Source organism: Anser cygnoides, chromosome 1, assembly GCF_040182565.1.
Source record: "Anser cygnoides isolate HZ-2024a breed goose chromosome 1, Taihu_goose_T2T_genome, whole genome shotgun sequence".
NCBI lineage: Eukaryota > Metazoa > Chordata > Aves > Anseriformes > Anatidae > Anser > Anser cygnoides.
The window spans coordinates 81,273,359-81,395,207 of record NC_089873.1 but is presented as its reverse complement, the minus strand read 5'-3'; the positions used below and the strand labels follow the sequence as shown (position 1 = coordinate 81,395,207).

The 121,849-nt window shown below is 38.7% G+C and overlaps 1 protein-coding gene across 2 annotated transcripts; it reads right to left on the bottom strand.

Moving 5' to 3' along the window:
* Positions 1–5,219: 5,219 nt before the first annotated feature.
* Positions 5,220–102,001, bottom strand: SAMSN1 (SAM domain, SH3 domain and nuclear localization signals 1). Of its 2 annotated transcripts, XM_048052941.2 has the most exons (16): positions 99,221–102,001; positions 81,517–81,654; positions 74,334–74,374; positions 71,873–71,910; positions 70,656–70,742; positions 66,706–66,770; positions 63,985–64,053; positions 60,342–60,465; positions 58,795–59,171; positions 22,988–23,059; positions 22,244–22,399; positions 20,042–20,162; positions 18,456–18,607; positions 15,934–16,140; positions 14,771–14,921; positions 5,220–6,459 (listed from the first exon to the last, which is right to left on the bottom strand). In XM_048052941.2, exons 1-16 carry the CDS (start codon positions 99,242–99,244, stop codon positions 6,254–6,256), a joined length of 2,028 nt encoding a protein of 675 aa, XP_047908898.1. In that variant the 5' UTR covers positions 99,245–102,001; the 3' UTR covers positions 5,220–6,253. The 2 variants fall into 2 exon arrangements, with proteins under 2 accessions (XP_047908898.1, XP_013043768.1); XM_013188314.3 differs by lacking the exons at positions 58,795–59,171; positions 60,342–60,465; positions 63,985–64,053; ... (4 more) ...; positions 81,517–81,654; positions 99,221–102,001 and adding an exon at positions 40,881–41,180.
* Between the last annotated feature and the right edge of the window lie 19,848 nt (positions 102,002–121,849).

The window sequence follows — 121,849 nt, the reverse complement described above, 5'->3', positions numbered from 1 at the left end:
CTTTAGCCCCTCATTTATGCATGACTTCTGTCACAGGCAGATTTTCTGTGCTCTTGCTCTCACCAGACAGATCTCATGCCTACCATGAAATCAAACCAACATCAGACCAAACTCTGCCCAACCAAAGAAAATGAAATGACCTTCTAGCCTATCATGGACCTCCTCCCACCTACTGCCTTCTTCTAGAGAATACGTATTTCCCAAGAGATTCAGGTTCATTATAATGACTGCTGTTTCTTATGTGTAAATGATGTAACTGCATATTTACCAGTTGTATTTCCTTCAATATATTACTATCTCCCATTCCCCTTAGCTATGTGCTTGGAGAGGCACTTCTTGGCCTTTCCCAGACAGGAGGAAATAAAAGATTTTACACTGCTTTTTTTGGTGTTCCAATGAATAGACAAGCCCTTTCTCTAGGGCCAGGTAAAATACAGAGGTTGACAGAATCACTGGCTGATTGTCAATCTGCAGCAAGGATGCTAGCTAGGGAATGATCTGCTCATTACCAACAAGGCACCAAAGATCAGGGATGCAAGTGAACATGTCATGCAGTAGAAACTCTTAGAACAAAAGAAGACGCTTATACCCATCATAAGTAACATTCCCGGAACTGACCAAAAACCATCATCGCACAAACCAGTTATACAACAACTATGTAGCCAGCAGGCATCAGAGAGTGATGCAAATAACCTCTTCAGTGGCTAATGTAACTCAAAACCTCAACTTTGAGCTGTGAAAAGGAGGCAGAGGTTTTGTCGTGCTGTCACTAGACATGATGGAACCACTTCCCTCTAATAGTAGAGAAGGTGCAGCCATTCATCATGATGTATGAATCAGTTGGGAAACTGCCATCGAGACTATTAGGTTTGCTTACAAGGCACCAAAAAGGTCTGTTTCTTCCATTATATGTTTATATCACAGATCTGGGAGGAGGAAGGGGCAGGGAGGAAAGGAGTGTGTGTGTGTCTGTGGACTGAAAGAGCTATACTGACCTTGACCTGATGGAACAACCAGTTCCCAGGGAAAGGGTCAGGTTGTACTCATCCCGTGAACCTAGTGACATCCAGAAACTAGCCTGCCTGGTCCACAGCAGCTGAGGTATCCTTTTTTTTTTTTTTCTTTTTTTCTTTCTTTCTTTCAGTATTGTCTTGGGCTCTCAGCAAAAACGAACAAACAAACAAAAAATCTGGCATGTGTTGCCTAGAAAGGCTGTGTGATTTCCAGTCCTTTAATAATTTGCGACTGCTGGACATGATTCTGAGCAAACAGATCCAGCTAGACTTGCTTTGAGCAGGGGGTTGGACTAGAAATTTCTAGAGGTAACTTCCTGCCCTCATTGTGCAATGATTCTGTGACCTGAGAAAAAGTATAGGCAACCTTTGTATAGAGAATCATTTGTGGCAATCTTTGATACCAGAGGTACATTGGAGATCAAAAGGTGACTTCAACCTCCCCTGCAAATAATTTTTTGTTGTTGTGGACCTTGTATAGCTCCATAATAGCAGGAACAAGCAATGTGCACTTGGATAGTGAGAAACTGTATGAAGGGCCACTTGCACAGGTAGCTCTGAAGGACCACAGGACAAGTGAAGTGTGGAGTTGAGTGCAAGTAAGTACACAATCCAGTTTGTTTGTAGCTTATTTTGTTTTGTGTGTTGCTAGTAGTACTTGAAAAAGTGTAAAGGAAAATAGTCTCCTTCAGAATTTCCACTAGTATACCCACATCCATGTATTCATTTACAACTTTGCAAAATTAATGCAAAACCCTCCTTGTTTCTAATGTCACACAGGTGCATTTATGGCTGCTCACCTTCAGAAGTTTGGTGGCAAAACCTGTAGAATCATAGAATGGCTTGGGTTGGAAGGGACCTTAAAGATCATCTAACTCCAACATCCCTGCCATAGGCAGGGATGCCACCCACTACATCAGGTTGGCCAAGGCCCTATCCAGCCTAGCTTTGACCACATCCAGGGAGGGGGCATCCACAATTTCTCTCGGCAACCTGTTCCAGTGCCTCACTACCCTTACAGTGAAGAATTTCCCCCTAACGTCTAATTCTAAATCTATCCTCTTTCAGTTTAAGACCATTCCCCCTTGTCCTATCATTATTTACCTGAGTAAAAAGTCCTTCTCCATCTTTTTTATCTCCCCTTTAAGTACTGAATGGCTGCAATGAGGTCTCCCCAGAGCTTTCTCTTATTCAGGGTGAACAGCCCCAGTTCTCAGCCTTTCTTCACAGGAGAGGTGCTCCAGCCCTCTGATCATCTTTGTGGCCCTCCTCTGGACCCGCTCTAACAGCCCCACATCTTTCTTGTGCTGGGAGCCCCAGACCTGGATGCAGGATTCCAGGTGGGGCCTCACGAGGGCAGAGTAGAGGGGGACAGTCACCTCCCTCAACCTGCTGGTCACACCTCTTGATGCAGCCCAGGATGCAGTTGGCCTTCTGGGCTGCAAGCACACACTGCTGGCTCGTGTTGAGCCTTTCATCCACTAAAACCCCAAAGTCTCTCTGCAGAGCTGCTCTCAATGAGTTCTTCTCCCAGCCTGTCCTGTCTGGGATTGTCCCAACCCAGGTGCAGCACCTTGCACTTGGACTTGTAAAACCTCATGCAGTTCACATGGGCCCACTTCTCCAGCCTGTCCATGTCCCTTTGGATAGCATCTCTTCCTTCTGTTGTACCAACTGCAACACTCAGCTTGGTGTCATCTGCAAACTTGCTGAGGGTACACTCAATCCCATTGTCTGTGTCACTGATGAAGATATTGAAAAGCACCAGTCCCAAGACAGACCCCTGAGGGACACTGCTCATCACTGGTCTCCACCGGGACATAGAACAATTGACCACTACTCTCTGGGTCTGGCCATCGAGCCAATTCCTTATCCACCGGATGACCCACCCTTCAAAACCATATCTTTCTAATTTAGAGATTAGGATGTCATGTGGGACCGTGTCAAAAGTTTTAGGTAGAATAGGATGTTGATTCCCTATCTTCAGGCTAGTCTGCCTGGGTTGCAGGACCATGGTCCAGTGTGCTGCTACCAATTCTGGCAACAGAGCAGGCCTCCTTTAAAGTTCTGCCAGCTGGGAACAGCAGTCAAATGGAGCTGAACATGAAGCAATGATGCAAAAAGCCACGCTAACCTTGACCAGAGGTGGTTTTTCCCTGGGGGCAAGGGGGCTTGTCACCACCTCAACTTTTCTGCAGCTCCCTTTGGCCTTTCTGAGTCACTGGCTAACTGAGGGTGAGTGGCAGCACACGTGCCAGCAGCAAGCCTGGCACAGCAACCCTATGGGGAAGTCCTCTGCACCTGCACCATGGCCCTCTGCAGCAGGGGAAATCCCCACCAGCTGAAGACTAGCAGGGCCACTTCTGGCTTCAGTGAGATTCACCTTGTTGGCTTGGTTTCTTCTGTTACTGGATGTTTTTGCATCTTTTTGTATGCTTTATAATCACTGGGAAGAGTGGACTCTCAGTTATTTCCAAATAAGAGGCTTAAAGACCTTATAGTCCTCCTTCATCACAGAGGAAAGTTAAAAAATGAACAGAGACTTGACAGCTGTGAGCAAGTGACAGAGAGGAACAAAACCCCTGCTTGCTTCTCGTCCCTGTCTCTGGTACATTTTAAAGACTCCTCAAAAGCATCTCAGTTCTCCATCAGACTAAAAGATCCTAGAATAGGTACAGCTTTAAAAAGAAACATATATTATGTATATATTATTATTAAGGTTAGCCAGCATAAAAGACAGCTAGAGGACTGTTTATGCTTAGATAGTTTAATCCACGATCACTGTGATTAACAAGACCACTGAGAGATGAAAGAAGGTTGGGTATGCTTCTTATAGGAAATACGCATTTTTTTCCTTTGTGGTATGATATTTCCTCATTCTTTTTCTCGGAATAGCTTGAGAGAACGGAAGTTTCTCAGCTTGCGATCTAATCTTCTCTGCCTTCACAGGAAGTTACAAATATGTTGAACAAGCTTTCAGTTGACACATTTTTTCTCAACGAGAAGCCCTTTGGACAGTCTTGCTGATTAGAGGCAGAAGTGGTTCAACCACAGCTCATGCTCATAGTTACCGACTAGTTAACCTTAGATGTTAGTTAACCTCTTGCCATCAGCCTAAATTTATGCAGGGTTTGATTATCGTAAAATAATAAGAATAGTTGGGTATTTTGCTCTGTTGATGAGTTGCTTGTCTCGCTGTAACTAATTAAGGAGACCTATTTTCATTTGCAAACTAATGCAAATAAACATTCCTCAGAGTATATCATGGCACATCTCTGGTCTCTCAGGTTGTTAGTCCTTGACCCAGCTAGCTTAGCTGTTTCTTGACAGTCATAATACCTGTCATAATCCATAAAGCTCCTGTTAGAAGAAGTCAAGCAGACTTCAGTCCTTCCCTAGAATGAGGAGATGGTAGAAGCTAATTCAACAATATTTTTTCAGAAAAAGTTATCAAAATCATATTAAGTACCACCCGTGATGACACACTAATGGTTAGAAATGCGTTAAGAAAAAAATATAGCTATTTGATACAAGCTGACATGTACTTCATCCCTTCATAGGCTTGTGCATCCCCAAGCACACCTGGAAATATGAGGTCATTGCTGCTAAATGATAACTATCATTGCCAGCCAAAGCATAAAAGGTAATTTAAAACCAGAAACAAGTCAAGCATCTCCCATGCTTCTTTACTTTACTAAACTAATTTTATTTACTTCAAGTCTTTTGAAATGTAATATATGTAGTTTTCTAAAATTGCTGTTTTGATACTATAACCTTCAAAGCAGATCTGTGTATTAGGAATCTGACAGCAGGAGCCATATGAGGGAACTACAACTACAGGAAGCATTTCCATTAGGGAAGAAAAAGAAAGGGGGGGGGGGTAGGGGGGGAAGAGTTTTCCGTTTGTTTACAAATTCTTCAGAAATACTATTTTGAGGGTGGAACTTTCCGTGTTTCATCTCTTCTGAAAATGATTTAAGTTGTCATCAATCTGTGGAGACTATTTAACATGAATGCAAAATGCCTTAAATTATGAAAATTGTGTGACTAATTGGTGAGCATGAAGTTTCTGTATTGATTTGATACCCAGGTGATTACGCATGATAAAAATATTAAGTGGATTTGCCATTTACTGTGTTAGTGTTAGAATGGAGCCATCTTTGCAATGTAATGACTGCATTAAAAATCAAGTAGTTTATAAAGGGCTCAAACATATGATTTTTTTTTATTTTTTAAGGAAGTACTCTAAAAGAAGACAGGCAGATATAATGTGTATTCCAGTGCAAAATATACTGGGAAATGACAATTAAATCTCATATAAAAGACAATAATGCACAATAAGCATATTAGCTTCTGAGCTCTGTATGAACAAATAATTAACAAAATTTACACCACACACAAAAGGCAAGAGTTTCACAGAAGACATTCATAAAAGCATAGTATTGATACAATTTTTTGTTTGTTTGTTTCAAGCTTTCATTGTCTTTATAATGCTTGGAAGGAATGAGAACAGTTGTGAAATAACAATATACAAATTGCCAGTGCATAAAGAATTCAGATGGCTATGCTCTCTAAAAGATGATGAACACAAAAAGCTTGATTCAGATTCATACTACAGTTCTTCTGTACCTCCAGGATAAAGTGTAAGAAATAGTCTACTTTAGAGACCATTTTAGAGAAGAATGGCCTGAAATAGTTTTAATATTAATGAGAATTAGGTTGGTACTTTTTGAAGTAGAATGTGAATGTATCAATTTTTTATTGTGATATTATGTCAATGCAAACATTTTCTGTACAAATCTCAGCAAAACAATCTGAAAAAAAGAGACACTGTGATTAATCCATATCTTTTAAAAATAAATATATACAATATTTACATTTGGGACAGTTCCAGAAATTAACATCCAGGTTATGTACCACTACATGAAACAATTATCTATTATCATAAAAAAATGCATTTGCTGTACAAATATATATATAAATATGTATGTATAAACTTTTTCAGTGAAATGTCTGTGGATTCATTGAAAAGAAAAGCATGAGATATTCATATTATCAGCTAAGATTTAGCTCTCAGGTGTCCACACATGTAGCAGTCTAGAGCATTATACATCAGACAGAAGTAGATTTTCAGTGTTGAGAGTATTTTGTGTTCTGCTTCTGTGCCACCGTACCAGCAAATCAACTTCACTTATCTGTTTGCCTTTTCTGAGCATCTGCAGAAATACAGCTTAACAGAATCAGTTTGACTCAGTGATTGTTATTGACTGCACCATGTCAGACAGGGTTTCTGGGTCTACTTCTTCTTTACCATTATCTGAATTTTCTGATGAGATGTAACAGCCGGAATCTCTTGGGCAGTCATTTAACTGTGATTTGTCAAAACTGGGCTGAGGGCTTAAGCTTCGCATCTCCTGACCACCCTCACTTGTCTGCTGTTGTTCAACTAGAGAGAACAAAATAAGAAAAAAATGTCAAAATAAGTACCCTGTGAAAGAGTTTGAGACAGCAGTGTAGCTGATCTTGAGAAACTGTAGAAAAAGAGTAGGTAATATAAACATGGCTTGATCAATATCTTCTGTCTATCAGAATCACAAACCTCAGCATCAAAGAACTAAAAATATGATGACATGAGCATCTAAGTTGCTGTTGAGGTTGGCATTGATCCCGTACTATGTTGCTCAGAGATGAATGCCTGAGACTTTGGCCTCATCCTTCAGACTGTACACAGGTGCACCAGTGACCATGCATGGTCACCATGCCCACAATAGAGTAAGCAGCCTTTCCCCTCCCACACACATGCATTCCCGATCCTGCTCATGCAACATCCTAGTTAACCATGCAGCATACTGTGCCTTGTTTATAATACATGAATGACAGGTGCTGTGTCTTTTGAATGTAATTCCCACCATTTCACCTACTCTGTGTATTGCATGGCAAGATATAATTGGCTGGTCTTTAGAAGTGCTCAGCCTAAAGATATGGCAATCAGATTTCCTAAAGCATTTGATTTTTCAGTGGGAGTTGCTGGCTGATGGAAACTTCCTAAACTCAGCTTGGTAGCCAGAAGGATATTTTCCAAAACACAAAGGCCTCAGAGAAAGCTTAGATGCTTAATTCTTGCTATGTTTTTTGAACACCGTTTCAAAACTAAGTAGAAACAGAAAATCTTGCAAATAATGTGTCCTTGTTTAGCTTGCTGCATGACTAATCTGTTCAAACTCAAAAATCTGCAGCCCAGGAAGAGTATCGGCAGACCTCTCAACAGAGCTCAACAAGCTGGTGTGTTGCAGACAAGATATACCTGTATATCATGAATCTAATGTATCCTGTGGTTAAAGTTCATGTTTGTATCTTCTGGCTGTATAATACATGATGTTTACTCACGGTAAATTTCTTCAGAAAACAAGGTTTAAATTTAAAATCTCTTTCTGTCATTCTCTTTCTTTTCCTATTGCTCTCCAGTAACTGTGTTTTTACTTTAAACTGTGGCTTACTTTCCAAAGTATGAGGAACAGATCTTACAGGAATAAAAGGTTTTACCTCAGATTTTAATCCACTGAAAAATGGTACCTTTTTGCTTTTGCAAAGAAAGTTCCCTTATTTCACCTGACTTGTTGCTCCATGGCTAAATAGTTCGCTTTGACTCTTTGGTCAGATTTAAGTTGTCTCAGTCCAAATACAGGCAGTATGGAAGTCCTAGTTCATGAAGGATTTCATCCTTCTTGGAAATCTAAATCTAATTTAGTTCCAGGGTAGCAGCATGGAATTATAAATTTTCCAGAAGGAAAATTTCTACAGACATTTGTTTCAGCTATTAGACATTATAAACTTTTCCAACATGAGAAAGATTTTCACTTTTTTTTGTTTTGTTTTGCATGACAGAGGGCACCTTTCAGAGGATTTAATTGATACCTGTAACCATTTGATCTCCTCTCACCTTACAGAATGTAGTTTGCTATGTCAAATGTTATCTCTGTAGGGAAAATATTTGATCGGGTAGGGTCCAATTGATTTCTGATTTAAGTCAGTAAGGAATTACAAAAGGAATTACAGCAAAGAAGGTATTACTGCTGCTATTAGTAGCAACAGAAGTAGTTTAGCCCAAACAACGGCAGATGCCCCAGTAAAACCCTGTCTGAACTGTGTCATTAGCTCCTCGCACCCATCCCACCAGTGCCAAGAGGACCCAGGTGACCCTTGGTCGCTGTGGGCTGACAGAGCCCAGCTGGCGGCTGCATGCAGACCTCCTAGGCGGCTGCAGGCAGGGCTCCCCTTCCCTCTGCTGTAATCCCCGACCAGCCCTAATGCCACTCGCTGGGACTTTTATCAGCTTCTGGGGCATCAACTGCTGCCAGGGCAAGCAGTGACCTGAAAAGTGTTAATCCTGTTTACATTTTCAAGGTCAAAGAGGAATCTCTATCCACTTTGTTTGTTCTACAGTGGGAAAGAAGACCAAGTAACTAGTGGATTAAAAAAAAAGAAAAAAACTGCTTCAGTTAGTATTACAGTAGTGCTCTGTTAATGGTTGTGGTAGCTTAAGCAAGTTGTGAAAAACATCTCATACTATTTTGTAGCAGTGTCTTTCCTTTGTGTGTTCCAGGGACAGAGACACAAGCAAGCATGGAACTCTGAGATTTTTATTTTTTTTTTTTAATCTGAATTTAGATCAGTTTTAGAAAAATAACAAATTTCTATTCAGGAAACAGAAATGTAAAACTTCTGTCTCCTCACTAGGAGATTTTGTTGTTGTTGTTGTTGTTGTTACATTGAAAACTGAAAAACAATAATGCTTAGGTGTTTGGGAAAGTGAACATATATTTTCTATTTTTTGTTCAAAACAGAAAAAGTTGAAGAAAAAAATCATATTTAAGAAGAAAATACTGAAATCAATCAAGTTATTTTTCTCTTTTTTATGAGCAACTTAAATATTATGCCGTATCTACTAAATCACTTAAACAGGATATTGAGTATTATAAATAAGCATAGCATACAGCTTTAGATGTTCTAAAAAAAACAACTACTTTTTTGTTTGTTTGTTTTTTAAAATTTCTTTTAGCTTTTGGTTTTCGCATTCAGTTCTACTTAGTTCCTTCTTCTAACAAATACATGTTCAATTTCCCCATTAGTAAAGGTAAGTTTACTGTGTTAATCTTTTGGACATCAGATGAAAGATACAATGCACAGGAAACATGAAATGATAAAAATTAAACTGCCATTAAATGTTGCAGAATCATCGGAAACTACTATCTTATCAACAAATGGAAGTTCTATTATTTTTCTACAGCAAAGCAGTTTCATATAAGATATATAGCTTTCAGTCACTGTTGTCTATGATATGGCCAGAGGGTCCAAAATATGGATCATTTTGACAGATATTCTAATACTACTTTAGACTGTAGTATTATATGCAGATGACTGAATAAAATGTTAGGCTTTTAGACTTGATAATGGATGTGTGATGCATATGTATCTTCCTCACAATTTAGATCTTGGAAGTGAACATTTTTTATTCAATGACATAAATGTTCATAACACAGGCAGAGATAGATCTTTGTTTCCTTTCACTAGCTTTCCCCCTCTTTTTAATCAAAGTCCTGATTAGGAAAGCACTTTAAGCTTAGGTTTAAGGCAATTCCACTCAAGAATGTATTGAGGTCACACTGACTCCAGTGTCATTATGTTCAGATGACTGGTTGAAGCTTAGATTTGTCTTATGAAAGAAAAAAAAAAAAAAAAAAAAAAAAGGTCAACCCAGCAGCAACCCGTACTTCATGAGCATGCCCTCAAGTCTGCCTTCATGAGATTTGCCCAGGAGGTGAAATGGGCTAGGAGCGTGATGCTTTAGGCTGAGTCACTTGTGTGCTTTCCTGGAAGGTGATGCAGTGCAGCACAACTGAACAAGTAACTAGAATGATGTGTATCTTCAAAACTGATGTTAGACCTCCTAGCCAGGTGTGAAGGAGGTCAACCTATCAACCTGGAGTGCCTGTACCCATTAGACCACTTAACTGTTAAGATGAAACAAAAACTCATAGTGCAACAAACCAGAAAGGATCATTGTAAAGCAGTAAATAGTAATACTTCTTGAAAAAGAAAGACCCGAAGTGGGTCTGTATACCTGCAATACTTCAGAGCATCAAAGGAGTAAATCTTTAGTGGATATTTACAGACACATAAGGTGAAAAATAGCACTTGCTGAGTCAATGACATAGCTTCTGCTTTCAATAGCAGAGGTTGCATTGACATCAATTGGGCCTTCTCTTCCCACTGGCAATGATTCTCCAGCACTCAGAGTAAAATACAAGTGGGAGAGATACTGAACAGGTATGAGAGAAGAGTTTATGCTGAAAACAGAAGTAAGCTTATTTTTCGCTAAAATCAGGAAGCAAACAGATGTGTCTGAAAAAAGTGAAAAATACGAATATTCATGCAAGGGAGAGCTTCCTGGAATATGGGAATATTACATACAGGTCAAAGGGTTGCAGCTACCACAGTGAAGGAGGGGAGAGCATCTTTCTGCACCATTTGACCTTTACATGATATTGTGTAATTCCACGGATGTAAAGGGACAGCCCTGTGTAAGTAGAACTCTTGATGCTAGGTCTTCATGTAAGGAATACAACTAAGAACTGAAAATTGTATCATCAGCTATTTTGCTGTCCAAATAAATAAGAAACAAACCTTATGTGATACTGGCAGTGGGATTTAGAGTATGATCTGGCACTTAGATACAAAGAACATGCTAAGGAAGTGGATTTGGGGAGATAAGGGTAAGATAATTATCCCCAAGATTGCACATATGTACCTTTTTTTTTTTTTTTTCCTATACATGAACTTTATGCACATATTCAAAGAAGTCTAATTCTTCTTTCACTCTAAATAGTTTCAGACTAATATAACCTACTGGACTTCAGGAATGAACCTCTTGACTTCCATCATCTAAATGAGAAGACAATCAAGCCTATTTCACACACCCACAAATGTGTGTCCTGGGAAGCAGTCATGAAAGAAGTTGCAAACTTCATTACTTTATTCATTAACCATTCAGCAACTGCTTCACTTTAAAAATAGCATCCTACAAAAGCACAGACATCCATCTCCTGTCTAGAAGCCATGTGGGAGAAGAATGGAAAGCTATTAAGAAATGCTTTATGAAAATGGGCTTTTTTTTTTTTTTTTTTTTTTTTCCCTCCGTAGACATGAATTCATGGAAACCAATCATTTTTTTCCCCAAATATATAGGTCTGATCAACTTACAGTAAATCTAAAAAGATATTTGTGGAGGGTGGAGAAGGTCATGAAGTGCTTCAAAGACCTTGCAGTTTTAGAATAATATTGCTACGTGCAGCACTTGAAGATGGTGAATTTGGGCCTTGACTCACAGGAAAGGTAGAAAGAATATAGCACAGTACAGTGAAGGAAAAAATTTTAAAAAACAAAATAAAACAAAACAAAACACTATTCAGTAGCATTTCCTAAATAAAACTCAGTTTTTAATTCCTGATGTGAGATGCGTAAAATCTTTGCTCTTAAATTCATTGAGGTCTAAATCAAATGTAAGATGAAAATATTCTTACTGCCAAAAATCATACATTTTGGGTGGCTTTAAGAAGTATATAATGTGGAAACTATTGCTGTGAGTCCTTTTGTTACAAAATTCAATAGCTGTTTGCTTATTCTGCAACATGAATTATATAGTCTCAGGTATGTGGCATGAAGAAACCACCTAGTGTAACGTAAAATAGATGTCAGGAAAAAAAAAAAAAAGGAAGAAGAAATGAGAAGCCCTCGAAAAACATCTGGACATTTAGCAATATCAGGTATTGCATTAAAGAAATATAAAATCATGTTTTATCATTACATTTATAGTAGAATCAAGTAAAATGAGGCTACATTCCAGGATACTTGGCTTTTATGAATAGTATTAGAGTCACAAACACTCAGAAACCCTTGCATTTCAGCTCTGGAGCATATCTTCATGGATGAGATTCCATTCATTAATCAAACACATGCTTTGTGGAAACATGGATCTAATGCAAAGACACAGAACTATTCCAATCTGTGTGAGAAAGATGGGATTAGAATAGTAAATGTGATCTATGGGTCTATTATTATTATTTTCTCTCATGAAGCCTATAAAGAGAATGAACTTTTACCTGGTAGAATGCTGAACTTCTATCTAGAACACTTTTGGCCAGTAAACAGATTACCTTGTAACTGTGGGTAATTATGCTGCTCACTTCTAAACAATGCAGAAAATCAATTTTAATTAAGAAATCATTTATGTTGGACTCAGTCATGCTCATTTAGGAAAAAAAAATATTGACCTAGGAAAGTTCAGTTCAGATGCAGAATTCACTTTCACAATAGCACTCAGCTCTTTCAACCCAATTTTCCAATTGGGTTGACAGAATCACAAAGAGGTCAAATGATTTGGACAAGGTCAGACACATGCTGAGCTTATGCCCAAACTTGACCCTCCATCTTTCATTATAGTTACTTAACAGATGACGTCTATCAATTTTAGTCTTTAATATCTTCATTTTTAGAGCAGGTTGTTAAATTTTGTTCTGTGACTACTGGTCATGTGATAAGCACCATCAAACTTTGACAACCAGATGAGGGAAGGATTTGATTCAGTCCTTATTCAAGAGAGCATGCTTATTTATATAACCAAGACCTTATTTATTTGTGTTTTACCTTAAAATATACAGGAGTCTTATGACACCCAGACTGAAATGAATGCTTATAACTGGGATGGCATCTAAAGATGTCTTAGTTTTGGTCCCTGTGAGTATTCATAATTTCTGGTAAAATTATTTTATTGAATTTGAATACTCTAAAGATTGTTTATACCTATCTCAAGTGAATGTGAAACAAACATTCATTTCATCTCTTGATCAAAAATCATCACTGATTTTGAAGCATGGGCCACTCTATAAGATTTAATGTAATTTTCTCCAGAACCATTATAAGAATTTAAAGTGTTAAACTACCATACACACATAATCAGGGTTACCGTTTTACCTGGAGAAAAGTGACTTAATCCCATGCTGCTAAGCGGGAAGAACCCTATTTAGGTACTTAAAGTGAATTTTCTAATATTCAGTGTATGGGACATGTCCTTGTCAGATTTGCTTCTTGCAAAGGTTTATGTAGAAGATAAAGTTATTAACACATCTTCAGAAAAAGAAAACCTTGTTGTTATCTTCTAAAAATATTACGTGTCTTCTTGCTATGCTTTTTGCTATACAAGAAGTATAAATAGTAAACCATATCCTCACTGTCCCAGAATAGTTTGACACTTGCATAGCCTGATGAAAACCATTATGTTTTGGTTTTGTTTTTCACCCTGTTGCAGAACTCTGTAAAACTACAATCTATCATTTTTCATTAATGTTTTTTTCTTGTTAAATATTGGTATAGAAAAACATATGCAATAAAAGGTGCAGAACGTGTGGCAAGGCTAATTACCTGGAAATATACACAAAGATACATGTACTCAATTCATGGGAAAACTAAGGAAATTAATGCATTTTCATATGATTTCTAGCTGGATACCTGCAACACAATTCTTGGAAAATGTAACCTTTTCTTTCCCAGATTCATTCTTTCAAACACTACCTCTATATAGACAGCACTTCAAGAGTCCTTTTCTAGCCCCTCATCTCAAAAAGTACTGATAAGAAAGAAGTACTGGTCCTGCTGGGCAAAGAAGACCTTTTAAATGTTTCTCCAATGTGTTTGCAAGAAACTTGCATTTCTGTGATGCTGACTAAGAGAACAGGAAACACTGTACATTGAAATGGGTTTCAGGAAAAAACAAATGTAGAGTGAAATACAAGGAAACAAAAGGGTGGATTAGAGAACATCTGCAGGGAAAGTTGAATGGATGAGACATTCTCAGAAACTCATGTACAGAATTCATGTACAGAAAGATTAGGATATATGTGTGCCTGCAGGTATGTGCATATGTATGTACATATGCTGGAGTGACAAATGGAGAGCCACCTATGCTGAGGAGAGAAAAATTGGACAGCTGACAAGACCTGATATTAAAATAAAACAGGAAGGCAGGGATACCTGTTCTTCCAGGTATCCTTTTTTTTTTCTCTTTCAGATGCTTCTCAATTGAGAATACACATCTGATGAAGTAACTGGTCAGGATAGGGGTGAATTTGCACAAATATTAGTGGAGAAGAAAACATCTTTTTTTTTTTCTTTTTTTTTTCTTTTTTTTTTTTTTCTGAGTATCTAATTAAGTAGATGCTTAGCTGAAGTTTCTCAGAACTTGACCTAAATTCTTGTTGTAGCTCTCATTGTAGCTCTATTTTTTTTAGTACTTGACTACTTTTTTTAGCTTTATTTTTTTAAGTACTAGCCCAGAGTTTGGGAGGTTTAATTTTCTGCTCTTGCACAGACCTTGTGACTTTTTGCAAGTCATTTAACCTCTCTTGGAGTTGGTTTTACAATCATAAAAAGGGTTGCTCTCAAGCAATAGTTGCTATCAATGTCTAGTTTATGACCTATCAACAGGAAATCTTAAATCATTCATGTGTTACAAATATAGTAATCATGTACGTGTCTAGAAGAGATGTACAGTTAGCCGTCTGGACAAATTAAGAAACCACCAAACTCAATTTTTCATGTTTAAAAGAAAAATCATTAAACAGATCAATGTGGGGATCACTATTTCTTTAAATGTTTTTCTTCAGTTAAAATGTTCACATGACTGTCAGAGCTTAAACACTTACTGTCATAGTCCTGTAGATTTTCAATTGCTGATAACAATCTTGTCCTGTCTTCTGGGTTTGAAATATTCAATTCAATCAGGTGGCTCTCCTGTAGATCCTTTAAGTCCTCTAGAGTTTCATAGCCATTTAGCAAGAGCGTTGAGGCATATTCCTATGAAAAGAAATTTGCAAATCTCTCATGTAAACAAGCACTATTTTTTAGTAGAGGAATACGAACCATTTCTCCTTTACTTTTTCATCAGGTTGAATGGACTCCACTTTTCAGTCTGATGAACCTGCCTTTTGTACAAAACTAGAGACTGAGAGTGAGAGAGGTAGAGATATCTTGAGGTCATCTTGGCCAGCCCAGCACCTGTGGCTGAGTTGCCTGCCAGAGCTTGGCAACAAATTGGGTCAGGATAGAGGTCTGTCAAAAATGATTTAATCTACTGACCTTCTGGACTTTCACGGGTCACCCAATAGAGTGCCTTCCAGTCCAGGAAAGCCTCTGATGTAGGGCGTGCTCTGCCTTGGCACAGAAAGAGCCCTCAGATAAAAATGTGAGTGTGAGAAGCTGAGGGAACCCTCAGCCATGCTGTGTAACACATGGTCCCCCTTCAGCTCTGTGTCAACACAATATGAAACTCTACATCTACTCCAGGATAAGGAGTGCTTGCATCAGTACAAAAAGCAAAAACAGCTAATAAAAATATTACATGTAAATCACGACCTAAGTATGCTTTTAAACTCAGTCGGGAACTAGGGATCCAGAGAGGGAGAAGCACAAGATGAGCATAGGGCAAAAAGAATACTGCTCCCAAAAATCATGCAAAATTAGAAACCTAAATTCTGAATGTTGGCACTTGGGTCACATTGCAGTCCTGTCCCTGAGATTTCCACATACTCACACACCTCCTGCCCAAAGGCACACAATTACAGGCAAGTTACTTGACAAGTCATCACTGTGCCTCTGTGCATGGAGCCTTTTGGCCTAACCAAATCTTGTGGTAAAATGCAGTTATATAAACCACTGACATCAGATAAGAAACAGACATTAAACTTATTTGTGTTGCTGACTTCAAAACTGCTGAAACCTGCCGTTCTACAACTGCCTGTAAATTACATCAAAACCCAAGTGCACTGAAATTAGAGATTTCAAACACAACAGGAAAACGTTTTCTGACCTGCAGATGGACACATTCCAAGAGTTCTTGCAGCGTTTTAGGCTTGGTCCTTTTGCTTCCTCTGTGAGTCTTTATCTTTTTGGGTGCAGCTTCTTCTTCCAAAATAATATCCACATAAATGAACTTGAAGTTTCCTACTTTGTTGTTCAGCATGCCTGTCCATATGCCCATGGGGGTTTTACAGATGATATCTATAATATCTCCTTTCTAGAAAATAAATAATAAAAAAAAAGCATAATACTGCTTACACATCTGGTTTGTGATATGTGAATTTTCCTCTATGCACCAAAACCAGCACAGAATCTTAACCGGTCAGTGTGAAGTAACTTTAAAATGACCTAGATTTAGTTCCTTTGCTTTTATAAAATCCCAGAAAAATGCAGTCACAGAAAATGGAGCTAGACCTTATCTCCAAAGCTCTGTGAAGGAGAGGTGAGCATAAGCAGCACCTTTCAACTTCTAGTGCTCCACTTGGACCCTGAAAGGGCATAGGGTTTCACCCTGCTAGCAACTTTTGCAATGGATACTGGGCATAGCTTTGGCAAAAAGCAAGAGAGCACTGTGAAGTTATTTTCCAAATACATGCTTTACACAGCTTCTCACCTGGTTCCTTCACTTTAAGCCACTTACACAATAATCTTATTACCCATCATCCCAAAGGTCTTCAAAAACTAATAGCTGAGCTAGATGAAAGGTGAACTCTTACCCATTTTACAGTAAGAAACACTGGCTACACTTCTCAAAGGCAATAAAGAACATTTAACTCCCTTAATATCTTCCTGTCAGTCCTTCCCAAAGGACTGTCAAATTCTCCCATTATTATTAACCCAATTGACTGGGAAAATAGTAGAAACACCTTAGCAGACCGAACTAAAAGCTTCAGTTCTCCACACTTGTGTGTGTACTCACAAAGGCAAGTGCAAAAAAAAAAACCAACAAGAGTGACAACACAGCAACTTCAAGGAGGCTTGTTGATAACGGTGCTCTCACCAAGCTGTGGGAACTGACATCTCAGCTCAGCACAACAGTCATTCTGAGTAATTCTGGTAGCAAAAAAGTCATACCTTCTATGCAACTTGCTCCCATGACAGTAAAATTGAGTCCTCTGTTCTGGTGAGATACTATAGAACTTACAAAACCACTGGAAGTCTTTAAAGAGTTCTACTACAAATCGCTACATACACACTTAATTTGTCATTCTGCTACAAAACAGAAAAATTAAACTCAGTTTGTTAAAATATCTTATAACAACTCTGAGATCTTTAAATGTTTTCTGATCTGGTCAAGAAAATGCAAGTAAAGCTGTCACCCTAGTTTGGTTAAAACCCAAGTATGAAATTCACTGTGTTTAAATGACCTGATTTCATTAGAATATGAAGCTTAGAGCTATGAGCATGTTTGAAATGGGAACTAAACAAACATTTGTTTAAAGCTCTATAAGCATATATATTATTCTACACACTTATGGAGGGCTCAGGAACTTTAGATATGGATGCACATCAGGATTAGGTAGCTCTAAGGCAAGCTGCAGTTTTAATTCAGATTCAGGACACTGAAATTTATTGTGGTATTCTTAGGGGTTTTCAAACCTAAGTATTAGTTTTTAATTGTAAAATACACCACCTTAGCAACTTTAAAAGTAACCTAGGTGCACCAGCAGAAATTTGCCATTTCATTACCTGATAAACTGTTTTGAAAGAAATACCCTAGGTGTGTGTAGAAGTGGAGGGCAAGTGTTGAAAACAGCAAATACTTGCAAGCGATTGCTGTAATACAGGCCTGAGAGGAAAGGAAGGAGACTGCAGTGAGATACATATGAGGATTTTGACAAGAAGAGGCTGTGAAAAAGATAAAAAGATGAGGCATGGATACAGTCTGGATAGGAAAGTGTTTACAGAGAGGGAAAAGGAAGATTTTCTTTTAGAGAAGAAATAACAGATAACAGATGCAAGTAGTCTGAAGAATGATGATATTGATTGTATCTGTGCATGAATGGAGAAGAAAAGGGCTGGACCTTTTTAGTAATGTTGAACTGGTGCCATGTCTGGAGCTTCTTTTTCTCACTCCCACAGCATGGACACCCCTGCCATGATGCCAGAGCCAGAGAAAATTCATAGTTCAAAAGTGTGAGTAAATAAAGGCTTAATGGAAAAGTGAGCTGTTTCCATTAAAGACAATGAGTGCCACCAAGATTTTGACACAACCTAGCTGGGGAGGGAACTTCATGCCCCATGAGACTCTAGATTTTCTTACTTCAGATCTCCTAGGGAAGCAACATGCATTTTACTGTGAGGAAATATTGTACTGTACTCCACACTGATGAGGTACCTCCCTGGAGGCCTATGCCTTAAAAAGCCTTTAGCAGCAGCTGACTTAGCAGCATTGTCTGAACTAAGTCATTACCGAAACACTGCAAAAACAGATCTGTATTGCTTTTAGAGCGATGCATGTGCTTAACAGTTAAAAATATTGTAGCAAGTACATTCTTCACATCTAAAACATGCCTCCAGTGGTTTTCTTACCTTAATTTTCAGAGAGTCAGTGTCATAAGGACTTGGTGTGAAGTCGGTGTGCACTTTGGCTCGACCACAGAATGGCCCACTGTAAGGGACTTCATCATCAAACCGGAGGCTATCCCTGTTGCTCGTTCCATCAGAGCAGCTGGTCACCCCACCTTAAAGAGATTCAAGTGGAAGCTGAGATCTCCTGCACCTAGGGCCCAGACATTCAATTCTGCACAGCAGCAGAGAGGAAGGCGTTCAAAAGCACAGAATTAAGAAAGAGCATACCCCACATGGTTTTGACACATTCCAGGAAAAATACATTCAATAAAAAGCATACTACAAGAGACTGAAGAAAATAGGTTGGAAATCTTTCATTAACATCTTCCCTACAATAATCTTTTTCTGGTGATGATACTAATAGACTACACATTTTACTTACAGACTTTTTTGAAATATTACCTCTGCAGATTAATAACATGTACTCTGAAAGTGCAATTTAGAGAATTAATTTTGCTGAACTTCTCCTGTTTATTCAGAGAAATGAAAACAAGTACTGTAGAAGTTATTTTATTTCATTACAGAGCTAGCTAAAACATCAAAAGAACCTGCATTGCAGAGTAAAATTTTAATCTTATCAACATTTCTGCCTGTCATTTTATCCAAGTTGAGCAATAAAATATCGGCAGAGTAATTCAAGCAAATTTGAGCAAGCTCTGCAATATCGCATCCAAATATGTTTTTAGATAAGAGCAGCAGTGTGTTGGAAGTAAACTCCCGTATATAATTTTCACAAATCACATCACAGAAAATGATTTTTTTTTTTTTTGAGGTGATTGCTTAAGTGCTCAGCTCCATCTCAGTGCCAGATAAACAACTAAGTGAAAACAGCCAGGACTGCAGTTCAAACCCCCACTTATGGCTCACGTAACGTCAGCAGTGATGGCACAGCAATATCATCATGGACAGCTGTGACCTGCTGCCCAGGGACTGTCCACAGGAGAGCAATTGAAGATATGTTGAGGCAAACTCCACCTCTCATCAGAGATTCGTTCATCCTCCAATTGAGAATACTCCGTTGGGTGTGGGGGTTCAGTGGGATTTCAGAGAAGTAGACTGTGTCTCTGCATCATGATCTGAAGCTGCCAGGTCAGGCTCCCGTCACCTGTCATCTCAGACAGACATCTCACATTGTCTGTCTCACATCCACAGAGTGAAAAATGAACTCACAGCCACTATCCGCAGAGAGGATGCTTGTGTGGTTGCACCCAGGAACTGCAACTCTGTGGGTGCCAGCACCCCAGCAGTGCTACCCTCCCAGAAACATTCATGGTGTATGTACCAACATCATTCACTGTAATCCATGTTGTTGTTGTTGTTAGTGTTATTATATTTTTACTTCTTTTAATATCTCCACTCTTAAAAACACTCAGCTTATTTCAGGCATACCTTAGCTGCCACCCATTTGATCAGATTATATTTTTGTCTGCCAGACTGAAGAGCTGTCTACTACCACATTTTTGATCACCAGCTCTGATACCTCAGTCTTAAGCAATAACAACATTGAACCAGGGACTGAATAAGAAGTATGGATATCTTGTACTTACTAGATGAGCTCTGACCACTGTTCAGACTGTAGAGACTTTCCATAGAGTCACTGGCTTTTATGGAGCCCTTCTCAGTGTGTATTCCACTACCAGGGTCACTATCATCTTTTTCTTCTTCATTCTTTAAAAGAAAAATCAGATGTTAACTACCCTAAGATTTATTTTAGTCAAACTTTTTTTTTTATTTTTCATTTTCAGTCATCATTGCACTTGGAGATTTATTCATAACTACATTTTATTAAGAACCACTCCAAGAGAGAAAGCATTTTAGGAGTTGATGACTAGTACTAAGGATACCCAATCCCAACACCATGATCTTGGGGAAATCACTTATCTCCTCTCTGCCCCACTCACTTAATTTCACTTCTTCTCAAGTGATTCTCCATCTCAGAAGACTGCAATATATTACAACAGAACAAAGGCTTATAATGAGAAATTTGTAGGTAGCCAAATAAGATGTTTTTTTTCTGATTTTCTGAGGAAGAAATATAAACTTTAATTCTGAAAGCTCATGGTGAAGGCCTTGCTGACACACCTATGTTCTGTACTGAGCCTCTGAAAATCATGGGCACTTAGAGGTATGCTGGCACACAAGCAAGGGCATTCCAGAGACGGCTTGCACACATGTACAGCATCAATATGTTTTAGCACCATACTCACTACCTTGCTTAACCTACACATTGGCCTCAGAATCCCATGCATTGCAGAATTAACAGATGCATTTTTCTCTCACAAAATCCAATGGTGTACAAAATCTGTTCCTGGATTTAATTTATGACATTAAATCACACCTCAGAAATCACAGCTTACACACTTAACAAATTCAAAACAAGAAGGCCTGTATTTCAGTCACCGATAAGTTAGGGATGATGTAACAACTAAGTAAAATAATGTTGAGCTCTCAAAAGAAGGAATTTCTTCAGCAGATTGCATCACATTTTCAATGTGCCTACTACCCTCTTGTACTTAGGATGTTACATCACATTTGCGGAAATGTTAATCATCCATCAGGTGACTGATGAAGTCAAGTGAATATGACACTGTATGTACGGAGACCCATACAGGTACATACAAGGCATAACACTGAAATGAAAGACTATATTGGTTTTCAGCAAGGACAGAGCTTGTTACACCAATCATCGGTATAAGCCATAGATTAATCAGTGGACCAATATCATTGGTCATCATCTACTGCAGGTATGAAGATCACACTATATGTGAGTCCAGCCAGGTAATTCATTGAATTTCTGTCATGTGAATAGTTTCTGTAAATGTGCAGAAGGTAAATGTTGAAATGAGTTTTCTTTCTCATAGTATAAAATTCATGGATTGCAACTTGCTGAATTTTAGCGAAAAATAGAAATTAAGGTAACAAATTAGGAATTCTTGTCTTTGACCTCCAAAACTGTTAAACTTTTTATTTTATTTTATTTTATTTTATTTTATTTTATTTTATTTTATTTTATTTTATTTATTTTATTTTATTTTTTCTAGTTGGGAAGTTTCATGTTTATTTTTCCTAGTTATTTGGTGTTGATACATGTATGAGATAAGATGCAGACCAGCTAGATTTTTTAGGGATCCTTTCTCCTTATGTGTTTTAAAATTTGGAACTCAGTGACACAAAATAATGAGGAAACAGGGTTTACAGTGGGTAAAACAGATTATATGTTTTTTATATTTAATAAAGATAGCTTCACATAGTAGATAAGAGAAAAGCAGATAAAGCATATGAGTTGTCATGCTGTAGGATGCTGGCTGACCTCTACAAAATGGACTTTGGAAAAAAATCTTGTATTCAAAGACAAATTCTCCAAATGAAGCGTTTTGTACAGGCTGAGTATCAGACTGATGACTGGGTTCATCCAATACTCCCCTGTGTTCACATCAGGAGATGTTTTGTGATACTTATACAAATTCTCCTTGATGACAAAGTAAAATTTGATGACGTAAAACTCCTAGGTCTAACTTGAGCCCTTACTGTGTGATGCTGTACTTGTTTATGTGCATGTGTGTGTACATTAGCATGCACAGGAAAGAAAGCATACATAGTATAAGTTGTTTTAATTCAGTACTTTTAACCATGTTTTCATAGAATCTAATAACTGATAGATGCTTGAAACAAGAACAGGAAAAAATGTACATAACATTGTTACTTCATATGCATTATCACAAAATACAAGATTCTTAAGCCGTGTTTACCATCTCCTCAGAGAGTGCCTTGATGTACTTTTTGCCCATCTTTTTCTTCATGGTAAGGGAAATGGCTCTCATCTTCTTACCCAGGCTTCTTCCATTACTTGCTGCTTTGGTTTGTACTGCATCTCCAACACCACTTACAGTCTCCAGTTCAGAAACCTGATTTGAAATAAAAATGTAAGAAACAACTCACCAAGAAAATATAATTTGGTACAGAGGAATGAGAATTACAGAATAATATTAAGGACACCAATGCAGTTAGGATGACAAAAGTTAGTCACAGCCATTTTCCTGGGGAATAATATACCTAAAGAGGTTTGCAGCACACCCCTGCACTGCAAATGACAGAAAAAAAAATATAAAATATATATCTTTCTGGAATTGTTGTTTCCCTCTGTTAATTGTCTTTAATCCAAACAAGAATTGAGGGGATTTATACAGGTTGCTTGAAAACAAAAATGACACATCTGTAGTCTGCATACATGTGTTGGTTACTTCGGGAACACACCAAAACAAAGTGCACTTTTGTCTTTTTTGAAAACTTGCTTCTAATCTTCACACCAAAGTAAGAAAGTTTAAGTGTGATTCTGTTGTTCATTTTGGCAAGAACTCAATCATCCAGACAGATCCAGATACATAAGACAAGTTCGCACCGGTGTAGAATTTATACAATAGTTACCCAATGTTTTTTGCACAACTGTTTTGGGAAAGAGATCTGAAGAAAGTAAAAATTTGTGTGATACAAACCTCAGCTGAATCATCTGTCTTTGATACTGAGTGATGTCTGAAACGGTCAAAGCTTCCAAAACTACTTGTGCGCTGTAAAGAAAGAGAAGACAAACCTGGAATCACTGATGGTGGTTTTATTTATTTATTTATTTATTTATTTATTTATTTTCTGTTTTGAAGACTTAAATACAGCTGTCAAGTCACTGATTTACGTTAAAAATTCCTTTCAAGTCATTGGACTGAGAACTGCTACACCCAGTGGAAACAAACGAGGAGGTGACTATATGGAAAATAAGTATTACTGTACTGCTGGAAACAGAAAAATCAATAAGAGAAACAATACTGCTTCAAATACAAATTAGATAAAGGGTATGATTCGAGTTCTTTTCATGAGTTTCACATAAATATACACAGATATCTGTGAGTTACTTCTGGGTTAGATTGCTGTCTGTGAGCTTAGAAATAAAAAGCTATTTCCATAAGTATTATGTGAGCCATAGAGCTGGTTATGGTCATGGAAACTTTTCAATTTTTATAGTTTACTTTCATGGCTGTGGATACTGTCCATGATTCTTTACCAACAGGAATAGTCAAGGGCCACTGTGTAGTGTGAATGCATTTTGTCCAAAATGTGTATGTTGTGGAGGAGTAACAGAATAATCAGGCAGGCCCCACAGTTTTGTTGATGACAAGTCAGAGACGCCTTTAAGTTTGCTCCTAGTATCAGCCAGAGTTTGGACATTTATCAACTATACAGAGTCCTTAAGGTCTTGTTTTTACATCTGCACCAGTACTCAATGCTAAGTCTGGAATGAATTTTTTTTTTTTTTAAACTCTTTACCCTTACATACAAAACGAATGTATTTTAATGCAGTGTCAGATTTCTTGAGTAGGGCTTACTATTATACACAATGCAATATCATCTCAGTTTATTTCTAAGTGTTCAAAATTCCTCCTGGAGGAAAAGAAAAATCAACATTGAACTAAATAGCAAACCACAAACTGTTTGCACATCTTGAATGATTTAACAAGTGATTTCAGACTACCTGGTTACAGACTGTTCTGGATTTATTCATCCATTTACTTTGCCTACATGATTTCAACCAAACTGATTCCTTGCTCCATTGCTTACATTCCCCCCAGCCACACGAGCCCTCTTTTTCTCTTCCCCTGGTTTCTAACACGCCTGTCGTGCCCTCTTCCCCTGGCATCGCCAGCTACCTCTTTTCACTGTTATCCAGGAAACCTGCAAGCTTGAAAAGGACCTGCTAGCTCCTTGCATTGCTCTACCATTTCAACTTTCACATCTTCTCTACCAGGTAAGGTAGCTTGAAAGGATACTGAGGTGGATCATCCATTGGGCAAGAAAAGAGGAGGAGAAAAGGATTTGTTTAATAGCTGATCCAATTGCCTGCTTTTGTGTTGCAGACATGCTTAATGCTGGTATAAACCTGCTTCCAGTGAAGCTAAGGGGAAATCTCTCCACAAATGTAAAAGGAGCAGAAAGACACAAACACTGAGTGCTTTAGGAAATGCTGCCCTTACTTTGCCTGCTCTCCAGGTCCCTATCCAGATGACTGGGTTAGTAATGCTGTTGAAGTGACGTGCTCTGAAATGCTGGAAGACCACAGACCATTTTGAGCTGACACCTAAGTAAAAATTTCAGCTTCTGGGGACTTGTTGAGTGCTGATACAGTACTGTGCCTGCTCTGCCCCTCTGCCCACAGTCACCAAGATGCTGTTCACTGCTCTGTCTCCTTACGCTCTCCTTTCCTGGCAGTAGTTAGTCCTGTGAGAGACTCAGCAGTAATGCTGCCATACTCCTGAGGCAGTACAGGGTGACAAGTTGACATTCAGTCTTCACAGCTGTGGTCTGGTCTTAAGGAAGGAGTTTATCAAAACGATACCAGCTATGATGAGCACACACACCCCTCCCCTGAGTATTTCCATCCGGGAAGGACCCCATCTTATTCTGTCCCTGCTCATAAATCACAAGGTTACTACACATATTAGCTTCTTTCTCTCTTACACACAGTCACTTTTAAACTACAAATAGTTTGCAGAGGGGAAAAAAATAAGACAAAGAAAAGCAACTAGAAGCCACGTGAAAATACTTTGTCTTAAGTCTCTATTTCTGAAGAAGAAAATTTGCCTCTCCTGGAACAGAACTGAAAACAAAAACTCCCCACCGTTTCATTTCCCTGTTTTTCCAACCACACTTATTTATTAACAACCCCCCGCATCCCCGGATAAATAAAAAAATAATTTGGACATAGCAGTGGGAGAGGCCTGAATACAACCAGATAGGAGAAGAAAGTGTGCCCACATTTTGGGTCAGTGTTTTAACCATTGCAGCTTGAGAGGAGAAGAAATAACACCTTTTTTTTTTTTTTTTTTCCCACTAACATTTCTAGGCCTATGTAACCTGAAAAATATTTCCAGCCAAAGGTTATTTGAAGAAGCTGACCCAGATTTGTGAATGTTTTTGGACAAGTAAAATGACATTTACTATTCACTGAGGTGAAAAAAAAAAAAAGGAAAAAAAAAAAGAAAAACCGCACATCTCTGCTCTTAATTGATTGTAATCTCACAGAAAATCTCTGTTGGGTAAACATTGTGGTTTATTTGTTTGTTTTTACCCTGTGAAGTTGAAAAGGACCATTTAGACTGTCCACTTTAATTTTATCTAAAATTCCCGTATATAAATTTGCTATTAACTAGATGGACAATATCCTGTGACAAGAGGTTAGCTCAATAGTATGATATAAAAACACAGCCCTAAGGATTATGGTTCTATTAGACAGGATTAACACCTTTCACTGGCTTGTCAACCCAGCCAAATGTGCCCTGAAGCGTGGAGCGAGAGGCTGGGAATCACAGCAATATTGGGAAGGTATAAAATAGTCTCACACAGTGATCTCTAAACATACACTGACCTTTCTGTTGCATTCAATCACTTGAAGATGTCTAGTAGGAATAACTGTATATTAAAGTGCAGATGTGCTGCAAATACTTTAAAAGGAACAAGAGGAAAAACATTGTTTATTGTTGGTCTTACCTATAAACAGCTTGAGCACAGGGAAATCAGTTATTCTTTTTTGACCCCTGAAACAACCTTATATCCTACGTGGGCAGAAGCCTTGGGCTATTTTGTAGTATATTTCAGTGTTGTTTCATCCCTATTAAATATTAATAAGGGTTAGAGAATGATTTCCACTCTTCTAGATAATGGTCTTGTTGCACTGGAGAGTACTAAATAGGGCTGCTTCAGCACTTCTCTATACTAACTTTTTCCATTAAGTAATCAATAGCTACCACCTTTTAAAAATGTATTCAACCCCATTATACTGATAACAAAAGGCAGATTTAGGAGCTACGGGCTGCAGGGGAGCAGGACGATGACTTTCAGTAGTTTCAGTCACTGTATTAGTGTCAGGGAACACCTACCCTGTGAAGATAAGGCCAGGCCTTTTTTTTTTTTCCAGCTGAGGGGAAGCTTTTAAAGTAAATGCAAAGCTGCTAGGAGAATATACGCTATTGACTTTTGATACCAGTGTTCAGCATCCTATAAGATTAAGTGATTTTGCTGGCTGGATTCATGGAAGAGATACCAATGGATACGTTAAGCAAATATTAATTTGCTCAATAAAATCTAATGGAGGCATGGGCAGGGACCTGGGGAGAACACTTATTTTTCCACATAATGACCGATCAAATAATTTCTACAAGTCAATGCACTAATTTTTATCCTTTCCCCTCTGGTATACCTAATTAGCATAATGGAAAATGTCACAGACATTTCAATATTTTAAATCCTTCTTCAATCTTTTTCTTATCTTCAGTTCCCTGAAATTTGGGAACTTTATTTAATCATTTTTGAGGGGTAAACAGCATCTAATCACTGTTTATTTTAATTTGGACAGTCTGCAGTTTGTGATCTGGTTTGTCTGCAAATAGACTATCATTTTCCCCTGAAAAGGGTATGGTATACAAATAGAAAAACAACAGCAAAAAGAGATGTTGCAAAACATGTCTTTCTGTTATAAAACACCCTTCCATTGTAGAGGATATCATCAGGAAAGTCAGGCAGCTCTTATGATAAACTAGTCAGAGCTTCTCCGTGTCTAAGGATAAACTTTGAGCCAAAACTAACAGCAGTCATCCTGCTAAATAATCTTTCTGGGTGCTATTCATCTCATGTCTTCCTTCGGACAATTTAGACTGCTCACAGATCTCTATCCCTGCTGTGAGAAATTCTGGCTCATTACATTTTACTTCAAGTCCTATTCAAAATAGAATTTCAGTCCAGCATGATGCAATGGCTTTGTGCTGACCCTTTTGCTCAAGTAAATCTCTTCAAATTCCCCCATGCATTTTCATTTTTAGCTTCCATTCAACCTTAGACTACCCAGACCATGTAAGCTGTGCAAGGGCAAATGCAGTCACTGAGTAACAAAAAGGGAGCTCAGTGTGTTGCCCAATTTCCTCTCCTGCCTTATACACCTGTATTCTTCCCTCTCTGCTCAGAAGAAGCCACAGCAGCTCCCAAGAGGACAGTGCTCTGATCAATGGTGATAAGTGGAGCCCAGGATCTGATTCATTTCACCTGTTCTCAGCTGGTCCCAGTCCCTTCAGAATCAGGATACTCTACTGGGAATGAAATAACAAACTACCAAAGTGGGGATGAATATAACCACTCTGCTAGCTTATCTTACTTCTTGCACAGATAGTCAAAGAAAATTCTCTCCTACATTCCCAGAAGGCAAGATAGTAAATTTTAGCTTTTGGGATTTTCTGTGTAGAACAACAACAAAAAAAACCCCTCTCACTTCTGTATAAAGAATGAGTATTTGCATACATGATTCAGTAACTCTTAAAAGTGTAACAAAGAAGTAAAAAAAAAAAGAAAGGACATCACAACCTCCCTACCTCAGGGATTTTTCCTATTTACACATTATTTACACATATAGAACATCTGACCACTAACCAAGCTATTAATATAACTTTATAGCCCACCGAAACATGGCCTAAACCTTGTACTTCGCCAGTCAAAAGCAATAAAAAAGATACAGCTTGTTCTTGCTAACTCAAATAGGGCAATCTACTGAAATGGCATTTTTAACTGGCTTAAAAATGACTCTATAAAAGACTCCGGTTGTTAGCATGGCCTGCTATTCGTGGTCTGCATGGAGGTAGGGAGCGAGGAGAGCAGGGTGGGCTTTGAGCAAGGCTCCTCCCTTGAAGGTTCAGAGCAAGCACCCTAATTTTAACAGCAAAAAATAACTAGAAACTTAAAGCTGTGTAAAATAATGAGTCAGTCGTACTTAACACTTCCCCAGGTCAACAAACTTCACTCGTGGAAGTAAATTCCGAGCAGCCCTGTTATAAATGCCCCTGGCTGGCACCAACCTCAGCCTCTACAGCCCAAGCCGACGGTGACACACAGCAGGCAGTGCGGCCAGGGACCTGACCCAAGGACACCCAGTGCAGGGCAGAGAGCCAGGGGCCACTGCCATTACAGCAGGGTGCAGGGCTCCACAGGGTGGGGGCCCATTTCTGCAAGCCATCCTTGGGAAGAGGCAGGCCACATAGGAAGTCTGAGCAAAAAAAAAAGGTGATTTCACCTGGCAAAAATAAAAGTGCATCGTGCTGGTGAAGCAAGTTTGTGAGGAAAGAAGTAAGAAGGCAATTTAAGAAAGGTTGTTAGTAGCACTAACAATATCTTTTCTGCAGCCGAGTTTTGCAAAATGTACAAGGGGGGACAGGAGGGGTTACAACTCCTCTTTCTTTGAATTCTCGTTTACCACTGCAGAACTTGGATCCTTGCAATCAGTGTTTGGAGCCGGTGACTGGGGATATAGATTTTTTTATAGCCCTTTTTCTTAACTTGGAAAAGGAGATAAAACAACCAACTGCTCAAGTGTTCCTGCTCAGGTCAGTGAGTGACAGCATCCAGCACCCTGTGTGGTGGGAACTTTTACTGGAGATAAAGAAAATGTACATTTTAAACAGCACCATTGCTGCCCAGTTGCTGCAGAGCACTCTCACCCCCAGTGAGAAAAAGCTCCAAGTGCTCTTCTGGCAACCTGGCCAAGTCTGGGAGCATGCATACAGGTATTGGCAATAATTATGTAATTAAGACTTTATTATTTATATGACATTTAATTAAAAGTGACTTTCAGTGGCACACAAAACCATGAAAAGAAAATGACTTTAAAAGAAGGTTAAGGATGTGTGACAAACTCAGAGGAGCTATGAAAATGACAGCTAAGGACTTGGCGTGATGTGCACCTCTACTGCACTGTTATCCTTTTTTATCCTTCACTTACACATGGGCAGAAACGCTGAGGGACAAGCTTGGAAATCCACCCTCCACAAAACAGTGACCACAATGAAGGGGAGTGTTATGTGAGCAAAGACTGGCTAAACACTGCATAAGCACTGCAGGCTTTGGTCTTTAATCCCTTAAATAATAACATCTTTTCTCTCCTGAACCTTCCTCCTCCTGAACCACAGCAATTTGCATACAAATTCTGGTGTTTTAAAAATGAATTGCCTTGTTTCAATTAAAGTCCTTTCTGTACTTCCTTATACAGCATGCTATTATTAATGCTGGGTGTTATCCTGGCCCTGACCTTGCAGGGCTCAGTTGGATTTCTCTTGCGAGAGAAATCACTCACGTGTTGGTCTGCAGGATGGGCTTTAAGAGAAGATGAAAATACGTGTGCCAAAAGGTGAGCCAAGAAGAATGAAGTGCCCGAGGAGTCAGTTTTGCAGGGAGACCTGAGCATCCTGCACACATGGAGTGGAACAGGCTGCTTGGCTAGCGTCCCCTCCCAGAAGAGGCAGGGGTCTCCTCTGTGTGGCTATCAGGGGTATTCCCCCATTAGCAGAGAAGCAGCAGCAAGGACCCCCACCGCCTCATCATACTGTACAAAGACCACAGGTGGAACAGCGCAGGGAGCCACAGCATGTCCGACGGCCTTGCTGTCCTCTTCTGCACGGCTGAGAAGCGGCTGCAGCTGCCGATGGCCAGCCCTGCAGTGCAATGGGAAGGACGACACTTTGGTCAGAGCCTCTGTGACTTGGCTGTCGTACCACAGCCATACGAGATCCCTTGCAAGGGTCATTACGGTGGCATCAAGAGACTCCTTGCCTATCTTGCACTTCATTCAGGCACAATGTGGGAGCTGGTCCTGCTCCCATGGGAGTCACCGTGAATGAAATGCAGCTGCTGCTTTCCTTGCTAAGGAGAGGCACATTTTGAGCGGAAGATATTCCCTCAGATGACCTTCCAAAGGGAAACAGGATTAAAAAGTAACCTCTAAGTCACGGTTAAATCTGACCGTCTCAAAAGCTCGTTTGGTTTTTTGAAGAGTAAGCAAACTTTAGAAAACCCTTGTACAAGTTTTACTGCAGTCCTGCAGCCTTATCCTTGACAACAGGTAATGACCAACAATAAGCTAATTCTAAGAAACTTGGGGGGGAGGGAGGGAGGAGAGGAAGTTAGTTTTTATTACTTTTAAATGAGTGTTTGATACATCATGTTGGTTCCTCTGATTAATGTTCACAGCAAACTCAGCCATTGGAGTTGTAATGTTTCTGCAAGCTTCCCTACAGCAAAGCTTAGCCATTAATTCAGTGGCATATGTCAGCTCAGCAGAGCAAGGTCACTCTTCTCTTTCAAGGGGAACCTTTTTAGAAATAATAAAACTGACAGAAAGTTCTTTTTTGCATGCTTTATGTCACCTGAGGTTGAGTGCTGCAGTTAATATCACAGAGCTTATAAACATTCCCATCTTCAGCAGTCTCCAACCCCACTGGGCTCTTGGAACCTAAACTTTTTTTTTTTTTTTAAAGTAATATAGTGACAGCTTTATGTGGGGCAGATATACTGTATGTAATCCTAAATGAGTAAAAAATGAGTAAAAAATGAACAAATCTTTTCTTAGGCTCTTTAGAGGAGAAATTTTGGAAGTCACTAAGAGACTGCTGATACTGCAGTATGGATTTAGGATGTTAGTGCTTAGAGGAAAAAAATTAAAGACTTTGATAATTTGTCTCCATGGATTCTTGTACCTTTGGCTAAGGGGGGGGGGGGGTGGATTTTAAATGTTACTGGTCCACCTTATTCCCATTTCACTGTTAACTAATACTGCAGGCTGGAAATCTGTGTAGACATGTAATGTAAAGGAGAACACAAAGTTAACTGATGTATTTATGGAATCATTTTGAACTTGCAAGTAAATAGAAATGTGTTAGTCATCTGTTATTACAACTAATTGCAACTGGAACATATTTATCGGGATACAAATATTACAAAGCATGATAAACAAACTAACTACTGGAGAATAAGATCCAAACAATAGGTCAATTTCCCCCCCTCATTATCTTCCTTCAGACATCCTGACTGCACTTGATTAATGAATCCATAGTGAGATTAGCTGAAATTGCCTTAATGGAGATGCACTGCAGTGGAGAAGCAAAATTCAGTGTGGTATCTATCATCAGTCATTGTGAATTTTAGTGTTTCATCAAATCTATATGTCCATTTATTTACATTATTTTTATCTTGGAGAACAATAAAAATCAAACAAAAGACTATACTCATTACAGTGCGTTAACTTTTGACTCCTTTAAAATGATGACCAGTGTCACCATGCTTTTTTTCCTTCATATATCCTCCCTTGTCAGAAAGCTGAGCTCCAATGTTGGCTTATTGCCATCAACTGGCCAAAGTTATCTTCATCGTCCAGTTGAAGAAAACATACTTTGCATTTCATTGCAGCCTTGTAAACTTCAAAACCCAGACATGCTTGCTTGCAAAAAATATGCATGGGAATCCTAAATGTTTGTTAGAAATTTGAGTATAAATAAATAAATAAAATGAGCTTCTTGTTTTGGACCAGTACATCAGCTGAAATAAGGTTTCTAATTCAGAGTTTTCTATTGATTTAGAACTGTCTAAGAATACCTCTTAGCGTACACGATATGGTATGTGAGATTCTGGGCTTTCTTTGTAGCATAAGTCCTATCACTGCAATCCTGGGGTGACGGGGTGGGGAGAGAATAAATATAGTTCCCAGAAGGCAAGATAGCATCCTGATTCTGTTCAGGTCATTTTTATATCAGAAAGGAACAAATAACAATCAACAGCTCAGTGGGGGTACTGGATATGGCAAATGGTACCCATCTAGTATCATCAATTCCCCTTTCTCTGATTATCTCTGTGGCAGTGGGGTTACTGTGACCACAACTCAGTAGAAGACTGAGATTTCATTACATGAAAAACAAATTCACTAGACATTTGGGTTGTGTTTTCTTTCAGATGCCTGACAAAATTGAGGCTAAGCTCTTGCAACCTCCATGAAAATCGTGCATAACTGAGAGACACAAATGAGATGATGCTTTCAAGGAACAGGTAGCCATGAAAGCTTTGAGGAGTTATATGAAGCCTCAAAACAAGGCCATACTCCAAATCCTTCTCAAATCTGGCCTATGGCTGCAAAGGAGATTGCATTATCTACAAGGTTTTAAACTTTTATGAATAGCAGGAACATGTCTACTTCTCCCATTCCTTCAGATACTATCCAAAATCCCAAACACATAGTTTTCAAGCATTTTTTTCCAGGTTGACACAATGACCCAGAGACTCTCACTAATCAAACAAATATAAGCTCTATTAGAGAGACAGGAAGAAAATCATGGAAGTACCCCAACAGGCTATATCAGAAGAGCTTTGCTATGTACTTGTGGTTAGAGCTGGATGACTGCTGTACCATCATCATCATCTATTACATGCGCTCACTACACAAGCTTTGAGCTTTTCATCCATCAGTGAACCATGTCCCCTTTTCAGTTCTGTGAAGCACTTTGTAGACTTAACATAGGATCTTTAAAAGGAGGCAGACAGAAAGAGGAATGAGAGAAATACAGTTCAGCTGTGGAGAATGAAAGCAATTAATGAGTGTTAATGCTCAACATCAACTTTGCTCAGGTGAAGGCAGCAGAGAGTCAAGCTTTGTAAACTCATTCAGCTGCCTCGGTTACTTTGTCATCTGTTCTTTACACATCTGCATTTGGCTGTGCTGTTGCTAAGTGAAGCTGATTTCTTTATCTTGTTACTGCAGGCTGACTGACAAAGCTCCATCTTGATCTTAAACGTAATGGCAGAGGGAAAACATGAAATTACAGCATAGCTTTTCCATGCTTTCTAGTTGAATGGCAGTCCTACAGAGCTTCTGTTTTTCCTGAAGAAGCCACCAGAAACCCTGCAGAAAATCTTAAACCCAAGTACTCAAGTATTTCACTAGCCCCAAGTATCGCTTACCTTTCAACATGCCTGAAAGAACAGCAAACTTACCACACATTCTGAATGAGGTCAACATGACCAAGAAGAGGAACTCACTACTTCCTACAATTCTCAGTAAAAAACAAGGACAGATATGTCAGGTTACTTGGTTGTTCTTGTGAAGATGATAAAAGAGATGAAGGCATAAAAGGTATAAGAAAAGAACTAAAACTCCATCCATGAGACATAATGGCACAAAACATTAGATGGATCACAAAATCTTTGTCCCAGAGAAGGGTTTTCTTTTTGGCCTAAATGCTGGATGATGGCTAGGAATGACAGACCCTTTGCAGCTGATGTTCAGCATACCAGAAAGATGCCAGTAGATGTTAGGACTGGCAACTAAGAAGCCTAAAGTCTGTGTACAAGTGAAATCACCATCCAGCTTTCTGTGTATCCTTGGAATAAACATACAAAGATATACTGGAAAAAAAGTGGCAGTACGATGCATAATACATCCAGTCAAAGAAGCAGCTTTATGGAAGTAGTTCAACTTCTCCAGATTTCTCTTAGGGCTGGAATTTCAGCCTCAAGTTTGGAAAGAAGAAAAAAAGTAAGATGATGCTCTTCCGCTATGTAAATGAAATAAGATATAAACACCTAGAAAGGTAAGAGCATGCAAATACAGGAAAGATTTCCCTTGGGAAAAAGATAGGTGGTCATTCGTCATCCTCTGGAATATTAACACACATGCACACAGACTCCTTCATCTGATGTATGAAACAAAGTTTTCCATTACAATGGATTAAAGGACTTGCTAAATATTCAGAGCATATATAATCTGTAGCCTGTTGCCAAGCAGAAAAATGTCTAGAGCAAAACCACAGACATTGCTAATTTGTAGAAATGAGTGAAACTGCTTCTAACAACTGAAGTAATTCTGCTGTCTCTGTTACAAGCTTTCAGAAGATAAAGCTTACAGGATATTGCGACTACAGAGGCCCAGAAGACTTCTCTTCGTTTCCTGGTGTGGGTTTTGCCAGGGATTTCAGCCCAACAAAGCAAGAGGTTCATTCTTCTGGCTAAAGTGTTTGTAGCCACCCATAAATTGCTTATACCTGTCAGCGACAGCTTTATAAATTCAGTCTGGATTTATATAATAATACAGGTTACTAGAAGGATATTGAAACCTCCAAAGAACTTTAGGCCACATCCTCTGTCCTGCCCCTACACAGTTACTGTTTTTTACAAACAACGACCTGGCCAGTGTTTGATTTAAGAGTATTTTGGGTTTTCTGGAAACACAGTATTGAAGTAAGTTGAATGCTTTATAAAGCTAGTTAAAGAATTAGAAGGCAACTAATGCTGATTTATATCACCTTGGTATTTGTGCTACAGTACTTATCAGAGAGTACAGTTATAACTGTTGTGGTTGCTAATCAGATTTCCAGAAATGGCTGGAGAATGTAGTTCAGACATGTTTCTTGAAATGTCATTCCTTGCTTAGAAAAACAAAGAAAGAATTGCACTGGTTTTGTTTGTTTGTTTGTTTTTAAGAAAAATTCACATTAGTGTAAAAATATTCCCTTCAGGAAATTTGCTCTCACTTGTTTTAGAATATCTTGTTATCTAAGGGCTTAAGCCTGGGTAGAGAAGGTAAATCAAGTGAGGGAATAAATAAGAAATGGCCTGAATTTTGAACATTTTATCTTATTTTATCTTATTTTATTTTATTTTATTTTTTATTTTTTTTGCATGCAAGCTAGTCAAGAGTTGTGTGAGTCCTTAATGATCCTTTGTATTGATCTGAGAATCAGAATGTGGAGTCTGGATATCCTACTCAGCCTCGTGGCAAAGGGGAGGAGAAAGATAGTTGTTCCTTCAAAACAAAGACCCTGGACCTTTACTTACTCTCTGGTGAGAAAACAAAATTCCAGAAATTTCAAAATCTTATTTTGAAAGAGGTATGCTACCATGTAAGTTAGGAAACAGTCTGAAACAAACAAACAAACAAACAAAAATCTCTATGGGCCTGCTGTAAACCAAAGGAAAAAGAAAATTTTGGATGATAATCAATATTTAGAAACAAGATGTTGATATGAAAAAGGAAGAAAAATAACAGAGGTAAGAGGAGCAGTAATATCACTGCAGAACTTTCCACTCACACAAGAAAAATACCCCAGGGTTAACTCTAACCTTGTTCCAATTTTTTACAAAGTCTGAGGGAGACAGGAAACACCTTCTGATGTGTAACCTGCAACCCCTTTTTTCCCCATCTGCACATACATGGTTATTACTAGTATAATTTTTTCTTTCTCTGAACCCTTCCTTGATAAAGGCCCACAGGTATTTCCACTACGATCCAGATTCTCAAAACTACTTCCCAGATGTCATCTGTTTCTGCTTATTTAACAGAGTTCAAATGGATTTTGACAAACAGTGTTTCTTCAAGAGGCAATGGAGTAAAGACCTTTAATGACAGAACTATGTGTCATCTTTGCCTACAAGCATAAATTTGCACAGCGGGCAGTATGGTGAAAATAGCTTATCATCAACTCATCACCTCTCATCATTGTTAGAATTAAATGCAAATGGAAATGAACATCACTTCAGTCATGGCTGTGAAAATTAGCATTTGTGACATTAGCAGTGGCTCATTTATTATACACTCAAAATTTCAGGGAGAAAGAAAGAATTTAAAACTCGCTATTTTCAGAACTCTACCAGTCTTTACCTTTGAAATAAAATTAAACCCCTCAGCTTTCCCCACTCAAGGATAAATCCTAGTTAATATTCATTAGCATTGCACAATCTCTTCACTGCAGATCTTGTCCCACAGATGATCTAATTGTCTTGAATTATTTTTGGTATTTAGGTTTGCTGTACTTATTTTCTATTTTATTTTCTTTAGTAAATATTCCGCATTAGCGAATACTGCACAAGCCACTGTCTAAGAAAACTGCAGCACCGAAAAACTTGCTTGTAGTATCTGTCTGCACTACAGGCTTCAAACACAGGCAAGTGATAAACTTTACACAGATGACAAATCCCACAGAAATCAATAGGATCACAGCTAATTTGTTCAATTATATGTTTTTCAGGATAAGTATCAGGCCTTCTGTGAAGAATATATACAGAAGAGAAATCCCGGACTCATTACATCTACGGTAAAAACGTGCATTGATTTCTGTGCAGGCAGGGTTTCAAATAATGCTTATAAAAAGGAAAATTAATGATATAAAATACTACTAGGGGACAAAGTTGTGCATTAAAATATTTCCCTCCACTGGATTTGCCACTATTTTATTATAGCCCTGAAAATAAATAATAGTTTATCACCTTAGTAAGTGAATATTGATTTAATTAGAAGCTTGGACATATTTTTGCCTAAACAAAATACACAGGCATTGACCCTGAATTGTCTTACACCAGAAGTAAGCCAGGTTCCACACATAGAGTATGTTTCGAATGAGAAAAAGGAAACAAAAATGTCTCAAACCTTTAGCATAAACATAGATCATCTGTCATGTAAAATAATGACACAAGACTTTCCAGAAAGTAAAGCCAGGAAAAAATGGCACAAAGTCGTGTTTGCTTCAGCTTGAAGTAAAGCCAAGAATCATCAGGCTGTTCTCAAGTTTGCTATGTCTGTAGGAATTTGAGAGAAAAATAAGAATAGCTTCCGCACAGCACATTACATTGTATGAAGTGAGCAGCACAGTGCAGGGACATTTTACTGATTAGTTTGCAACTTCCATTGTCATTTACACCTGGTCAAAACTGTAAAACACCAAAAAGTGGAAAGAGGAGTAGCTGAAAAAATGCTGTAATAGTGTTTTGTTTTTATTTTATTTTATTTTATTTTTTGTATGGTACTGCATGAAGCACATAAAAGAGGAGACTAGAGCCTGTATAATTTCTCCAAATGATTTTCTTACCATTTTTAAAATCTACTTTGTGCCACTCCCCAGATACACAGAGATCTGTAACGCCTCCATAAGGGCCAAAGAGGATAAAATCCAGGCGATTTCAGGGGTCTTTGGTTTATCCTCTAAGTCAACTGCTCTCCTCCTCCCAGCTCTCCAAGCGGTGGTGGGACAGAGTACACCACCTCATGGCTGAAGCACATCTGGTAAAAGCATTCACTCCTGCTCCTTGCTACAACACTCTGCTGCTCTGCACCTGCCCCTCCAGCAATGCAGGGGACCCGCTCTGGCTGCAGCGAGCTGCCGGGGCCAAGGCGGACTCCGGTGATCAGTGCCACAAACATGATCATGCTATGTGCAAGTCCTAGTTTGTTTGACCTCACCTGCCCACAAATAATACTGAGCTGTGGATCAGAACAGCTGCACCACATAAACCGAATCACGTCCAGGCTGACAGAAAAGTGAAGGGGACAGGTGAGTTCTGAAAGGATGCGCTGAGAGTGCTCTTCATGGGAAGTGCTCATGCTGTACTGTGATAGAAAGTCATTTAAGGACCTGGACAGACAGACAGGTTGGATTAGAAAGAGGACAGGCTTGAAATAGAGAGCTTAACCCCTCAATAAGTTTGAATTTCTTCAATATTAGGCAGTGTATTTTTATGCCTTAGGACTGTTCCTTTACAATTCAACTGCCTAGGTTCTCAGCTGCTGTACAAGGAGTAAACATATAAATCCACAGCAGTATGTGCAGCTACAATGATAAACATTAGCAAATGATCAGAATCCTTTCATTATCTCTTTTGAAAATATTTATCTCCCCATGTTCTCTGGGATAACACCAGGTTTAGATTTTTTTTTTTTTTTTGCTCAAAAATGAATGTTTATTACATTCATTATTTACTTTACATACAAATCATATAGTAGTTACATACATATCCACACATATACAAAAGCTGCCAGATATGCAATAAAGTTATTAAGCATGTCTGCAGTGCTATAGTAATCCTTGCTGCATAAGGAAAAACTGCAACACTAGTATTTCATGGCAATGGACAAATATCAACCTTTGGATAGAAGACACTGAGAGCTGCAAGATGATATTTCTTATCTATGTAGCACCTAGCACATTTGCAGAATTCTCTAAAATGCCACAACAATAAAGTAAATGTATTACAAACAGAGAATTGGCAGTTAGATAAGTGAAAATCTGTATTAGTCCTCCACTGGCCACTGACCTGCCCACCACTACTAGTGGCTCTATAGAGGGACAGTGAATTGCCAGGGGAAAGGTTTTAACACCAACTGTGCTTGGCATTCTTTATCAAAATGCATAACCACATACTCTTCATGGACATTGGGTAATTTCACATTAGAATGTAATAAAAACAAAAGGATTAAAAAGAAAATCAAGGTGAAACACTTGAATTGATGCACAAAAGTTCATACAAATATGATAAAGACAACTGGTCACAATGGGTAAGACTGAGTTGCCTAAACAGATGTTTTGGTTGTCCTGTTTGTGGGTCTAAGGTGGCAAACCACATTTTCACTTAACACTCCTATGGCTTTCCCATAAGTCTTGTGTCATATGTGTCAGCCCCATGTGTCTGCTCTGGAGACACTAGGACATCTGAGACAGCCACCTAAAGTTGAGGAAAGGTAGCCCAAGACCTCCACAGTGACAATTACATCCTTCCCTGTGAGTATAAGGTGACGTCAAATATTGCCCATGCAGAGCGGGGGTAGCCAGGAAGACATCTAGAGTAGTCACTTATGAAACTCTGTAACTTCTGTCGGGAGGTGAAGACCTGCATCCCATGTTACCCAATTCTGTATTGAGCAAGTTAGGTATTTGCATTGCTTACACAGTGCATGTTTCGAAACATGCTACATCAAACGAAAATTTCTATTCTGTGTGAAGGAGGTGGCGGAAGCTGTCTTCTCCCACAACCTTTTTGTGAATAGCATATTCAGCAAAAGATTCTCATAGTGGAAGGTTTACACAGTTCTTTGCAAAAGTGGGACTATAGTAGATGAACTGTTTCAAAGTATGCTATTAAGGCAGAAAGAGATCCTGAGCTACTTCACAAAGACTTTCCAATTTTTGTTAAACATTTAAAATAAGACTAAGTCAGCCCAGCAATGTCAGGAGGTTTGACAATCAGTCAAGTGTTTAGACTCTCTTTATCTCTGCTTTACACACACAGTGAATCCATATATATATATAATGTTCACAGACTTTCATGTGTATATATAAATATATATATATATTTGCAGATTCACATAGATTCAGAGATTTGAGAAGCCACAGTGACAGCATTTTAATAGCATGGAGTACATTCATGAATGAATAACCAACTTTGTGGAAAAAAAAATCAGACCATTTGTTAAGTAAAATATTATTCTGGAAGTAGAGAGTGACCAAAAGTGAATTTTGCAAATAATGATTGGACAGGGTCTCATGACCCTTTCTCACTTATAGTGTAATTCAATATTAACTATACTCCTTCCCTGCCTTTAAAAAACAGTATGATGATGGAACAGAAGCAAATAGATACCATATAAACAAATGAAATGCTTAAAAGATATACAAATCCATGGAAAAATGACTTCAAAATTGTTTAAAATCCATGGAATATAACATTAATTGTTAATGAATCAGAGACTAGACTAAAGCTGCAAATGTGATATATAAAAGCCAATGCCATGTAAAACCAGAAGACGTTCCTTCTGAAAAAATGTCTTCAATAAGCTTTTGGGATACAGAAGTCACAATATGAGGTGTGTTCCCAAACAATGAGAAGATGGGTATGTAAACTAAGAGACACTGAGTTACTGAAATCAGACGTATACTAAAAGGGTTTTCTAGTCTCTTATTTAAATTTTAAGCACTGAAAAAATGATATGGAAGTGCTCACATCTAGCAGCATCCATTTCTCTTAAGGCTCACAACACAATTTGAAAGGTTATTCTACACAAAGTCCAGGGACTTAAAGCAAATTTGTAGGGCAGGACGTACCCTTATGCATCTTCCAAAACTCACACTTTCTTTCTTGCAATTCCAGATTGCAGAAAGTGTCCAGTGTAGCAACTTATCAATTTATTCAGAGTATTTTTTTCAAGCTGAAAGTATAATCATTCCCAGAAAAGTGAAGATGACAAACACTGATTGCCAAGTACCATCTCCTCCTCTAGTTATGGTAATGCAAAAGCAAATTTATTAAAACAAGGACCAAATATAGTTTTTCTAATCCCTCACTACTTCCCACACTCTTTCCTGGGACATCATCCGTTTATTACAAGTGCAAGGGAGAAAGGGAGCTTTTGTGAGAGTCTCTGATAAAAGCCTATTGCAGAACATACACAGATAGACAACATCCAGTACCATGACCCTTCAACACAGCTCTAGCAGCTTCAGAATTATGATTTCTTGGATCAGATCATTACATTTATAAAGAGAGTACATAAAAATAAATTCTTGAAATTATACTACAGAGGGACTTGCTGAGGAAATCCTGAATTACTTCAGGTTTTGGTTTTCAGCTCCACATTTTCTGTAGAGGCTGCAAAATCTTAAGAGCTACTCCACAGAATTACAACCAGTCCTAGGCCTTTCAAGTACCTAAATATTCCTTTTAAAACTTGTTAAGAATTCCTGTCATAATTCATTGACAATAACAGTTAAACATTCTTACCTTTGGTTTTTGGCTTTTCTCCTTATCAGACACATTGGATGGTTTTCTCTTCAACATTTTAAATTCAGGTTTATCCAACTGATGTGCAACTGCTACTGGCTTGCAACTAAACTAAGCACAAAAAAGTGTATACCACACAAGGGCACATCAGTTAATGCAGTTCCTTATTCTGTCAGGATGTGACCACGCAGCTGCTTTGCAGAACGGGTGAGCAAGCTGAGATGGTAGTTTGGGGAGGGAGTGAGGAAGGAGGGAAGGAAGTGACAGGGGAGAGAGAAGTGCACTAGCGAGATGAGTTGAAAATGAGGACAGGGTGCAGAGTAAGAAATTCTTTAAAACTTCTGTGTTAACGTCAGGCCTCAGTAAGACATTGTACAACCTCAAGAAATCATTCTCTTTTCCTCTCTCATTTTTCCCACTCAACCTTGTGGCACTAACTGCACCTTTCATTTCAGCTTGTGCTGAGACTTGAATGTGAAGAAGGTGTGCTGCTCTTCTGAGCACCAAGAGATATTATTTCCCAGCAGATCTGCACTGCACTGTGGCACACGGTCAAGCTGCTCCCTAATGTCTCTCTTTCTCTCTTAGCTATACAGTCATGCAATAAATGGAAGAAGATTAACGGCTAGTGTTTGGGAGAGAAGGAAGGATTTCTAAAGCCATTTTCTTGTTTTGCACGGTAGAATATTTTTTTTGCCTTTCATCACAGAATTTGGACACCCTGAAATAGCACTCTTCAGTCTTCCACTGTTGTTGATTCGGTGGCAAAATAGAAGCGAGAACAACCAAGTCTAACAGAAGACTTACAACAAAGAGTCAGGGGAGAATGACAAATTAAAGTTCTTTTTACCCCCTTTAAAAACAACTCAGAGGCTAAATGAAAGTGGTGGTACCAAGATAGCTTAGAATTTCTGCTTATTTTTGTTTGATATAATTTGCCAAAGTGAAACACACACACAAATCTGGACTATCCTAAAAAAAAAAAAAAAAAAAAAAAAAAAACGTATTTGTTGTGAATCATAAAACACGAAACCTGAAACCATGAAAAAAAAAATCAGCTTTTTGCTGAAAGATGGATGAAAATTCTCAATTACAAACCTAAAATCTTCGGGCTACCCACAGAACTTCAATGAAATCTTACCATTAATACAAATGAATAAAGAAATCTATTTTTAAGTGAATTGCAGAACTGACAAAATGAAGAAAAAAACTTTGGTTAAAAATTTTTTTTTTCAATATTTTGTTGACATTTTTCCAAAATGAAAAAAGAAAGTTTTCAAAAATACCCAATTTAAACAACTTTTTCTCATAAGATTTGCACCAGTAAAACCTCTTTACAAAAAAAACAAGTTTGTGAAAATCTCTTGCACCAAATAACAATTCACAAGTCATTGTGAATCCAAATGCTGAGTGCACACACCCTAGTAAAGCCCAGTCTTTTCTTTCTGAATGTCATCATTTTAATAGTAGATCTGGGTGAACACAGACTTCAAGAGAAGCTAAAACAAGAACCACCTGAACTGAACAACAGAAGAACTGATAGTCGGAAGCTGATAAGAGACACACAGGTCTGATTTTTTAGAATTTTCTTTCCCAGCCCCAAGCACACTTCTAATTTTTTGAAGCATAAATGAGGAGACGATGCTGGATAGGCAGGCAGTCTCTTTGTTTAATTGCTCTGTTTATCCTCTATCACATGAATACTGCAAGGAGGGAAAATACACTATTCATCAGATGAATGCCCATTTCAGTTTGCTATTTGGACTTCTAGTTAAATATATAAGAAAAGTTTTGAAGGCCTTCTTAGATTCTGATGGATTTACAACTGAATGGACTGAGACTGATGGGTAAGTTATTATATGCTAATGGTAAAATGAGGTTTTCCTTTTCAGAGCTTCTAAGAACTGGGTGGTTAAGAAAGAGAGGAGGAACTGGGCTTAAGATACAGAGATTATGCCAAATATAAAGCAAGATTGTTCTTCAGGTTACTGGGTTGCAGTGAAATACGTGTTGAACCTCAGCCCATTAACCAAGATGTTTCACTTCACATTTTAATCAGAACTACTCTCATTTAGAATAGAGCTGAATTTTGTTATCAATAATAAGATATCTCTCAGAGTTCATCATCATTATTATTAATTAAATATGGATTAATATTAATAATAACAATGACAAACTCGGAGGGATATGTTATTCATAATTATTAATAATTAAAATCATTAATTGCTATTAATAATATTGATGAACTATAAGGTATATGTTTCTTCCATATATCTGTTACCAACACCCAAAAAGTCCATTTTAATTTTTAACCTTGAGGAGGTTTTACCATGGATATTTAATCAACCTTAGTAATTCAGTAGAGCCATATGTTGTTACAGTAGTTGTATGTATGTTTTACAGTGATTAAACCCGATTATTTATCTACATAGATAAACATTGCAGTATATTGCTTTTCTTTTTAATCTGATCCAAACCGGAGGATTAAATAAGACTGTGCAGATAATTAGACTGTGATTTCCTGTTTCAGGCCACTGTTAAAATCTTCATGATTAATAAAATGAGAACTCATCCGAAGAGTAATATATGAGCTTCCTTTCTGTAGAATATTTATTGTTAAACAGGAAGAAAGAGGCCATTTCAAGAGATATAGTACCCACCCATATCTATTTCCTTTCCTCATCCACATATCAGAAAAATTATAGCAGCTTGAAAGCTGACCTGATTAGGTTCTTGCCCTTGGAAGGCTGACCCACACTAGTTTTAAAAGTAACAAAGTGAAGAAAATCAAACATATATAACAGTAAATTCATTTAATCCAGTTAACCAATACATTTAAAAGAGGGCTCTTCTGTATTAAAAATTAATAATAAGCCTGGTGCTTATATCCTCTGTATTTCAAGCTAATTTTTCAAAGGGGAATGAATACCTATGTAAAATTAAAATAAAAATTCTCATATTTAATTTTCTGTTGGACATGATTACAGGTAACCTATTCCATTTCCTTGTTGGTTTTTGGAACTGATCCAAGCCACAGTGAAATCAATAGAATTTTTTCAGATTAATTTTATGAGGCTTAGATTGGACTCCATCCTGAAATACCTAGGCAATGCCACTCTTCTCTCTCTAAAGTCCAATGGGGAAAAAGGTTTTCCACTTAAAAATAATTAAGATGACCCCATGAGAATGATTCCCAATGTCATTATATTTATAAAAGGCAGTATACATTATAGCTTATTATCATTATTCAGTTTTAATGAGTGGACTATGATGAAAGATCCTGGATACTCAAGTGCTTTATGTGTCACCCTCCCACAGAGTATCAAGTGTCACAACAGTATCAAGCACCACACTCTTCAGTGACTCCGTCCAGTTACCTTGCCTGAAAAGAAGACACTGCTTCCAGTCTAAACTGCAAGTATAAACTCATACTTTCTGTATCTGACTATTTTTATAGATCTACAAAGTAGAGTTAAAATTAGAATTAAGGGTTTGGCATAGTGGTCACATGTCAAAAAGCAAACAAAATGAGATATTTTTCATATTAGCAACTCATTTTTTACTGCCGTCAGACAAATCTGGCCCAAGTTTAACTGAAGACTCAGAGATACCTGGGGTCTGTACATTGCTTTCCCTTATGCTAAGTGATCCCAAAGTGTGTTAATCTATTTTAATTAAATTAAGATTTGTATATTTCACAAGAAAAGAAAGGTGCCTTCAGCCTCTGCTTTTATGTCCATGCCTCTCCCTGTATGATCTAGCTTGCTTAGGTATTGCAGAAATCTCAGAACAGGAAGTGGAGCTGAGTAAATAATTTGCCATGAATAATTTACTTAACAATTTTAGTCTTTATTTCCTCAAGTCTTTATTTATTTATTTATTTATTATTTATTATTTTATTTTATTTTATTTATTTAGTCTTTATTTCCTCTGCTCATGAGCAGAACACAATTTCCTCAAATGTACTAATTACTGGTCAGAATATAGCTAGATACTTCCCTCTCCTGGTCTAATCTGTGCAAGGGCCAGCTACAGTGCAGTCACTGCTACTTGTCAGCATAAGTAATATGCTTATGCTATAAGCATAAACTATATATAAACTATGATGGCAAAGAGGCTACAGAAATTAAAGGAAGAAGAGTGAAAAAGTGAGATCTCTCTCTGACTGGAGTGAGGGTCCCTCTCCCTTTAACAAAAGAAGCCAGATGTTGTTGGCTGGGCTGTCTTTATAAGTATTTAAACTAAACACTGACTTCTTATTTTAACTCTGAAGACTGAAGCTCTGCTTTTTCTTTGGAATTCTGGGGAATGGAGCTGGAGCTTAAGGTCCCATTTTCAGAACTCAAGCATTCACTGCAGATTCATCACTCTGAACACCCAAAACTTAGCACTCAAAATTGGTCCACAACACTTATGGGCTTTTCTTCACGCAATGTGTTGTGTAATTTCTTATTGAATTGGCTCCCATGTGCTTTTTATCAGGAGAAAAAAAAATAAAAAAAATAAAATGAGGCAACATAAACTCAGGTTCTGTGAAAGACAAACAGGATTAAGAATATTTAAGTTTACGCCCTTGATTTGCCATAGGGTTGACACTATATCAAGAAAATTCCTATCCTGTATGAGGCAGAATTCTTATGAAGACTGCAGAAACTGGCTATTCCACAAAGCTAAGAATCAAACATCTAAAGGTTGCTTCAAAAACTTGATCTTTTCGAATTAATTTAAATTGGGAACTGGGGGATTTTTAATGCTACACATCCACTGAGACAGCATCAGGGAACAAAAGAGTGGAGTCCAAGCTTGTTAAAGCAACAGTTAGGGCACAGATAAGCAAGATTATCACCATTATGTTGAGTCCCAGAAATTGTGAGTTCAGCCTCCCTGAGACTCTTGGGCTTCCTTTTCTTCCTGAAAAAATATTTTTGCAATTCTTTCTTTCTGCATGCTAATCCTTTGCCACTAAGGTCAATGGAGTCACAAAGAAATATGGCAGGGACAAGCTATAGAGCATCACTACCAAAGCTCCTACTGAATTTAGAGACATGTCTGGTACAAAGAACAGCTCCTAGTGGGTAAGAAAAAATGTCTTATTGCCAGGCCCCCAGACTATGTCCTTGGCATGCTCCCAACATCACATGGCCTAAAGGGAAAATGAAGTACCAAGAACTTATCTCAAACTTTGCTCCCAGCACATTCTCTTGTATTAGCGGTAGATGAACAGATCAGTCATACCTACACTATGTCAAGTTAGCACTAACACTAATAAAAATCTATTCTATTGTGACAGAAGGATTCTCAAGGAGATTGGCTTTCACCTATTGAACAAACCCCTTTCTTATTACCTTGAAGAGTAAGAGCCAAAGTTGCATCTATATCTTCTAGGTATGCCTGTTGGGAAAACTCAAAGTCAGCAAGGTTGGTATCTTGTAAAACACAGCCACAGGCTTATCCAGTATCCGTGTAATAATTTCCAACAGAAATATGTGCGTCACTGGTGGTTTTCCTGTATAGTTTATTGTAAGCAGAGCTCATTTTACAGTCTGTGATGAATAACAGAAAGCAACTGACAAGATGCTGCTGCTGTGGGTTCAGGCATGTATGTGAATAGGATGCTGTTTCTCAGAGTGAATGTTAAGTGGTAGCTCAAAGCTGCATGGCAATGTTCGTGCCTCAGATATCTCAGTGGATTCTGTTAGTGAACACTGAGATTGCTAATCAGATACAAGGGCATTTTATCCCACATAATTTGCAGGTTTGTATAACTGTTGTTTTGTAATTATCCAGATGAAGCTCAGCCTCCCAGAAATGCATTTAAAGATAAAGAACGACAGCTGCCTTGCATATCTATTCAAAAAGCCCAAACATGAAATTTGTGATGAAGGGAACTGATGCAAAAATAAATTTAGGCTCTCTGTCTTAATCTTACAAAACGTGACATGCTTCATTCGGCATTTAGAAGACCAGCTTAATGCAGCGGCATTGGCAGTGCAGCAGGGGATTTTCTCAAGGTATGTACATGATGTCTGCCTGCCTATCTCTGATTAGAATCAAGATCAACGAAAGTAAATTCTGATTAACTCTAATGCGCAACCTGCTGTCAGGAAACTCTTTGTAGTTTGAGCTATCTTTTACAAGTAAACATCTCCTGCTGAATTTCTTTGCTGATGTCAGTGTCAAGTTTCTATGCCATCACAGCATTAGGACTGCTCTTCAGATGATAACATGAAAAGGAATAAAGACTGGCATTCACTTGCAGGGTTTCAGTTTCATTTTGCTTCCAAAGGAAAAAGCTACTCTTTCTTTTTTCCTGGTTTGAAGTGGATGAAAATCAAAATTTGGAAGTGACAGAGAGGGATAAATTTGCTTTATTTGCAATTGTTTTATAAATTTTCCTTCAACTCATCTAACTGATGTGATAGTCAGCAGAAACACAAAATCACTTCATTGCCAAGAATAGGTGATTAGTTTCAAACTTGTATTTGATTTTCTTCTCCTTGAAACACTCTGCACTGGAGTTGTGGGCTTATCTGTTGCAACACTTGATTGAGGCGCTGACATCTATGGCAATACCTTCAAAATCAAGCAGTGTGTGGTCAGGTTAGCTCTGTCAGCAGACCTGCCAAATCACATATACTGGGAATGAGACTTGAGCAGACGATTTGTTCTTGCCTTTGCTTCCATCCAGACCTGAATCTCCCTGCAGGGAGGTCTGCCTCCTGCTCTGGCAGGCACAGGTGGTTAGCCCAACCCGTCAGCCTCATGCTCCAGTAAAGGGGTGATCCAGGGCGGGCAAACTGCAGCCACACTGAGCTCCACCATACAGAAGAGAAGGTGCTTTTTCTGATGGAGTTCAGCACTGAGTACCTATCCAGGGAGGACTGGCCAGGTGATTGCTTGCCTTGCTCGGGCCTTCAGGGGACACTTCAGACTGAATGATCATGATTGAGCAAGTTGCCCTAGGCCAGCTGAGCCTCACTAACAAGGTGGGAAGATGCTCTTAGCCCATCACCAAGATGAAGTGAAGCACATTCTCATAAATTTATTTCATTAAGGATTTAAGATAATGTGTATTATCTCAGGCTGTCTGTGGACTAAAAGCACTCAAAGGGACAGTCACGGTACTCAGCAGTTGTAAGGTAATTACCTACATATCAGTAACTTGTCTTTGGGGATTGAAGGGAATGGACAGAGGAGGCTGTCTGCAAAACTCTGCTCTGTGGAAAGAGAGATGGATGCTTTGCCTCTTTACAAACAACCCACTTTCCTTTAGGATTCCCTCTGCCAACCTTGATTTTTTTTTTCAATGTGTTATCAAACTCTTTCCCCTCTCACTTCCCCATGAAGTGTATGAGCTTTTTGACTCCATCTTTGTATATCACATTTCTAGAGAGTCTTTTACTACCTCTTACTTTCTCTTATGTGATCCCTGTTACTTCTTTCACACACACTGTCTTGGGTGCTTTCTATTTCCTTTTTCTTGCTGCTGCAAAGGTAAGCAGATGTTGATGAAAAAGTGACAAAACCTTTCCCTACAACAGCTCGATGATCTGCTACAAGCTCTACTGAGCTACAGACTAGGACAGAAAACTGGAGAGGTGTCTCACTCCAGGAGTAGAAAAACTCTGAAAGGTAGATACAGGCCTGTTATTTTACAGGAAGTAATTTTTTCATATATATGTACAAATATAAATGGTCACCCGAATTAATTGATTTCATTATTTTCCACTTGTACAAATCTCTCTGTAGGATGTGAGCTGTCATCTGTATGCATCTGAGAACTGTTTCATGAACTATCACAGTGGCTAACACACTAGTCATAGAATCATAGAATGGTTTGGGTTGGAAGGGACCTTAAAGATCATCTAATTACAACCTCTCATGCCATGGGTAGGGACACCTTCTGCTAGTACCCTGTCAGTGTTTTTGATTTTTGAGTTTTTTGATTTTTTGATTTTGATTTTTGATACAAAAAGGCTACACGTACTACTGTATTGCTGAGTTTTGGGCAAGGATGATCTGCGAGAAAGGAAATCTGTGTTTTAAAACACTACACAATCCAGAAGTAAACACAGAAACCCCCAAAAGATCTGCAATATCACCTGTTTTGTGATCCTAAAGTATCTGAACTCTTGATTTTCCCATTTCCCATGCACCATTTTTTGTCATTTCTTGTGGTATGCTGTCAAACGTAAGTCATCAGTAGAAGTGAACAAGAATTTTCATGTCGTTTACCTAATTAATTTGGTCCTTTAACAAAAAATAGCCAGATTTCTTCAAATGGATTAGAGCATAAACATTTCCAGCAAGAATTATGTTTTGTTCAAGTTTCCAATTTGTTTTGCTCATGTATTAATGAAGGTGAACTTCTTCAATCAATTAAATATTGTCAGAAAATCAGTCCAGAAATTTCATACCATAGATGAATTCCTTTCAAAATAAAAAGGAATATTCTGATACAAGTCATTGACCACTTCTTTCTCAAACAAATAAACAAAAAACCTAGTCTCTGTCTTCTAAGGATCTGTTCATATACCTAAAAGTATTTAAATGGCAGAATTAGAGGTGTGTCCATTGTGTATCCAACGTTTCATTTCCAATTTTATTTTTCAGGCCTTATTCTTTATTTTACCCACAATTATTTTTTAAAAGCTGGGTGAAAACTCAATATTTAAAGTGAGTATTCAGTTTCTAAAAAGAAGTTTGAAATTTTGCAAAATATGCTCTGCTTTTATACAGTGTCACAACAGACACTTTACTGGACTTTAAAATACATTCATTCTAATAATACAGCAGTCCTGGAAATCTTAATGTCATTCTGGCACTGAAATCCTCACTCCTCCATTTATGCCAATGCAAAGCACTCATATCACGTGACTTTACCTGTACTTTTATGAGATGAAAACAGAAGTAATTTCTCCTAATTTATGAACGGCTTATTTCACAAATAGGCTTTACAGGAACACTTTAAAGCATGCAAAATGTCTTACTGAAGATAATAACTAGCCCAATCAACACTCACATAACAAGCAAGCAAACATAATCATCTCCCGATACAACTTGGAAATTCCAGAAAATTAATTTTTCTTAAATGAAAAGTCATTTACATTAGCAGAGAAGAACACAAGGAATATAAGGCATTTTTGTATGCACTGCTACCTACCACCTACATAGTCTTATAAATTCAGGCAAACAAAGATCCTTGAGTCATCCCAGGTTGTGGTTTCCCTAGCCCTGCGTTCAATCAAATTCTTACCAAATTAGCCATATAAATGGTATACTGAGATAAAGCAAGCAACATGAAGATTAAATATTCTGACTACAAAAGGGAAGTTTTTCCCCAATTCAGCAAGCACAAGATCAGACCAAAGTTCATGTTTCAAAAGTGAATCTATGCAGAAGTAAAACTGCATTACTCTATGCAGGGAGATAAATTGCACTTAAAAAGTTGCAGTCTCAGGCAGATCCCAAGGCACCTAATGGCTTCATTGGTCAAAACCTTCATGCCAGCACCAGGAGCTAATGCATTAACACAACACAGGACCAGAACACTGCCTGCAGCAGCTGACTCATTCAACAGGAACACTGCTCAAACAGAGTAATGCATACATTGTTTTGCTTTGTTAGATGTATGGAAAGAAATGATGACTTTTTATATTTTTAGTAAAAAAAAGAAGAAGAAAGATACCAATTATAAAATACTGGAATGACATAAGATAATGATCCACAAGAAGGATAATATTATCACAGCATAAGTATATAAGGCAACAGACAGACAATACATTTTCCCTTGGTATGCAAAAGTGTATCATTTTGGCAATTCTAAAGGACGCTAACAGGAAGTCATCCTTTCATCAGACAGTTGGTTATCAACAACTGCACTTAGTTTAATTATATTTTGACTCTTAATCATGTTTCGTGAAGCACGTAGCATTTCCTTTTCCTTTTGTGAATTCATATGCCATTTACAAAGAAGTATATGGTATGCACTATTTTTCCTGCACTTTTAATGATTACATTTCCCTTCATACTATATTCACAACAGCGATCCAAAATAATCTTTCATTTCTCTCTCCAGCTGTAGCTCTAACTGCTATGTCAGAAGCAGAACCATGAAATCAGCTGAGGTGAATTGCAATGTTCTTCTGCAGTTATCTGAAACTGTATTAAAGGTACTATGGTATTTTAAAAATCTTTTACTGTAAATAAATTCACTCAGTTATCATTTGGTCTTATCCATACTATCAGGTACTAACTGCCCAAACTTACAGAACAGACCAGCAATGTTTGTAGGAAAGTTTGAAATTGCTAAGCTTTTTAGTAGTTAGGTACATTCTCTTCTACAATTAACAGAAAGTGTGACATAATTCCCTACATAGCTATGAAAAATCCAGTAAGGTATTAAAAATATAAAGTAAGACAATAGTTACCATAGTGAAGAGCAGCAGCATCAGATTTTTCGTATTTGTAAAACCTACTTTGAGATTGCATATTCAAAGTCACTGCAGACAAAGACAATAAATTTCTAAAATTTTCATGCTGCTATGCAGGAAGGAAGTTAGAAAAATTGTGTGAGGCAGAATGGCAGCAGCAGGTATACCGTATCAGCACAACTCAGTGGTGCACCTGTAGAAAGGCTGGAAGAATGGAGATTGAATCATGCCCTCCCAGGCTCCCCTCCTGCAAGCACAAAGATTGAGGAATGAGTCCTTATACTTTAAGAGGTGATTTTCACTCACTTTGTGTATTCAGCTGAAGCAAGCCATATGACATTTAGCCACTTTCTGATCTAACAGTTTCTTAAATAAAGCTCCCCATGACAGAAGGCAAAGTAAGGCTCTACAGACACTGCAAAAGAAACATCTACAGACATCAGGAAAGAATCCACAAACATTAGGAAAATGAGAGCTTAAGTCCACTAGTATTCATGTCTTTTCAGCTAATTTCATTTTTTTTCTTGGTATTTCTATGAAAAGTAAACACTGAAAGTTCAGTCATAGATCTTGACTCTTCTCCAATCTTAAAATCAAAGCCACTCCAAGTCCACAAGCATTTGCTTTCAACAGACACATGTAAATATATCTCAGTTCCCATCGCCTTACAAGGCTTAAAATTCAAAATAAGCTTTCTCAAGGCTCTGGGACAGGGTTTGAACAAGGAAATAGTAAGTGCCTTTTAAATTTAATGATATGTTAGATTTAGCTGTAACACTGTTCCCTTTTGTCTGACCCTTCATGTATCTTCACACTCTGCAGTCTGGGGAGCATTGAGGGGTTTCTTGCTGTCTATTTGCCCTGCAAGAGAGGTGCTGAGTACCTGGGGAAAGGCTGAGCTGGTGGACTGATAGGAAGATCAGGGTTACAGGTGAACATAGCTGGAATGCTATAAAAAGCAACAGGAAACCTGTTTTGTAAGTGAAGATAGCATAGAAAAGCGGCTGGGGATAGTTTCATTTCTTAGAAAACTAGTCCTGTTTTCATGTCTCAGCCACAGCTCATCACCTGAACAGCCATCATCATGGTCCTGCATGCTTTACTGCCACCATTTCAGCTGCTCTTTTCTTCTTTTCTGGGCAAAAAAAATTGTATCTCAGCTCAGGTACCTGTGAGTAGGACTTCCGTAACACCAACAGAACAATGGATTTATTCTAGGCAAGGATCTGGCTTCCCATCCTGTCACTGAAATACGAACTAGAGCTGCAGCTTTGAAAAGTACCACTTATTACTGACACTGAAGTAGCTAGCAAGACTGAAGCAGTTGAAAACTGATGTCTCAGAAAAGCATTTTGGCGTATTCCAGGCATTCTGTTTAGCACTATATTTGTGCCAATGTGATTCCACATGTAATTGAGAAAGCTCTTCTAAGGCATGTGCAGGCCTCTTTCAACAGAAACACATAAATCGAAGAAAAAAAAGTCAGAAAAAAGTCAAATTGATTAAGAAAACTGAGCAGACAGAAAGACTGAAAAACCACAGTGCTCTAGTGCACAAGAGAAACTCCTGTTTGAAATGAAAAAGAAATCCCTCAGCCATTCTCTTGGCTGTGCAAAAAGCAGAACAGGTCAAATGAAGCTTTCAGTTCTGAAGTACATTTTGCTGTAGAAGACCACTCTCAGTCCTGTTTTTTTTTTTTTTTTGACTGTCTGTTCATACCCTAACTCCACACTCCACTAACCTAGACAATGATGCTCTTTAGGAATGATGATGGTCACTGGTATCACAAGAGATCCAATAACCCATGTAAACCTCTAGGCATTACACAGCACCTCTTTGAGAACCAAGATGACCAGGAACAGCAGTGGCAGCACAGAGCGCAGGATATGAGCAATCATATCAAGCAAGCAAGGCTTTTTGGGGGCAACCAGGAACCAGAGCTTATTAAGCAGACTATGCCTAGAAGAGTTAGGACAAGAAAATGTCAAAAAGTAGAGCTGAGGAGAAGAGTGTTTCTTCAACAAAGCAATAAGTGTCAAAATATGCATGTCTACTAAGGGTCAAAGGGAAGATGGCTTGTCTGGCAAGAAAGCAAGTCAGACCAGCAGAAGAGCAAAATGCCACATGGTCACTGAAATGACAGAAAACCAAGACCATGCCAGAAGGGCTAACATATTCATTGTAAGACCATAACACATTCCTGAGAGGAATGGGGAGTGAATGAACACAGGCATTGGCATAAGCAGTCACTTGCAGTTTCCCCAAACTAATCGTTAATTCCACCACAATATAATTCATCCATATAGAATAGAAATCAATCTTTTGAAGCTTTCTACTCTCCTCTTACCTGCAAATGGAAGAAAAAAGATATCTTGATCTGCAGTAACCTTAGATTTTTCTTTCTCCTCACCAGAATCCCAGGTCTCCCCAAGTTCTGGGACTTTGGTCTTTCATTCTCACTGAATACCAACCACAGGCTGCAGCACATGAATATTCTTACAGTATTAAGGACTAAAACCTTCTTCTGTTAAACCTAACCATGTTTCTAAGACACTGTAAGAGAGAAACCCACTTCCAGTCACTCTCTGCTGTTTGGTCTCCAACATGAACATTTTAATCTCCCAAGTCCTCTCCTCTCCATTTCCTGTAAAGGATGCCTGTGGCATTCTACAATCACAGCCTCCATATTGCACAGTTATAGGGAGAGTGGATGGGTCACCCCATGAAGTAGAATGGTCCTAATATTTAAGGTATTGAGGGAGATGAGAAATATTCTTTTCTCTCTTTGTCTCAGGCTATCCAAAACAGTTTTGGAACACAGTTAGTGAAGAGGGCCCCTCAGCTGTGACCCCAGTAGGTCACAGAACCATGTTCTACCATATGCCCTGTCAGGGCCAGTCAAGCTCACCAAGCTCCCATACTTTAAAAGCTTCCAATTAGATTTCCATGCCTTACATAGGGATGCAAGTCTTATTCAACTGCACAGACTGAGAAAAAGCAACAGAAGGCTGAAATGGCAAAAATGATATGGACATCGGACTTCTAAGCATACTACTTTGTAAAGGTAGTGAAGATCTTAGCATGCAAGTAACAGAAGGGCAGCTCCTAGTAACCACAATAAAAAAAAAAAATAGCAGTCTGGGACAGATAACTGAACTACTTTCTGCAAGGCTAAGCTTGAGGAATAAACAGTATAAAAATCAACAACCTTTCACATTAAGGTCAAGTGGTTGTTAAAGTGGTGTCTGTAAAGTCTGTTCTTCTATTTTCTACCTGATTTTCCGCTGATTCATAACATTGCGAACAGCAGACTGGATCACTCATTTCTCTCCCCAGTGTACTTTGTGGTAACATGAAACTATATGCAGCATAGTAGTTTCTTTACCTAGGAGTAATTGGTTTTGGTTTTGTTGTTTGTTTTTTTTTTTTTCTGAAATATTAAGTATTTTCTTAAATATATTTGTCCACATTCTAAGGAAGAACTATTTACAAATTACAACTGCTTTAGGAAGAATATTACTAACAATAATTTCACGTGGCAGTCTTGACACACCAAAAAAGCAATGCTCTGTGTTGCCCCTAGCAAAATTTTAACCAATAGATATATTGAGAACAGCTGAACAACACAGAAAAAAAATGACCTATGTCTAATTTAAATTTTCACAGATTTGCAAACAGTGGCACCATGGCTATAAAATGGTAATGTAGCACATTCAGTTCTGTATTTAATGAAAGGACAGAAATACAGACTTCTAAAATGTTTTCATAATATATGAAGGTGGGCAGGATGGGTGAGATCTGAGCTGTCTAAAGTCTCTGTGCCAGAGAGTCAGCTAACACAGATATTTAATGTGTATGCTGAAGGAAGACTAGCTGGAGGAGTTTTGTGAGTTTGTTGTAGCTGAGGATGGATGTTTATTCTCACAGTTCTTGTTGAGGTGATCAGCTTTGATGATCTCTGTCAGCCTTTTACTGGTTTAGGTGAAACAAGCAATGGCAATGTGAAACACCATAAGGGAGGCCCATATAAAATGCTGAGGAGGAGGAAAGGAAGAGAAAGAAAGGAAAGAAATACAGGGAAGAAACTGGAGGAAGAGAATTGGGATCACTCATATTTTCTCTTCAAATAGCAAGCTATCACTAAGAGATCTAGGTCTTTTTCCTTGTGATAACAGGAATAATTTACTGATAATTTACTATCTGCATATCAAGCTTTGATTAAACTTGGGCTCCAATCAGCTTTGTATATGTTGCAGGGATGAATCTGGACAGTATGTATCTGACCTAGTTATTTGACTATTCACATAACCAAATCGGCCACAGTTTTCTGACAGAATAGGACCTTAGTCTTGCATATACCAGTTTTGCCTATTTGCTTCAATTCAGGACATTCAGGCATTTCAGTACCACATCTCAGGCTCTCTCTTCCACATCACGCTGTAGCAAAAACAAGAGAGTAGCTGCCAAGCCAAGATCAGCCAAGAAAATAACATTTTACTTTACTTATAGAATCAGAAAGAGTATTATGCAAAATTCTGTGTTTACTCTAGTAAGCAAATCAACATCAGAAAGAACATCTGCAGCATTCTCTGAGTCTAATCCCCTCATAGCAAAATCACAAGTGTTGGCTTTTTTGATTCTTTAAAAGCAAAACCGAAAATCCAGTCCTTGTAATCTTCAATTGAGCCAGTTGGTTGAATGTAAGCGCAAAGAATGAGATGTCTTACCACTGCCTGTAATCTAAATCTAAAGAGACTAAACCCACAGAGATACATTAAAGTCAGGGAGCAAACTGCCCATCAGGAAAGCAGATGGCAAAATAAACAATAATGCAGAAAAAAGAAAAAGTACTAAACCTCTTGCTGGCACTTAATAGTAACATGTGCAGGACAAATCTCACCAGGGTAGAGAATGTTAACAGACTTTTTGTGACAAAATGAAATAGAATTATTTGAATTGACACTTATGCTCTTATAAATCTGACCCATACTATGGGTCAGATTTTATACTATGAAAATACTAATAGCATTTGCCCAGGGGCTTCAGCCTTAGCTTGGGATGCTGAGAGTTGCTTTCATTAGGAGCTGGCATATGATGGAGCCCAGTGTTCCCGACACAATCTGGCTTCTACAGGGAATCCTACTGACTCACAGACAGGAGGAGTCACCCAACAGAGCACAGTCTTTGTGCACTTCTCCGAGCCTATTTCTGCCAAAACTCTGGCCCAAAGGTCCATCTCCAGGGGCTCTCCTTGGGAGTCTGTGCTGCTGAGCCTATCCAGGGTATCACTGCTGCATCTTTATTAACTTTTTCTAGGTCAGTTTTCTCTCTCTCCTTATTATAGTTCTATCAATCAATGCTTTAGCCTTTCTGTTTTCTGTGTCAAATCCCTTGAAAATTTTCTGTGCTGCATTCGGCAAGACAAATTCCATGTATCAGGTACTGCTTTTGTTGTGTGGACTACTGTATCATAAAAAAAAAAAAAAGCTCAATGACTACCTTAACATATTTAAAAATATGATTGCTATATTGACCCACTTCATTGCAGCAATGATCTGTGTATGTGTACCTTTCCTAAAGATATATGAGCACACGTTAGAGAAAATGCTGTTTTCAGCATGTACAAAGTCAGGACAGGAGACTCTCTGATATGAGGTTCTGGTTACTTGGGGCTCCATTTGAACCGCCATCTAGTAGTTGTCTGCAGCTATCTTGCCTCCTGTGGTTTAGATTCACTTTCCTGGGAGCTGGCTTTATTGCACAGTATCACAGAACCATAGAATGGTTTGAATTGGAAGGGACCTTAAAGACCATCCAGTTCCAACCCCCCTGCCATGGGCAGGGACACCTCCCATCAGACCAGGTTGCCCAAAGCCCCATCCAGCCTCGCTTGAACACCTCCACAGAGGGGGCATTCACAGCTTCTCTGGGCAACCTGTTCCAGTGCCTCACCACCCTCACAGTAAAGAATTTATTCCTAACCTAATCTAAATGTACCCTGTTTTAGTTTAAAACCATTACTCTTTGTCCTATTGCTACACTCCCTAACAGAGTCCCTCTCCTGCTTTCTTGTAGGTCCCCTCTAGGTAGTGACTCCCTCAGCCTGTCTTCATAGGAGTGTTTAACAGCACCGGTCCCAATACCACTCCCTGGGGAACACCACTCGTCACTGATCTCCACTTGGACATTGAACAGTTGACCGCAACTCCTTGAGTATGACCATCCAGCCAATTCCTTGCCCACCAAGTGGCCTATCAGTCAAATCCATGCTTCTCTGATTTAGAGACAAGAATTTCATGGGGGACAGTGTCAAATGCTTTGCACAAGTCCAGGCAGATGATGTCAGTTGCTCTTCTCCTATCTGCCGGTGCTGTAACCCCATCATAGAAGGCCACCAGATATTTCAGGCATGATCTGCTCTTAGCAAGGACATGCTGGTTGTCACCTAACACCTCCTTATTTTCCATGTGTCATAGTACAGTTTCCAGTAGCATCTGCTCCATGATCTTGCTGGCAGAGGTGAAACTGACTGTCCTGTAGTTCCCCTAGTCTTTTTTTTTTTCCCTTTTTCAAAAATTGGGTTATGTTTCTCCCCTTCAAAGGGGAAGTTCCTTCAGTCCCTGGAGCACTGTACGAGAGAACAGGCATAAAAGGGAAAGAGGTTACTCTTTACTTTTTTTTTCCCCCTGATATTTTTCAGTCAGCCAGTCACTTTCCATGTGCTTACCACCATCACAAGGAGTGCCAGCAGACCTGTTGAGTCCAGTAAGAGGGAGAAAAATCTCATCACAGTGTCCATAATTTGTATATCTTGCCAAATGAAGTCGTCGTCCCCCCCCCCCCCCCCCCAGTTTTAAACTGTCCTTTTAAAAAAAGCCTTCTACACATGGCTATCCAGAAAGACAATTTCAGAACAAGATCATACTCTGGTCCTTTCTATCCACCCCTAAGAACTTCTTTTTGCCACAAAGGTAATTGCAAAAACAGGTTCCAACAGCTGACCTGATCCAAGAAGGCAGAAACATCAATACTTCTTCAGCCTCTGACCTTTCTCTAAATAACTCTAGTGTCCTTTACTAGTATTGCAGTGACCTCTAGGGGTCTGATCCAAGCCCACTGGTTTCATTGACCCTTACTGACATTTGCTTATGTCAGACTTCCAAAAAAAGTTTTCTAAGCCTGGAAGGATGAGTATTTAATGTATAGATAAAAAATCCAATGTGTCTGATGAGAAGCAGAACAGTCCAAATCTTTCCGGCTCAATGCTGCTGATGTCTGCATGGTTGAAAATGAACTACCTCGGGGTATATGAACCCCTGGTGTTAGTCTGAATGACATTCATGTCCATTTACTTGAAATCTAAATCTGTTTTATTGCATTTCATAACCATATGGAAAATGACAGCATCTCTTTATGCTGAACCAGAGCAAAAACTTCCACTTTTTACACATTTCAGCACAAAAGGAACCACTTTCACTTACCCAGGAGTACTGCAGATCCATATCAGTTAGGGAATAAGTAAGATGTGGGTAATGAGAAGAGCAAGTACAGTTTTCCCATTCTTCTATTTTTGAAATCAAGAAATCACAAGGACAGAGCTGGTTATCAGGAAATGGCTTCCAGTCACTCCACAAATGAAATTCAGCTTCTGAATGGATTGAAATTGTTCCTAAATTGTTAAATTTGGAAGTATATGATCGTCCCAAAGATGCAGAAATAAACTCTGCCCTAGTCTCAGTCTCTTCTTTTCTCCTCACATTGTCTTTCCAGATCTTCTTTTCCTGATTTTTTTTTAGTTTCATGCATGAAGTTAATGCTTCTTCATCCTCTTCAGAGAGATAAGTATCTTCTAAGGTATCTTTAAAAATACAAATACTTGTATTATAATGTGTTGCACTTCAAACAGAAAATAACAGACTTTTTTTTTTTTTTAATTGGTGTATGTTGCATTTTAAATAATGAAACAGCCAAGAACTACATTAGAAAAAATCTTCATAATTAGGGAGATGGAAAAGATTTTGTAGTGGGTCAGACATCTGAGCCAAAAGCAAGATTTATTCTCCATTTTGTAAATTTGTGTCATTCCCTCAAAAGCCTGGAAATTTGTACCATTTCTGCAATGAACATAAAAATTTGCTAATTAGATGTCATATTGCTGCAATAGTTGCAGAGAATGTGAATTTAGCTTAAATACTGGAAAAAGTTCAGATGTTTTTTCTGGATAATTCCTCTCCCACATCTTTCCATTATGAATGTCTTAATTACAAAGTAATTGCTGAAATCTAAATTTCCTCATGTGTTTCAGCTCCAAAAATGACTTGTTTGGAGTAGTGGTTCATCAGATAATTTAAACTCAATTGCTGGTATTAGCTTTAAAATAATCATAAATGCCGATGCATTCTACTTCAAATGTATGCACTGTTAAATAAATGTTGGCAAAATAAGTTCAGATGAAGAACTCCTGCACAGTCAGACCAGTGATCTGTAGGAGGAGACTCAAGAAAATAACCTGTGCTCAGCATCAGTTTAGAACACCACGTCTTATGGTCTAAGGCAATCAGGTATGATGAGATTGACGTTCGTATCATTCCACAGACCTTCTTGCACTCCCAGTTGCTACTGACTCATGGATTAACACTGAAAGTTATCTTTGCATTTGTGAGTTTTGCCTTCCTGATATGAAACATGATACAAAACCAGGAACTACTCTTAAAAACAAATTGTCCTCAGCATGAAGGCCCCAGTGTTATATAATTCTATTTAGCTGAAATCCCCACTTGCAAGATATACCGTTACAAAACTCAAGCTAGTGTGACAGGAAACAGGTTTTCACATTATGAGGAAGTCAGCACTATCACAGTGCTATCACAGTAACATCTATCACAGTGCTATCACAGTAACATCTCAGCTAGAGTTTGAAAATCATGGGTGGAGAATGACGGACCAGGAGAGGATTGTTTATAGTTATGCTCAATACTGTGACATTTGCCAAATGTTGGAAAGAATGCTGATATGATGCTTTACTTACTGAGGGGGATCAAAACATGTTTGACGTCCTCCAAGCTTTGTGTGTTGTTTTTTTTGGTTCGGACCAATTTCTGCAATCGTTTTAATGTTCCCATGGACTCTGCTTTATCATCTGATTCTGTAGCCTGGCAAAAAACCAAAGATGTTAATAGTATTAAAACCTCATCAAACAAACAACAACAAAAAAAAATCTATGGGTAACCTGGTGCTTATTTTGAGAACAGGAAAATCTCATCTTCAAAGAAATAATTATCTTCACAATGGTTTAAAACTTAGGCATTTCCTTGCCTGTGACCAATAGATACAAAAAAAAAAGAAAAGGCAAGTCACAAGAGACATCAAATTTTGATCAGTGTTTGTATTGCTATTTACATATTACTTTAATACTCCACAAATTACTTAATACTTAATTCCAGATTAATTCTAGAAAGAATTTTAATACTTATGTCTACTATGTTATCCAGAATCATTTTAAGTATGCAGAGAAATCCCAGATATGTCAAACTACTGCATTTAAATATGTATGGCAGTGTATTCTGAAATACTGATTGGTATAATTTCTTAAATCAAGGCTTTACTTTCTTTCCTAGACTAAAGGGCAATGGCATAAATGACAATTCAGATCTATTATTGTGCAGTTCAATAATGCCCAATTGGAATAACTCAAGGTTTGGGTTTTACAGACTCTTAGAGAGGAACTTAGTGAATACGTGGCCATCTCACATGCTTTCAAGTTGTATTAAACTAGCAGTTGTCTTGCAAATCAGTCCAGAAACAGTTGAGTTCTCTTTCAGTCTGACTTAAAATCCTCTCTGCCTTCTTAGGGATCTTGTAAATAAGGACTAAGCAGATCCACCTTAAAGCTCTAGTAAGCTTAGGGTCCTTTTACAGCTTGTATCTGAATATTCATCGTCAACTGCGGGTCAAATCCAAACATTGTTAGATTAGTCATGTTCTGATTTATTTCAAGCCCTTGTCTCCTCTTCCAAATTCAGGATAGCAGGACTGCAGTTTTAGCTTATTTAAGGACAGAAATTGAAGTATAATTTTTCAGTCTCCCATTGTGTGATGTCTTTGTAAAATGAATCACAAGGGACTTAAAATGCTAATATTGCTCTGTTAGATGAGAACTCTCGTAGCAATAATCATTTTTTCACTTATAAGTAATGATACAAAAGCAACATGATGACTGAGGTATGATCTGGGATTTCCATCACGGAGACATCAAGATAAATAGAAGATAATCTATTCAGATAATTTTTTAATGTCAAACTCTAATCCTCTTTGCTTTTCATTGGGTAGAGTCTACTGTTAGTGAAACGTCATATGCACTTAATAAATGCTGGAACCCTCTTTTACAAAGAAACAAAGCTCATGCAGTATCAGTTAGTGATGGGACAGCTTTTAAATGTACAGTATTTTATTTTGGTTTATCTAAGTATTAAAACCCAGAAGTTTAGGTTCCTATCCAAAAGAAATAAAACATTCTTTTCTGTAGAAACCAGATAGACTAACAAGTAAACTGATCATCCTGGTCTCACACAATTTAGGTGTGTTTTCCTGGCAAGCTTCAGCCAGAGCTTTTTGAGTGTTAAAGCTTTTTGAAACTGTTAAATGTTACGCTTTGGTTTCAAGCAACTTTCTTCTTGCTGTTTGTTTTATCTGGAAAGTAGCATCTCTGGTTGCTACTGTCCACAGTATGGCAGAAGGAAGTACAGTGATACTGGTTGGACTAATAATGATGGATACTAATTTGGAGTATGCTACTTTCCAGTACCTTCTTCCTCTGTGCAAGGGGAATGATATTCAGCAAGGAACACTGGGGGGATACTGGAAGCCAGTACACAGAGCAATAAGACTCCCCACACAAAAATTGTTAAGTTCAAACACATTTAAAGACCTTTGCCTTTGTTTTTGTTGTTGTTTGTATGTTTGTTTTCCTCTGTGTTTTAGGGTCAGAGCATTTGTTTGTCTGAATATTAAGCTATGCTTGTATTTTGCACAATTAGTGACCAAAGCTATCTATAATTAAAGAATCATAGAATGGTTTGGGTTGGAAGGGACCTTAAAGACCCTTTAGTTCCACCCCCCCCTGCCATGGGCAGGTACACCTTCCATTAGACCAGGTTGCTCAAAGCCCCATCCAGCCTGGTCCTGAACACCTTCAGGGATGGGGCAGCTTGTTCCAGTGCCTCACCACCCTCTGAGTGAAGAATTTCCTCATAAAATCTAATTTAAATCTCCCCTCTTTTAGTTTCAAACCATTCCCCCTTGTCCTTTGTCTGACTGAGCAAAAAGTTACTCTCTGCCTTTTTTATAAGCCCCCTGTAGGTACTGAAAAGCTGCAATAAGGTCACCCCTGAGCCTTCTCTTCTCCAGGCTGCACAGTCCCAGCTCTCTCAGCTTTTCTTCATAGAAGAAAGCTCCTGAAGCTATCTATAAGCTAAGGATTCCCTCAAGAATAAGAATATTCTTTATTTCACTGCTTAAGACATATCAGTCTTGCAAAATGTTGTCACACTACAAATAAAAAAAACAAAAACAAAACAAACATACAAACAAACAACAACAAAAAAACAAACACAACATTGTCCAAGAAAAATCACAAGCTGTGTTTTAGTTGCAAATAATTTGCATGAAGTGTACATGAATAATTATGGACAAAAGTATACATTTAAAAATGTACTTATCAATATGTATTACAGAGAAAGAGTTAAATTGTGTCTGGTAAACAGTTCTCAGTTTATCCTAATATATTCTAAATACCTTAGAAATCCTTGCTCACTGAGATGCTGTAAGGATTGACCTGGTGACAGAAATACAGCAATTTGAAAGCTAAATGTAAAACACTGTTGGCCTGATTCCAGCTATCTGTCCTGTAGAGCACTCCCTTTACTGGGTGTAACTGCATTAATTTCAATAAAAGTACTTGCACAGCATGTCACTTCTCAGCATAAAAAATTTAGTCATGGCAGAGTGTAGTCTTTGTGATTTTCCCTGAACTCGTTTGCCTTTCCCAAAGAGCTGTAATGATTTGATCATGACTAGTTTTGCACTTATATTCAGAGTACAATATAATAGTAAGAAGGCAAAAATTATTGCATGCTTATTGTGTCTATGGTGCTACTATTATTGTAATGTATAAATTTTTTGAAAGTTGCAGTAATATTCCTGTTGCACATGACTATTAAAGTAGTACATGATATAGAACGTTCTACCATATTTGTACACAGAGTTCTGTAAAATTTGGATAAATTTTATGTTAAAAATGTCAGTAAAGACACAATCAACCAATACACAAACAAGTACTACGTAAACCTTTTTTGTATGCTCCTGCCCATATATACCAGTTTAACCTTTAAATATCGACATTACTTTAGTCTGTTTCTCTAGCTACTGAACAATAACTTCAGAGCCAAACTTAGCAGGCTAGGATTATAGGTAGATTTTATCTCGTGGAATCACAGAGCTATAAGATATTCTATAAAAGATGAAGAAATATGATTAATAGCATGAATTTGGATAAAGATCTTTCAACTTTTAGGGAAGCCACATGCAGTAAAGGAAATCCTATTAAAACATCATGTTCTTTCAGGCTGCTATCCACTGATGAAAAAAAGTGAACAATTTTCATGGCAACTCACCATTTCACCATCACCAGCTGCTCTTGGATTGTGAACTCGTGGTGGAATCCACTGCTCATAATTTATCACCTCGATGGTAAGAAAAGTAAAAAAGAAAAAAAAATGCAACATAAATAATTACTATCATGTCATTGAATACAGGTTGAGAGCTCAGCAGTCTTTCAATGAAGTACTGTGTGCATACAAAAGCAATTGCTGACAGACACCAGCTGCTGACACCCAGTGAAATCAGTTTGATATCAAGCTGTGTTAATTTCCTCAGCTATCTGGGACATCTTGGAAGCATCAGTGTATGCATTAAATCATGGGATGCTTGGATCTCATCCTAGATCTTGGCTCTCCTTTCTGTGTGAGCAGGAAAGCCCCAGAAGTCTTTCCTCAGCAAATCCCTGGTTGAGGAACAAGTGTCACTGGTGCATTTCTACAAAGAGCCTCATTCATTTTGCTTCTTTTTTTGCCAGAAATGCTGAGCCCCAGGGGTGTGAGTATGAATTGGATTAATAATGCAGAGAAAATGGGATGGTCCTCAGAACTAAGCAAAGACAAGACTATATACACTTTCATCATCTGCCCACAATCCTTTTCTTGGTTGCAATGTCCTCGTGAAAGGAACATCGTGAGAATACACTTTCCCTGGGGCACTGATGAAGTCCCTGGTGGGCAAGCCTGACAGTTCTTATAGCTTATCAGTGAAAGTAATGAACGCTAGCCTCTTTTCTTCATGAATATGAATGACACTTTGAAGGCTGAATGCAACCTGAGAATTTATGTGAGAAATGAGGCATGAAACATTTTTGAAAATGTATTAACCCAAAACTGTATTACTTCATATTTTATTTCTTTCCCAGTGTGCTACAAAGAGCTTGAGCTATCAAGGGAGCCCTGCTAGACATGAACAAACAAGAACAAAGAAAAGAAAAATAAATGCAGATGGTAAAGCTATTTTTTATGGTAAAGTTCAATTATTACAGTGTTTCTCATGCTGTGTCCCTCTACCTGTATTTCTGTTCCAATCTCCTGTTTTCCATTGTTTACAGACTGAATGGAATGGAATGAAATGAGCTTCTAGTTAGGAACTGGAGAGGAACTAAAGTTTTCATGAGGCACTCAGAGAAGTTTATTTGCTTTAGAGGGAGCTAAAATATTCATTTATTTTAATTGTTCTTTTTTTTTGCACATTTGGCTCTTCCATGTCTCATAGAATCACAGACTCATGTCACCTCTGTGGAACATCTAGTTAGAGAAGGTTTGCTACAGCAGGTTGCCTGCGTCTGTGTCCTGGCAGATTTTAACCATCTCCAAAGATGGACATTCCCTGGCCAATCCGAGCATCCTCTTCCAGCCACCCTCACAGTTAAAAAAAAAAAAAAAGTGCTTTCTTTATGTTAAAGGGAATTTTCTGTATTTCAGTTTGTGCCCATTGCCTCTTGTCCTATCACTAGGCACCCCTGACAAGAGTTGAATCTCTTTTCTTTACTCTCCCATCAGGTATTTATACACATGGGTTGGATAGAATCATAGAATAGCTCAGGTTGGAAGGGATTTAAAGATCCTTTAGTTCCAATCCCTCTGCCATGGTCAGAGATGCCACCCAGGGCAGGTTCAGATCAGGTTGCCCAGGGACCCATCCAACCTGGCCTTGAACACCTCCAGGGATGGGGCATCCACAACCTCTCTGGGCAACCAGTTCCAGTGCCTCACCACCCTCTGAGTGAAGGAATACCCCTGAGCCTTTTCTGTTTTAGGCAGAACAAATCCAGCTCTCTCAACTTCTTGTATAACAGGTGTTCCAGTCCCTTAACCATCTTTGTGGCTTTTCACTGGATTTACTCCAGTATTTCCTTGTTTCTCTTGTATCCAGGAGCCAATAACTGGATTCAGCGCCTGTATGGAGTGGGTCAGCTCACCAGTGCTGAGCAAAGGAGAAGGATCACCCTCCTCAGTTTGCTGGCAATACTCTGCCTAATGCAGCCCAGAAGGCTGTTGATCTTCTTTGCTCCAATGACACATTGCTGGCTCATGGTCAGCTTGGTGTCAACCAGGACTCATTGGTCCTTTTCTGCTAAGCTGCTTTCCAGCCAGTTGGCCCCTAGCCTGTACTGAGGGAAGGGGTTATTCATCCCCAGGTTCAGGACTTTGCACTTCCCTTTATTGAACTTTATGAGGTTCCTGTTGGCCTGTTTCTCCATCCTGTTGAAGTCCCTCTGAAGGGCACAACCCTCTGGTGTATCACTTTCTCTGCTGCTCACAGCTCACCAGCTGATGAGTTGTTAACTACATTTATGTTACTATTATTATGCAAACCCAGGGGTCAGAATTCCTTATTTGCTCATACTAGTGGGCTGATTAATGTAGTATTATGAAGAGTAGACATGATATATGTTTATATAAATTCAAAAAGCATTAGAATACATGTGCCAAAAGGACTGATATCAATATTTGGTACAGGTCTTGCTTTTCACAATTCTAGCACATCAATTTAACAGAAATGTGTTTGTTCAGGAAAACAAAATGTTTTCTAAGTAATAAAACCCATATGTTCATCATAATGAAAACTACGCACAGCTCAGGTAGTCATCAGTCTTCTTTTGAGCTTGGCTTTTAAAATACACAGGTATATTGACCATGAAGTATATGGTTGGCAAATTCATACTGAATGGAAAAAAGAAATATGCTTGATGTTTGAATGAAATTTTAGAATCTGAAGAGTAGTTCTTCTACCTGGCATGTTGTTTCTTCTATCTTCTTTCCTTTCAGCAAATGCATCCCATCACCAACATTATCTTCTGAGAATTGTGACCAAGAAAAAAAAAAAAAGGAAAGAAAATGTGCTTTCAAATATCCTGTTTTAAGTTTTTCTAAGGAGTATCATTTGAATTGCACTTGATATTTTGAGCTGACATTTTGACTCTGAAGTTAATCTTGTATCATTTAAGCATCCATTTTATCTCAAAACTACTTTGAAGTAAGACTACAGAGCAAATTGGCAAACTGACACACACAAATAAAACTCATTCATGCTTAATTCTTTATCTGAATTTAGTCCTCAGTTTACTAATCCAGACTCCCACCAAGTGCTCCCTCTTGCTCAGCTATTTAGCACAGAAATGTTTGGAATATTCATATAAAAAAATGAAGCCCCTGGGCAAAAATGGTCTTTCCAATTGATGTCTGTGTAACTTGATCTTTTGAAATTACTTTCAGAGGATGAACTTTCACCTATTCCTTCCAAGACATTAATGCTTTACTTGGGAAGAATATTTACCTTCATTACAACAATGAACAATAATAGGTCAAATGACTCTGAAAAGTCTACATTTTAATAAGTCTTTAAGAAGAAAAAGATCTACTCTCACTTTGAAAGATTTTCTCTCACTTCCAAAATTAAGAAAAGGCAAAGCATCTACAATTACACTATTATAGAAATGCCCTAGCAATTGCATTCCATCAACAGAGACATCAGAGGCACGCAGTTATTTTGCAAGAAAAAACAAAAGAAACATAATTTGCAAATCACAGCATTAAGTGCTACTCTGGCTTTCCAAAATTAATAGAAAAGAGTAAGAATGTTTTTTGTTTTGTTTTGTTTTCCTCATGAATCCTAACTTGGTTTCCTTATTGCTGCTGAGGAATACCTTACAATATCAGTAATTCTCCTTCTTGAAAAAGGACAGCTAACTTAAAATATAGATTCAGAAATGCTAACTGTAGGCAGGCAAGAATGATTGCCTTGGTTTTTTTTTGTTTTGTTTTGTTTTTTCTCTTTCCAATCAACAGAAAAAGAAAGGTTCATTCAATAAATAACTTCGACTGACTGAGATTCTTCATCTATCATATGAAAAAAAAAGTATTTTGATATAAGCATACAAATTTATATTCAAAGAGGTAAGTAAGATCCCAGTCCTCAAAACACCTAGACTTACATTAGAATTAAATGAGACCACAGTGTGTGTAAAGCTGGTGAACCCTCCCAAGCCCTTGTCAGTCAAACAGTTAAAGGGCCACTATACAGGCAAGTTAGCCCCTATATTTTAATGCTATTTTTAAAGAAAATTCTGAATCAAGAGACATATTTAGGATTGTTAATATTCTTAAAGGACAACCCTCTGCAAACAAAAAATTGAAACAAAATAACAATCTTCCTTGTAATTACTTGGATATTGTAAGATTGAGTTAAAACCCAAAAATTACAATCTGAGCATGAAATGAAAAAGAGAGACACTCCTTTCACACTTTAGTTCTGCCTTTAAAATATAGGTCAGTTGCACAGGAAACCCCATCAAGCAATTTCCTTTATTTGGCACGTACGTCAACAGAAAGAGGGAAAATGGGTCACAGAAATTCTTTTTTACATGAGTTTGCCTTTAGAGGTTTCCATAAGAGCTTATATATGCTTAGAGACACTGTCTTTCTCCTACAGACCTGATTATTACAGTAACATCAACATGTTTTCCAAAAAGTATGTTAGAGTCCAAAATCTAACATGACTGACCAGACATCTCAAGCACCTACAAATCTCCTTGAAGTCACTGAGGGCCAGGTGTCTGATAATCCATCCATTTATTTAAATATAGAGCTAGCTGGACTTCTGTAGGCATCATAACTCATGTCAAGAAATTCTTATGCAAAGTCAGATTAACATAAGTGGGCTCTTTCTGGTCACTTTTCTGTGGAGTGAATTAGGAGCAGCAGAGAATTACTCTGACTTACTCTGCAAGGTATCAGTCCTTTTCTGTTTGTCTCAGAAATGCTCTTTCATGGAACTGGAATGACTGTGACTCATGTAATCAGCTTTTTCTGTGATGGCACTTTCGGGCTGGCAAGTCTGGTACTAATGATTTGGGTTTGGGCTTGTGACCAAAGATGGGTATTCCCACTATTCTGTCTGTAGGATATGTATGTTTTTACTGCCCAATAAGTTTGGATTTTTATTTATTTATTTATTTATTTTGTAGAGGTTGTACACACAGACACATTAAAGACCCAATGCAAAGGCTACAAGAGTCAGAGGATGTCTTTTCATTGACTTCAGTGAGATTTGGATCAGGTCTAACAGAAATTCATATTATGCAATAGACTTACAGACCCTGAAGTATTATCTCTGTTAAGGGAAAAGTTTGATCAATACTGACAAATTATCTTGATCAATAGCAATGAACAGTAAATCTTCTGAAAAGTGGTTTTCACCACTGTGCAAAGGGGACTTCCCTTTTAATAATTTTACTGCAGTGTGGGAAAGGGAGATTTTTATTTAGCTGCCAGCTTTGCTTCCTGTTCCCTCTGGGCCCCTGCCCTTCAGTTACAACATTTGTTAGCTTTTAAAATGCGCACTGCTTCTTTTGCATGCTTTGGATATTTAAAAGGGTTAAAAAAAAAAAAAGTCTTGAGTCTGGAGGAAGGTCAAAAAGTTCTTTCCTCTGATTCAGCTTTTTTCCACCCCCAAACTGACAACCTGTGCAGTACACTGAAGAATCATTCTAGATTTTTTTTTTTTTTGTTAAAAGTAAGACTTGTCAGGAAAGAAATGTCTAATTTTTCTTTCTCCTATCATTAACACCTTTCTTCTTACAAACCAATAAGATTTCTTTTCCCCTCATCAGTTTATCACAAGGGCAGAGTTCCTCTTTTACTGTCATATCTTCATTCTGGTTCTGGTTCCTAGAAACCCTATTCACACATATATGAGCAAATGCATTAGACATTACAATTTCAGATCTATTCTCACTTCACCACTTTATCTTCAAGTGATGAAGTGAATGAAACCCAGAGGGAAACCTGGCACTCTGTCCTCTTCTGTCTTTGGCATATGCAGTTAACAGTGGAATCTCTGAACAGTGGATGATACCTAAACCATTTGTACAGGAGATATTAAAAGTAAACACACTTCTCATCTTGTCACATTGTTAGCTTAAGCAGAGAATACAGGATACATCCACTTTAATCTTACATGTCAAGGTTTCTGTTTCTGCTAATACAGGTGCTGAACTTTTACTGTTTTGGTCTGATTAGGCAACTGTAATGGCAAACTGACTTTAAAAAAATACAAATACACACTTAATTCCTGGAAGCAATGTTAAGCAGATTGTCAAATAATTTTGATTTTTAAAAGTCTAGTTTATCTTTAAATAGACAAGGTGACTGCTCACTTGTTATTTCTTGTGGTTAATTTAATGGATTTATACTGGTCAATTCTTAAACAGTGTCGCTAGCAAATTCCCGTACATTAGCTGTAAAGCTGTTTCAATTAAAGTTAGTTGAAACAGGCTTTAGAAAGATAACCGGATAAAAGAATTACCTACAAAAGTCACACCTACACAAGAAGTTGGATATTTGGAGCACTGTAAAGTATACAGGGAACATGGATTCCTACTGTAGGCGCATATTACAGTTGTCAAGCCCTGTGCAACACAACTATTGCAATTTACTGTAGAAGTCTTCTTTGGCCCATGGACCACAGAATGAATTGTTCACAGAGTGTGTTCTTATCTTCCTAGTTTTAATGTAAGCTTTATTTAAACTACATTTTCCCTCCTTGAGGACAAAGTAGATCTCAAAAGGACTTGACAAATTATTTAGCTAGATTATTGGTGAAAAATGAAAAATTTTCTTATGTGCCCTTTAAAATACTTTGTGGAAAATGCAAAATCAGCTGAAATACATTTAGCAATTACCTTTAAGCTGACAGTGCCTTCTGATGTACGAATCATTTTCTGGCTTCCTGGAACCCTGCCAAAGTGTGCCATTCACATTTTTCCTGTCTAAAGTAAAAGCACAGAGAGCAGTCACCTGAATTCATAGCAAATCTGTGAAATAACAGGAAAGTCTATAAAAATAGCATCAGAATACAAATCAAACAAGCTTGTGGAATGCTATAGAAAGTGGTCAAACATGGAAATGAATAGATGATTTTGCAATATAGGAAATTTGATGGACAGATGCTATTTATTGTGGGCAGACTTCAAGTTTTATCATCTTTTGTCACTGTCTAATACCTCATCTAATACTGTTAAAACATGATCAGAATGATTTTTATCTTAACACTGTTTTTAAGACCTAGCAGCCCACAGAACACATGTACCTTTATTTTGCTTCCAGGAAGCAAAGGTTTTTTTTTTTTGTTTGTTTTTAATTTTACAGCTAATCAGATAGTGTGTTAGCACCAGCAAGAAATAGCATCAAAGATGCCCACAACCATGTCGCACACATCCAAGGCTGATACTGCCTCAGTGAACAACATAGCTTCACAGCGTGTTGATAACTATGAAGTTTTTGTATCTTTTTTTTTTTTCCCCTTTAAACTCAGTTAGGACAGCACCTGAATTCCAAACTTCAGAACATAAATAATACAATGTTAACAGGAAGCGCTCACAAAAAAAAAAAAAAAGGTGTTATTTCCTACAGACTATATACAAAACAGAACCTATTGAATCGAAGCGTGCATAATAATATATATGATAACACAGAGTGTCAGAAGCATTTGAAAAAAACTTGAATTTCTTCTTTGGAAAAGTTGTTCGTGAAAGCTAAAGCAAATGAGATTAACATGGGAAAGGGCAGAGGACTGAATTTGATTATATCAGAGAGATTTCAATTTTTTATTGAAATGATTAAAATAAACACTGAATATGCTGAGTATTTCGTGTGCTGTTCCATAACAGATACTTAAATATAGAAATCTAACTGAGATTTAAAATGGTTTGGTTTCAACATCTAACTTCAGATATGTATGTAGAAAGGAGAGGGGGGAATACATTGATAGTTTAAGTGTATTTTTCCTTCCCTTTCCTTTGCATTTTCTCCAACAGCTGTAAAGCAAAACAGACCTTTAATTAAAGTAGGCTCTGTGAGATTAGCAAGTATATAGTAAATGATTGAAACAGTTACTAACCAAATGCTTCATTTTCAGACAGAGACTTCTGGATGGATCTAAAAGAATTAAAAGAATTAACCATTAGCTGAAAGTCAGAATGAAAAAAAGAAAGCACATTTAATCAAATATGGATATTTTCAACCTAATTCTTCAAAGCAGGGCACAGGGATTTAGCTGTGTAATTCCCACTGGCTTTAATTGGGGTTACTTGGCTTTTCTCATTTACTCAATCATCTACTTTCACCTGCCACACAAAGCTCTGAAAGCTTCTGAGCTTTGACTCTGAAAAAGTATTTCATTCAAGTTTCTTTTTGTAATTAAGAATTCATGACTGAATCAGGGAGCCCATCAGAAATAGAATAAGAGATACTTTTATTTAGATGTGATCTGAAATGTCCTGCAACTTACAGAAATTACTGTCTGAAGTTTGGTGACATAATAATGAATTGAACCAAACAGCTACATATGAACACAACATCGCCACAACCTAGAGTGACATTTTCTTGCCCAAATAAACCTTGAGCTTTTTGCATGTTTACATCAAGAAACAATGCAGATAGAAGCTTGAGTTAGCAGTGAGTTTATAGATCATGAGTTAAACAATACATGAAGTTAACAGAAGAAAAAAGAAATCTCTGAATGAACAAAGGATTATCCTGTGAATTAATTTGTTATATTTTACCCATAAAAAATGATAGTAATTCATAAGCTAGAGGATGAAGCCAGAAGATTATACTAGGCAAAACCAGAGAGTCTCTAATCTGTGACAACGATAAACAGAAGGGAAAAAGGACAAAAATTGAAATCCCTCTCTCACATTCAGGTAGGTAGGGGGTGGAAGGTTTCTTGAGTGACAGGATGCAACTGAACTATTGTTTAGTCTGTAAGTGTTAGTTCCTTTTGAAACTAGTTTGATTTATTTGTTTATTTCCAGAGTTCCACTGTTAAGGCATACTTCTGTTTGTTTTATTTCTACTACTCTTTATCATTGGTTCCTTCTATGTTTCACTGGTGCAAGTGAAAGAGAATGATCATTCCTTATTTACTTTCTCCATATCTATGGGTAAGACCAATACAAAATTTCCTACATCATCAGTGTGAGTATCATGCCTGGATAAGTGAAGGCTGGACATTCACAGTGAAATATTTGCTATTAAATCTTTTCACATTGAGTGAAATTATTGTAACCAATCCTATTCATTATTCATATTGATTAGTCAAAGGATCGAGACAACCTTTCTAAATTCTGGTTAATAAGTTGGAATAGAGTTAGTTTTAGAATAGAATAGTTTTGTTTGCATTGTAAGATTTGAGAGTGGAGCTATAAATTACTAATCCAGTCACTGGGGAAGACATGGTTCTGATCTAAGCAGGAGAACTGAGCAGGTAGGTGATTGCAGCATATTTGGTAGAGCTATTTTAAATGATTTATCTTTGGGTAAACCCATGCCAGCCCACATAGTAGTTTGGCTTCCTTAAAAGTATTAAAGGATGATCAGAAAAATAAGAATAACAAAGTTATATCCATACTTAGATTAATGGAAGTCTGGAAAGGGAGAACGTTTTCGCAAAGTCCTATCTGGTCACTGGTAACAGAGATCTCACTGCACTGAGTGCATACATCTGTGTTTGCAGCTGATAATTTACTAGTAGTTTTATCAGATGACAAAAATAGATGAAATCTCTTTATTAAGACAAATTAGACTTTCTTTGAAATCATTATTTTGAAATTTCTCAGCAATAGACATAGATAACATTGCTTTTCTAAGTTTACTGGGGCCTCACCTAAAAAATGAAAAAATAATATGATATCCAGGGATTTTCATGTCTGTCACAGCCAGACAGATAAGATCTTTGTGTATCATTCCATTAGGCAGGATTTCATTTGAAGGGAACCTCTTCAGTAATGCAATAACCTTCAATCTCAAGACAAAAAAGAATTTTCAAAATAAATTCCTGTTTACTAATATATATTAATCATTAACCCATACCAATGTATTGTGTCTTAACAAATGGAAGTGAAGTATGCTGCTATCTCGAATGTACTTGATAAAATACAGTCTGACCCACTTAATCTGAATCATTTTGCAAACTAATTTTTTATTTGGATTAAATACACAAAGAACTCTTCAGAAGATTATCAGGTCAATGGTACAAACATGCTGTAAAATAGGTTACCACTTCAATCCTTCAGAAAAGCAGGCATATGGTTAAACCAAGCTCAGATTAACTGCATTTGATTTTAGCTTTCCTGGTCCCAGTATTTTGGAAGAAAGCTTTATGTATATGAAAAAAATCATGGCAAAAGAGCTTTACTAATGCATTACAAGCTTGGTACTTGCTTTCCAACTGCAACATTAATACATGTACTCTCTGAAAATTAATGCAACATTGGCAAACACATTAATAAAACAACAAAAGTGAAAAGAACAGACAAATATAGTGACAGTGTGTAGATCTTGAACTGGTCTCAACTTACTTTCTTTTTTTGGTCACTGTGTTCTCAAAGTCAGGAAATTCCTTTTAAAAAGACAGAGAAAAAAAGACTATGAAAATCAAAAATCCAAATATAATATTTTCTTTACTGGAAGGACACTGAAATATGCTTTTATGTACTTTTGAGGCATGTTTTTAATATCCACTATTATTCCCTATCTTTTTCCAACAGCTGGAGCTATGGAGAACAGTGCAGCAGAGAATATACGTAGTCAGGTGTCCTGATTTTTAGTGGTTTCAATATCAGTGACTCCCAAGAAGTTGACATCGACAACTGCAAAACCCCTGAAAAATCAGAGCACAATACTCTTACCCCAAGAATGCATAATATATTTTTAATACAATATGATTATTTAAAATATTGCCTCCAAAATGCAAAGTTCTCTGAGGATAAAATGCCCACACATTACAATGGGACATAGCATTCTGAGGAACACAGAAGGATGCAAACCATGAAACCCCAATGCATTCAGAGGAAGTCTGTATGTGGAAGAGACCAGGAAACAATGCAAGTAAAAGAAAGTTGTTTAAATCAACCTGACAAAGCTCTAAGAGGCACTAAATCAGAATCAAACACTGGGCTGGAGGCAAGACCCCTGAGCTGCAGGGCCCCAGCTGATGGCCACCTGCCTGCGCTTGATGACCGTGTTTTGGTTGAACATCTCCTTAAACCTTTCATCACCTGCTTCCTGTTCTCCCCTTGTGCTGCACAGAAATTCTCAGAACCTAGTTGTCTGGATCATAGAGGATTACCTTGTTGTCCTTCTTTGGAGACCAAGCATTGGCTGGTGACTACAGAGTCTGGGACTTTCTTTAAATAAAGTCCATAGAAAAAAAAAAAAAACACGGCAAGAAGGAAGAGAAGGCTTATGTGTGTGTTGAAAGACTGAAGAAAAGGGTGCCTCACTCTGTAAGGAATGCCATAACGTCTCCTTGCATCTTTGCTATCACAGTCACCCTGGGACTTGAAGTTAATTTTAACTTTAAGAAAACCTGAGTATGTCATTCTAGGACAGAAGAGATCTCTGATTGGAATACTATTTTGATGTCTCCTGAGAAAGAATATCAAAGCACTGTATCACTTTCATACCTATTTCTTCCAGCCTGGAAAGCAGAAACCAGGGTTGGTGAATCATGATGAATGCCATTTCAATCTGCTGGGCAACAAGACACATTCCAAAACAAAACAAAACAAAACAAACAACCCCCCCCACACACACACACACAAAAAAACCCACCTTATTTTACTTTTTTTTTTTTTCTCCTTCGTCTACATCTGCAGATCTCTGACTACAGTAATTTTAAAATGTCATTCAGGTTTCCTAATGAAAAGCCAAAATACATTCTACATAAAGTTATGTAAGTGCATAACTAAGCATTTTATATTTTTTCCCTGTCTCAGTAAAACCCAGCATAGAATATATATATATATATTTTTTAAGCTTCTTCAGAGACTGCATTAAGAAAAGCCTGTTTTACTGCACTAAAGTTATTTCAGCTGAGTGTAGGAGGTCCTACTATTACCTGGACATTTGTGAATGCTAGTAATTATATGCAGTTTCCACTTTTTTTTTTTTTTAAATATATATTCATTCACAGATGCTGCATGCAGATCAAAAGAGCATACCCTTTACCTTGAAATATTGCAAGCAATGCAAGATAAACTTCTTGCAGAAAATAAATCAAAACAAAACAAAACAGCATGTTAGTCTTGGGACAAATCTTTTCATAACTCTAAATAAGTGTTTGAAAGATGCTGAAGAAGAGATTTTTACGGCTCTTAAAAAGGGTAGCACCAACTATCTCATGACCATTTAAAACTATCAATATTTTGATTTCAAAGATGCTCATTAAAGGAAGCATTATGCATAGAGGTCAGAGACCACAGGATGTTGTAAGTCAGAATCTGTATATGAACCAGGGCAAAAACTGGAGACGTGGCACTATCTAAGATTCAGTGTGGTCATATACCTGGAAAGATTATTAATTCACATCTTCACATGCCAAACACCTGATATGGAACATGAAACAGAATTGTAGGTTTAATCTTTTGCTCTACAATTTGAAATATCAGCATCAGTTTCTTAAAATGCAGTCAAAGATAAATGCATGGCATATGCTGAGGCGATACTGTGGTGAGTTCACTAGATATCATGGGATGCAGAGTTGCAATAGAATATGACAGTGGATTTCAATGGCCATTTAAAAATGGCTCCCTTCTTTCAATGCTCCTCTTCCTGCTATGTCTGAATCAGCTGGCTAGTTTGGGGAAGAAGAATAAATCATTCTTGTTTGTACTTTTTTCTCTTTAAGACTCTTCAGTACTTGATTATACTATAAAGCCCTATAACTTTAATCTGTAACTAAGAATTAAGCAGTTTTACAAGCACGTTTTAGCTTAGAATTAAATTAACTTTCATCTAGAATCTACTCTCTACGTTCTCTGAAGTGCATCATTATCTTTTCTACGGGAACAATTCCCTATTCCATATATGAATAGCCTGCTTCCTGAAACCAAACTCATGTATGTAGAAACTCAGCATTATGAATTAATAAAGTCCTTTCCTCACTGCTTTCATCAAATAACTCTGAATTAAAGAATTAATCCGTCTGCTGTTTACAAGCTGGCTGAGGAAACTAGAGCTCCTGTGTCTGTCAGATTTCCAAACAGGGAAATGATGATTTCAGATAACTGAAATCTTTCCCTCAGTGGCATCAATGGAATGCCAATTACAACACTGCATACTAAAGTATGTATCATGACTGACTGTGATTTTGCTGGCAATAACTTAGACTGATAAGTTATTTGGCACTTTTCTAATATACAGGGTAGTCAATCATATCACAGTCAGCAGTTGAAAAATATTTGGATCTCATGACATTTGTGATTGCAATCTGACAGGAAATATATGAAAATAGTTTTAATATGGAAGAGTGTTTTTTTTTTTTTTTTAAGAAGCTTAAGTGCCCTGGCAGCCAGGAGGGCCAACCGTATCCTGGGGTGCATCAAGCATGGCATTGCTAGTCGGTCGAGGGAAGTGATTGCTCTACTCTGCGCTGGTGCGGCCTCACCTCGAGTACTGCGTGCAGTTCTGGGCACCACAGTACAAGAAGGACATTAAAGTGTTGGAGAGTGTCCAGAGGAGGGCAACGAAGATGATGAAGGGCCTAGAGGGGAAGACATATGAGGAGCGGCTGAGGTCACTGGGCCTGTTCAGCCTGGAGAAGAGGAGGCTGAGGGGAGACCTCATCGCAGTCTACAGCTTCCTCACGAGGGGGAGTGGAGAGGCAGGTGACCTATTGTCCGTAATCACCAGCAGACCTGCGGGAATGGTGTTAAGCTGAAGCAGGGGAAGTTTAGGCTGAACATCAGGAAGAGGTTCTTCACTGAGAGGGTGGTTGCACACTGGAACAGGCTCCCCAGTGAAATAGTCACTGCACCAAGCCTGTCTGAATTTAAAAAGCGATTGGACTGTGCACTTAGTCACATGGTCTAAACTTTTGGGTAGACCTGTGCGGTGCCAGGAGTTGGACTTGATGATCCTTATGGGTCCCTTCCAACTCAGGATATTCTATGATTCTATGATTCTAAGCTTAATACAGGTCATGAGGTAGAAGACTGTAACACCAAGCTACAAGAGGCAGCAAGATGAAGAAATTCAGTTTCCCTGTTAATAACACCTTTAGAGACAAAGGGTTCATGAATCACTATGCACTCTTGGCTACCAGCTGTTTCTGAGGAAAGCCTGATTCAGCTTTCCTATAAGGTTCAGAAACAGCTCTGTAAACCTAGTTTTTGCTTTCTGTCTGAGAATATGATTGAAGCTGAACAACAGGCAAAGTAACCAGAAAGTTAGGAGGCTAGTTCCATGCGAGGATTAAAATAAAAAAACAAGTGTGTATAACTGGCACAAGCTGTTACCACAGGAACCCAGAGTGGGAACATTCCAGGCAAAACATTTCATATTAAACAGGTCATCTAAATTATGTGAAAAACAATGTACACAAAAGATTATTCTTCATCCAGAATGTGTTGTTTGGGCACATATTTTGCCAGGAGCAAAAATAATTGCAGTTCAAAAAGGCGTCCAAAGAGTGTGTTCTCTGACTTGTCATGCATGGCTTCAGACACCTCAGGACCCTGTATTTTCCATGTCTCTGGTGAAACATCACTGCCCAACTATGATTAGGACAAATCACAACAGACAAGATAAATGCAAGACGATAATTACTTTGCTGCAGTAGGAGGAAAAATTTCCTCTAGTACTAGCCTCGCTCTTCTGTGTTGAGAGGAGCAGACCTGAAATGCCTGCCCTATTGATTCATAAAGCAGTATAGAAAAAAAGAAGGGTGCAAAGTCTCTGAGGAAGGAGATGTGCAGTGCCAGGCTGCTCCATCCTGAGATTTAACAGCACTGTGGAATCTGCATGGCCATGGCTCAGCCAACCATTTAAACATACACTCAAGCCCATACCTACTTAGCAATGCACTTAAGTATGTGCATTACTGAATAATGATAGATGGCTGAATCAGGGCCTGAGGGAGCCAATAATGTTCTGAATTTATCATGCTATGGGGGCCTTCCTGCAGCATGAAACCAAGTGACGGAATTAAAAATGGGAGAGAAGTACAAATGGGCTCAGTTAATAAGCTTAACGGCTTCATCCAAGGTGTAGGTCTAATAACTCACATGCTAGAAATAGTAGATAAGATTACACAGTCCTTTGGCCTTAGCAGCATTTTTCCATAGGTCTTACTGTCGACACGTCATCGCTAATCTTGTTTTCCATTTCTAGTGAGTATTTTATAAATAACCATTTTGATTCTACGGCCAGCACAGTGACACAGCATCAAGCCGTTACTTTTAGTTAAGTGCTGAGCTGAATATTCTCTAAAAACAGAACACAATAAAACCCACAGCCAGTCTTATGAGGCTTCTTGTTAATATCTAGTGAGTCAACAGATTGCTTTCCCATTTACCCTAGCTTTTATTGATGATGAAATTTAAATTTATGATGAATAAATGTGCCATCAGTAAAATACCCCCTTTAGGAAACAGAAATGTATTATAAGAGTTAGAAGAAACCCCCAAAAAATGGTTTCTTATATTCAGTGTTATACATGCATCTTCATGGACTAGGCAGTGTCATCCCACAAGAAAAAAAAAAAAAAAAAGCACTGAGCACTATGAGAATAATTTGCTACAAATTGTTCAGATTAATATATATGATTTTATAATCCTACACTAGCATTTTATCTGCTTTTCTAGGCTGGCTTAACAAAAATAAAATTCTGCATTGGGCAGGTTGATTACGTTTATTTAGCTGAAAAATGTATCAAGCCTAACTCAAAATAATGAGGAGTCTGAAGAAATGCCGCTGTATCAGAAAACAGAACAAAACAAGAAAAAGCAAAAAATAAAAAGTCTGAGGTCACTGCATCCTTAATTCTTACCATTCCACATTGTAACAAGCTGGTGCTGAGCACAGTTTTATGGACCTGTCTCTATCATACGTTGACAAGACAAAGAGCAGTTTCTAATAGTTATCTATAGCAAAGTATATAAAGTATATGAGGAGGTCATTTGTCACATGTTGGACACAAAAAAAAAAAACAAAAAAAACAACCTGCTCTTAATTTTTGACTCACTTTGGCTAAATCCAGTTCCTAGCAGATAGGCATTGTACAAAGAAATATTAGTGTAGTTGTCTTTAACTGGTAAGCTGACTTGCAGTCATACAAAAAGGGAAAGTCTGAATGCATGTAGAAGCTGATCCATAATGTCTCACCTTCATTCAAAGAATAGCATGTTTCAGTATGGTTGTGTACCACAGCCCTAGCCAAATAGCTAGAGCTCCGCATATCTGAGGTACTGCAAGCATGTTAAGATCAGGTTACAGGCATATTTCACAACCATGATTAAAGACACTTAGCTGGAACAGTGTAGAGGGGGCTTATTTTTATAGTAACGATGTCACAACCAGATAATGGGGAGAATCTGTCACACAGGAAAGCATCTCCCACTTGCTGCAGTAAAACTATAATGCAGGCACATCTCAGAGCCCAGGCTCATACATCTGTGGTGATGTGATGAGGCCTCTGGAGATCTCTGCACTGCCATGCTCTCAAGACCAGAACCATTACACAGAGCATTAAGGTGATTATCTGGCAGAGAGCATGCCCAGAGCAAGATGGTTGCAGCAGAAGGGTCTGAGAAGAACAAGTTATTTATTTCCCTTCCTTCAAGATTCAACAAGTGCATGCAATAATTCCCTGGCCATTCTCCTATCCCACCAGCTCAAATGCTCTCTCCACACAAGTACTGCATGCAAACCTGCCTTGTGACACTGCAATACCATAGCCCCAACATAGGACCTACCTATAGGACATATAGCACCTAAGCCATAGGACATATGGGTAAAACCTGGTATAATTTGTGAAGGCAAGGCAGTCTTTCTTCCCTGATAATGAACAGCATGGTTTCTTTTTATTCCTTCATCAGACTGCATCATATATCACTATTTGGCAAAGATATAGTAATTATAAGTGAGGCATTGTTAAGCAGAGGAAAGAGATTATAAAATGAAAGAGACTATAACATTTAATATAATATGTTAAATTATTTTTCAAAGCCTCAATGACATATTATACCAATAACATACCAATAATAAAGAATTAAGTAGGGTAATATTTATGAAGAAGAAAAAACAGAAAACAACTTCCTTCACTTGTTCACCTAACAATGTCTTATAAAGTGTAAAGGCTATTCCACTGAGGCCATCACTTACAAAATTCATACAACTCACACCTTCAAAAAGACAATTAAATACATTGATAGTAGATCCTGTAGAGACATACTCTACTAATATATATACCCACTATTTCCATACATTATTACTTGCAAAGAGAAATTTCCTTGTATTGTGAAGCAGTACTAATCTCAGTTTCTTGCTAGCTGTATAGAAACTCATGACCTCTTTTTAAAGTGTGCTTATTAAGACTGGACAGAAATCAGGTCATTGGGTACAGGGATGAGATATGAACAATGGCTCTAAAGAGCCTAAATACTTCAAACTGGCAGCTGAGCCAGCTGAACACACGTGAGTCTGCATACACTCTAATATTTTTTATTCCAAGACACATTGCATACTTTGCAATTAACTTACCAAAGACGTAGACCTATCAGGAAGTCCACAGTTTACATGCATGCTCACAGGAGTGCTTGCCCAGCTGCCAATACTAGTTGTATCCTTGGGTTCTTGATGTTCTGGGACAGGCTCATACAAGCTGTCCATTGAACCCTCCTAAAACAAATTGAAACAGATTTTCAAAGTTGAACACTTGTAAACCCACTTTAAGAAAAAAAAAAAAGAAAAAGAAAAAAGCTTCAATTTTGTATGATTTACAAAATAAAAGACTGATTTTCATCCATTATCTTTTGAAATCCTTCATTTCTTCTTTCTTTAAAAAGGATATGGCAATTGATTATAGTAAGCACCAGAATGCTGGAGTTCATGGTATCACAACATAGATTCCACAGATTGGCAGGAGTAAAGCTGAGGGTACAATAAAAATGAGCATTATCTGCTCAGGAGGAGTTAAATCAGGTGTATATCTCCTCCTGAATACTACAAGAAATTTCTATGAAAACAATACATTATGAAAATGTCTACAAAAATATTAAAATGTTAATACTTGTTATTTATGGGAAATGTTAATTTGATGTAAAAAGCTAACCCTATTCTATAGCAGTTAACAAAAACAATGCTGCCAACTCCCAGAATTTTGAGCCATGACTTCAGCCCCCAAAGTCATGTCAATGGCTAGAAATGAATTAAAATGGATTCCATTTGCATTCAAATGTTTGAACTTTATATTATAATATACATGTTGGCTTTTTCTCCAGCCAAAAAGAATAGACGCATTTTAACAGAAAACAAGATTTTCACATTTAACCCACAACTCCAGGATCAAATACTTCATATACACACCACCATTCCACCATACAAGAACTAACTGAAAGCAGATGGCAAGACTGAAAACACTAACTAATAATCCTAGACTTTAGATGTTGCTATTTGATCTGCATTGAATATTTTCCCAATGAATTTTGATCTCTGATTTTAACTGCATTAATTAAGGAATAAATAAAATTTTTAGCCGCATGACTTGTAGCAGAACACCAGTATTGAAATCAATGTGTCATTTTATAAAAATATTTATTCCTCTAGTACAGAAGATAAACACAGATGCATATTTGAAGCTATATTGCTAATATGTAATGTTTTACAGTCAATATGACTGACTGGTGAACAGCAGTTCAAACACGATTTATTTTTGCAACCACAATGTTCATCTATGGAACTTCATTTGCTTCAGTCTACTAGAGTCTTGATAAGCTAATATAAATGCTGTGGGAGAAATATTACAGGTTGTACCTCTTGAAAATACTTATTATATTCCAGGATTCATTCTAGTTGTTAATGAGTTAAAGCTTCCTGGCAATGTGGCAGATGGGTTATGAAGCAGACTACTCATGGCTGGTGCACCTTACAGCCAGCTGAGCCTGGGGCTTGAAAGCAAATACATTTATTTCTGCTTGGACCTGGCTCAGTATTACAAGAGTTTTGTTTGTCCCACACTTGCATTTTCTAAATAAGAATGCCCACTAAAAACAATTGTTTGACCACTGGTTAGCAAGGTTTTAAAAACCCCCATTAGAAGGAAAGATGAACATTTGGGTTAAGAAAATGGGATACTAGCACAGACAGCAATCAGCGATGCTCAGATCAAATACCTTTAAGACCTTCTCTCATATTGAGAAGAGACATTTTTCCTTTGTAAACCAAAGGTAATTCAGTAGAGTCTGAACAGATTAAAGTGTCTGGTATGCCACCAGATCTACAGACTTTCCAAGACTATGATGAAGAAAAGTCTGTGTGTCTCCACATGCAATGACCTTTCTTATCTCATTTCTTCTAATAAGCATTCATACAGTACCTTCCAAAAAGGCGTGTATATTTTTTAATAATCTTCAGGAAGAGGACAGGCAGGAGAAACTATGCAAAGACACCTTCAAAAGAGTGATATTTTTTACTTTAACTGTGTTGCCATGTAGCAATGAAGGTTCAGGCTCCAGGTCTGAAGTTCTGGAGTGAAAATTTCTGGACAAAAATGATGAGTTTAAAACCTTGTTACACACTTCCAGGATTCACAGTGTAAAAATGTAATCATATACTTCTCCCTCAATGGGTCATAATGCTGGATCTTGCTGAAAAGAGTATTGGATTAAAAGTTGAAAGCATAAAAAAAGCATAAAAGAGTGCCTGTGTGAAAGGTAGGGGGTGGGAAGAAGTGGGGGCGAGGCAAATGGGGGGCCATGAAAGAGGAAGAGGAAAGGAAGGTGGTGTGAGTGTGAAAGGGGTAGGAGAAGAGGGGACATACAGAGGGGCTGTGAGAAAGTGCTTAAGGAGGGGGGAGAACGTGCAAGGAAGCCCAAACAGGAAAGAAAGGTTGTGAAATAAAGATGGAGTGTGGGGGCATCAGAAAGGGCAGGTGCACATGGAAAAGTAGAGTGCAGAAAAGAGCAAGTGCATGTGAGAAAATGAGGGCTTGAGAAATGTGAAGGTCATAACAAAGAGGGCATGAAAAAAAGCGTGTGAGGAGTGGAGCACATGACAAAGTATGTGTACATAGGGAATGATGCAAGGGAAAGCTAGTGCTTGAGCATGTGAGAAAAGGAGCATGTGCATGCAAGTGAAAGCATGTGGGAAAGAGCACACCAGAAAGTGTTTGTGGAAGAGCGAGATGGCACAGGAAAGAGAATGATGAGAAGAGAGATGGCATGAGAAAGAAAGCAAGTACAAGGGGATGAGAGAGAACAAGCACAAAGTTGCAGGAAAGAAAGTGTGAGTGTGACAGATACTGGGCATAAGAAAGAGAGCAAGGGCGTGAGAAAAGGAGTGGGCTTTGCAAAGAGCATGCCATCATCCAGAAAAAGTGAGTGGGGAAGAAAAGAAGAGAATGAGGGAGAAAGAACAAGGGAGAAAGTGTGAGAGAGAGTGTGAGAGAGCAGCATGGGAAAAACGGCATGTAGGGACGTAAGAGATAGAAAGGATGAAAGGGTGCAAGCTGCCAAGAAAGGGGGTGAGGTCTCAAGAACTGGGGTTGCCAGAAAGGGTGTGAGGAGAGGTTTAAGAGCACAAGAAAGGGAGTGAGGTTGTGAGAAAGGGAATGAGCACACAAAGTGCATTGTTGTGTGTGGGAGAGCACAGATGCACATGGGAGAAAAAGTGAGTGAGCAAGAGCTGGGGGTTAGGGACAGGCAGAGAGAGAAAGGGCCTCCAAGAGAGCTCTCAAGAAAGAATAAGAGAAAACTCCCCCAAGAAAAAGCAGGCACAAGAAAGGATGGGCACGAGGGCACAATACAGAGTGCAAGCGTGCGAAGGGCATGATCGTGTGTGATGAGGAGTGAGTGCACACATGAGAGAAAGAAAGAGAGGGTGAGAGAGATGAGGGTGGAGAAACAATGAAAGGGACAGAGCAAAGAGAATGAATGAGAGAATTGTTGAGACAGAGGGAGAAAGACAAGGGGATGGGAAACAAGGGGGAAATAAAGTAAAAGTGTGAGGGGAGAGAAAGAAAGGAAGAGAGGAGAGAGTAAGAGGGAGGAGAGGAAGAGGGAGGGAAGCGGGATATGTGCAGAAATGAGCAGGGAGGGAAAGAGGATGTGCACGTGAGGAAGCGGGTGCAAGGACATGAGAGGGTGAGACTGTGGTTGTGAGGAAGGGCATGGCAGTGCAAGATAGGGTGCAAGAGTGCAAGAAAGAAAGGAAGGGTGTGAGAAGGGGAGGAGGTGTAAGACAGGGGAGTATCAAATGCAAGAAAAAGCGAATGCATGCAAAGGAGAGTGAAAGCATGTGGAAAAGCTGGTGTGAGGTTGCAAGAAAGTGTGTGATGTTGCAAGAAATAGTGGAATTAAGAGAAAGGGCATTAGGGCATAAGAAAATGAGCATGCATGAGGAAAAGCAAGCACACTCAATAAAGTGCACGTGATTAAGGGAAAGAGGGGAGAGAAGAGGTAGTAAGAGGACAGCTAGAGGGAAGAGAAACAGTGAGGAGAGATGGTGAGAAAGCAGTGAAAAGAACTAGCATGTGAGAAATTGAGAGCATGAGAGAAAGAGAATGCTTAAGAAAGGGAACACAAGAATGTGTGAGCATGTGCAAGAAAGGAAGCACAAGAGCATGAGGGAGCATGAGCATGCAAGAAAGGGAAAGTAGTGAACAAGGAACAGAGCATGAATGCACAAGAAATAAGGTGTTGAGAGAAAGATGGTGAGAGAAAAAGTGTGCGTGGAAAAGCAAGCATATGGTTGTGAGACAAACTGAACATGAGGTTGCAAGAAAAGGGCATGAGGTTGTAAGAAAGAGCATAAGGTTGCAAGAAAGGGTGTAAGGTCAGGAGAAAAGGCTGTTAAAAAGGATGTGCTAGACTGCATGAGAGAAAGAGGAGGGAAGGGAAGGGGAAGGTGGGACAAAGAAAGAGATTGGCAGAGGGAGAGAGAACATGAGAAGAGTGTGAGGCAAAGAGATGTGGTGGGAGAAAGAGAAAGCACACGCAGTAAAGTGAGGGTGTGACAGTGAGAATAAGGTGGCAAGAAAGGGTGCATGGTTGTGCAAAAGGGTAAGGGCATGAAAGAGGTTCAAGGAGGGACATGAGACAGAGAGCAATGGTGTGAGGAATGGAGCCGGCTTGAGAAGTGTTATGACTGTGCGTGAGAAAGAGCCAGCACGGGAGAATGAACAAGTTCATGGAAGAGAGAATGAGGCAGAGGGAGCCGGTGAGAGAGAGAGAACACGGTGTCCTGGTTCCAGTTAGGACAGAGTTAAGTAGCTCATAGTAGCTGGTAGGGTGCTATGTTTTGGATTAGGATGAGAAGAGCGCTGATGACATGCTGATGTTTTAATTGTTGCAGAGCAGTGCTTACACCAGGCCAAGGACTTTTCAGCTTCTCGCTCTGTCCTGCCAGCGAGCAGGCTAGGGGTGCAGCAGGTGCTGGGAGGGGACAGACCCAGGACAGCTGACCCAAACTGGCCAAAGGGGTATTCCATACCATCTGACGTCATGCTAAACAATATATAGGGGTGGCTGGCCGGGGTGGGGGGGCCGGCTGCTCGGGAATAGGCTGGGCATCGGTCAGCGGGTGGTGAGCAATTGCATTGTGCATCACTTGTTTTCTTACACATTATTATTGTTAATACTATTACCATTATCACTATTATTATTATTATTGTTATTATTATTTTCCTGTCTTAATAAACTGTCTTTATCTCAACTCACAGGCTTCAATTTCCCGTTTCTCTCCCCCATCCCAGAGAGGGAGGGGGGAGGGTGAGCGAACGGCTGTGTGGTGTTTAGCTGCCAGCCGGGTTAAACCACAACAGTCCTTTTGGCGCCCAACGTGGGGCCCGAAGGGTTGAGATATCGACAAATCTGACCAGAGTGTGTTAAACTAAAATTGGTATAAGTATTGGACCTGCTTAATAGTTGCTAGTCACGATGTTGATTGCCTTAATCTCCAGTCTGCTGTACCTGTATTCCAAATTGAGTTTTATGGTGCGTTACTTTCTGTATGTGCTCCCTGTTGCACTGTTTATCCTTTCCGGGCCCTGGTTTAAGATTGTTATGGTACTGTGCGGTGTAGCAATGGCTTATGAAATGATGAAATATCTGGTCACAACTTTAACCTGGTATTTGTACTCAGCACTGACGTCGACTCTATACTTTGGAACCCATATCTCGGAAACTATTAGCAATTACACCTATTGCCTGTTTTCGTTAGGGAGCCAATCTGTGAAGGGGACAGGGGAAGACATGTTTCCCTACCTGTTCACTCTCCCTTTCTCCTTCACCACCACCCTCTTATCCCCCGAGCTAGTTACGGTGGTTCTCCGAGATGTTGAATATCCTTGGGATACTCAGACCAGCCTGCTCTTGTTGTTATGTCTCCTGAATGCGCTTCAGATTTTGTGGAGGGTTAAACAACTACTTAGGAATCTCATCCGGAGATCTGTCTTGAGGCGGGATAGTTGCGAGTGGCAGGGAGTGTGGGAGGATATGGGCAGGTTTCTAGAGCAGTGGTCACCTCCAGTGTTTTGGACATTCACCCCTGAACAACTGCAAAATCCTAAAAAGCTGGCAGAATGCTTGAAAAAAAGGTGTCATGACTCTGGCAGTTCCAAAGTGACACAAATCACTGTAGCGTGCTGGGGTCTGGCTTGTGCCTATCGAGCTGCAATTGATGCTACTAGCAACCTAGCTCCAGCTCCTGCAGCCGTTCCAACTCCAGCTCCTGCAGCCACTCCAGCTGCAGCTCCCGCAGCCGCTCCAGTTCCAGCTCCTGCAGCCGCTCCAGCTCCAGCTCCTGCAGCTGCTCCAGCTCCTGCAGCCACTCCAGCTCCAGCTCCTGCAGCCGTTCCAGTTCCAGCTCCTGCAGCCGCTCCAGCTCCTGCAGCCGCTCCAGTTCCAGCTCCTGCAGCTACTCCAGCTCCAGCTCCTGCAGCCGCTCCAGCTCCTGCAGCCGTTCCGGCTCCTGCAGCCGCTCCAGCTCCAGCCCCTGCAGCCACTCCAGCTCCAGCTCCTGCAGCTCCAGCTCCTGCAGCTACTCCAGCTCCAGCTCCTGCAGCCGTTCCAGCTCCTGCAGCCGTTCCGGCTCCTGCAGCCGCTCCAGCTCCAGCCCCTGCAGCCACTCCAGCTCCAGCTCCTGCAGCCGCTCCAGCTCCAGCTCCTGCAGCCGCTCCAGCTCCAGCTCCTGCAGCCGTTCCGGCTCCTGCAGCCGCTCCAGCTCCAGCTCCTGCAGCCGCTCCAGCTCCAGCCCCTGCAGCCGCTCCAGCTCCAGCCCCTGCAGCCACTCCAGCTCCTGCAGCTGCCCCAGCTCGTGCAGCTGCTCCCACTCCTGTGGCTGGGTCAGAGAAACGAGCTGTAGCAGTGCAAGTTGACCCCGCAGAGGGTATTCCAACCCCTGTGGCAGACCCTGTGTCTGGGTCAGAGAAACGAGCTGTAGCAGTGCAAGTTGCCCCTGTAGACAAGGTGAAAAAATGGTATAGAGGCTCAGGTCGTTTAAAACGCAGACAGTCTTCTGCTAAGTCTGGGCGTAGTGAAGACGAGGCTGGGCCATCAAAGGTGCAGGAGACTGAAGATGAGGATGAGAATGGCGAAAAATCAACAGTAACTACCCGGACTCCATACCAGCCATCAAAGGTGCAGGAGACTGAAGATGAGGATGAGGATGTCGGAAAATCAACAGTAACTACCCGGACTCTACACCGGCCATCAAAGGTGCAGAAGACTGAAGATGAGGATGAGGATGTCGAAAAATCAACAGTAATTACCCGGACTCTATACCAGCGTGAGCTACAAGATGTGCGAAAAGATTTTGGTCGCTGTATAGGTGAGCAGCTTGTCACCTGGCTGCTCCGGTGCTGGGACACGGGAGCCAATTATGTGGAATTGGAGGGCAAGGAAGCCAGGCGGCTGGGATCCCTTGCTAGGGACGCATGCATTGACAAAGCAATTGGAGATGGAGCACAATCTCGCAGCCTCTGGAGGCGTCTCCTGTCAGCTGTGAAGGAAAGGTATCCCTTCAAGGAAGAACTTGTATGTTTACCAAGCAAATGGACCACCATGGAGAAGGGAATTCAGTACCTGAGGGAATTGGCCGTACGGGAAGTAATTTATAAGGACCTAGACGATGCACAAACATCCGCAGATCCAGATGCAGTCCGGTGTACACTACCCATGTGGCGGAAGTTTGTACAGAGTGCCCCATCATCATATGCCAGCTCATTGGCAATACTAGCCTGGAAAGCGGAGGAGAATCCCACAGTGAATGAAGTGACTAAAATACTCCGGCAGTACGAAGGAAATCTCTCCTCTTCCCTAAAGGCCTGTGTCTCAGCTGTGGAGAAACTCTCTGAAGAGGTCCACCAACTTAAAGAGAATTTATCTTCCCCTCCACCTGAACGAACCAGTGTCCACCAGCTAAAAGAGAATGCTTTAGAGAAACTTTCTGAAAAGATCCACCAACTTGAAGAAAGATTATCTTCCCCTTCACCTGAACGAACCAGTGTCCACCAGCTAAAAGAGAATACCTTGGAGAAACTTTCTGAAAAGATCCACCAACTTGAAGAGAGATTATTTTCCTCCCCACCTGTACAAACCAGTGTCTCAGCTATTAGGGGTAAACGTTCATCTATGCAAGGAAGACAATATGGTGGGCACACACACCGCGCCACCCTGTGGTTTTACCTACGTGACCATGGAGAGGACATGAGAAAATGGGATGGAAAATCTACTGCGACCCTAGAGGCACGGGTACGTGAATTGCAAAGGAAAACAATTGGGAAAAAGGAGTTCTCTGAAAGGTTTGCTGCTCCAACTTCCAGCAGGCAGTCCTTTAAACACAGAAATGAAGATTCTGACCAGGACTAGAGGGGCCCTGCCTCCAGCCAGGGGGAGGAAAGGGACAATCGAGTTTATTGGACTGTGTGGATTCGATGGCCTGGCACGTCAGACGCACAGAAGTATAAGGCTTTGGTAGACACCGGTGCACAATGTACTCTAATGCCATCAAGCTATAAAGGGCCAGAGCCCATCTGTATTTATGGTGTGATGGGGGGATCCCAGCAGTTAACTGTATTGGAGGCTGAAGTGAGTCTAACCAGTAATGAGTGGCAAAAGCACCGTATTGTGACTGGCCCAGATGCTCCGTGCATCCTTGGCATAGACTATCTTAGAAGAGGATATTTCAAGGACCCAAAAGGGTTCCGCTGGGCTTTTGGCATAGCTGCTTTGGAGACAGAGGACATTAAACAGTTGTCTACCTTGCCTGGTCTCTCAGAGGACCCTTCTGTTGTGGGGTTGCTGAGGGTTGAAGAACAGCAAGTGCCGATCGCTACCACAACTGTGCACCAGCGGCAATATCGCACCAACCGAGACTCCCTGAGTCCCATCCATAAGCTAATTCGTCAACTGGAGAGCCAAGGAGTGATCAGCAAGACTCATTCACCTTTTAATAGTCCCATATGGCCAGTGCGAAAGTCTAATGGTGAGTGGAGACTAACAGTGGACTATCGTGGCCTGAACGAAGTCACGCCACCACTGAGTGCTGCAGTGCCGGACATGCTAGAACTCCAGTATGAACTGGAATCAAAGGCAGCCAAGTGGTATGCCACAATTGATATCGCTAATGCATTTTTCTCCATCCCTCTAGCAGCACAGTGCAGGCCACAGTTTGCTTTCATTTGGAGGGGAGTCCAATATACTTGGAATCGGCTGCCCCAGGGGTGGAAACACAGCCCTACCATTTGCCATGGACTGATCCAGTCTGCGCTGGAGCAGGGGGAAGCTCCTGAACACCTGCAGTACATCGATGACATCATTGTGTGGGGTGACACTGCAGAAGAAGTTTTCGAGAAAGGGAAGAAAATAGTCCAAATCCTTCTGAAGGCCGGTTTTGCCATAAAACAGAATAAAGTTAAAGGACCTGCACGAGAGATCCAGTTTTTAGGAATTAAATGGCAAGATGGACGTCGTCAAATCCCAATGGATGTGATCAACAAGATAACAGCTATGTCTCCACCAACTAGCAAAAAAGAAACACAAACTTTCCTAGGTGTCGTGGGGTTTTGGAGAATGCATATTCCAAATTACAGTCTGATTGTAAACCCGCTCTACCAAGTAACCCGTAAGAAGAATGCTTTTGAATGGGGCCCTGAGCAACGACAAGCCTTTGAACAAATTAAGCAGGAAATAGTTCATGCAGTAGCCCTCGGGCCAGTCCGAACAGGACCAGATGTAAAGAATGTGCTCTACACCGCAGCCGGAGAGAATGGTCCCACCTGGAGCCTCTGGCAGAAAGAACCTGGGGAAACTCGAGGTCGACCCCTGGGGTTTTGGAGTCGGGGATACAGAGGATCTGAAGCCCGCTATACTCCAACTGAAAAGGAGATATTGGCAGCATATGAAGGAGTTCGATCTGCTTCGGAAGTGGTCGGTACTGAAGCGCAGCTCCTCCTGGCACCCCGACTGCCGGTACTAGGCTGGATGTTCAAAGGAAGGGTCCCCTCTACGCATCATGCAACTGATGCTACATGGAGCAAATGGGTTGCACTGATTACTCAGCGGGCTCGAATAGGAAACCCCAGTCGCCCAGGAATCTTGGAGGTGATTATGGACTGGCCAGAAGGCAAATACTTTGGGATATCATCAGAGGAGGAGGTGGTTCGTGCTGAAGAAGCCCCCCTGTACAACAAGCTACCGGAAAATGAGAAGAAATATGCCTTGTTCACTGACGGGTCCTGTCGTATTGTGGGAAAGCATCGGAGATGGAAAGCTGCTGTATGGAGTCCTACACGACGAGTTGCAGAAGCTGCTGAGGGAGAAGGTGAATCGAGTCAGTTTGCAGAAGTAAAAGCCATTCAGCTGGCTTTAGATATTGCTGAACGAGAAAAGTGGCCAGTTCTCTATCTCTATACTGATTCATGGATGGTAGCAAATGCCCTGTGGGGGTGGTTACAGCAATGGAAGCAGAACAACTGGCAGCGCAGGGGCAAGCCCATCTGGGCTGCGGCATTGTGGCAAGATATTGCTGCCCGGGTAGAGAACCTGGTTGTAAAGGTACGCCATGTAGATGCTCATGTGCCCAAGAATCGGGCTACTGAAGAACATCAAAACAACCAGCAGGTGGATCAGGCTGCTAAGACTGAAGTGGCTCAGGTGGACCTGGACTGGCAACATAAAGGTGAATTATTTATAGCCCGATGGGCCCATGACACCTCAGGCCATCAAGGTAGAGATGCAACCTACAGATGGGCTCGTGATCGAGGGGTGGACCTGACCATGGACACTATAGCACAAGTTATCCATGACTGTGAAACATGTGCTGCAATCAAGCAAGCCAAACGGTCAAAACCTCTTTGGTATGGAGGACGATGGCTGAAATATAAATATGGAGAGGCCTGGCAGATTGATTACATCACACTCCCTCAAACCCGCAACGGCAAGCGCCACGTACTTACAATGGTGGAAGCAACCACCGGATGGCTGGAAACATATCCTGTGCCCCATGCCACCGCCCGGAACACTATCCTGGGCCTTGAAAAGCAAGTCTTATGGCGACATGGCACCCCAGAGAGAATTGAGTCAGACAACGGGACTCATTTCCGAAACAACCTTATAGACACTTGGGCCAAAGAACATGGTATTGAGTGGGTGTATCACATCCCCTATCATGCACCAGCCTCTGGAAAAGTTGAACGATACAATGGACTGTTGAAGACTACACTGAAAGCAATGGGTGCTGGGACATTCAAAAATTGGGATACACATATGGCAAAGGCCACCTGGTTAGTCAATACCAGGGGATCTGCCAACCGAGCTGGACCTGCCCAATCAAACCTGTTACGCACTGTAGAAGGGGATAAAGTTCCTGTAGTGCACGTAAGAAACATGCTGGGTAAAACAGTCTGGGCTACTCCTGCCTCAGGAAAAGGCAAACCCATTCGTGGAATTGCTTTTGCTCAGGGACCTGGATGCACTTGGTGGGTAATGCAAAAGAATGGGGAGGTCCGGTGTGTACCTCAAGGGGATTTGATACTGGGTGAGAATAGCCCATGAGTTGAATTGTAGTATGTTAATTATTATATAATACTGTATGTCATCACTACCATGATTGCTATATATCATAGATGAAAATGGTGATTAATTAGAATGTATTGGACAGAGTGTAACCTGAGCATGACATAAATGGTATGGAATAAGGGGTGGATATCTGTCCTGGTTCCAGTTAGGACAGAGTTAAGTAGCTCATAGTAGCTGGTAGGGTGCTATGTTTTGGATTAGGATGAGAAGAGTGCTGATAACATGCTGATGTTTTAATTGTTGCAGAGCAGTGTTTACACCAGGCCAAGGACTTTTCGGCTTCTTGCTCTGTCCTGCCAGCGAGCAGGCTGGGGGTGCAGCAGGAGCTGGGAGGGGACAGACCCAGGACAGCTGACCCAAACTGGCCAAAGGGGTATTCCATACCATCTGACGTCATGCTAAACAATATATAGGGGTGGCTGGCCGGGGTGGGGGGGCCGGCTGCTCGGGAATAGGCTGGGCATCGGTCAGCGGGTGGTGAGCAATTGCATTGTGCATCACTTGTTTTCTTACACATTATTAATTGTTAATACTATTACCATTATCACTATTATTATTATTATTGTTATTATTATTTTCCTGTCTTAATAAACTGTCTTTATCTCAACTCACAGGCTTCACTTTCCCGTTTCTCTCCCCCATCCCAGAGAGGGAGGGGGGAGGGTGAGCGAACGGCTGTGTGATGTTTAGCTGCCAGCCGGGTTAAACCACAACACACGGGGACATGCAAGGAAGAGACTGAGCATGTGGGGAAAGCCTGTGTGAGGGCATGAGAAATGAGAAATACTGGGTGTGGAAAAGGTGTGGGCATAAGAAGACATGAGCACATGCAAGAGAGCAAGCGTGTACCAAAAAAGTGTATGAGAAAGACAATGCTATGCCAATAAACTTTTCTGTTACACAAACACTAAGTCTCGTTTAAAAGCTATAAATATGAAAAATCTCCAGAAAATCCACCCCTTTTAACCTCTAATTCATACAGCACTTCCATATTCACTTCCTAAAACCTGCTATTTTTACTACTGTTTCACCCGTAAGACACATACAAAACAGAAGTTGTTAGGCCATACCAGGAATTCTTTGGATACATGGGTATACGGAGACACAAATTTCTTTATCTGGCAAAATAAGGTCAATATTTACTTATTCTGAAAAGGGGAAATGTAATATTGGTGCACAAAAGATATTGCTATTTTGCTGTTGTTGGGGTTTGCTAGGACACAAAGATCATTCACAAAGTAGTGTCTAGGTCTGCCCCTTGCAACCAACACCAGTCAATGAGAGAAAATTCTTTGCAGATATGAGCTGGTGTAGACTTTGCATTTACTCAACTCCTTTAGTACTTCTGAGCACATTAAATGGCACAGGACAATACAAGAGAGAGCAGAAAAAACCAATAACTTAATTCTGTAGTACCTAGTACTTCTTTCTCCTACACTGTATAAGAAAGCATTTTAAAGCCCTTTGCCTCAGGAATTTTATGGGAGAAAAGATTCTAATTCAGAGCTAGAAGAAAATAGTTGTCTGCAGTTCTTTACTTTTCATGTTATTATTATCATGGTGTGCAGTGACTACACGAATCATAAGGCAGAGAGAAGCGCATTTTGCAATGCAGTCAGATAATTCTCTAACTCAGTGTTTAATTGTGAACTCCTGTGTATCACGGGGTGACAACTAGCTAGCTAAAAAGAACAAGAAGATGACTACATGGGAAGCATGGGAGCTCGAATGCTCAGATGTCTTCTACTCGCACTATACTTCAGAGAACGTTCCTTCCACATTCAGTTAATTTTTTTTTTGTTAAAACACATTTTAAAATAAAATCTATTTCTGAGTAGCATCATGTCCCAATGCCCATTGCAGCATTAGAATCTTTCTATTTATTCTATGGTTTCTTTAATGTAAGGGGGTTCCATGTAGTTATTAATATATCTATCACACCATTTTTTAATATGAATTTTCTCTGTATTCTTCACAGTAGAAACATTAGTTTAGTGCCAATGGCTGTTTTAGTTAATAACATTAGATGTAATGCATTTTACGTTGCAGTCAGCACATCTTTAAACCAACTATCAAAAAAAACCATAACTAGTTCTATGCTACTTAAAATCACTGAGCTGGTGAGACTTTCACTCAGTACTTTACGTTTTACTACCAAAACTGATAGTAAGAAAGCTACCATATGGAAGAGAAGTAGAAATGCAAGGGATCTTATTTGGCTTAAACCCAAAGATTAGTGCTTAACTCGAATAACTGATTTGAGCATCCATGTGATTATGAGTGTTGTGTCCTTTCCCTAGCTCCCTTCTTTCACGGGTTTCTGATATATATGTGTTGTCACCCCTGAAGCATCTGAAATTCTCCCGTCTTCATCGGTTCCATTGTTAATGCTACTGTTCACTGCTAAAGGGTTGGAAATAGCGTTTAAATACTGCCTTTGTAAGGAGCTTTTTCATGCCCCTCATATCCACTTTGTTATGGATACTTTACTGAAATTCAATTTTTCTTTGAACCAGAAATACATCTGGTTGTACATCTCTCTTAGTAAATGAAATTATGGACAAGAACAGTCCATGACACTGTAACATGATCATCTGCAGTCCCTGACTCACACTTGTCTTACAGTAACTAAAAGGCATCCAAATGACTTCTCAGCACAGTTCTTAAAACCCCATCAAGATGATACTCAACAGGCAGGTTGCATGCAGCCACCTTGTTTTGGAGGGTTTGCTAGAAAAGGCCTAAGTTATTGCAACCTTAGGAGCCTCAATGTCTCGACATGTTCCTGGGCGTGTGTGTTTTATTAGTAGAGTTGCAGACTGTGTCTTTCTTGTGGGTCCAAGAGTACAGAAATAACTAAAAGCTTGTAATTTTGGTTAACTGCACACCCATGTTCAAAGATGTCCCCATCAAAGGTGAGCATTACGCTGCTTCCAGGAAGAATGCTACCAAATCAGTAATATAAGCACACAGTCTCAGAAAAAAAAAAAAAAAAAGAAAAAGAAATGAAAAAAAAAAAAAAAAACCACCCAGAACAGGATTAATTGGAGGTGTTCCAGGTGAACTGATGTTAACCACAGAGTATATAGTCTGCAGATTTGAGACTTGATTCAGGAAAATAATATAGGAAAAAAATCTACCTCAATTAAAAGACTAGATGTTTTAATAATATTTTCTATTCCTTAGATTTGTAGGATGCTTCCATTTAGTAGGCAGGCTATTAAAATAGATGATTTGAAGACATAACCCTGCAATTGACACAGTAGCAGTGCTTGATTTGGGTACCTCTCCCTATTGCTCTAAAACCAAACAGTATTGTTCTGATTTAAGCACCTGAATGTTAAGCACTGTAAGATGGAAAAGACACTGCAAATTTTGAGTGTAAGGCTGACATTTTAACATGATATGTTTACAAAAGCAGAGACATTTATGCTTTAGACCATTTTGTAAATGGAAAAAATGGCACAAGGTTATGAAGGAAAGTCTGCACATTTCTTGAGACCAAGGCAAAATTAATCTCATTTGAGAAAACAAATCATTATGAAGTTAACTGAGAACACAAAACACTGCTGGGGAAACACCCCATGCCGGAGCACTCATAGCAGGAGACAACAGGCCTACCAAGCAGCAACAGGAATTATTCCAGTCTCAACTATCTGCTTCCCAGGAAAGGGCAGAGTCCTGTCCAGGCTTCCAGAGACCTTACAACCCTCTTGTAACTTGAGTGTCTTCAGCCTCCTTGTCACCAGTTGCTGGACTGTCTGTAACACTTGGTGGTTCCTCATGCTAAAAATCCGTCTTAGTGATAAGGACAGTTCCAAAAGCAAACCCACAGAAACTCAAATCTGACAACAGAAACTGATGTTCCTTTAACTACCAGTTGTTCCACTGCTTTAAATCTGCCAGAAGTCTGGTTCCACCCTGTTTTCAAACACAATATTCTTGGCATTCCCTAAGATTATATCTTACTTTGTCCAGTATGTTCAGTAAGGTAGAAAAGTATTTTTTGACCTATACAACATTGTATTTTAAAATATATATTCATGCATATGTGCACACACACACGCTCATTGCAGTGAGTCTTCTTGGTCTATGTGAGGAAAATACTTCCATGAAAATACTATTTTTGGAAAGCTCTTTTAGTTATGTCTGCCAGTAGTCTAAGATTCTTCTATGGCTGCAGGTTCAATATTTACACCAGATGTTCACCTGGTATAAAATATTTCAATTCATCATTGGTCATTTTACATCTGCAAAGGAACTGTCTCCTCTGGTGCTTTTTAAAGATGTTTTTAAAGTCTAATTATTTTGTTACTGCACATTATTTTTGACTTGCCTTTCTTGAAGAGAAAAACACCCTCATATCTTTTTTGCTAGTTCAGCCACTGCGTTGCCGGCCTTTTCACAGCCACAGACTGAAAAGTAGCTAGTGTACATATTTGGATCACTAGCTCATTTCCAAGCTAGACAATCTGATTACAGAAAGAAATTGCACTCTGTTGCATGCACAGGGAGGAGTACACATGGCTCTGAGTTTTATGAAATACAGACCCATGCTAGTGACTTATGAATTATCTTTAGATCTCAATAACTTGTGAGAAGTTTTGCCAGCTGCTCAAAAGATTACCACAGTAGACAGAATGGCTCCTATGGAAAGCTTGTAATGAATGGAGGTTATCTTCTTAGCAGCAATCTTTAAACAGAACTAATTTCATTACAGAAGCTATCATGGCACTAGCTTTCACTTGCCTGAGCCATCTATAATTACTGTAGTCATTATGTTTGTCACAGAAACTCTAGTTGATGCACAGCCAGCATAACATAAAACTGCAACTTGACCTGCACTTGCCCACATGATCTATCCCCCATTCTGTTTAAAAGCTGATTTCTCAACTGTTACAATGCTCAACACCTTAAAAAGTGAACTACATAGAAAACAAGAAGCTGCCCCAATGAAACAATAAAAAATTGATAGAACAGTTCTGTCCCAAAAACCTGCAGAAACAAGTATTTTCAAGATGTTACAGATTGTACCACAAAGCCATTGGTAACTTTGAACAAATTCACAGGTATTCACAATAAACTGTGATCAAAAGTGTCACTGAATTCCCATGATATTATTTTTATGAGGGGACTCTTGTCACAAAATCCTGATATATCATTGTATTTTACTTTAAGTACTCCAAAACAGCTTTTAATCCTCATGGTCTGGAAAGCACCAATACTCTGTGCTGAGATTAGCATTAGCAACTAGCAACAATGGTTTACACAAAGCAGCTTCCCTATTTGAATTTGTATAAGTGCGGCTTGAATATTGATTTTTATTTTCTTTCTAAACATATGGGGAAAAGATACAAAACATCTGGACAAAAGATGAAAAAATGGGCAAACAGATCTCCTTTTCTGTGTAAATACTGCAAATATACTCATCTAATTACTACTGCTAATACTGATCATTGGTATTGGCAGATGGTTAAGCTTTTAAAACAGAAACGGTTTCTATGGATTTCCTACCCTGATTTACCTGTTCATTCTGACCAGTAGTCTTAGGGCAAGAGAAAAGGAAAAAAAAAAAAAAGAGAGAGAGAAAAACAAACAAACAAACAAACAAATCAAACAACAAAACAAAGAAAACCTGGAGAGGGTCTTAGATCAACTCCTCTGTCCTTCAGTAAATATCGCCATATGATTGGATTAACCCAGAAGACTATGTATTCATGCTTGGCTAATAGAAAACTAATGCTGTAAAAGTTCTAGCAGATTTCCCAGACTACTATAAAAGGAAATCAGACACTACTATCTCAAACAAAATAACTTAAAGCAAATTATAGCATACATATATTTTGTAATTTTAAGACACATATGTTTTACTGTGCTGGCGTCAAATGTGTAATGTTTAAATATGCAGATTTTTGGAATAATCACAGAAGTCACACAGCACATTTGTAATATGCTTTTTACTTTATCTTATTTTTACTGAATCATGTTTTGTTATGTATAATTTCTCATACATAAATTCTTTCCTCTATGTTAGAGAGAATCATTGTCATTACACAATCTTTGTACACTTGATGATACAACACCTTGAATTTTTTTCCTTCCAAACACACCCACTGGTTCAGTTTATCAGCTCAGCAACCCTGTAAAGAAAAATGTGTGTGTACACTTACCAGAGAAAAACAGAAAAGATTCATGTTGCTATTGAGATCCACTCCAGCACCCCAAAATTCTGCTCCAAAGAACTCCCACTGCACAATGCAGCTCCTCCTTGCTCTCCCAGCTGTTTGTACATTTCTCCCTGCAGATTACTGCAAGATAAAATCCCTGCAATAATCCACTGGATTCAAAGCCCATTATCAAATGAGACAGGCTTTCTCAGGACAGTACAAACTGTTTTCTGAATTAATGAACAATGTTTACAAACAAAACAAAAGCATGGTCTGAATGATTATGATGGGTTCAGGATATGCTCTCTTGTTGTTTCCATTTTGTTTATCATCTAATATAAATAAAATTATTTATGCCGAAGGCCACCAGAACATAAAGCTAACCCCAAAGCAACTCTTCACATCTTGCTTGTATTTTCCAAAGAAGCAGATATTCTTGGAAAATACTTCATTTCTATACAGATTAATTAGTTTACAAAATACAGTAGCTATTCACTGCATTTAGAATGGAAGCATCTTACTTAAGTACCTTGAAAAAGAAACCTATGTGCCATAATCAAATTATAAAGAAAAATATATCACATTCTCTTTGGGGCTGTACACTAATGAATAATTACCAAACCAGTGCCTGACATGTTGACTGCTTGATGATGCAGATTAAGATTAAACCAAGTTTGCTATTCGAAAATATGGCAAATTTGGAAATTAAAAAATTGTGAATATTCAAAGCTGATTCATGGGTTATAATGAAACTTTTCCGTATATACTTGCAGGCAGATGAGGGAAAATTAGAAATAAAAACAGTAGCCTATGTGACTAACTGGTAAAAATCAACAAAATTCCATCAGCCCAAGGAATTCCCATGTATTCATTTGTTATGGAGTAGAACTACAGTCTGAAGAAGAAGTAATGACATAGAGACTGTGAGTCTCAAGTTGTTTCGGATTATAGAACATGTAAACTTAATCTGTTTTTGGAATAATGTTCCCTTGCAACCCACCAGTTAACCTCCCACAACTCTAATGTGAACACTATGATATTTGGTTATATGAATGCGTAGTTGCTGGTACCAAAGAGACACAAGTTGAAATTCCATCAAAATGGAGAGGTACTCTCATTTTGTGACCGAGAGCTCAATTTCCCTTTTATAGGGATTTATATTAGTAAATGCCAAGTATCTCTTTTATTGCTCATACTTCTGACTACTTCAGTTTGTGCAAGTCATTTTGCAGTCTGATTCTGCACCCCCGGTGCATTCAAAACCTCTGATTTTGGCAGGATAACTACATTTTAATATAACTTATTTTCTACTTTGAACAAAACCCAAGCAAACCTCACAAAAAGGCACTCAGACAAACTCCAGAGGACAGATAAGACATAACATGAAAAAGAAAAGAACTTCAGTTTGTGCTTTCCCTATTTACTTTGATGTATATTAAAGTCTATAGAAGACTTGAAGGCTTTTCCCAGGCCTCCTTTTTAGTTATAATTTCAGGTTGGTTTCACATATTAGAAAAAAAAATGGTTTGGCTATGAAGAACTTTATGAAAATTGTTATAGATAAACCCATTACACTGGAGGCTTCTCATTTACTCTTACTACAAACTTGAGGAATACTAACAGATTTTGTCAACTACCACCTAGTGACACTTTTCTAACATGATTATGCACAAATAGACATATGAGAGACCTCACTGACCACAGATGGGCTTGCATTTGGTTTCTGGCTCACTCAGTAGTTTTCTCTTCAGGGACAAATTTTGATCCTTTCTGTGCCTTAGGTTCTTCAGCTGGAAAAACTGAAATAACAACACAAACCTCACATGCATAGTACTATGAAAGTAATGATGAAAAGTACCCTAGCCCAACTATGACTTTTTTTTTTTTACACATATTTATAGGAATAGCTATCTATAAAACTCTAAGAAGACTAAAAAACTGGTAACATGACTAAGGAATCAAAACCTAAGTAACTCAGGGGGATGCATTTTGTATTCAGACTGGTTTATTTTCTGGATTTTTTTTTTTCTAAACATTTTTACTCTCAGACCCCTGGGAGGAAGTTTATTCATTTTATACCACAGATCTGTAAGTTAAGTGTGGCTAAGGAAGCATGGATCTTATACTGAGCTATTCAGTTTACATTTTGCTTATATGTGCAGACACACAGAAAAGAGGATAGTTGAAGACCAAAAAAACAATTTAAAACATAAAAACCAGCCTGTATCTCTGCTTACAGACATACACATATGTGGAAAGTGACTATATAGCAAAGCAAAAATGCAGAGCTGTACAAGGTAACCTTTTATGAAGAGAGATAAATGCTCATCTGCTGACTTTCTAAGGCATTGGGCCAACTCTTGTTTTAGTTGTTCTTGCTTCACCATTTGGACAGGTGCAATTCATCACATCAAGCCTGAAATCTCGTGAGCTAAGCACTAGTCCACCGAAGCAAAATGTGAAAAACAGAGGCATGCTTTCCTCAAATACAGAGCTGAAGATTGCAACTGGGAGTGACACAGGTTTAAACTTTGTGAACATGCCTCCTGAATGGATGTCCCAGATGGCTTGTCTTCCTTCATTCTCCAAAAGGCAGACCTCCAGCATTCAATTGCTCTCATTTCATATCCTGGTGTATTAGTCCTTCAGTTTCCAGCTGTATCAGCTATCTTTGTATATCTGTACTGAAGACACTGCAGCGTTTGTGAAAGTTCTTCCAGTAAGGTATAAAATATTCAGTTCAGATATCCTGCTTAAGAAACAGAGAAAGTTAACCCACTCTGATTTCCATTCTGCTAGGGTAAAAGCTTTACACATCCAGTTCAGATATCCTGCTTGAGAAGCAGAGATAGTTAACCCACTCTCATTTCCATTCTGCTTTACACATAGTAGTCTTCAGTAAGGACTTCAAGGAGGATCCCAAAGGACAGCTACAGATAGTCTAGATATGAGCCACTAAGACTCTAAAGACTGCAGACTTGCTATTACACATTTTTAAATACTTAGAATACTAAGACTCCTCTTACGAAAAGTTAGCATTGTGGACCTCTACTAATTCACTGTTATAGCCATCTGTACAGGTCAAATTGATACTTGTAAACCAGAGATGACATTACCCATCATGTTCCAGCCCTAGACTAATGGATAAATTACCAACTGTGAGGAAGCACCTAATATAATAATTAATATAAGATGCAATAGTTTATAATTGGTTGGTCAGGATGAATCATATAAATAAAAGCTCAGCAAGAGTTCTTAATGACACTTGATATCACAGCTCTTTGTGTAAAGAATTTGAGCTATAAAAAGAAAAAAAATCTAGTAAATAAAAAGAACAAATTTGAAGGTAAAGTCAGTGTTGTGACATCTATGTACATTTTATCTGACATAAAAAGAGCAATTTGCTGCAACAGCAACACAGCAGAGCAGCAAAAGCATGTTGTGAGAAGGGTAGACAAATAAGTTTTACCAAACAGGAAGCAGTTGAAACCTTCACTTGCTAACTCTAATCTTGCGCTACTGTTAGCATTTAATCTCTGTGTTCACTGCTACATGGTTTCTACATATCTGGGTTCTATATCTGTGCAAATTGTTCAGACACCATTAAAAAGAAAAAAATGCCCACAAATTGAGGCTTTCCTATATTGAGGTTTCTGTTCCTAAACAGTGAAAAGACTGCATAGCTGAGATCTCTAGGCATTCTTGGCCTCTTCAGAAGGCTTGATTTCAGGCTATTCACAGTAAGTGGCAACATAAAATCTAGCCTGGTTTACAGCAGTCGAGGTCAAACCACGATTCAGGTACTTGTAATTCAGTCTTGGCTGCAGGCTCACAGACCTATGCTAGCCTTTCTACTGGTGCAGCTTCATCTGTCACTGTGAAAACTCACCAGCAGAACTGTGTGACTCACAGATGAGTGAGTCTGAGTTCTTTGGCTAACTGGACAAACAAATATATACTCAGTAGTTTTAAACACAGTAGTTAATTACTACTTACATTTGAGTAAAGCTGGAACAAATACTTACCCTCTTTTCTTCCCCCTTCTTTTTTTCCTCCTATAGCACAACTATCCTTAATGAAAATGTGTCTACTTTTCTGATCATCATCTATCTGTCATATGAGCATCTCCCCACAGATTTAAAACCAACAGCAGCAATGCTATTGTCTGATAAGGTATGAATGTTAAATATTCAAATAATCATATGGTGAGCAGTCACGTTTCTCTATTATCTGCACATAAGAAGCTGAATTATTACTTCATCATTAGCTCAAAGTAAATGTAGTGCATTACTACAGTGCTACAGAGGCTCTGCTGGTAGAAACTGGGAGATTCAGAAATTACGACTCAGTTATAGGCTTTCTCTTGGTCTCCCATTTCTTTGGAAAGGGATTGTGTGTCTACTTTCAGGAAGTGCCTATTCAATATGTTCCATATTCTCTAACATATGAGGGCAACCTTGTGTTGGCACAATGGATAAAAAACCTGCCTTATTTCACCTCCTTCTGTTCACTTTCAATAAGCAGATGACAAAGCTGTTGTGTGCAGAATGCTTTTCTTGTTGACCCACTACCCATGACGAGTGCTCTTTGACAGGCCACTATTTGATCTTAGGAAAATGCTATGATAAAAAAAGTTTAACACTTTCTATCATGAACATCCCCTGAAGATACCCCAAATGGTAGAAAGCTCCATTTCAGACCACAAACATATCAGAAGCTGTAAGAGCTACTAACATTTGATGTTCCAGAATCAAATGTTCCAATCATTGGTTCTAAATTACAACTACTTAATAGTTGGGAAAGGAACCATGAAGTACTAACTAAAAATCTGATTCTTTAAACATTATTGATTTTTTTTTCTTTTAGAATCTCCTTCAATTTAGAGACAGCTTCTTCATTTCCACCTTTTACATTCAGCAAGTAATTAAATTTGGTAAGGAAAAAGCTTCACAACTATCCCTACCTCTGCCAAACTGCAGTACTCCCCTTCTCCTTTGAAGAGACAATTTTACAGATGCAATGATTGATTCAATACAGCAGCTTTTACACATTTGCAATGAAGATTGGCAACACTGTTTAGCTCAGTTAAAGACTATTTCAAACTCACTCAGCACAAATAGCCATAACATTTACTTCAGCTCAGAAAATCAAGCAAATAAAGACACAAATAGCCAATATTCTATAACTCACAATCAAAAAGGCAAGTAAAACACTCACAATTTCCAGAATCCCTCTACAGGTCTATGTCTGTTAAAGTCACTGGCAAAATTCCCATTGAATTCAGTTAAATCAGAATTTCATGCACCTTCTCCTGCTAACAGATCGCATTTAGTCACATCATAAAAGCACATGGTATTTCCCATGCAATTCATAATGTTCGGTCATGTTTTGAAGCCAACATTGCTTTCTGGATAAACAATCAGATTGTTCTTTCCCTTGTCCCAGAAGACTTACATTTTTCTTCAGAGCAGATATATTTTAATCAAAGGAAAAAACATATCACTGTTCTAGAAAGGAAACATCTATTTCCTAAATGGGAGGGCCAAATTCTATGCTCCATAATTTTACTGAAACTCCATGAATCAGGCCCACATATTCTATATTGCTATCTAGCAATATATTGCAATTTAGAGGGAAAACTGCTAACTTCTCTCATCAGGCCAATTTATATACTGCCAGACAAAACTGATGTCTACAGTGAATTATGGGTATAGGAGTCATTATCTTTCAGAAGCACCTTGAAAACGAGATGTCTAATCTCAATAATGTAAGTTTCCTGGTTAAATAAATCCCCTGTGCTTAGTAATTCTATGCATTTATAGAAGAGATGTCAACCCTCTACCTCCTTAGACCTTAAAAAACATTTTAAAGCCTCAAGGGGATTTGAATCCTCACTAAACAGAATTGATTTCTATACTTACTACTTAATATTTTTAATCACACAGTTCATGCATTTTTTTTATGTAATGGGCTAGTAAACTCAAAGAACCAGACTGTTCTCTAAACATTTGTCTTCCCATCACCCTGTATTCCATTTATTTTTGATGTTTTTGTTGGTGGTGGTGCTGTTTTATTTTTTGTTTAATACCAAGATGACAGTCTTATTAAGCACACCCTGCCTGCAATGGCTCCAAAAAATTAACATTGCCTTCTGAGTCTGTAGCCACCCAGGCCCTGTGTTAGCATTTAAGAACAGAACTTTGAAAGGCCAGCAGAGGTTTTTCCAATCCACTCTGCAAGAGAGATTGCCTTGCCACTTTTGCCTATGAGAATTTAGGTTAAGAACTTTAGTCATTCCTTGAGGGACTGATCCAAAGCTTAATGAAGCCAAAAGGAATGCATCTATTGATCTGAGCACTCCTGGTAACTTTACTCAGAGCTCCTCTACTAATTATGAGGTACATGCTAAGGTGGGTACAGCCTGAGGACAGTCGTTCTAACCTAACTTGCACCCACTCCCTGCAGCCATAGCCACACACTTCTGCTCCCATGCACCTCCTTAAATCCAGGTGACACCCGCAGGTAGCTGTTGACAGCCCCAAGCTCCAAGTGAAATAGAAAAGAGCCAGCTGACTCACACAGCCAACTGCACCTAGATAAGTAGCCTCTGAACAGAACATAATATTTTGTCTGTACCACCATTTCATCTGCAGTTTTCAGGCCTGGAGCTGTTTCATAGCTAGCCAATTCAGACTTGCATCTGCCTATATCTGTAGACACAACACCAGATGCAAAATCTTCTTCTGTCCTTCAGGAGTCTACACTGAGACTCTTTGGTCCTGTCTCTCTACTCACATTGAGACAAATCAGCAGGAATTCACTGGAAGCTAATGAAACCACTGTAGCATCGACAAGAGAAAAACTGAAGACTAATTTTATTGATGAGCTTCTACCATATGTTTTAATTTTCAGGTTTGTGTTAGTCTAACCTTGTTGAAAATCATAATTAGAGACTCAGAAATTTCCCATTCAGTTTCCAGATACCTCGTGGCTCCTTAGCTGATTGAGATACATATCTGCTGCCAGTAGCCCATTCTCTTGGGCATCATTCCAAATAAATAAATAAATCTGCTGTACAACCATCACAGTTTGATCACACTGGCTCTAAGTTTGGCTCAATAGTTTTTTTAAAAAAATCTCCTAATAAAAAGCATTTCTTCTTTTATACAGAGATGACCAGCAATCCACACAAGTTATACATTAAAGGCTATGCAGTTAGTGTCAAGCAAAGCTTTTCTCTTACACTCTGCAACTTAGGTTTCAATCTGTACTTAGTAAAATATAGTGATAAAACCACTCTAAACCAGTTATGAAGTGTGAGTACAAATGCATCCAGGAAGTACAAAATTTGCTTAAATCAAAATGGTCTAAACACTTCAGGACTGTAAATACAGCCATGAGCTGGAATCAACCACATGAAATTGCTCATGTTGCAGCAAGGAATACGTGCTGCTACATAGAGCATTTCTCCCCACTTTATCCTTTTGTATTGCATTAACAGCTACCCACTGTTTGGACAGACCATTTGTATTCTTTGGAAGTTAATCTGAATAGATCCTTAGTTGGTAGACATTAGTAGAACTTCATATTCTTCAACAGAGTTATGTCAACTCGTCCAATGTCACCACAGTTACAACTGTGCAGCTAATTTTTACTACAGTGCTGTTTTTTAGAGGCGAGGATACATCAACTGATGCAGTGGCAATTCGAGCTGTTTACATCCCTGTGCATGTGATTTGCAGAGCCTCCAGCTTGGAGCGTCCTCGGTTTTGACTATCCATGACCCTGTTATACTGTCTTACTTCCTCTCCATGTGTTATAGCACTTTCTTTCATTTCTACAAACATATTGTGCCATGTGAGAGACGAACTCTATTTGCCACTTAGGACCTCTTTAAAAAACAAGTGGCAGCCTTTATGCCTTGTGGCAATTCACACCTTCGTGTTCCTGCAAAATATGCCCTGTCTGTACCCACTGTTGGATAAATTACCAGCATTTATTAAGGTAATTGAATATGCAGAAGAGGCTGACATTAAGGGGGAGAAGTCTGTACACTGCCATCAGGATATGTTGCAGGAACGACACATAGGATATCAGTGTGTTCTAAAATATTTGGGGAAAACAAAATTTAAATTTGATTATCACATGCCAGTAAAAATTTGTATCCACTACACACTGTCCTCACCAGTCACATTAAAACCAGCCTTATCCAGTGGGAACTGTAGATGCCATCTGCATCCCTAGAATAACTTTGGCAGCATATCAGCATATATTCATTTCTGTGGAGAACAGCCTTCCCTGCTGTAGCTGAGCCCTCATGGTACTTCAGACTGCCAAATTGTCTCAGAGCTAGTAACTGGATATTATTACTCACTTAAATCCATCCTAGTTAAACAACATGCTTGGAGTTGGCAGTTCCTGAAACTTTATTAAAGGTTGAGTAGGTAACCTTCCCCCCCCATCCCCCCATGCCAGTTTAGTAGGAAATGATTACCTCAGGCAACCCACCAAGAACCTAAGATGGATAACATGAAAAATGGAACATACATGAAAAAAACAGTCTAGAAAGACTTGTTTAGGTAATTTCACTGTTGTTCTGCTTTAGGAAGAACATGGTCTTCCAACAGGAGAATGAGTTATCATCTTAACGAATTACAGGTGGATTGAGAGGGGAGAGAGCAGTGCACAGCAGTGTTTCTGTATTTGCATAGGAACTTCTACCTCGCTATACTAACTTTTTTAACTGATGACAGAAAAGAACAATCAAGACATTTCTTGAATAATACTGGCATCTAGAGATCTGCAAAAAAGGGTACATGCAACAGATACAGTTACAGATCAAAGACTTGTACATCAAAGAGTGACCCAGCCCCCTGTGACTCCCCCTGCTCTTTTATCATTCAAATTCTTCAAAGTAGGAGTCAATGGAATAGATTACATTTTTATCCTGGATAACCATGGAACAGCCAAAATTTTCCCCTAACTCTATTCAATCCAGATGTGGTTCAACAACCTGTTACTCTAACAATGCACAAAAAAAGAAAACCACTGCTATATGCAGAAATAATGTTCACAAATAAGCTATAAATGTCCACCAGGAACAGATTAGTGAATCACACACATTGTTTAGTGCTACAGAAGCATTTTTACCCAATATACCCAGTATATAGTTAGAACTTCAAAGCTGGCTCTGCTAGATGTACATTCCTACCTTCATCGTAGGCACTTGCATGGTACCATTATTCCCACATTCAAAACATAACAACATTTAGCATAGTTATCCTTTGAACATCCCTATGACAAGAAAAGTGATGTTATTCCCATGTTATCACACAGTTGGGCATATTGTCTGTATCACTAAAAGACAATCAGATATATGTAATCTATTGCTCACTGATGGTGGGATGCCTGAATCCAAAATACTGATTTTTAAATCTGCAGTTTAAAATGCTTCCTCATTCTTCAGGTGCTTAAAGATACTTAGAAATGTAAATTTTCTCTATGAATAAGTCCAGACACTATATAAATCTTGGCATTATTGAGCAGCTAGACAGCTAGTCTACATTTCGGTTAAATCAGGATCTGTAAATTGCATCTTGTTCGTATGTTAACTCAGTGATTAATCTGATTGTTGTCCTCAGAGCAAATAAACCAAACAAGCTTTGAAAAGAACAAGGCAAATGGACTGGACAGGATTTCCCCCTCCTGCTGCCTCTTACCTGTCAGCCCACTTGCTGCAGCCCAGCCATGGCAGCATCCCTTCTCACTGGGGTGATTAGGGTTCAAATTTTCTTCATGGATTCTGTTCTCCTCTTCTGTGTGATTTCTCCAGCCACCAGGTGAGAGACTTATCTGAACTGTGTTTCTCCTACTTCAGACTCCTAAATTATCTGTTCTACTTTATACATACTAATTAGATCTGTTAAGCTAACGGGTGTGTGTATGAGTACATACGTGTGCATACGTTTGTGTAGGTCTCTGGCCTGGTTGTTAGAGTAGTCACTTGACAAGGGATACAATTGAATTCTCCAGGTCCAGCTCCAATAAGCATTGAATATTAATCTAGTTCACTGGAGCAGAAATGAAAATCGCTGCAGCAAGTATTAAAATAAAATGCTTTGGAGGAGTGGTTGTAGGTGCTCAGGCAAGAAGTTTGCAGAAGAAGAACCAACTCTCCTAAACACTCCACCAAGACATTTTTTTTTCTTCAGAATAAAACTGGAAACAGATTATTTCTCTAGCTAGTTTGAAAACTGTGCAGGATATGTAGTACAATTGCCATTCTCTAATTTTCTTGATTATCTCTAATGTATAACCCCTGGAGGGAGAAAGGAGGGCATGCATCTTCCTCTCTCAGCTCCCCCTGCTCAGCACCTACCTTCTTACTCCAATCTCTGGGAACTTGCAGGAGATAAACTGTCAGGATGAGGAAGGAGACATTTTATAAAGACAAATGCAATGAGCTGATTACTAGTAACTTGCTGCTGTGCATAGCTGTGTGCAGCATTATCCACAGGCAAGCCAGATCATTTTGTCAACAGCACCTTGCTGTAAAAAAATCAACAGTCAGATTGAGTGGATATAGGAAATCTTATTAAAGAGCAAATGATACTATGTGAAAATTGAGTAGGAGAGGATAAATGTGCACGCATATGTCCCAGCCCAGAGCTGTAAACTGCTACTGCTACTAAAAGCGGTGTTATTCACAGCCACAGCTCTGCTGGGTGTCAGTTTACACTTACTTAAAGAAGGCATATTATTTATCCCACAAACAGCAACTGAGGCATAATATGCTATTAAGGGATTAGATAGTCCAAAAGAAAAAGCACAATATGAGGGCTGGAATTATTTTTCTGAATATGACTAATAACAACTTCAGTCACTGTTGGAGACTGGATACTCATGCATTCTTCTTCAAATGTCTTGGTATACCTTGGCACTATGTTTGCTCATGTGCTTTTACATATTCAAGAGATGCTTTCCCATCATCAGAAGGTATCCTACACTTGCATATTATCCATTGACTTTACATTAATCCTAGCAGTGGAAGATAAGCTAGATCCCAGCCTACAAAAAGCCAATAGGAGCAAGGATGAATATGACAAAAATTAAGAGATGAGAAACAGCTGTGGTAGCAAACATTTGCAGTGAAAACTGGCAAAAAGCACTTGTAATAGAGAGATTCAGTACAACTGTGTATGAGACTTCCAGGCTTTTACATAGAGGTTCTAATGAAATTTGACATAGAGGTCTTGTGGAAAAAATTTAAATCAATTTACCTCTTTCAGGATGAAGTGTATACTCTTGACACAGAGAAGCATGTGTGTGCTTATATATAAATATATACACACACTGAATTATATACGCTGAATTCCATAAAGTGGTTTAAAAGAACATTTAACAAACCCTGCAAGTATAGATCTTCTACACTCTTTTCTTAAAATCCATGCTATATTAATGGTTTTATTGACAAACTGAACAATAACTTTGTGGTGTCATCCATTTTACACAAAATCACAGTAAACTTGACACTTGAACAATATTACTTTAGATTTGTAGAAATTCAGAATCATTGAAAAACTACACAGTTGTAAAACTCTGCTAAGTCTAAATCTAAATCTTAAATAGAAGTATCTAGAAAAGATACCAAAGCATGCAAGTGAAAACAAACATGAGGGAGATATAATTACAAGGGATAATGAGACTTTGGTTGTAATCTCTTGCATGTATCTGTATTATCAGCTGAATCTTTGGATAGGCCTGATCCAAGGTCTGCTAAATGTTAATGAGGGTATTTCTTTTGATTTGAATAAGTTCTGAACTTAATCCTAAACAAAATAATTTAGTTCAGTAAGTCAGTAAGTTGTAACATGAAGAATGGTGCATGAACACAAACCTACTGTGACAAGAAGTATTAGAAATAGTGCCTCATTATTCTTTATTTCTGATACAGCAAAAATAGCCTTTTTAGAAATATAGGCTCAGAAAAATAAATTTCTCAGCAGTCTGTTTCTTGGGTCCATGCACTTAAATATACTGTGATCAATATTTTCAGGTGAAGCAATTTGCTTCCTCTGTTTGGCATGTGCATAAAATTTGCAATGCAACTTTGACTTTCATTTTGGTTGCAGTCTGTTATTGCTAATGAAAAAAACAAACAAACAAAACAAACAAACAAACAAAAAAACCTTCCTAGCTTTTCTAATGTATCAGCTAGATAAATTGTTAACACTTAAGAACTTCCCAGGCAGTAATGAATGTCACAGTTTTCTGTGTTATCCCTGATAAAGTTTAGGATGTGGAAAGCAGTCTAATCCTCTTTCTATACTCTCCCATCTGTGCTTTAGAGCTACCATAGTAAATTACTACATACTACTACTTTAGATGCAATTTCATATTTTCAAAGCTGAGATAATTTTATTCTACACTGAATTTTTTAATCTTTGTGGAGAAAAAAAAAATAATAAAATGTTTAGAGAAGCCAGGTCAGATAAAACTGTTGAATTAAAGAGATGGATGGTAGTTTTCAGTAAAATAGACCTTTCATAAAGCTTGTTCAGAACACAGAGTTAAGCCAAACTAATCACTTTGTTTACAGAAAATCCACAACACAAAATGTTAAGATTTAACTCAATTGTAATCTTCCGTTAATTATGAGACATTTTTTATGCAGGAATAGTTGCTGACAAATATGGCTTGAGGCATTCTTTTATTTGTACCTTAAATATGCTATTGCCTATGCCTGATGTCTTTGAGGCAGCATTAATATTGCAGATTGAATTTACTTGGTGCAATTTTCCCATTAACCTGTTCAGTCACAGTTAGGGCTCATTTCTTTCTCTGTGAGGGAAGCTTAAGATTTGCATTAGATTTCTCCACATTTTATCAGATGCACTTTGCCTGTTCTGTAATTATTATGGGTAAAGGGCCTGATTTCGTATCTATTGCAGTAAATTCACTACTCGCTTTGAGGGTGAGCATAAACAGCTGCTCCAGGGGCAGAAGTGAATGCAGAGAAAGAGACTGATTTAATAAATTGTTAATCTTGTATTTTTCTGCATCCATAATAGGAACCTACATTCAATAACACCACCGAAATCCCGTCAATCCAGTATCTTGCTCAGGTTACCATATGGTTGTGGAACAGCTGGTTGATGTTAAACCTTCACAAAATTGAGATTATACTTGCAGGAAACAGCAGACACTTTGAAGAATCTGTAGCCACGGTGTGCATCTACACATCTAAGGCAGATAGCCATAAATCATCAAAACACTACCAGAGAAAGAATTCCTCTGTGACCCTTTGTTATTTTGAATTCAAAAATGACCTCTTAACCTGTCTTGTGTCATAGGGCTAGCGTGCAGAATGTAGCCCATCCTACCTGATGCCCTAAACCCAGCTAAACAAATGCTTGTCACCTCACAATGAGATTATGGCAATCCTGCACTTTCTCTGAGACTTTGTAATTACTTCTAAGACTTGTAAAGTCTTAGAAGTCTTCCTTCCTACGTCCTTTTTCAACCACCTTTGGAAACTCCGCATTACCTGTGTGCAGATGAGCTGCTTATTGGGAGCTAAAGCAGCGGCAGAAGTGCAGTCAGGCTGCAAAGCTGTGACTCCATGCTTTCTCCCCCAGTTGTTATATATATGCATGCCTCTGAAAAGCACTCTGCTCTACTGCACAGAGAAATGGTGCAAATTCCCAGTGGAACTTGCATAAGGAAGCAAAAGAAGGAGCTCTATAATGGCTCTATGGATTTTTCTCTAGGAGCAGATAACCTTGCTCCACTAAGGGTAGCCTGCTGATACCAAAACAGAGCTGCTTCACACTCTTTGCCAGTAAGAAACTTCTCCTGCTCATTTGAATTTCTCTAGGTCTTCATTGCTGCTGCTGGAATTGCAAAGGAACAGGCTCCTATCTTTAATGCCCTACCCACTTGCACCTGCTCCTCCAGAGCAGGGTGGGATGGGTGATGAGCAGAGGAAACCTCAGTGGGAGAACAGGGATTTGTGCTCACGAGCAGGAGAAGTTACACATGGGATAGAAGATAGCTTTGTAGCAGTAGAAAACTAGGCAGTGTGGCTAAATTATAATATTGTTGAAAGAATTGTAAAGTGACAAAAAATTGTAAAGTGACTCTTGTAAAGGTGGAAGTTTTGGAAAGTTTTTGAAAATAGAAAAATATCTAAATATAGAGCATTTATGTGGCCTTAAGTTTGCCCCTTGTGTACCTAGTGTCAATACTGACAGTGGTCCAAGGGATCACTTAGGAGACGCGGGTGGGGTGGGGGGAGCAGTCCAAACCCTGCCTCTGGGAGGGAAGGAAAGCGCACTTCAAAGCTGACGCCTCAAGAAACAAGAGAATGAATAACTGAGCCCAGGAAGGTGGGTGGAAAAGGATAATTGCTGGCAACAGCCTAGCTCTCTCCTTACTCCCTGGTGTGAATGCTCTCCCTCAGAACCATGATCAGAGCCTGCAGGGCTCACACACCCCCTGCAACAGTCAGCTCCCCAGGGACAGTCGCTCAGCTCCCTGTGCCCCCAGCTACCTCTGGAGAGCAGAAGGGGAAAAAAAGAAGGAGGAGGACCTTGCTACGCTTCTGCAGTTTAACCTGAATGTAGCTTCATAATGTCAAGCAATAGATGCTCCTACAGTACATGCCACATTGTAGAGTGTGGGGAAGTGTCAAAGCTTTCCAGCTAAGGTTGCCAGATCTTCTGATGACAGAAAATGAAGGAATCTTAAAAATATGCTCTTCCAGCTACCCCTACAATCAGGCACAGGTAGGTTATAGAATGTTTAATATGTGCCTAAGTAAGCTGTCCTGACATCACTAGTCCTTTATTTAAGGCACTGATAGAAGAAGAACTAATTATTCATGAATATTCCAAGTGCTACTAGGACAAACAAAGCATGTAAAGAGACAGGTATGAACATTCTTAAAAATGTGATCCAAGTAAAAATAATTAATGTTTCCCAGTCCTGACCTTTGAATTTTTGTGGCTATGATACTATTTTTTGTGGTACTGCTTTGTGCAATAACAATATAGACACAGAAAACCAAGCAGGCTTTTGGAAAGGTTAGCTAAAAATTAGTCAGTTTTTATAGCTTGCTGATAAAAGAATTGGTATAGTAGAAATTAAGTTTAGGCCGTGGATAAAAATATAGAGCAAGACACATGGCTTTCTTAATGAAACAAAATTACTTAGCCTTTTAGTGAATTTGTATGTTACATTGGAAATCTTTGTAAACAGGGTAACTAGTGTATTTTGGAACTCAGTATTCACATAAACTACTAATGAAATAATTCTGGGATTTCTGAGAGGTTCAAAGTTACTGTTTGAATAACAGTATGACTCTGAAGACATCATGATATAGGAAGGATGTAAATAAAATACTAAACATATTTAAAATATTAAGTATTCAAACTGTATTCAAAATATATTCAAAGTACATTGTGGAGCACTAAGCCAATGGATGGAGCACAAGTAAACTGTGTGATTTAGGTATAAACACTGGGAATTTAGGAGTCTTCTTGATAGTAAACAATGTTTATTATTGATGTTCTTTAACTTCTATGTTGCTATGTCTACCACACAAATGTGTCATATTTCCAAATGTACAAATTTTTTAATAGCATTCATGGAACTGTTTAGAAGGAAGAGATGCATTCAATAACCATCAGAGATTTACCTGGCCTACCATTATCTGACAATCAACACCTCTTCACTGGAGCTTGGAATACAGACAACCAAAGATTCATTGTAAAACCAAAATGTATGACTTGAAAAGCTGGAAGAAAGAATGCTTAAATGCTTAACAATAGACTGAAATGATAGGTAAGAAGGTTTTGATAAAACTATGATTTATTGTTTTTTTTTTTAAAGAAAAATTCATGCTTTCTCTCAAAATGCTTTCCAGGAAATACTTATTTTCTAATCAACTCTAATCATAAGTTACTAAGGGCACTAATCTTTTTTTTTCTCCCTCTGACAAGAAAAACAGCAATTAAACTACACAGATGTCACTTGTTCTCAGGAGTATGTCCAACTGTGTCAAAATAGTATTACCTGTAAAAGACAGTAAGCAGAATTTGAAAATATTAGTGTAACCATCCAAGGGCAGATTATGTTCAGGCTTATGCAGACATGAGAGTGATGAGGAGGGGATGTGAGTGTGTTTGGGCAGTGGGGAGCAGGTTGTAAAGGGCAGACGAGGATACAAGAGAGCTCCATCATTCCCAGCCTTGAGTTCACTTGCAGTCAAAAGAGACAGTATGTTTTTCTCAGCTTTGTAGAAATATCAAAAGCTTTGAGAACAGGAGCCATCATTTCACCAAAGGGGACAGGGATTTGACCCTATTCACTCATGCACTGACCCACAGAGCTTGTTGCGTACATGCACTGTGTATGTATATTATACTTTATTAAGAAGACTCTGACAGAGGCTGCTAGAAGCCTTTTGGGACATTATACAGTGTAATGTTCTCTGAGTGACTACCTCTGCTCTTCGGAGATGAGGTGTCAGAGGTAGCTAACCCAGAAAGATCCAAGAAGTCTTTAGCATCTTCATGTTGGCTAACTGTGCTTTCCATATGTGATGTATAGACAGTCTATAAACTAAGTTGAATAACTGTGGTCAATCTGTGGCAACCTTAATTAAACTTTTACCGAGCAAATTTAGTTAACCATTCAAAGCATATTTGTGAGATTCTCCAACATGAGCAGCTTACCCTCTACCTTTGTGAAATTACTGTTAGTCATTCAGTAATGTCTGCATCATCCTATTTAAACCTTCCCCCGTGGTTTTAGAATTCTTTCTGCTTACTAATCCACCACAGGGGAGTGATATGTAAACATGAAAATATATTTTTATAGACTTTTCCTGTTTGTGATGGTAGGTTCTATCAAGCCATATTTATAGCCTCACCAAGAATTATTTATAATTCATTTGCCTCACATTCAATTGAATTAATTTAAAGGTATAATTCAATTTAACAAACACACAGCTCAGTGTATTGAGCAATGAGATGTACTGCAGCTGTTTCAGGCACCCTGCACTTCACCCCATCTTTCTGTTTTCAGCCAGACTCCTGGCTCGGTAGTATTTGTGTATATCAAACCAGGTACCATGCTAGAACAACAACATACCATAACAAGACAACAACGGCTTTTAACCTCCAAGCTATGTAACTTATCTAGATATCCAAAATTTATCTGAATTCTCCTTATCCATGTAGAGTACATCCTTTACTGTGCAGATCTCTATTACAAAATCCTGTTGATGTGAACTATTGCACTCTTGCTGCTAACTCTGCTGAAGTCCATTACAGACAACCCTTTCCTGTGATTTATGCCTCATTATAAAAATCAAATTTCTTGGTTGTCAAAAGTAAATTGACTGCAGCAAGCAGAAGGAACAAACTCTCTGACATACAGAGTCATCACACCAGCCTAAGGGTGTAACTTCAAATGTGATAGGATATGCTATAAATACAGAGCTTCAGAAAAGAGAGAAAAACTGATCAGATGGAGTAAAGAAAGTGCTGTCTTTCTCCTAACCTTAACCCTAACCACCAGCATGGGCTGAGACTTGGCCCACACCCACAAACCATAACCCAGATTTAAAAAAAAAAAAAAAAAAAAAAAAAAACTGTTGGAAGAAATTGTTCTGCAGGATACTGCTCTTGCCAGCCCTTTTGCAGCCCCACTGCAGCTGAAGATCTAGATATGGTCACTTTCCTAACACTAAATCTAATCTTACCCACAGTTTTAATCATAAGCTTAAAATGTATTATGCATTAAGACATAACCTGGGACCCCAAGCCATGGTTGAGATGAAAAAGTAATTTCAAGAGATATCTTTTTGTAGGCTGCCTCTTCCCTTGGCAGCCCAGATGCAGCATCAGTCCACCCAGAGCCAGAATTTGTCTCCCTCCTGACCCTTCACCAAATTATAATGTTAACTCTAATGGCCAACAGAGGCTCAGCTTCAGCCAAGAACATACAGCCATGGCCCAGAAGAAAAAGTTTTCTGGGGAGAAATACTTTGGCAATTTACCCCTTCCCTTAGCAACCTCTTTGCAGCCCTATTCCACTGGGGATATAGGCTTTGTCTCTCTCCTAACTTTAATCCTAATTCTATCACAAAGGATGAGCCTTACCAAGGATGCCAGCCATGACCCAGATGAGCAGTGTCAAGAGGAATATTTATCAGACTAATCCTTCCCTCAGCACTCTCTTTGCAAACACACCCCCAAGAAAATCTCTATACTTTGTCAGTCTCCTAATCCTAACTCAAAACTCAGATATCATTGTGGGCATACCCACCACTTCCCTTTCCAGCCACTTTGAAACGGAATGGCAAGAATCTGCCTCTCTTAAACTAAAACTAACCCCAACTTTTTAGCTTGGTATTGGCTCAGCACTAGCCCAGGACATTCAAATATGGTACAGATTAAAGAGTAGTCAGGGTAGAAACCTTTTGACAGCCAGTCCCATCCACTGGTACAGCCTTTGCAGATCCGCTCAAATGAATGCTCTAGGTTTTGTCTCTAAACCTGTATCTTAACCTTAAAGGTTACTATAACTACAACCTTACTGCTTGTCCTTTGTTGAATCCCCCATGCATGGCTAGATAAAAAAGTTGTCAGGAGATTAATACTCTTCCAGCCTACCTCTTTTGGTAGGCCCTTTACAGTCTGACTCCAGCAGGAGCCTTAGGCTTTTTCTCTCTCTTAACTCTAAATCTATCCCCAACTCAAAGGGTGGTCTGAAACTTACCCCTTGCTGTCAGGAGTAGCCCTAATGAAAAAAAAAAATAAAATAAAAAGCCCAAGGGAGAAATCTTTCTGTAGCCTACCACTTTTCTTGGCAAATTCTTTCCATTCCCAGTCCTACAGGAGATCTAGCCTTTTTTCCTCTCCTAATCCTCATCCCATCTATCTATAGCCCTATGCCTTGACCTTGGCTGAGCCTCAGGTGAGGATACCCAGGTATGGCCTAGATGAAAAGGTGGATGAATCTTTTTGTAGCCTGCTACTTGTTTGGCAGCTGCTTTGCAGCCCCACTTCAAAAGTAGGTCTAGCCTTTGACTCTTCCCTAACCTTAATGCTTCCTGTCGTAGAGGGTTCAGCCCTAGACCAGGACTCCCAGGCACCATCCATACAAAAGTGTAGATGGGGAAGAAGTCTTTCTATAGCCCACGACTTCCTTTGGGAACCCCTTTGCTGCCTGGTCCAATGGAATCTCTTGGGTTTCTCACTCTTCTAACCTTGACTTCAATACTAGGAGTGGCCTGAGCCTTACCCAAGGATCCTTAGTCATAGCTCAGGTAAAAAACTGTTCAGTAAAATAATCTTTCTGTAACCCACTACTTCTTTTGATAGACCTTTTGCAGCCTCACTTTAGCTGGAGCACTGGGCTTTGTCTCTCTCCTAATTTATCCTCTAAGCCCAGGCTTGGGCTCAGCCTCACATCAGGACCCTGCTTTCTACCTTTTATACCACACAATGCCATCAAAAATGTCACTGTGAAAAACAAAGAAAATTATGTGTAACTAGTGCAATTTCAGAGTAAGATTGTATTTTTGTTTTACATGTAAGTCACTGATTTATATAGCTAATTATTTGCTGAATTAAAATAAGAAGCACAGTACATCTTCAACAGACCCTTCATTATATCTTTCTTCATGGATCTTATCAACTATTCCTCATCAGTGCTGAAACACTACTTATATTCCAAACCTCCTTCCAATCATCAGGAATTCTAGCAAAAGAAAAATTTTAAAATTAACAAGGGTATACTGTATATAACCTTTTAAAAGAAACCACTTTTAAAATAAAACACTTTTTAAAATTAAAAAACATACTTTTAAAATAAAACACAGGTTTTAGGTCTATTTTTTTTCCTTTAAAAAAAAAAAAAGAAGAGAGATAAACATAAATTTATTTTATTTGAAAATTTTCCAATGAAATTAATAATTGCATTGAGACAGTTTTTTTTACACACATGCATAAATATTACAGACTCTAGCTCTAGCATTTTTTCTCAGATTGTCTTCATTTTTCCTCAGCTACTTTGCAGCTATTTTTTTGGCTTATTTTACATGTATTGCTAGTTTTAAAATATATTTTCTTCTTCTGTTTGCTTTCAAGGTATGCAACTTAATTGTTTGAATGCACCAATACTGTCTATCCCTGACCCCTTGTTTGGTTACGCTGGCTTCTGCAGCTGAAGTTATTATATAACCAGTTGCATTTCTTACTACCTTTGACTCCTCCATGCACATGACAAGAAGCTATTTACAGCAAGGTTACCAACGGACAGCTTTGGGGCTGAATCAGGAACACGGTATGAACTCACGCCTCCAGCTTTGTCGTGAAACACCTTAACGATCTTTTCAAAAGGCCACAGTTACATTAACTTTGCTAATTATTTTTAAAAGTATGTCCTTATTCTGCTTATATTAAAGAGTAGCAGATGATATATAGAAATTTACAAAAGAACTTTTTCTACGTTCTTGCTATATCTAGGAAGTCTGAGTGTATTTACTTTATCCACATCATGCTCCCTTTTCTCCATACCTCCTTTCTCTGTACACACACACACACACACACAATCACTTGCTAGATTCATTTTTTTTTTTTCTGTTACTCTTTGCCATTTACAATCCACCTTAAAACTTGGGAAAAAAATCATGTATTATAGTTACTGTTCTGTGTATTCTATACCAACAGAGCAACTGACATCATCAAAAGAGAAGAGCTGAATATGTCAAATGCATAACATCAACAAACTGAAGGTGTTTCTTTTGTTGACACGCCCCTTCAAACTTTAAAGCCAACTTTAAAGCTCTTAGCACAAATTCTGACTTTATACTACAGACAGAAATTAGCAATTATACAAGGCTTTCAACCAAAATGGCTTATTAGTGGTCCATACCCCATCCCTATCATATCCGAAGAATGCCATGGCCTTACAATGGCATGCTTTCTGAACCCTTTCCAGTTTCAGATATTTCCTATCTCTTTTAATACCTCATTGCTTTTGCATCAATTACAGCCTGACCTAAAGCCACACTGGCAGTGAAAGTGATATATAGTGGAATCCATTTAAATGAATTTCTGATGAAAGAATAAAACTGTTAAAAGAATAAATTTACTGCACAGATTTATACAAATCCTGTATATGCACTGAAATCCTCTTAAAGGAAAAACTGATGGAAGATTAAAATGTTAAATGAATTAAAACCCAGCATGCTAGTGAAATATAATGATTATTTGACCTACTAAATGAATAGCTCCAATAACCATATAATGGTAAGTATTCAAATATATGTCAATTTTAAATATGTAGTAAAAAATGTAAGGCAAACAATGATCAATGGGAGTATCTGTTAAGACAGTAAACTTATAAAACAGCAGTGAAATGTTCTTGAAAAGTCTTTGTTCACCCAGGCATGGAGCTAGCCAGTCCTTCATTTCTGTTCAGAAAGAGAATTTTAATGATTATTAAACGCTTTTAATCACATAGCATAAATGTAATTTTTGCTTTGCTCAATTTCAACATATCCAAATGTCTAAGAAAGCCTTTCTCTTCCCTTTCAGCTGAGCTCTCCACTTGTGGCAAATTGTTAGGAATCTGTTTTACAAAAGATATTGACCAATGTCTGCCATTAGGGCTGGCTGTATTCCATTTCATGGAAAGTATCTTTTAAAACTGTGCCAGCGAAACTGACAAAAAAGTGTTGTGAGCACTGTAACATTATTTAACATTTGTAATTTTAATGCACGTTCAAAGACATAGCAAATAGACACATTTTTGATATTACATCTAAGTATTAGCATTGCAATGCTAAACAAAAAAAAAAACACAAAAACAAACAAAAACCTGTTTTGTCTTTCACCATAAAAAGTGGTATTTAAAACAATAAAAATGATCCCATTTATATATATATATATATATATATATATGCTTTACCTGTACAACTTGGATTTGGCTAGCTCTTCAAATAACTGGGTTCAGGTTTAAATCCCAGATTAAACCACTAAAAATGTGAACTCTAAATCCCCTGAAATGAGTTTAAAACAATTTTATGCATCAGCTTCCTACCTGAGAAGAGTTGAGTTCATAATCAGTTTAGGTCATAGGTGAAATGAGTTTGTCAGTTGCAATCTAGTCTGTAATGAATTTATATCTTGATCACAAAAATTACTATACTACCCAATTAAATATTGCCTGAAGCCACTGTTCATTAAAGATTGAGACCCAGTGATGGATATTGGAGACTGAAGCGCATTTTTGGTGTAAGAAGATCTATACAGTCCCTAGACAGTCCTGTCTTGGTAGCAAGATGCTCTGTTTGGAAATGGCATCCTTGCCTCTGTCAAGTCTTTATATTTTCACCATATCATGTTTATATGGCCTTACTAGTTTCAAAAATATCGTACCAAGAAATGTTAAAAACCTTGAGTCACAGCCTTCTTTACAGAATATGCTTGGTAGAAATTCAAGATTTCTTTTAGTGGCTAATTATGCAGCTGTGATTACTTTTGTGCCATTTAACTCAAAGCCTATATTGTTGAAAACAGAGTGTCTGTATAAGGCAAAGCCTTTATTAAAGGGTTC

Coding starts and splice junctions, on each gene's coding strand:
- SAMSN1 (XM_048052941.2), bottom strand. CDS start 99,244: ATGAATCTTTTCTGTTTTTCTCTG. Junction 81,655..99,220: donor ATCTTTTCTGTTTTTCTCTG/GTAAGTGTACAC, acceptor AATTTGTTTTAG/GAGGGTTCAATGGACAGCTT. Junction 22,400..22,987: donor AGACAGATGATTCAGCTGAG/GTTTGTATCACA, acceptor ATTTCAAATCAG/GTTTCTGAACTGGAGACTGT.